This window comes from Ranitomeya imitator, chromosome 5, assembly GCF_032444005.1.
Source record: "Ranitomeya imitator isolate aRanImi1 chromosome 5, aRanImi1.pri, whole genome shotgun sequence".
Lineage (NCBI taxonomy): Eukaryota > Metazoa > Chordata > Amphibia > Anura > Dendrobatidae > Ranitomeya > Ranitomeya imitator.
Window position 1 is genome coordinate 387322267 of NC_091286.1, and position 139972 is coordinate 387462238.

At 44.6% G+C, this 139972-nt stretch overlaps 2 protein-coding genes across 3 annotated transcripts; both read left to right on the top strand.

Annotated features, from left to right (window-relative positions):
• The first annotated feature begins 32973 nt into the window (after positions 1-32973).
• On the top strand, positions 32974-40495 carry LOC138637767 (extracellular matrix protein A-like). The gene is made up of 5 exons (XM_069726685.1): positions 32974-33287; positions 33903-34492; positions 34546-35973; positions 36057-37573; positions 40490-40495. The coding sequence occupies exons 1-5, from the start codon at positions 32974-32976 to the stop codon at positions 40493-40495; spliced, it is 3855 nt and encodes a 1284-aa protein (XP_069582786.1).
• Positions 33150-121570, top strand: ELOVL5 (ELOVL fatty acid elongase 5). 2 transcript variants are annotated; one of them, XM_069726793.1, is made up of 8 exons: positions 33150-33689; positions 40490-40556; positions 56724-56911; positions 83502-83579; positions 99971-100142; positions 101679-101803; positions 113603-113737; positions 118675-121570. In XM_069726793.1, the coding sequence occupies exons 2-8, from the start codon at positions 40499-40501 to the stop codon at positions 118801-118803; spliced, it is 885 nt and encodes a 294-aa protein (XP_069582894.1). In that variant the 5' UTR covers positions 33150-33689; positions 40490-40498; the 3' UTR covers positions 118804-121570. The 2 variants fall into 2 exon arrangements, with proteins under 2 accessions (XP_069582894.1, XP_069582893.1); XM_069726792.1 differs by having other exon boundaries at positions 33154-33287.
• The last annotated feature ends 18402 nt before the right edge of the window (positions 121571-139972 follow it).

Sequence of the window (139972 nt, forward strand, 5' to 3'; positions counted from 1 at the left end):
AAATATTTTAACCAGAGGCGGATTTAGTTGTTTATAAGTTTCAGGGTTCCTTGTTTTTTTACATATTCTCAGATTTCTATTAGATCCCTTTCCTCTTTTTCCTCTTGCTCTACTTTTCTTTTTTTGGATCTTGATATTACAGTTGGTGCGAAGTAATTTGTAATATGATTCTTTTGTATTGGACTGAAAATTTGAGCTGTTTGTGAAGAACTGATTAGTGGTGGTAAAATTATTTCTGAAACACTTGGACCTATCTCTAAAAAAGAGATGTTGGATACTACTGAAGATGGTGATGGAGTGGGCGCTTGTAATACTGTGGTGAATGTAGATGGGGATTCTGTATGATCATGGATAGTTAGTTCATTTATATCAAATTCAACATTGGAAATTTCCAACCTGTGGGAAGCAGTAGGAATTTCCAATGGGGGAAGTCCAGGATTAGGGAGAGGTAATGTTGGAGCATTTTTCATTATAATGATCCTGGGCTCTAATGGAATGTTTTTTTCAATGGGTGGAGGTTTTTTCTTTTTTGCATTCTTATTCAATATGGTGTGAATGTTCTCGGGGGTAGACGTATTTAGAGGTAATTTAATTTGAGATATAGTTGTTTCAATATAAATCAGGAATAAAAACCTGATAGGTATCAATGAACCAACAAAGAAAAAACCTAGTAATTTAAGAACAGAAGTCCTGGTCCCACAGAAATTAGGTTTAAAACAAACAAGGACTATAATCAATTCAAATATAAAAAATATACATGATATTGAAACAACTATATCTCAAATTAAATTACCTCTAAATACGTCTACCCCCGAGAACATTCACACCATATTGAATAAGAATGCAAAAAAGAAAAAACCTCCACCCATTGAAAAAAAACATTCCATTAGAGCCCAGGATCATTATAATGAAAAATGCTCCAACATTACCTCTCCCTAATCCTGGACTTCCCCCATTGGAAATTCCTACTGCTTCCCACAGGTTGGAAATTTCCAATGTTGAATTTGATATAAATGAACTAACTATCCATGATCATACAGAATCCCCATCTACATTCACCACAGTATTACAAGCGCCCACTCCATCACCATCTTCAGTAGTATCCAACATCTCTTTTTTAGAGATAGGTCCCACACGTCCAAGTGTTTCAGAAATAATTTTACCACCACTAATCAGTTCTTCAAAAACAGCTCAAATTTTCAGTCCAATACAAAAGAATCATATTACAAATTACTTCGCACCAACTGTAATATCAAGATCCAAAAAAAGAAAAGTAGAGCAAGAGGAAAAAGAGGAAAGGGATCTAATAGAAATCTGAGAATATGTAAAAAAACAAGGAACCCTGAAACTTATAAACAACTAAATCCGCCTCTGGTTAAAATATTTAATTTATCGTCCCATATTTAATCCTCCTCAGAAATGGAAATTTTAAGTAGGGGACTAAATTTCTGCCCTGCTCAAGATATGAATGCATTCGATCTTTTTCTCGATTTAAATGCGTACACTCGTAAACTCACTCTTAAAAGGCTATTCTTGTTGAACGAAAAAAATGGGGACATTGGGGATCCCCCAAAAATACTGATCCCAATAGAGACAAACAAAGAAAGGGAATATATCCATAAGGAAGTACACCCAAAATCTCTATTTAATCCTCATCAACACCGAGGACCAAATATAGATACCTTTTTTTCATTAGTATCTGAAGAATTTAGGAAATGGGAAAATAATAATAATAAACATAAAATCCAAAAGCATGGAACTGGAAAAAACAAGATAAAAAAGGAGAACAATATCTCTAAAAGAGAGAAAATGGCATTGGAGGATTTGAGACAAAATACAGATATAGTAATAAGGCAAGCTGATAAAGGAGGGGGAGTAGTTGTGCAAAACAGATCTGACTATATTGAGGAAGCTTTGAACATATTGTCTGATATGAGATATTACAAAATTCTAAAAGAAGATCCTACACAATCCTTTGTTCGGGACTATCACCATATGATTAAGGAAGCCTATGAGAGGAACATTCTCAATAAAACAGAAAAAAGGTTTCTATCAAATCCTGCACCAACCATGGCGTTATTTTATCATCTACCAAAAGTGCATAAGAACTGTGAAAAACCACCTGGTAGACCAATTATATCAGGAATAGGGTCTTTAACTTGTCATCTTTCTCATTATATTGACCTGTTTCTACAAGATCTAGTAAAGTCTCTTCCTTCATATTTGAGAGATTCCACACAATTAATCGAGGAGCTGAGGGATATTGAATGGGAAGATAATTATTCCTTTATCTCATTGGATGTTAATTCATTATATTCCAACATAGATCACGAAATGGGGGTAAATGCAGTGGGTTTTTATTTAGCAAAGACAGAGATGCTCCCCGAACAAAGAGATTTTCTGTTAAAGGGTCTGAAATTCATTCTTGAACACAATGTGTTCACTTTTGAAGGCGTACTGTACTTACAGTTGCTCGGCACTGCGATGGGGACTCGGGTCGCGCCAAGTTTCGCAAACTTATTCATGGGGCGATTCGAGTCCTCATCGTCACTTTCTAAGCCTGTTTTCTATGACAAAATAAGGCTTTATAAGCGCTTCATAGATGATCTAATTATCATATGGAAGGGGACAGAGGAGGAAGCGGTACAATTCATAAAGGAGCTCAATAATAACACCTGGGGGATTACCTTTACATCACAAATTAATAAAGAAAAAATGGTATTTCTTGATTTAGAGATCAGCCATAGTGGTAAAAAAATCATCACGAAATCCCACTTCAAAAAAGTGGATTCAAATGGCTTTTTAGATTTCAATAGTGCACATTACAAGAAGTGGCAGGTTAATATACCCCACAGCCAATTTTATCGCATCAGAAAGAATTGTACGAGAGAATCTGATTATGTAGCTCAGTCTAAAATTTTAAAAAGAAAATTTAAAGAAAAAAGATACCCGAAAAATTTGATAAATGGTGCATATAGGGACAACAAAATAAAAACACAGGAAGAATGTTTAAAAGGAAAAACCAGGAAGGGGGACACTTTGACTACTGGTAAGGAAAAAAGTGATGATCGCTGGAAATTGAATTTTGTGACAACATTCAATAGGGGCAATAAAATCATAAGAACTGTGCTTTCTAAATATTGGTACATCTTGAAGCGTGACCCTGTCTTGGGAAAACATCTCCCTGATAAACCAGGGATTACATATAGAAGGGGGAAATCTTTGAAAAATTTGGTGGCCCCCAGTAAATTAAAAAAACAGTTGGATCCAAAAAGAAAAAACATTTATAAAAATAAGGATCAAACTTTATGTGGAGTTCTTCAAGGCACCGGAGTTTTTAAATGTAACTCCAAAAAATGTTGCACCTGTGGGATCCTAGATCATGGGGCTAAAACTATTAAATGCAATAATACTGGTGATGTCTTTGAAATCTCACAAAGACTCACCTGTAGTAGTGATCATGTTGTATATGTCATCACATGCAGTTGTGGTTTGCAGTATGTGGGACGCACTGTACAGACACTGCGGTCCCGCATTAATGGCCACAGAAATAGAGCAAAAAATGGCTTTTTAAAACATAGTCTCTCAAGGCATCTACTACTTAAACATAATAAAATTTTTAACATAAAAGTAACTCCAGTGGAGCAGATACCCTCTGGAGTTGCAAACAGGAATGCTCTTTTAAACAGGAAAGAAACGTTTTCGATATATCGTTTGGGAACATTATTTCCAAATGGATTGAATGATATCATAGAGAGAGTTTAAAAGTTTTTTTTTTTTTTTAAGTGTTTTTTTTTTTTTCTTGTGATTTTTTTTTTCTTCTTCTTGTGTTTTTTTTTCCCCTTTGATATATTTTTTTATTTATTTATTTTTTTTTTATTTTTATTTTTTTCTCTCTTTCTTGCATCAATGTTAACAAGGCTGTATCAATCAGTGGGTGTTTTCCTGGACTTGGTCCACACCCCAAATCAAGTTTCTGAGACTGGGATAAAAGGTGTGATACTATATATAAGTGTAATTGAATTTTATACTAGTAGGATTTGTACTGTGTTTTTATGATACCTGAAGAAGGATATATACTGTATCCGAAACGCGTTGTATCTCTTCTATTTTAAGTTATGAAATAAAAAAATATGAAATATCATCTTTGAATGTGAGTCCTGGGAAGCGCTGCCATTCATGGGCTGGATGTGCTTTTCTTGAACTACTCATCCTGTGTGAGCCTTACTCTGGCTCTCTCACTTGGATCCACCCGAGGCAAGCTGCAAGCCCTGTATATTGAAAAGTATCTCAGAGGGAATTTGGAGGATACACGATCTAAAGCCATTTTAGTCTTTTATCAGGTGAGTGCATAAAGTTGTGCACCCTTTAAAGACTATAATATTGTGTTTACGCACTTAGGGCGCCGCGATTTGTCTGTTCTTCTCTCCCAAACAGGGTTTTTTTGTACACTAGAGTACAATGGCACTGATCCAGGGGAAATCCCTAAGTATGTCCCCCTCAAGATGTTAGACAAAACCCCTTATTCTCAGATAATGCTAAAAGATTTAGTTTAGGGACAGCGGGAGAACTCCATGTGAAGCTAGTGAAGGGTTCAGCTGCCTGGAGGCCTCTCGCAAGGGGAGAGCTTCTGAGGTGTCTGGATGAAGAAATCCACCTCCCCTTTCCCCATCACATGGACAGTCTCGAAGGATCTTTCTTTTTAGGGAAAAACTTAGTGTTTAGGGGGGATTGTCAAGGTGAAAATATATTTTCTTTATACTCTTTTGTACTTTTATATATTCTTATGCTGTGAAACAATAAGTTTTTCCCTTTGCTTGCCAAATGCAAATTTAACTGTATTTAAGATGGCTGCCAGTATTCACCTTTGCCTTAGTTTTTGTACTTGCCAAGAACCTACTTTCGTTTCTGAAGCTGAAGTATCATCCCTGGAGAAATGGAAACTTAAAGTGACGTGGAGGAAGGAGGATCTATCATATGACGTCAGGCCAACCAGAGGGACTGAATACTAGATACATTGCTTAAACCCCGCCTAACCCTGCCCTCTGCACACCTTCCCGCAATGGACCATATAATGTTGTGTATATGAAATAAAGAGTTCAGTTCCTGTGAGGTTACCACTACGTGTGGAAGCATAAGCAGACACTGAGTTTCAACCAGCATTGTGTCTGACTCATTCTTCACTCCGGTACCACTGCTTTTAATATGATTTGGAATGACTGGTGGATGAAGGGTATTGTCGTGACGACCCCGACACACCGAGGGAAGAAGGACCTTTACGCCTTATTTCAGAGACCGGCAGGACAGCTAATTGCAGGTTACCTGTCCGCACCTACACCCAGGAGGCACGGTGACATCCACAGAGCCGGGTTATCTAAGAGACCCTATAAACAAGTCACCAGTCATACGGGTTTTGTCCTATCCTATACGGGGGACAGAGAGAGCTAAACATCCCATCTGTGAGACCCTTATGTGAAGCCATAGGCAGTAAGGGACTACACCACTGCAGCGCAAGGGAAGGCTACTGATTTCCACCTGGACAAGGGGACTCTGGACTTGCCTCCAAACCGACTGGACTCTGCCTACCCTGTGATCTGATGCTCTGGACTGTGGATGCTGAAGTCTTCAGTAAAGGTAAAGAGACTGCAACCTTGTGTCCTCGTTCTTCACTGCGCCATTCACCATTCACCATCCTCATTCTGGGAATCCCTGGGCATGTACATCACCTGTGGAAAGGTATTCCATCTAGCTGCCATAACATCACCCCAGCGGACCCCTTAAAGCAGCGTCGGTCACCCTGACCCAATACCACAGGTGGCTTCACGAATGCAAACTTTATCCCTTTAAAGACCTTTCCCCCTTTTACATGAGCGCCCTGGGCCACGCCATGTGGCGTGCAGGAGGAGTGGGTCATGTCATCATGGGAGTAGCCTGGAAAAACGGTGCAAAAATGGAAGCCGTCCCACACAGATACTACTATGTCCGAAAGATATGCCCATCAACAAAAGGGATCCGCCTCCTTGTCTGGGATGGTGGAAAAGAAGGAACCACCCCCGAGGAGAGGAGGAGCTGGAACGACAGGAAGACACCGAGCAGAACCTGGTTGGCAAGATGGCAAGCGGAGGTCACCCGGAGGAGGGGGAGAAAGCCCGCGGTGCCCCGCACCAATCGGAGGAAGAGAAGGCCCCATCGTCACTCATGAACCCGGAGGTTCTTTGCGCAGTGGTCGAAGAGCTGTGAGTTCGTGGTACCAAGCGGCTGCCAGCATCCAGGAGCAGCAAGCGCAATCAACCAGCGGAGCCTCAGCCTGCAGTGGAGGAGACCGGCACCAGAGACACCGCGGCAGCGGGTAAGCCTACTGACCCTGCCCCGGTAGCTGAGGAAACCACCCTGCTAGTGGCCATAGACTCGCCCCCGCCACCACCACCTGGCTAGGTGTGTAGCCGGCTGGAGTGGGAAAGGCCCTGAGAGACTCTGAGGACCTCTGACGCCCCGCTGCAGCCCACTAAACAGACTGTGGACGTCCAGGGGGAGTGGGTGACTTTCCGGTGGACCCACACCACCACCGACCTGATCAGGTTCCCTGGGGAGACCCAGCCAGAAGGGGAGCAAATCGAGGTCATCAGCCAGCAGGAGTACCACCGACAGCAGGCACTCTGGCGTGAGCAGAAGGAGAGGGAAGAGGAGCTCAAGTGTCAGGCTGCGAATGAAAAGGATCTGCAGGCCAAAGCTTGGGCCTGGAAGGTGGGCCATGGAGACCGAGGCCCGCGGAGGAGTTGAACCGTAGTCACATTCAGCCTTAATTCTGGCTGGCGATTCATCAAGGAACTAGACCATTACCCTGAGGTCTTCGTGAACAGACGGGATGTGGAGGCACACTTGATGGAGGGACACCCTGGCAGGGACCTCTACCCTGGTGACCGCATCACCTACACCAGACATTGGGGAGACAAGGGGTGGTATGCCCTACACATGCATAAACGTGAGCTGAGTGAAGGGAGATCACCATCTTGCGGCCTGGAGCCCTTACCGTCAGCGGTACCATGCTGCCCCGCATCGCCTCCACCTGAACAGGTGACCCCTGCACCGGTCACCATGTGTTCAAAGTGCACCCAAACTGACATGGAGCAGAGGTCAGTGAGCACGCAAACTCCTATCAGGAGTGCAGACGCACTTTATGTGGTACCTGGTAGCCGCCCATATCCAAAGGGACTGCCTTTTCCTGTACTACCACAGTGAAACAAAACAAATCTGAAAAGTGACTGTAAGTAGTTATTTTCTGCAAGTTTAAAAAGACTGTTGCCGTTACAAGGTTACTGAACCCTACCAGGGTTTCTTCTTAAAGGGGTCCCTGTTTAAAGGGATCCCATGTTTTTTCACATGTTTGCACAAGTTACCTTCTCGTTTAAAGAACTGCGAATCATGAACTGTGCATGATTCAAAAACTTTCCATTGTAAATAGTTTGCACTTTCTTAAAGGTGTTCCTACTGGTTTTACAAAAGAAGTTTTAAAAGACTGCTTCTAACATTGTTGCGAGAACTGCTTTGTTTTCCAGAGACCTGAAGAAAAACCCGTTTGGCGAGGTAGTATTCCAGGTCTGGATACACGCCTTGTAGCCCACCTAATCCAACGTTGGGGGTCATGACAGGTCCCTCGTATCGTTCCTGCTGTTATAACATTAGTGATTGACTTGAATAATAATGTGATGGATACATTTGCACTACTTCAAAAAGACAAGGACTTGAATATTGTTTGAACCCTTAAAGAGGATGTTTAATCTTTGCACTTTGACAGATAGACTTGTATGTTACAACATAGAAGGTTAATATATTAAGAAGTTAATATAGTTAATAGCGATGAAAGAATTGTGTTTTAGGTAGTTGATATCCTGATGCACTTTTGATAAAATGGAGAGAATAAAGTAACCCGCGGGGTTGGACGAAGACTTGGCACTTAAGAGATAGTATACCAGTGAGGGTCATGGCACTTAATAGTCTATATATATAATTGTCTAAGGGTTTTTCCGTCTGTCTGTCTGTCTGTCTGTCCAGGAAATCCCGCGTCTCTGATTGGTCGAGGCCTATCAGCAACGGGCACAGCGACGATGATGTCATAATGGTTGCCATGGCGACAATGATGTCATAAAGGTTGCCTCGACCAATCAGCAACGGGCACAGCGACGATGATGTCATAATGGTTGCCATGGCGACGATGATGTCATAAAGGTTGCCTCGACCAATCAGCTACGGGCACAGCGACGGTGATGTCATAATGGTTGCCATGGCGATGATGATGTCATAAAGGTTGCCTTGACCAATCAGCAACGGGCACAGTCTGCCGCGAATTCTGGAATCATCATTGTCCATATACTACGGGGACATGCATATTCTAAAATACCCGATGCGTTAGAATCGGGCCACAATTTAGTTAGTTAATAATCATATTGTTTTATTAAAGTTTCCTATCCGTGAAAGTAGGCCTACAATGTAAATATGTTTTGTAACGTTCAAGTGACCTCACCTCCCATAAAGGGAAGCTTTAGCTAAAATATTAATTTGTTTTATAAGTTTATTGCATTTTAAAAAATTGTATGTCTTTTGCTAGCCTGTAACTGTTGTTTTTCTTTTCCCAGTCTGGGAGTACTGATTTAATGGGGGCGGAGTGTGGCACCCCTGGGTCCTGTTCGTCACAGTGGTATTGCTTTCCCCTCGGGGAGAGTGATGCTACGTTTGGAGGCAAGAAAGGATAACTGCATCCAGGTATCACAAACATGCAACACATACACACTCCAGGCTACCAGGGGGAGCTTCTGCTCCTATTTATTAGGTCACTCCCCATATATATATATAACTGGTAGTCTGTAGGGGGAGTTAGTGAGTTCCAGACAGTAGTCTGAGGACAGAGGGTCAACGGAGCTGTGCATGCTCTCAGAGCTGCAGCTCCCAGAAAGAGACATTGAAAGGCAGAATTGTATTGCAGCGAGCGTGAAGGAAGTCGAAGCAAAGGAGAGGATACCAGAAGGGGACCAGCCCCAAGCAGGCTGCCTCCTTCTGAGGCACAGAATCCTGGTAGCCAGAACTGTTGTGAATTCTGTGGTCAAGCTCCCTCTTGTGGTCATGAGTGGTACTTCGGCTGGTTCTGTCCATGAGCTTCCTATGGTGGATGTGAGTGGGGCTGCGGCTTCTGAGTTTCCTTCCTCAGGTGACGAGGTTAAGTCGTTAGGTGCTGCTCTATTTAACTCCACCTAGTTCTTTGTTCCTAGCCTCCAGTCAATGTTCCAGTATTGGTCTTGCTCTCTCCTGGATCGTTCTTGTGGCCTGTCTGCCCTGCATAAGCTAAGTTCTGCTTGTGTTACTTTTGTTTGCTATTTTTTCTGTCCAGCTTGCTATATTGGTTTGTCTTGCTTGCTGGAAGCTCTGGGACGCAGAGGGAGCACCTCCGTACCGTTAGTCGGTGCGGAGGGTCTTTTTGCGCCCTCTGCGTGGTTGTTTGTAGGTTTTTGTGCTGACCGCAAAGCTATCTTTCCTATCCTCGGTCTATTCAGTAAGTCGGGCCTCACTTTGCTAAAATCTATTTCATCTCTGTGTTTGTATTTTCATCTTTACTCACAGTCATTATATGTGGGGGGCTGCCTTTTCCTTTGGGGAATTTCTCTGAGGCAAGGTAGGCTTATTTTTCTATCTTCAGGGCTAGCTAGTTTCTCAGGCTGTGCCCGAGGTGCCTAGGTCTGGTCAGGAGCGCTCCACGGCTACCTCTAGTGTGGTGTGATAGGATTAGGGATTGCGGTCAGCAGAGTTCCCACGTCTCAGAGCTCGTCCTATGTTATTAGTAACTATCAGGTCATTTTCATTGCTCTTAACCACCAGGTCTATTGTGGTTCTAAATCACCAGTTCATAACAGTACTGGAAGCCAAAAGTACTAATGCTTCTCAATAGAGGGAAAGGAGAAGTTCTGAGACCATTTTTTTTCTCTGCACTGTGTTTTGTCTTTCCTTTCCCCTAGACATTTGGGTGGTTCAGGACACAGGTGTAGTGATGGACATTAAAGGTCTGTCTTCTTGTGTGGATCATCTCACTGCAAGAGTACAAAAGATTCAAGACATTGTGGTTCAGAAATCTATGTTAGAACCTAGAATTCCTATTCCTGATTTATTTTCTGGAGATAGAGCTAAGTTTCTTAATTTCAAAAATAATTGCAAACTGTTTCTGGCTTTGAAACCCCGCTCCTCTGGTGACCCAGTTCAACAAGTTAAGATCATTATTTCTTTATTACGTGGCGACCCTAAAGACTGGGCATTTTCCCTTGCGCTAGGAGATCCTGCATTATGTGATATTGATGCGTTTTTTTCTGGCGCTCGGATTGCTTTATGATGAACCTAATTCAGTGGATCAGGCAGAGAAAAATTTGCTGGCTCTGTGTCAGGGTCAGGATGAGGTAGAGATATATTGTCAGAAGTTTAGGAAGTGGTCTGTGCTCACTCAATGGAATGAATGTGCGCTGACAGCAATTTTCAGAAAGGGTCTCTCTGAAGCCCTTAAGGATGTCATGGTTGGATTTCCTATGCCTGCTGGTCTGAATGAGTCTATGACTTTGGCCATTCAGATCGATCGACGCTTACGTGAGCGTAAAACTGTGCACCATTTGGCGGTATTATCTGAGCATAAACCTGAACCTATGCAATGTGATAGGACTTTGACCAGAGCTGAACGGCAAGAACACAGACGTTGGAATGGGCTGTGTTTTTACTGTGGTGATTCCACGCATGCTATCTCCGATTGTCCTAAGCGCACTAAGCGGTTCGCTTGGTCTGCCACCATTGGTACGGTACAGTCGAAATTTCTTTTGTCCGTTACTTTGATCTGCTCTTTGTCATCCTATTCTGTCATGGCATTTGTGGATTCAGGCGCTGCCCTGAATTTGATGGACTTGGAGTTTGCTAGGCGCTGTGGGTTTTTCTTGGAGCCCTTGCAGTATCCTATTCCATTGAGAGGAATTGATGCTACGCCTTTGGCCAAGAATAAGCCCCAGTACTGGACCCAATTGACCATGTGCATGGCTCCTGCGCATCAGGAGGATATTCGCTTTTTGGTGTTGCATAATCTGCATGATGTGGTCGTGTTGGGGTTGCCATGGCTACAAGTCCATAACCCAGTATTTGATTGGAAATCTATGTCTGTGTCCAGCTGGGGTTGTCAGGGGGTACATGGTGATGTTCCATTTCTATCTATTTCATCATCCACCCCTTCTGAGGTCCCAGAGTTCTTGTCGGATTACCGGGATGTATTTGATGAGCCCAAGTCCAATGCCCTACCTCCGCATAGGGATTGCGATTGTGCTATCGATTTGATTCCTGGTAGTAAGTTTCCTAAAGGTCGACTGTTTAATTTGTCTGTGCCTGAGCACGCCGCTATGCGGAGTTACGTAAAGGAATCCTTGGAGAAGGGTCATATTCGCCCGTCGTCGTCGCCATTGGGAGCAGGGTTCTTTTTTGTGGCCAAGAAAGATGGTTCGTTGAGACCTTGTATTGATTACCGCCTTCTAAATAAAATCACGGTCAAATTTCAGTACCCCTTGCCGCTGCTGTCTGATTTGTTTGCTCGGATTAAGGGGGCTAGTTGGTTCACCAAGATAGATCTTCGTGGTGCGTATAATCTTGTGCGTATTAAACAGGGCGATGAATGGAAAACAGCATTTAATACGCCCGAGGGCCATTTTGAGTACCTGGTTATGCCATTTGGGCTTTCCAATGCTCCATCAGTATTTCAGTCCTTTATGCATGACATCTTCCGAGAGTACCTGGATAAATTCCTGATTGTATACTTTGATGATGTTTTGGTCTTCTCGGATGATTGGGAGTCTCACGTGAAGCAGGTCAGAATGGTGTTCCAGGTCCTGCGTGCGAATTCTTTGTTTGTGAACGGGTCAAAGTGTCTCTTTGGTGTTCAGAAGGTTTCATTTTTGGGGTTCATTTTTTCCCCTTCTACTATCGAGATGGATCCTGTTAAAGTTCAGGCCATTTATGATTGGACTCAGCCGACATCTCTGAAGAGTCTACAAAAGTTCCTGGGCTTTGCTAATTTTTATCGTCGCTTCATCAATAACTTTTCTAGTATTGCTAAACCGTTGACTGATTTAACCAAGAAGGGTGCTGATGTGGTCAATTGGTCTTCTGCTGCTGTGGAAGCTTTTCAGGAGTTGAAGCGTCGTTTTTCTTCTGCCCCTGTATTGTGCCAGCCAGATGTTTCGCTCCCGTTCCAGGTCGAGGTTGATGCTTCTGAGATTGGAGCAGGGGCTGTTTTGTCGCAAAGAAGTTCTGATGGCTCAGTGATGAAACCGTGTGCCTTCTTTTCCAGGAAGTTTTCGCCTGCTGAGCGTAATTATGATGTTGGCAATCGAGAGTTGCTGGCCATGAAGTGGGCATTCGAGGAGTGGCGTCATTGGCTTGAAGGAGCTAAGCATCGCGTGGTGGTCTTGACTGATCACAAGAACTTGACTTATCTCGAGTCTGCCAAACGGTTGAATCCGAGACAGGCTCGTTGGTCGTTGTTTTTTGCCCGTTTTGACTTTGTGGTTTCGTACCTTCCGGGCTCTAAGAATGTGAAGGCGGATGCCCTGTCTAGGAGTTTTGTGCCCGACTCTCCGGGTTTGCCTGAGCCGGCGGGTATTCTCAAAGAGGGGGTAATTTTGTCTGCCATCTCCCCTGATTTGTGACGGGTGCTGCAAAAATTTCAGGCTAATAGACCTGACCGTTGCCCAGCGGAGAAACTGTTTGTCCCTGATAAATGGACGAGTAGAGTTATCTCTGAGGTTCATTGTTCGGTGTTGGCTGGTCATCCTGGAATCTTTGGTACCAGAGATTTGGTGGCTAGATCCTTTTGGTGGCCATCTCTGTCGCGGGATGTGCGTTCGTTTGTGCAGTCCTGTGGGACTTGTGCTTGGGCTAAGCCCTGCTGTTCTCGTGCCAGTGGGTTGCTTTTGCCCTTGCCGGTCCCGAAGAGGCCCTGGACACATATCTCTATGGATTTTATTTTGGATCTCCCTGTCTCGCAAAAGATGTCGGTCATTTGGGTGGTTTGTGATCGCTTCTCTAAGATGGTCCATTTGGTACCCTTGTCTAAATTGCCTTCCTCCTCTGATTTGGTGCCATTGTTTTTCCAGCATGTGGTTCGTTTACATGGCATTCCGGAGAACATCGTTTCGGACAGAGGTTCCCAGTTTGTTTCGAGGTTTTGGCGAGCCTTTTGTGCTAGGATGGGCATTGATTTGTCTTTTTCCTCGGCTTTCCATCCTCAGACAAATGGCCAAACTGAACGAACCAATCAGACCTTGGAAACATATCTGAGATGTTTTGTTTCTGCTGATCAGGATGATTGGGTGTCCTTTTTGCCTTTGGCTGAGTTCGCCCTTAATAATCGGTCCAGCTCGGCTACTTTGGTTTCTCCGTTTTTCTGCAATTCTGGTTTCCATCCTCGTTTCTCTTCAGGGCAGGTTGAGTCTTCGGACTGTCCTGGTGTGGATACTGTGGTGGATAGGTTGCAGCAGATTTGGACTCATGTAGTGGACAATTTGACATTGTCCCAGGAGAAGGCTCAACGTTTCGCTAACCGCAGGCGCTGTGTTGGTCCCCGACTTCGTGTTGGGGATTTGGTTTGGTTGTCGTCTCGTTATGTTCCTATGAAAGTTTCCTCTCCTAAGTTTAAGCCTCGTTTTATTGGTCCGTATAAGATTTCTGAGGTTCTTAATCCTGTGTCTTTTCGTTTGACCCTTCCAGCTTCTTTTTCCATCCATAATGTATTCCATAGGTCATTGTTGCGGAGATACGTGGAACCTGTGGTTCCATCCGTTGATCCTCCTGCCCCGGTTTTGGTTGAGGGGGAGTTGGAGTATATAGTGGAGAAGATTTTGGATTCTCGTATTTCGAGACGGAAACTCCAGTACCTGGTTAAGTGGAAGGGTTATGGTCAGGAGGATAATTCCTGGGTCTTTGCCTCTGATGTTCATGCTGCCGATCTGGTTCGTGCCTTTCATTTGGCTCATCCTGGTCGGCCTGGGGGCTCTGGTGAGGGTTCGGTGACCCCTCCTCAAGGGGGGGGTACTGTTGTAAATTCTGTGGTCAAGCTCCCTCTTGTGGTCATGAGTGGTACTTCGGCTGGTTCTGTCCATGAGCTTCCTATGGTGGATGTGAATGGGGCTGCGGCTTCTGAGTTTCCTTCCTCAGGTGACGAGGTTAAGTCGTTAGGTGCTGCTCTATTTAACTCCACCCAGTTCTTTGTTCCTAGCCTCCAGTCAATGTTCCAGTATTGGTCTTGCTCTCTCCTGGATCGTTCTTGTGGCCTGTCTGCCCTGCATAAGCTAAGTTCTGCTTGTGTTACTTTTGTTTGCTATTTTTTCTGTCCAGCTTGCTATATTGGTTTGTCTTGCTTGCTGGAAGCTCTGGGACGCAGAGGGAGCACCTCCGTACCATTAGTCGGTGCGGAAGTTCTTTTTGCGCCCTCTGCGTGGTTGTTTGTAGGTTTTTGTGCTGACCGCAAAGCTATCTTTCCTATCCTCGGTCTATTCAGTAAGTCGGGCCTCACTTTGCCAAAATCTATTTCATCCCTGTGTTTGTATTTTCATCTTTACTCACAGTCATTATATGTGGGGCGCTGCCTTTTCCTTTGGGGAATTTCTCTGAGGCAAGGTAGGCTTATTTTTCTATCTTCAGGGCTAGCTAGTTTCTCAGGCTGTGCCCGAGGCGCCTAGGTCTGGTCAGGAGCGCTCCACGGCTACCTCTAGTGTGGTGTGATAGGATTAGGGATTGCGGTCAGCAGAGTTCCCACGTCTCAGAGCTCGTCCTATGTTATTAGTAACTATCAGGTCATTTTCAGTGCTCTTAACCACCAGGTCCATTGTGGTTCTAAATCACCAGTTCATAACACAGAACACAGAGGGAGGAAGGACCTCTACGCCTTATTTCAGAGACCGGCAGGACAGCTAATTGCAGGTTACCTGTCTGCCCCTACACACAGGAGGCACAGTGACATCCACAGAGCCGGGTTATCTAAGAGACCCTATAAACAGGCTCAAGTCACCAGTCATATGGGTTTTGTCCTATCCTATACGGGGGACAGAGAGAGCGAAACATCGCATCTGTGAGACCCTTATGTGAAGCCATAGGCAGTAAGGGGCTACACCACTGCAGCGCAAGGGAAGGCTACTGATTTCCACCTTAACAAGGGGACTCTGGACTTGCCACCAAACTGACTGGACTCTGCCTGCCCTGTGATCTGGTGCTCTGGACTGTGGATGCTGAAGTCTTCAGTAAAGGTAAAGAGACTGCAACCTTGTGTCCTCGTTCTTCACTGCGCCATTCACCATTCACCATCTACATACTGGGGACATACTTCACCTGTGGGAAGGTATACCATCTTGCTGCCATAACATCACCCGAGCGGACCCCTTAAAGCAGCGTTGGTCACACTGCCCGAATACCACAGATGGCGTCACAAACACAAACTTTATCCCTTTAAAGACCTTTCCCCCTTTTACATGAGTGCCCTGGGCCACGGACCTGGTTGCAGCCACTGTGACATCCCCCTGTAAAGCAGTAGGACCCGGTACGGAGTACCCCTTGCCCCCTTGCGGGGCAACTCACTAACGCTTCTGAATGTGCAGGCGCCATTTTTCTTATGGGATAAGGTTCTACTTTACAATAGGAAGTTTTATATCAGGCTATGAAAGACATTAATGTCCTTAATGAGCATTACACATTCCATGGTCACTGACAACGTACACTTTAATATCATGGCTTTATAGAGTAAGGGTTTTAGGAAGCCTACATATTTGCATATATTATCCTAACCCCAGTATTCCAAAATGCCCCCTTTGGTGAAGGCGATTCCAGTTGCCTGTGTCACGATAGGAGAAGGTCGCACTCTCGGGTCAGGTCCCTTCCATCATACAAAAGGAATTAAAGGCTTTATTCCCACTCTACTTACATGTAAGTTCAAAGGAACAATTCCTATATTTATATGTACTCTATCCGAAAACACCCATAAATACTCATTTTTTGGGAAGCGCTCAAAAAAGATGTATACAGTATGTATAAAGACTTTTGAGAATTTTTTTTTTATAGAAAACAATTTTTATAGAAAAAAATCTGTGACACCATAATGGATGAATCAGATTCCTCTGTGAATTCTTTATTTGAGATGTGATCTGTGTAAAAGTAATAATTAAATAACTTAAATTCTAAAAGAAGCATAATCATATTTTTAATAAAATCCTTATTATATCACCAAGGGTAGAGCATATACTGTATTATGGTAGTATGGGCAGTATAACTAATTTACATAATTGAATTAATTTTGAACTCCACATTCAGTCCTGCAGGTTTTCCAGTACTCAGCTTGTATATCCACTCTAATTCTTTTTGTTTTAGAAGGCGAACTCTGTTACCTCCTCTCCTCTGTGGTGGAATTATGTCAATAATTTTAAATCTTAGTTGTTCTTCCATATGGCACATTTCAAGGAAGTCCTTACAAATGGGCAGATCCAGCCTCTTCTTTCCTATGGTATATCGGTGGTGGCTGATACGTGTCTTGAAATCTCAAGTTGTCTCACCGATATACCAAATGGAGCAAGGGCACTGTAGGAGGTATATTCTGATTTGTATGTCAAATAGTGTTCTATATTGTAACTGGCACTTGTTACAGGGTGAGTAAAAGTAGGTCCATTCAACATCAATGGGCAATTTACACATGGCAGACATGGATAACACCCTTTTCTCTGTATAACCGTTAGATAGGTTTGATGACAATCTTGTAGGCCTAGGGCGGCCTACAAGATTGTCTCTACTAAATTGTAAAAAGCATCATTTATGAATCTTCACCACCTATGTACATTTTGGAAGTGGTGGAATACAGAGAAGAAGTCCTCCTCCAGGGTACTCATCACTTTATTAGCATAGGCAGGCACCATATTGGCCCCTATAACTTTGCCACGTAGTTGTAAAAAAATATGTATCCCCCCAAAAAAAATAATTTTGTCTTACAATCATAATTAAGAGGTCCACTATGAATTATCTACTTTCTATCGATATATCCTGAGTTTGCAGTTTTCACTCAACTGCCTTAATTGCTCTATCATGATCTATAGACTGGAATGAAAAGTGACATCAAATGAGGCTAGGATTATTTTATCCCTTAATTGTATCTGCTGTAGTTTGTTCAGGAAATATGGAGTGTCCTGAACAAATCAGATTTCACATTTTGAAAGGGGATTTAGTATTTTATCCAAAAAGATACCAATTTTGTTAAAAGCTGATTCTCCTCGATATGATGGGTCATCTTGGGGGATTTGTTAATGATTTATTTATCTTTACTATTGTATACAATAAAGGTGTTCTTGGATTTTCTACCAACAGAAAATCATATAGATCCTGTTCTATTACCCCTGCCTTCATAACATCCTATAAAATAGTTTCTTTTTTTTTTAATTATGTTAAATTTGGGATCATTATCTAATGTTTGAGAGAGAGGTATAGGAGCTGTCAATGTAATCCAGGTTGGGTCCAATCTGGAAAAACAGGTGGGTGCCAGTCCCGCTGGAGAGCACAGCCATCGTAGAAAAGGAAAGGGAATAGATCTGCCACTCCAACCCGTATGATAAAATATCAAAACTTTATTTTGGCATGTCAAGCCATGGTTAAAAACATGAGAGACACCTGACGCGTTTCTGGCGCATTAAAAGCGCCCTTAGTCATAGGATATACCTGACAAATTGACCTAATCTTAAATAGAGAATAAGGAACCAATCAAAAACATGTGAACAATTACGTTGACATGCACAAGGTATTGCAAAGCGAAAATGCCTGAAACACACAAAAGCATGTCACTAAATGTAGAACTACACCAGCAGATGAAATGGCTCCCCAAACCATCACTGATTATGGAAACTTCACATTAGACCTGAAGCAGCTTGGATTGTGTGCCTCTCCACTCTTCCTCCAGACTCTGGGACCTTGATGGCCAAATGAAATGCAAAATTTACTTTCATCTGAAAACGACACCTTGGACCACTGAGCAACAGTCCAGTCCTTTTTTTACTTGGCCCAGGTAAGACGCTTCTTGGGTTGTCTATTGGTCATGAGTGGTTTGACACAAGGAAGGACTTGTAGCTCATGTCCTGGATACTTCTGTGTGTGGTGGCTCATGAAGCAATGACTCCAGCAGCAGTCCACTCCTTGTGAATCTCCCCCAAATTTTGAATTGCCACTTCTTAAAGGGAACCTGTCACCTGAATTTGGCAGGAACGGTTTTGGGTCATATGGGCGGAGTTTTTGGGTGTTTGGTTCACCCTTTCCTTACCCGCTGGCTGCATGCTGGCCGAAATATTGGTTTGAAGTTCATTCTCTGTCCTCCGTAGTATACGTCTGCGCAAGGCGTGTACTACGGAGGACAGAGAATGAACTTCAACCCAATATTTCGGCCAGCATGCAGCCAGCGGGTAAGGAAAGGGTGAATCAAACCCCCGAAAACTCCGCCCATATGACCCAAAACCGGTCCCGCCAAATTCAGGTGACAGGTTCCCTTTAGCAATCCTTTCAAGGCTGCGGTTATCCTGGTTGCTTGTGTGACGCCCAAGAGACCGGGGTACCCAGCACCGGACCAATGGGGTCTGTCTCTTGAGGGGGGTGTCACGGGTGGCTTGACCCGGTGCTGTGGCCTCAGGCAATGCACAGTGTAAAGGGTATCGTGAGGGAACAGGCACTTACTTGATCAGCAGCAGGTTCTCCCAGCGGTGATGATCCCAATCCTGGATAGATGGCTATTGTCCAAATGAAAGACTGAGGCACTGAAACGTTTAACCAGTTTACTTTAACAAAAAAAGGATTTACAACCAGTCCTGTCACCGGAGTCTGTATGGGAACTCTGAGTTACTTTGACCCTGCCGGGGTCTTCGCCTCTTATTGTACGCAATATCTGTGTGGCCCTGCTGCTGTATGTGAACTGGCTGCCGGCCCAATCTGTCCCCTCCGGGTCCTGGTTCGACGGGCAACCCGAGTCCTTTCATCGGCTTACCCCCTCCAGGAGTACCGCTGAACTCTGTGTCTGTTGCTGCGTCCGACCCTAGTGAAGCTGATATCACCTCACGTTTTTCCGGTTGCTGTATTATATGTAATGAATACAGCCACGGATCCGGTATCCGTCTTTGCGCCTGTTCTGGGTAGTGATTAATGCTACCCGGTTCTCACAATGTCCTTTTTCTCTATCCCTCTTCTCCTCAGGCCGGTGATTTAGGCCTGGTAACAGTCACAGGGCTGTTAGAAATTCAGCTATATGACCTCTCACTTTCAGCTCCTTAGCCCAACTGCCAGTTCTTCTCTCAGACCAGAATGGATCAAGGGGAGTCTCTGGAGCTCCCCCTTCTGGCCGGAGGTGGTAGTGCAGTCTTGCTATTTTAGTATTTGCATTTACTGTCAGTAACTATTTTTGTGGCAAATACCCCTAGGGGTGCCACACTTGTGCACATTTTTCTACCACACTTTTTCCTTCCATTCAACTTTCCATTAATATGCTTGGATACAGCACTCTGTGAACAGCCAGCTTCTTTAGGAAGGACCTTTTTGTGGCTTACCATCCTTGTGGAGTGTGTCAATGACTGCCTTCTGAACATCTGTTAAATCAGCAGTCTTCCCCATGATTGTTGCGCCTATTGAAACAGGCTAAAGGACCTTTTTAAACACTTAGGAAGCCTTTGCAGGTTTATTTTTATTAATTATTCTAATTTACTGAGATAATGACTTTTGGGTTTTCATTGGCTGTAAGCCATAATCATCAATATTAACAAAAGTAAACACTTGAAATAGATCACCCTGTTTGTTCCTACTTCTATAAGAGAAAAAAAGGAGGATTTTTAAATTCCACATTTGGCAACCATTTGTTTAACATACTCCAATGTTTCTTGATCATATTAGCTATTTCTTTACTTTCTTCAGTATAGGTCATCACCATATGAGCTGAGGGCTACAACATAGACCTTTAGTGTACTAGTCTTTAAGCCTTTCTCCAGCCCACTCTGCAGGAAATAAAGAATTCGAGCCATGTTCGAATGTAAAAGATTCGGAGGGGTAGAGCTACATCAGAATATGAAAATGTTTCCATATTTTGTTATAAATGGAATTTTTTATTGGCTTTCTGTTTTTCTAAATAGTACTATTTACCACTTTGTTCAAGAGACCCTTAGCCGTTAGGGTGACGGACTCAGAAGCCAGGCTGCAAGCCGTAAGGCTTGAGGATCTGGGTGATAAATCAGCCCTTGGTGGAGAAGGTTGCTGATTGATGGATGAACCAGGAGTCCTTCTTCTATTTGCAAACTGTTCAGAGGTCCAAACCAATTACTTCCTGGCCAGAGAGGTGCCACTAGTATTGCCTTCGTTTTGTCTCTCCTGATTTTCTGCAATGTTCTTGGTAAGACAGGAATCATAGGAAAGGTGTATGCCAGTTTGAAGTACCAGCAGTGAGAGAAAGCATCTACTGCTAGGTATGTGTCACTTGCGTCCAGGGAGGAGTATTTGTCTGCTTTTGCTTTTTGACAGATAGCAAACAGGTCTACCTCTGAGAGACCCCATTTTTCTGCAAGTATCTGAAATATTTCCACATTTAGGCTCCACTCCTCTGGTTGTATAGTTTCTCTGCTGAGAGTCTGCTTGCACGTTAGTGTTATGTTTTAGATGTAATGCGGACAGGGAGAGCACATGTCATTCTGCCCAGGCAAAGATCCTGCTTGAAATCATTTTTAGGCTTTCGTTTCTCGTGCTTCCTTGGTGGCGTAGATGAGCAACTGTGGTCATATTGTCTGAGCATATTTTTATGTGAGTTCCCTTTAGTAGGCACACTGCATCCTTCAGAGCTTCCTCTACTGTTTTCATCTCCCTGAAATTGGATAAGCGGAGACTGATGTCTTGACACCATGTCCCCTGAAATGAGGCATGGGAAACCGTGGCTCGCCATCCTCTGCTGCTGGCGACTGTTGTGACGGTTGATATTGGATTCTGGTCCCAGGCTACTCCTCTGCTCCAGTTCTTTGGATTGAGCCACCAGGTGAGTAAAGCTTTTACTTGGCCAGGTAAGCTGATTGTTCTGTTTAGGGATCCCGGGGTTCCATCCAAACTTGTATGGGCCTGAGACCAATCCTGGATATAAGAGGTCATGGAACCCAGGCCTGACATTGCGAATCTCAGAAATATTGTAATCTGATCTTGCAAAGCTGCTATTTTGGAACAAATATGGATCTGTTTCTTTCTTCGGTAGCCAAGATATCTGGTCCTGCAACTTCAACAGGATCCGTAGGAAGATCATCTTGGTGGAAGGGTCCAGTTTAGATTTCTGATAGTTTATCAGACATCCTAGGGAAGACAAAGGATTTTCCGTATGTGATGTTAGAGAGTTTACTGACTGCCTATCACCAGACAGTCGTCGAGGTAAGGAACGATACCGATGTTTTGGTTCCTGATGGACGCTACCACTTCAATGGCTGTAATTTTTATTGCACTTCTGGCTTGAAAAAGGCCCTTTTGAGCCAAAATATTGCTTCACTTGTCTACCTCAATTGTATTTCACCATGTGATTTTTATGGATGGAATAAAGGTTATGTGTTAACCCCATGTTCTCTGGTGTCTCAAAATCTTGGATTTTTTATGGCTTTTGACCCTGTGGGAGGTATAGCCTAGTCAGCAGGGATCTACCGCTAGTGCATGTGATTTTTATGGATGGAATAAAGGTTATGTGTTAACCCCATGTTCTCTGGTGTCTCGAAATCTTGGATTTTTAATGGCTTTTGACCCTGTGGGAGGTATAGCCTAGTCAGCAGGGATCTACCGCTAGTGCATGAGAATCACTCTTGAACTAAGGACACTACCAATTCTGCCATGATCTTGGTGAATACTCAGGGTGCTGCTGAAATCCAAAATGGAAGGGCGTTGAACTGATAGTACAGTACCTGACGTTCTTGGGCAACTGCAAACCTTAGGTATTTCCAAATATGCTTCTGATAATTGTAGCCACAGTGCAGGTTTAGTTAGACAGGACTGAAGATCTGGCTGCTGTTCTTACTGATTCAGCGGAAGCGTTAGCTAAGAATCCTGTGGCCTTTTGCAGAAGAGGTATGGACCTCAATAACTCTTCTCTTGAGGTTCCCATGCTGAGATGTTCTTGCTGGTTTAGCCACCAAAACATGGATCTTGCTATACAAGTACATACAACATTTGCGATAAACAGCGTTGCGGAAGTCTTCCAAGATTTCTTTAGCAGGCTGTCCATTTTACAATCCATTGAGTCTCTAAGTTGTGAGGAGTCTTCAAAGGGCAACGTTGTCTTTTTTGCCACTTTATCTACTGGAATATCTTTCAGTATTTCTGACCAACATTTAGATATTCTTTCCTCTAGCCAGAATCTCTCCTTCAGTTCTGCTGATATCCCCAAGCATTTCTCTGGAAGTTCCCACTTGTCAAATATCAGACTTTGTATGTTCTCATGTACAGGGAACATCATTTTCTTTTGTGCCCTGAGACCTCCAAACATCTCATCCTGAACCATGTGAGTAGTTTCTTCCTCTTCCACATTCAACGTTGTTCTAACCACCGTGAGAAGTTCCTCCATGTCCTTTGAAAAGTAGTATTTTTTACTTCCCTGTGTCCGATCAGTATCTAAGGTTGAGTTGCCTTCTTCCCACCACTAGTTAGCGAAGGATTTATGACTTTCCTGTGAATCTGAATCAGATTGCTCCTCCATGCATATTTTCCTTTTTTTGGCCTCTGATGGTGTCACCAAAAAGGACTGGGAAAACTAAGCTATTGATGATTGCAGCTAGGAGCGGACCATTCCTCTTAGCTCTTCTATTAAGGAGGGCTGCCCTTCTTTAATGATTTTTTGTGGAACTTTGACACAGGCGTTTCTTATGGGAAGATGGCAGGTTTTTTAAACAGATGACACATTTTACGGGACATCTTGACTTTACTTTTTGGAGCAGAATCTTTGTCTCCCAAAAATAAGGAGAGGTACTGGGTTCTGCAGATGCAGAGCAGAAAGAATGACCACCCTCCATCATAGAAAGGTCCTACCTTGTGGTGTCTTCAGTCTGGGCTCCTTTTATCGAGGTGAAGGGACTCCATCGCAGCATCCTATTGGATGATTATCACCCTATCTGACCTTATAATCACAAGCAGGGTCCTGCAGGGGCTCCTAAGGTATTTACACCTCTTTCTCCATGTGAGTGCTGCAACTCAGCAGTGCGTTCCACCATGGAAAGCAACTGGAAGTTACACTGAAGGACCTGTGACCGCGTCTGACACTGAAGGACCTGCAACTGACGCCACTAAGGGAGCAAAGTGAGAAGAGGAGAGCAGGGAAGCTCAGGGAGGCCCCCCCGGTCATACTGCTCTGCTTTAGTATAAGGCGCAGGAAGAGAGGTGAGGTCCTGTGTCATGGGGGAGACAGGAGCAGCCATCGGAGATGAAGGCCAGAGCAATGGTCCAAAGCTGCCCAGCATGAAAGTATGTGAAAAGTCGCTGGCCACAGAGCACGGCAGGAGGACCTCCTCATGCAACATAGGGACAGGAAAAAACACTGGAGTGAGGAAGTGGGTTGGGCTATTTGACCTCTTTGTGTTTCTTGGCCCTATTAGGTAACAGGTGCCAGAACACGATTTGACATGCTACTCAAAATATGTAGTCTACCTCCTACAGTGTCCTTGTTCATTATGGTATATTGGTGAGACAATTTGGGATTTCAAAACACGTACAAACCATCACCGAGATACCGTAAGGAAGAAGAGGCTGGATCTGCCAGTCTCTAAGCACTTTCTTGAACTGGGCCATATGGAAAAACAACAAAGATTTGAAATTATTGACATAATTCCACCACAGAAGAGAGGGGGTAACAGAGTTCGCCTTCTAAAACAAAAAGAATTGGAGTGGATATACATGCTGAATACTCTAAAATCTGCAGGATTGAATGTGTTCAAAATTAATTCAATTATGTAAATTAGTTATACTCACCAAACTAACATAATACACGTGGTCATAATTTTTGGTACCCCTCGTTTAATGACAGAAAAACCCACAATGGTCACAGAAATAACTTGAATCTGACAAAAGTAATAATAAAAAAATCTATGAGAATTAACACATGAAAGTCAGACATTGCTTTTCAATCATGCTTCCACAGAATTAAAAAAAATAAAACTCATGAAATAGGCCTGGACAGAAAAGATGGTACCCCTGAAAATAATAACATATCGATAGGGATTCTAGATTGTGAGCCACATCTGGGACAGCGATAATGTTTGCAAACTGTAAAGCGCTGTGGAATATGTTAGCGCTATATAAAAATAAAGATTAATATTATTTCATATTAATTCACAGAGGAATCTGATTCATCCATTATGGTACCATAGATATTTTCTATAAAAATAGTTTTCTATAAAAAAAGCCTTATTGTCTTTATACATACTGTATATATATTTTTAATACTCATTAACGACGCATAATGAATACTTATGGGTCTTTTTGGATAGAGTACATATAAATATAGGAATTGTTCGTTTGAGCTTACATGTACAGTAAGTAGGGTGGGAAAAAGCATGTCTTAAATAAATATGTCCTTTAAGTGCAAAAGGAGCCCCGACCAAGTATTGAGTGCATTTACTGAACATACATTTCAGTAGGCCAACATTTTGAATTTTAATATCAATTTTCAAACTGGTGTTATAAAGTATTCTAATTTACTGAGATAATGACTTTTGGGTTTTCATTGGCTGTAAGTCATAAGACATAATCATTAACATTAACAGAAATAAACATTTGAAATAGATCACTCTGTTTTGGTCACTATCAGAGTGCTATTCTATTTTGATATATCTCTGCAAAAGTCGGATGTTTTGTATGGTAGGCTTTGAATCCACATTGGATTTTTTAAGTGTGTTCCAATTTCTACATAAAATATACAGATGGGTGGGATATATAGATGGGCCATATATGTACAGATGGGTGGGATATATAAATGGGTGGGATATATACAGATGGATGAGATACAGTATATACAGAGAAATGGGATATATAGATGGATGAGATAAATACAGATTGGTGTGATATATACAGATGGTTGGGATATATACGGGTGGGATATAAACAGATGGGATATACAGTACAGACCAAAAGTTTGGACACACCTTCTCATTTAAAGACTTTTCTGTATTTTCATGACTATGAAAATTGTACATTCACACTGAAGGCATCAAAACTATGAATTAACACATGTGGAATTATACACTTAATAAAAAAGTGTGAAACAACTGAAATTATGTCTTATATTCTAGGATCTTCAAAGTAGCCACCTTTTGCTTTGATGACTGCTTTGCACACACTTGGAATTCTCTTGATGAGCTTCAAGATGTAGTCACCAGCGATGGTCTTCCAACAATCTTGAAGGAGTTCCCAGAGATGCTTAGCACTTGTTGGCCCTTTTGCCTGCACTATGCGGTCCAGCTCACCCCAAACCATCTTGATTGGGTTCAGGTCTGGTGACTATGGAGGCCAGGTCATCTGGCATAGCACCCCATCACTCTCCCTCTTGGTCAAATAGCCCTTACACAGCCTGGAGGTGTGTTTGCAGTCATTGTCCTGTTAAAAAATAAGCGATGGTCAAACTAAACGCAAACCGGATGGAATAGCATGCAGCTGCAAGATGCTGTGGTAGCTATTCTGGTTCAGTATGCCTTCAATTTTGAATAAATCCCCAACAGTGTCACCAGCAAAGCACCCCCACATCACACCTCCTCCTCCATGCTTCACGGTGGGAACCAGGCATGTAGAGTCCATCCATTCAACTTTCCTGCGTCGCTCAAAGACACGGTGGTTGGAACCAAAGATCTCAAATTTGGACTCATCAGACCAAAACACAGATTTCCACTGGTGTAATGTCCATTCCTTGTGTTCTTTAGCCCAAACAAGTCTCCTCTGCTTGTTGCCTGTCCTTAGCAGTGGTTTCCTAGCAGCTTTCTTACCATGAAGGCCTGCTGCACAAAGTCTCCTCTTAACAGTTGTTGTAGAGATGTGTCTGTTGCTAGAACTCTGTGTGGCATTGACCTGGTCTCTAATCTGAGCTGCTGTTAACCTGTGATTTCTGAGGCTGGTGACTTGGATAAACGTATCCTCAGAAGCAGAGGTGACTCTTGGTCTTCCTTTCCTGGGGCAGGCCTCATGTTAGCCAGTTTCTTTCGCTTGATGGTTTTTGCCACTGCAAAGTTTTCCCAATTTTTCGGACTGACTGACCTTCATTTCTTAAAGTAATGATGGCCATTCGTTTTTCTTTACTTAGCTGCTTTTTTCTTGCCATAATACAAATTCTAACAGTCTATTCAGTAGGACTATCAGCTCGTATCCCAGAGGTTTATCTAGGTTTTCTGGCACTCGGGGCAAGAATTCAGCTTGGCACACTTAGTCACGCGCCAATGAGCTGCTTTCCCTAATTCTCTCAATGTTCAGTGAAAAACTGAGAGAAGCAGGAAGAACACCTCATTGTCACATGGCAGCAAATATGAAAATCACATATCACATATGAGTGAAGTGGCCATGTGATGACTGCTGGAACCTGAAAGCAGAGCTTAATCCTGACAGTTAGGATATTACACTTTGTTAGGACTGGCTACAGGGCTTCATTTTATAATTAAAGGGTGCGTCCAGGTTTGAGATGAAAGTCTGCAGTCATTCTATGTGACTGCAGGCTTCTGAATTCTCACAGCACAAGCACTGCACACTTTTAGGATTCTCCCTTGCTGGTGGCCAGAGTGGACGGTTATGTCACCACAAGCATGTGATTTGGATACTTCAGGCCACATTCCAACTAGACGTGCCCGGCCTCAGACAATTCATTTTCATTGAATGAGGCCACACATGTCTAGTCAGCAAGTGACCGCATGTATGCAAACCGCCAACATCAAAGAATTATGATAGCTGTGCGCACTGTGAGAATTCAGAAGTCTGCAGTCACATAGTATGACTGCAGACTCATCACAACCTTGGACATCCCCTTTAATGTTCCTAACATAAATAAAAATATGAAAATTAGTATCACAAAAAAAACCCACATTTACATCCAGGTACCTGATAGATGACGTTGTTTCTGGAGTCGCCTCTTTCTTTTCATCTTCATCTTGTCCAGATGCCATGATGACTCTTCTCATCCACCGGCAGAGCTCGTTTCTGCAGACTTCCATCTTCTCCTGTCTTCTGCAGCACATCCCGACACAACACCCTTAAAGATAGCAGTGTTATTATAATGCTCCGGAATAAAAAATATCTGCCCTAGGCTGAGCCCCTGAGTAAATAAATTCCCTTCACTTTATTCCCAGCACATAATATGACCCTCACTGTCCCTCTTATGGTACATGCCATCCACACTGCCCTCTCTCTTTTCCATACTTCACGCTGCCTTCTCATACTGTGTCCCTCCTAGAGAGCCAGGTCTCTCTACTGTGCCCCTTCATTACACTCCTCCTACTTGGCATACTGTCTCCTCCTGGCTGTTACCCTCACACTACTCAGAATCTATTCTGTGCCCACTCACACTTTCCTCCCCCATACTGTCTGCACACATTTCTAATAGCATCCTCATGTACATCCCCCCTGCTAACTATACTACTTCCTCACCTATTTACCCCTTTGCTCTCCATATTTCCTCCTCACACATTCCCCCGACTCCCCATACTGTGTCCTCACACATCCCATCACCCTCGCTCCCAATACTGTGTAAGCACACATTTTTCCCTTCGCTACTGTGTCCACCCCCATCTCCCCACTCACCCCCACAGAATATATCCATTCCCCTTCCGACAGAATCCATCCCCCTCCACACAGAATAAATGCACCCTGCCCCACACATGCTAAATAAATTCCCGCCCCCCACATGCACACTGAATAAATCCCTCCCCACACACACACACTGAATAAATCCCTGACCCCCCCAACACACTGATTAAATCCTGCCTCCTCAACACACACACTAAATAAATCTCCCCCCAAAACACTGAATAAACACACACACACACTGAATACATATTCCCCATAAACTCACCCCACGCTGAATTTTCGGTGTCTTCAGCTCCACACCTACAGGAGCACTTACCACCGAGTCTCTTCTTTCTCCTGCGCGCCGGATAGTGACATCAGCAGCGTGATCACATGACTTTTCACACTGCTGGCGTCGCTCTGACCCAGCGGTCAGAGCCTCAATTGTACTCGCAGCTGTAAGATGCGAGTACAATTGATTTCTGGGAGCCGGCGTGTTGCAGCTTCTCTGTGCCGGCTGTCAGCTTGATAGGCGGCACAGAGAACAGCTGACTCCCAGTGCGGGGGGCGGCAGAATGCAGCCGCCGGGGGAGACACTTTGGACTGCTGCATTAGGCAGCCCGACTGCGCCCCCTGCCGGCAGCACCCGGGGCACATGCCCCGGCTGCCCCCCACTAGATACGCCACTGGTGTGTATCCACCAGACTTCTGCACAACACAACTGATGGTCCCAACCCCATTTATAAGGCAAGAAATCCTACTTATTAAACCTGACAGGGCACACCTGTGAAGTGAAAACCATTCCCGGTGACTACCTCTTGAAGCTCATCAAGAGAATGCCAAGAGTGTGCAAAGCAGTTATCAAAGCAAAAGGTGGCTACTTTGAAGAACCTAGAATATATTACATAATTTCAGTTGATCCACACGTTTTTGTTAAATATATAATTCCACATGTGTTAATTCATAGTTTTGATGCCTTCAGTGTGAATGTACAATTTTCATAGTCATGAAAACACAGAAAAATCTTTAAATGAGGTGTGTCCAAACTTTTGGTCTGTACTGTATACAGATGGATGAGATATATACAGATGAATGAATATATATACAGATGGGCAGGATATATACAGATGGGCGAGATATATACAGATTGGAAATACACAGATGGATGAGATACTGTAAATCATTAGTGCCACTGGACAAAGATCACCAGGGAGGCAAGGCTTACCAGGAGCAAAGCCGGAGGACCCATGGTACAGATGTAGGTAACCCTCGACGTGCGTTTCGCATGGCAGAAGCACCGCTTTATCAAGAGGAAGACAGATGATGTAGGGGAGACAGATGATGTAGAGGAGATAGATGATGTAGGGGAGACAGATGATGTAGGGGAGACAGATGATGTAGAGAAGACAGATGATGTAGAGACAGATGATGTAGAGGAGACAGATGATGTAGAGACAGATGATGTAGAGGAGACAGATGATGTAGAGACAGATGATGTAGGGGAGACAGGTGATGTAGAGGAGACAGATGATGTAGGGGAGACAGGTGATGTAGGGGAGACAGATGATGTAGAGGAGACAGGTGATGTAGGGGAGACAGGTGATGTAGGGGAGACAGATGATGTAGAGACAGATGATGTAGAGGAGACAGATGATGTAGAGACAGATGATGTAGAGGAGACAGATGATGTAGAGGAGACAGATGATGTAGGGGAGACAGGTGATGTAGGGGAGACAGATGATGTAGAGGAGACAGATGATGTAGAGGAGACAGGTGATGTAGGGGAGACAGATGATGTAGAGGAGACAGATGATGTAGGGGAGACAGGTGATGTAGGGGAGACAGATGATGTAGAGGAGACAGGTGATGTAGGGGAGACAGGTGATGTAGGGGAGACAGATGATGTAGAGACAGATGATGTAGAGGAGACAGGTGATGTAGGGGAGACAGGTGATGTAGGGGAGACAGATGATGTAGAGACAGATGATGTAGGGGAGACAGGTGATGTAGGGGAGACAGGTGATGTAGAGACAGATGATGTAGAGGAGACAGGTGATGTAGGGGAGACAGGTGATGTAGGGGAGACAGATGATGTAGAGACAGATGATGCAGGGGAGACAGGTGATGTAGGGGAGACAGGTGATGTAGGGGAGACAGATGATGTAGGGGAGACAGATGATGTAGGGGAGACAGGTGATGTAGGGGAGACATGATGTAGAGGAGAAAGATGATGTAGAGGAGACAGATGATAGACAACGAAAAAAGGATGATCAAAAGGCCATATATGAATAAAAAATACAAAGTTTCTTTATGAAACATCATAAAAGCATATATCATGGTGTATACATAGAGGGACAAAAACACCCATAACATACTATCACCCATACTACGCACCACCACAGGATATGTATGGCAACAAGAGTAATAAAAAGATTTTAATACAAAGAATAGCCCAAAAGGGTGACCAATAATGTATAATTATAATTGCAAGCTGCCCAAAATAATGCTCATAGAGAGGCCTCACTATTCTGCGTGCAATAAATGCCTGCAGTGCAAGCCTCCTATCTCATATTGCTGCTATCCCGGACACTCACAACTACCCCCACAGTTGGTATCACACTTGGCTAGAAAGCCCCATAATGACTGGCAAATGCCCGGATAATTACCTGCTCCAAACTGTGCGGAGGATGTCGCCAATACCTGCGGTAGCGCGTCCGCCCCGACGCGCGTTTCGGACACCTTTATCAAGGGGCCATTGATAAAGGTGTCCGAAATGCGCGTCGGGGCGGACGCGCTACCGCAGGTATTGGGGATGTAGGGGAGACAGATGATGTAGGGGAGACAGATGATGTAGGGGAGACAGATGATGTAGAGGAGACAGATGATGTAGAGGAGACAGATGATGTAGAGGAGACAGATGATGTAGAGGAGACAGGTGATGTAGGGGAGACAGGTGATGTAGAGGAGACATATGATGTAGAGGAGACAGGTGATGTAGGGGAGACAGATGATGTAGAGGAGACATATGATGTAGAGGAGACAGATGATGTAGAGGAGACAGATGATGTAGAGGAGACAGATGATGTAGGGGAGACAGATGATGTAGGGGAGACAGATGATGTAGGGGAGACAGGTGATGTAGAGGAGACAGATGATGTAGGGGAGACATATGATGTAGAGGAGACATATGATGTAGAGGAGACAGATGATGTAGAGGAGACAGGTGATGTAGGGGAGACAGGTGATGTAGAGGAGACAGATGATGTAGAGGAGACATATGATGTAGAGGAGACAGATGATGTAGAGGAGACAGATGATGTAGAGGAGACAGATGATATAGAGGAGACAGGTGATGTAGAGGAGACAGATGATATAGGGGAGACAGATGATGTAGGGGAGACATATGATGTAGAGGAGACATATGATGTAGAGGAGACAGATGATGTAGAGGAGACAGGTGATGTAGAGGAGACAGATGATGTAGGGGAGACAGATGATGTAGAGGAGACAGATGATGTAGGGGAGACATATGATGTAGAGGAGACAGGTGATGTAGAGGAGACAGGTGATGTAGAGGAGACAGGTGATGTAGGGGAGACAGATGATGTAGGGGAGACAGATGATGTAGGGGAGACAGATGATGTAGGGGAGACAGATGATGTAGAGGAGACAGGTGATGTAGAGGAGACAGATGATGTAGAGGAGACAGATGATGTAGAGGAGACAGATGATGTAGAGGAGACATATGATGTAGAGGAGACAGATGATGTAGAGGAGACAGGTGATGTAGAGGAGACAGATGATGTAGAGGAGACAGATGATGTAGAGGAGACATATGTAGAGGAGACAGATGATGTAGAGGAGACAGATGATGTAGAGGAGACAGATGATGTAGGGGAGACAGATGATGTAGGGGAGACAGATGATGTAGAGAAGACAGGTGATATAGGGGAGACAGATGATGTAGGGGAGACAGATGATGATGATGAGGAGACAGGTGATGAGGAGGAGGAGACAGGTGATATTGGGGGATGTAGATGATATAGAGGAGACAGATGATGATGAGACAGGTGATGATGATGAGGAGACGTAGATGATGGTGATGTAGATGATATAGAGGAGACAGGTGATGATGATGAGGAGACAGATGATGATGATGATGAGACAGATGATGATGAGGAGACAGGTGATGATGATGAGACAGGTGATGATGATGAGGAGACAGGTGATATTGGGGATGTAGATGATATAGAGGAGACAGATGATGATGAGGAGACAGATGATGAGGAGACAGGTGATGATGATGAGACAGGTGATATTGGGGATGTAGATGATATAGAGGAGACAGATGATGTAGAGGAGACAGATGATGTAGAGGAGACAGATGATGTAGAGGAGACAGGTGATGTAGAGGAGACAGATGATGTAGAGGAGACAGATGATGTAGAGGAGACATATGTAGAGGAGACAGATGATGTAGAGGAGACAGATGATGTAGAGGAGACAGATGATGTAGGGGAGACAGATGATGTAGGGGAGACAGGTGATGTAGGGGAGACAGATGATGTAGGGGAGACAGATGATGATGATGAGGAGACAGGTGATGAGGAGGAGGAGACAGGTGATATTGGGGGATGTAGATGATATAGAGGAGACAGATGATGATGAGACAGGTGATGATGATGAGGAGACGTAGATGATGGTGATGTAGATGATATAGAGGAGACAGGTGATGATGATGAGGAGACACATGATGATGATGATGAGACAGATGATGATGAGACAGGTGATGATGATGAGACAGGTGATGATGATGAGGAGACAGGTGATATTGGGGATGTAGATGATATAGAGGAGACAGATGATGATGAGGAGACAGATGATGAGGAGACAGGTGATGATGATGAGACAGGTGATATTGGGGATGTAGATGATATAGAGGAGACAGATGATGTAGGGGAGACAGATGATGATGATGAGACAGGTGATGATGATGATGAGGAGACAGATGATGTAGGGGAGACAGATGATGATGATGATGAGGAGGAGACAGGTGATATTGGGGATGTAGATGATATAGAGGAGACAGCTCTCAGACATTTCTGCACCGACAGATAACAGACACAAGTGATAACTAGTTGTGTGATGAGTTTATGGCCGCTGTCGCAGCAGCTCCTGCCGGCTCCGGTCAGCCCGCTCTGTCGCCTCCCTCCTCCGTCATTTGTCCCCGGTCCCCGCCGCCATCTCCCGCCTTCCCATCAGGCGAGCCTCCTCACGCGTCCCCGGTGCCCGCTCTGTGTGGCTGGGAGCGGCCGGACTCCACCTGGGGGCGGGGCTGTTGAGCACACTGCCGGCCGGGGCTGGGCGGAGAGCGGAGTCACACAGCCAGTGCCGCTGCTGAGCCGGGAGCCATCCAGGAGTGACACCGCGGGAGACAGAAGGGCAGCGGCCACAGAACGGTAATGGGCGCTGGGGAGCGGGCGCGGCTCCGTCCTGTTCTGGTGGCGACTTGTACGGAGTTGTCCTGTGCGGGGACAGACTGCGGGACGGGGCGTCCGGTGATGGGGGCGCGCAGAGCTGGGGTCGGGCTGCCCGACACGTGTGTTCTCCCCGCAGGCACACACGGTCCCTGTGACACCCGGTGATGTCAGCCTCACGGACTCCCGCTATATATGGGCAGCGCCGCTCTCGCTTCCTCTGCTTTTCGGGGTCCTCCTTCCCCGCCCTCCCCTCTGGTCTCCGCACTTCTGGCCGGCCAATCAGAGCCCGTGCAGAGCTGCCACATGTCACTTGTCCGCTGTCACTTCCAGCACTTGTTACATCTCTGATAACGGAGTGGTACCCGCCGCATCCCCGCCCCGGTATGTGCTGTGCCCTGACGTTTCTTCTAGAATATTCGGTGCCAGTCTCACCCATTTTAATGGTGCACACTTTTAGCTGAGGAACCAATCATATTTCAGCTTTCATTTTCCACACCTGGTTACAGAACACAAGCTGCAATCTGATTGGTTGCTATAGGCAACACATTTTCAGTTTCCTAGATTGGATGAAAGGACCCTGTTTGTCTCTGGCAGTGACATAGACCCGTATACAGTGTACGATGTGGACCTGCGTACTGTGTGTGACATAGACCCGTATACAGTGTACGATGTGGACCTGCGTACTGTGTGTGACATAGACCCGTATACAGTGTACGATGTGGACCTGCGTACTGTGTGTGACATAGACCCGTATACAGTGTACGATGTGGACCCGTATACAGTGTACGATGTGGACCTGCGTACTGTGTGTGACATAGACCCGTATACAGTGTACGATGTGGACCCGTATACAGTGTACGATGTGGACCTGCGTACTGTGTGTGACATAGACCCGTATACAGTGTACGATGTGGACCTGCGTACTGTGTGTGACATAGACCCGTATACAGTGTACGATGTGGACCTGCGTACTGTGTGTGACATAGACCCGTATACAGTGTACGATGTGGACCCGTATACAGTGTACGATGTGGACCTGCGTACTGTGTGTGACATAGACCCGTATACAGTGTACGATGTGGACCTGCGTACTGTGTGTGACATAGACCCGTATACAGTGTACGATGTGGACCTGCGTACTGTGTGTGACATAGACCCGTATACAGTGTACGATGTGGACCTGCGTACTGTGTGTGACATAGACCCGTATAAGTGTACGATGTGGACCCGTATACAGTGTACGATGTGGACCTGCGTACTGTGTGTGGCATAGACCCGTATACAGTGTACGATGTGGACCCGTATACAGTGTACGATGTGGACCCGTATACAGTGTACGATGTGGACCTGCGTACTGTGTGTGACATAGACCCGTGTACAGTGTACGATGTGGACCCGTATACAGTGTACGATGTGGACCCGTATACAGTGTACGATGTGGACCTGCGTACTGTGTGTGACATAGACCCGTATACAGTGTACGATGTGGACCTGCGTACTGTGTGTGACATAGACCCGTATACAGTGTACGATGTGGACCTGCGTACTGTGTGTGACATAGACCCGTATACAGTGTACGATGTGGACCCGTATACAGTGTACGATGTGGACCTGCGTACTGTGTGTGGCATAGACCCGTATACAGTGTACGATGTGGACCCGTATACAGTGTACGATGTGGACCCGTATACAGTGTACGATGTGGACCTGCGTACTGTGTGTGACATAGACCCGTATACAGTGTACGATGTGGACCTGCGTACTGTGTGTGACATAGACCCGTATACAGTGTACGATGTGGACCTGCGTACTGTGTGTGACATAGACCCGTATACAGTGTACGATGTGGACCTGCGTACTGTGTGTGACATAGACCCGTATACAGTGTACGATGTGGACCTGCGTACTGTGTGTGACATAGACCCGTATACAGTGTACGATGTGGACCCGTATACAGTGTACGATGTGGACCTGCGTACTGTGTGTGGAATAGACCCGTATACAGTGTACGATGTGGACCCGTATACAGTGTACGATGTGGACCCGTATACAGTGTACGATGTGGACCTGCGTACTGTGTGTGACATAGACCCGTGTACAGTGTACGATGTGGACCCGTATACAGTGTACGATGTGGACCTGCGCACTGTGTGTGACATAGACCCGTGTACAGTGTACGATGTGGACCCGTATACAGTGTACGATGTGGACCTGCGTACTGTGTGTGACATAGACCCGTGTACAGTGTACGACCTGCGTACTGTGTACGATGTGGACCCGTATACAGTGTACGATGTGAACCTGCGCACTGTGTGTGACATAGACCCGTATACAGTCTACGATGTGGACCTGCGTACTGTGTGCGGCTTAGACCCGTGTACTGTGTACGATGTGGACCTGCGCACTGTGTGTGACATAGACCCGTGTACTGTGTACGATGTGGACCCGTGTACTGTGTACGATGTGGACCTGCTTACTGTGTGTGACACAGACCCGAGTACTGTGTACGGTGTGGACCTGCGTACTGTGTGTGACATAGACCCGTATACAGTGTACGATGTGGACCCGTATACAGTGTACGATGTGGACCTGCGTACTGTGTGTGACATAGACCCGTATACAGTGTACGATGTGGACCCGTATACAGTGTACGATGTGGACCTGCGTACTGTGTGTGACATAGACCCGTATACAGTGTACGATGTGGACCCGTGTACGATGTGGACCTGCGTACTGTGTGTGACATAGACCCGTATACAGTGTACGATGTGGACCTGCGTACTGTGTGTGACATAGACCCGTATACAGTGTACGATGTGGACCCGTATACAGTGTACGATGTGGACCTGCGTACTGTGTGTGGCATAGACCCGTATACAGTGTACGATGTGGACCCGTATACAGTGTACGATGTGGACCTGCGTACTGTGTGTGGCATAGACCCGTATACAGTGTACGATGTGGACCCGTATACAGTGTACGATGTGGACCTGCGTACTGTGTGTGACATAGACCCGTGTACAGTGTACGATGTGGACCCGTATACAGTGTACGATGTGGACCTGCGCACTGTGTGTGACATAGACCCGTGTACAGTGTACGATGTGGACCCGTATACAGTGTACGATGTGGACCTGCGTACTGTGTGTGACATAGACCCGTGTACAGTGTACGACCTGCGTACTGTGTACGATGTGGACCCGTATACAGTGTACAATGTGGACCTGCGTACTGTGTGTGACATAGACCTGTATTCAGTGTACGATGTGAACCTGCGCACTGTGTGTGACATAGACCCGTATACAGTCTACGATGTGGACCTGCGTACTGTGTGCGGCTTAGACCCGTGTACTGTGTACGATGTGGACCTGCGCACTGTGTGTGACATAGACCCGTGTACTGTGTACGATGTGGACCCGTGTACTGTGTACGATGTGGACCTGCTTACTGTGTGTGACACAGACCCGAGTACTGTGTACGGTGTGGACCTGCGTACTGTGTGTGACATAGACCCGTATACAGTGTACGATGTGGACCCGTATACAGTGTACGATGTGGACCTGCGTACTGTGTGTGACATAGACCCGTATACAGTGTACGATGTGGACCTGCGTACTGTGTGTGACATAGACCCGTATACAGTGTACGATGTGGACCCGTATACAGTGTACGATGTGGACCTGCGTACTGTGTGTGACATAGACCCGTGTACAGTGTACGATGTGGACCTGCGCACTGTGTGTGACATAGACCCGTGTACAGTGTACGATGTGGACCCGTATACAGTGTACGATGTGGACCTGCGTACTGTGTGTGACATAGACCCGTGTACAGTGTACGACCTGCGTACTGTGTACGATGTGGACCCGTATACAGTGTACGATGTGGACCTGCGTACTGTGTGTGACATAGACCTGTATACAGTGTACGATGTGAACCTGCGCACTGTGTGTGACATAGACCCGTATACAGTCTACGATGTGGACCTGCGTACTGTGTGCGGCTTAGACCCGTGTACTGTGTACGATGTGGACCTGCGCACTGTGTGTGACATAGACCCGTGTACTGTGTACGATGTGGACCTGCTTACTGTGTGTGACACAGACCCGAGTACTGTGTACGGTGTGGACCTGCGTACTGTGTGTGACATAGACCCGTGTACAGTGTACGACCTGCGTACTGTGTACGATGTGGACATGCGTACTCTGTGTGACATAGACCCGTGTACTGTGTACGATGTGGACCTGTGTACGATGTGGACCCGTGTACTGTGTACGATGTGGACCCGTGTACTGTGTACGATGTGGACCTGCGTACTGTGTGTGACATAGACCCGTGTACTGTGTACGATGTGGACCTGCGTACTGTGTGAGACATAGACCCATATACAGTGTACGATGTGGACCTGTGTACTGTGTGTGACATAGACCCATGTACTGTGTACGATGTGGACCTGTGTACTGTGTGTGACATAGACCCGTGTACGATGTGGACCTGCGTACTGCGTGTGACATAGACCCATGTACTGTGTACGATGTGGACCTGCGTACTGCGTGTGACATAGACCCGTGTACTGTGTATGATGTGGACAAATCTGCATACCGCTTATGGTATGCATACACGTGTGGCGTAGACGCGTGTGCGGTTTAGAGCTGAGTGCAGCGTACACCCGTGTGCTGTGTGTGGTGTAGGGCTGAGTTGACTCGCTCATGTGTGCTGTGTAGAGCTGTGTGCAGCGTATACCTGTGTGCTGTGTGTGGCGTAGAGCCGAGTTGACTCGTGCATGTGTGCTGTGTAGAGCTGTGTGCAGCGTATACCCGTGTGCTGTGTGTGGCGTAGGGCTGAGTTGACTCGCTCATGTGTGCTGCGTAGAGCTGTGTGTTGCGTAGAGCTGAGTTGACTCGCTCATGTGTGCTGCGTAGAGTTCAGTGTAGCGTATACCCGTGTGCTGTGTGTGGCGTAGAGCTGAGTTGACTCACACATGTGTGCTGCGTAGAGCTTTATGCGGCGTATACCCATGTGCTGTGTGCGGCGTAGAGCTGAGTTGACTCGCTCATGTGTGCTGCATAGAGCTGAGTGTAGCGTATACCCATGTGCTGTGTGCGGCGTAGAGCTGAGTTGACTCGCTCATGTGTGCTGCATAGAGCTGAGTGTAGCGTATACCCATGTGCTGTGTGCGGCGTAGAGCCGAGTTGACTCGTGCATGTGTGCTGCGTAGAGCTGTGTGTGGCGTATACCCGTGTGCTGTGTGTGGCTTAGAATCGAGTTGACTCGCTCATGTGTGCTGCGTAGAGCTTAGTGTAGCGTATATCCGTGTGCTGTGTGTTGCGTAGAGCTGAGTTGACTCGCTCATGTGTGCTGCATAGAGTTCAGTGTAGCGTATACCCGTGTGCTGTGTGTGGCGTAGAGCTGAGTTGACTCGCACATGTGTGCTGCGTAGAGCTTTGTGCGGAGTATACCCATGTGCTTTGTGCGGCGTAGAGCTGAGTTGACTCGCTCATGTGTGCTGCGTAGAGCTGTGTGTGGCGTATACCCGTGTGCTGTGTGTGGCTTAGAATCGAGTTGACTCGCTCATGTGTGCTGCGTAGAGCTTAGTGTAGCGTATATCCGTGTGCTGTGTGTTGCGTAGAGCTGAGTGTAGCGTATACCCATGTGCTGTGTGCGGCGTAGAGCCGAGCTGACTCGCAAATGTGTGCTGCGTAGAGCTGTGTGTGGCGTAGACTGGCATACTGTGTGTGGTGTAGACCTGCCTACATTCCCCCAGTCACCTGACACTTGGACGTGGTACTGGGGACATGTGACAAGTAAATAGTGACGCCTCTGGTGAAGGACAGGAGCAGGGCCTCCTGGGCTTCTGTACATTGTTGCATTCCCGGCAGCTTATGGAAAATTAGCAGCATTGTAAAGCTCCTTTACATCATGACTGTTGGACTACGAGCTGGTATTGTGTGGAAAGTGTGACCGACCATTCTCTGAGGCCCTGAATGCCTGAAGGGCCAAGTTTAGAGGGTTGTCTTGATAATTGACTCCTTGAAAGGAGATATCCAGACTGAAAGGGGTTTTCTGTACTTGTCAAACACATGCGAAGACATCCTGGACATCAGTCACCTGACCCAATTAGTGGCCTCATTGGTCTGGTGAATGATGAACTGGACATCATCATTTCTGATCCCACTGGAGACCACCAGTGTGGATTTGCGCTGTACTGTTTGTCTCCTACTGTACAATTCCTTTGCTTAATTAATTGAGGGGCATGTAGAAAATAAAACAGTGGGCAGTCACTTCCTGCAACGGAGCTGTTCCAGCAATGTTCGGGCTGCAGCAACCTCATGAGAAAAAAACATCATGCCACCCGCCAAGAACAGCAGTACCAACATCGCTGGACAAGCACCACTGCGGAAAGTCCATTGTTTTTATTTCCTACATGCCCCTAAATTGATTAAGCAGTGGATGTCCAGTAATGGACAAGTCCTTTAAGCCAGCCAAGCAGTAGAGATTTAGGGCAAGTGACTAGGCCGTCTGAGGTTTCCCCTTCACTTTGTCCGCCATCGCACACTTTTCTGGGCATGGTAAGGAGGAACTCACTGATGTCTGGGTGGTATTCTATTCTCACCCATACTTCCTCTGACACAGGAAGAGCAGACTCATCGGTGTGCAACATTACTATGCACGTCCTGGCATCCATCATACAGTAACGTATAGCTCCAGAGAAAGAACACTGTAGAGGCCAGTGCTGACTCTAGGCAGTGACGAGCCCTGATCCTAATTACCTGTACGTCAACCCTCTTTACAGGAGGCACCCTGAGAAGAGCTGATCTTCCCTGTCCTGTGGTGGGAAGAAGGGTCTGAGATAGGATGTTTGGTGTCTACCCCTCCATTATGTGTCCCGTGTCTGCTGTTCCCTTTTCTTTCTTTCCTCAAGGAGGTCATCTGTGATCACGAAAATAATCAGCCAAAGAGGGCAACGCAATAAAATAATAGAAGCAGCAACACTCTCCATCACATGTGACCGTCACTGAGATTAGTGATTGGCGGCAGCGGTGATGCATGATGATGTGATGCTTCTTTTCTTCTTTTATCACATTCCTTTCTATTGCACTGTTTTTTTTTTTTCTTGATCATGGCCAACCCCTTGTAGGCTTTCTTTACTGATTGAGACACATTTTGTTCTTGCCTTGTAGGTTTAAAGAATGGAGGCCATGGATAAAGCAGTGAATGGATACATAGACAACTTGCTTGGGCCCCGAGGTAAAATGCTTCATTATTTGTTGATGTTTACCATATTAATGTATTATCTAAGTGTCCTACCCATGGGGCAGCAGCCAGTAACCAATGTACAGTATGTAGCAGAACGCTGCAGCTCCATAGATGTTAAATGGGTTCTGCGGGGGCATATACCAGCCGATCGGTGGAGTTGCCAAATGTCAGACTTCCACCACATTCCACATTACGTGTGGATTTTGTCTTGTCCATTGAAGTCAATATCTAAAATCAATATCAAATATGTGATCATTCCACAACCAAAATTGACATTATGTAGATATAGAAGATTTGCAGTGCTGGGTACATTTCTGTTACAAAGGATTGATATATTGAGGATGTGGGAGTCTTACTGCCGAGAGCGAAGTTGATCCGCAGACTGAAACCTGAAGTTTGTGCCTTCACAGCCACCGGATCAGCCACCAATACAGCACAGGCATGTGAATCGCACTGTGTTGCAGTTGCCAGTACATGAGAGCTAGTGAAGGCAGATCTCGCCTCTTGTAGGGAGAGGCATGCCTACATGAGTCAAAACTGAAATCAAGGGTCCGATTACCACCAGCAAATTATGGGGTCTGAAAGTAAATGAAAGCATGAGGATCCGAGCCTGAAACTTTTTATAACTTGAACCAATGTATGGAATCCCAACCCTATAGTAAATTGTAGTGGAAAATTTCTTTATTTTACTCTTCATTATATTTTCCTGGGTATTCAGAAATATAATATTTTTATCATTTAAATTAATGGGGTTGTATTGCCAGAAAATATTCTGTTGTTTAAATCAAATCTTTATGCTGCAAGTCTTTTGTTTGTAATTTACCGTATATACTCGAGTATAACCCAAGATTTTCAGCCCAAAATTTTGGGCTGAAAGTGCCCCTCTAGGCTTATACTCGAGTGGGCGGCAGGGTCGGCGGGTGAGGGGGAGAGGGCGCTGAGGCATACTTACCTAGTCCCGGCGATCCTGACGCTCCCTCTGCCTGTCACACGGTCTTCGGTGCTGCAGCTCTTCCCCTGTTCAGCGGTCACGTGGGACCGCTCATTAGAGAAATGAATATGCTGCTCCACCTCCCATAGGGGTGGAGCCGCATATTTATTTCTCTAATCAGCGGTGCGGTGACTGCTGATAGAGGAAGAGGCTGCGGCACCGAAGACCGTGTGACAGGCAGAGGGAGCGGGACGCCGGGAGCAGGTAAGTATGTCATATTCACCTGTCTGCGTTCCACACGCACGCCGGGCGCCGCTCTGTCTTCGCTTCCTCTTGCTCTGACTGTGCAGGTCAGAGGGCGCGATGACGCATATAGTGTGCACGCCGCCCTCTGCCTGATCAGTCAGTGCGGAGAGACGCCGGGACGGGACGCTGGTGAGCTGCAAGCAAGAGAGGTGAGTATGTAATTTTATTTTTTTTTATTGCAGCAGCAGCAATGGCACAGCTTTCTATGGCACAGCTATGGGGCAATAATGAACGGTGCAGAGCACTATATGGCAGCTATGGGGCAATAATCAACGGTGCAGAGCACTATATGGCAGCTATGGGGCAATAATGAACGGTGCAGAGCACTATATGGCAGCTATGGGGCAATAATGAACGGCACAGAGCACTATATGGCAGCTATGGGGCAATAATGAACAGTGCAGAGCACTATATGGCACAGCTATGGGGCAATAATGAACAGTGCAGAGCACTATATGGCACAGCTATGGGGCAATAATAAACGGTGCAGAGCACTATATGGCACAGCTATGGGGCAATAATGAACGGTGCAGAGCACTATATGGCACAGCTATGGGGCAATAATAAATGGTGCAGAGCACTATATGGGGCAATAATGAACGGTGCAGAGCACTATATGGCACAGTTATGGGGCAATACTGAACGGTGCAGAGCACTATATGGCACAGCTATGGGGCAATAATGAACGGCGCAGAGCACTATATGGCACATCTATGGGGCAATAATGAACGGCGCAGAGCACTATATGGCACAGCTATGGGGCAATAATGAACGGTGCAGAGCACTATATGGCACAGCTATGGGCAATAATGAACGGTGCAGAGCACTATATGGCACAGCTATGGGGCAATAATGAACGGTGCAGAGCACTATATGGCACATCTATGGGGCAATAATGAACGATGCAGAGCACTATATGGCACAGCTATGGGGCAATAATGAACGGTGCAGAGCACTTTATGGCACAGCTATGGGGCAATAATGAACGGTGCAGAGCACTATATGGCACAGCTATGGGGCAATAATGAACGGTGCAGAGCACTATATGGCACAGCTATGGGGCAATGATGAACGGTGCAGAGCACTATATGGCACAGCTATGGGGCAATAATGAACGGTGCAGAGCACTATATGGCACAGCTATGGGGCAATAATGAACGGTGCAGAGCACTATATGGCACAGCTATGGGGCAATAATGAACGGTGCAGAGCACTATATGGCACAGCTATGGGGCAATAATGAACGGTGCAGAGCACTATATGGCACAGCTATGGGGCAATAATGAACGGTGCAGAGCACTATATGGCACAGCTATGGGGCAATAATGAACGGTGCAGAGCACTATATGGCACAGCTATGGGGCAATAATGAACGGTGCAGAGCACTATATGGCACAGCTATGGGGCAATAATGAACGGTGCAGAGCACTATATGGCACATCTATGGGGCAATAATGAACGGTGCAGAGCACTATATGGCACAGTTATGGGGCAATACTGAACGGCGCAGAGCACTATATGGCACAGCTATGGGGCAATAATGAACGGCGCAGAGCACTATATGGCACATCTATGGGGCAATAATGAACGGTGCAGAGCACTATATGGCACAGCTATGGGGCAATAATGAACGGTGCAGAGCACTATATGGCATAGCTAAGGGGCCATAATGAACGGTATGGAGCATCTATTTTTATTTTTGAAATTCACCGGTAGCTGCTGCATTTTCCACCCTAGGTTTATACTCGAGTCAATAAGTTTTCCGAGTTTTGTGTGGCAAAATTAGGGGGGTCGGCTTATACTCGGGTCGGCTTATACTCAAGTATATATGGTACATTTATTCCAGTTAAGCAAATGAATTATCTCCTGTATAGGTGATAACTTTTATATCAGTTAAATATGAAAAACATGGGGTTAAAGTTCAAAATTCATTACAAAACCTATAGCTTTATTGAACATTGAGGCACAGAAAAGATAAAAACATGTAACAGTACAAGGTCATGATTCGGGTGAGCAATGGGTAGAACAGCGCGAGTCTCTCATGTAGAAGACGTATTTGGGGTGAGGAGAGCAGACACAAATAACAAGCATCTATTCATGAAAGAGTGCTAGTGCTTTAAAGTTTATAAATGTGGGGGTGCAGAAGGAGTGCCGCTAATGTAGCCCAAACTTGAGATCTGCATAGGTTAGTAAATAGTACTAAGCATCAGACCATCTGCATCAATGCACAGTTTTTGAAAAAGTGCTCTTACCCATGGTTCGCCAGGAAAGACAACTTGTAGCCAGCCTCAACGTGCGTTTTGTGTTGGCTTCTTCAGGAACCATAGTTAGAAGTGTGTCCTAACTGCTCTTAAATAAGCCCCAGCACGAATATACGCGCAGGTGATTCCTTGGATCTGGCCAGAAGTTGTATCACATCCTGGAGCCCATGGCGGTGTGGGTCACAGGGAACTCCCTGATGATGTCACTGACCCGCACGCTTCCCCATCCCTTGTACATCTACATAAGAGACTCGCGCCGTTCTACCCATTGCTCACTGGCATCATAACCTTGTACTATTACATGTTTTTAACTTTTCTGTGCCTCAATGTTCAATAAAACTACGGTATATGTTTTGTAATGAATTTTGGACTTTAACGCCATGTTTTTCATATTTAACTCAGTAGAGAAGTGTCCATGTGATGTTTTTCTATGCCCTGGTAATATAGGCATAGGATCTTCTGATACGCTATTTATGTCTTTATGTGCCCTGTTTTGATGATACTGTGTCAAACTTTTAGATCAGTGTAGTTCCGACTTCTGGGACCACCATCAAGGCACCATGCCATCGTAGCCCCCACCTGCAAAACATGCCTTATCTCTATAAGACTTGTTCAGACGTTATATGGACTTCTGCTGTCCAAGTAAAGATTGGACGGCACGTTGACCAATGTAATGCAGTAGGGCTGCTCAGATAAGTCCGCTTCTTGGATCAGATTCACCTATACGAGTCTGTTGGTAATCAAAAAAAAAATCAGATCCCATATGGCTCATCCGCATAGTGTCTGATATGTTATGACTACTTTTCCATTATTAACATAGGAAATTGTATTTGATCATGTCTATTTTAAATTGTTGATGTACAGTACAGACCAGAAGTTTGTACACACCTTCTCATTTAAAGATTTTTCTGTATTTTCATGACTATGAAATTGTACATTCACGCTGAAGGCATCAAAACTATGAATTAACCCATGTGGAATTATGTCTTATATTCTAGGTTCTTCAAAGTAGCCACCTTTTGCTTTGATGACTGCTTTGCACACTCTTGGCATTTTCTTTATGAGCTTCAGGAGGTAGTCACCGGGAATGGTTTTCACTTCACAGGTGTGCCCTGTCAGGTTTAATAAGTGGGATTTCTTGCCTTATAAATGGTGTTGGGACCATCAGTTGTGTTGTACATAAGTCTGGTGGTTACACAGCTGATATTCCTACAGAATAGACTGTTAGAATTTGTATTATGGCAAGAAAAAAGCAGCTAAGTAAAGAAAACAAGTGGTCATCATTACTTTAAGAAATGAAGGTCAGTCAGTCCGAAAAATTGGGAAAACTTTGAAAGTGTCCCCAAGTGCAGTGGCAAAAACCATCAAGCGCTACAAAGAAACTGGCTCACATGAGGACCGCCCCAGGAAAGGAAGACCAAGAGTCATCTCTGCTTCTGAGGATAAGTTTATCCAAGTCACCAGCCTCAGAAATCACAGGTTAACAGCAGCTCAGATTAGAGACCAGGTCAATGCCACACAGTTCTAGCAGCAGACACATCTCTACAACAACTGTTAAGAGGAGACTTTGTGCAGCAGGCCTTCATGGTAAAATAGCTGCTAGGAAACCACTGCTAAGGACAGGCAACAAGCAGAAGAGACTTGTTTGGGCTAAAGAGCACAAGGAATGGACATTAAACCAGTGGAAATCTGTGCTTTGGTCTGATGAGTCCAAATTTGAGATCTTTGGTTCCAACCACCGTGTCTTTGTGCGACGCAGAAAAGGTGACGGCTGGACTGTATATGCCTGGTTCCCACCGTGAAGCATGGAGGAGGAGGTGTGATGGTGTGGGGGTGCTTTGCTGGTGACATTGTTGGAGATTTATTCAAAATTGAAGGCATACTGAACCAGCATGGCTACCACAGCATCTTACAGCAGCATACTATTCCATCCGGTTTGCGTTTAGTTGGACCATCATTTATTTTTCAACAGGACAATGACCCCAAACACACCTCCAGGCTGTGTAAGGGCTATTTGACCAAGAACGAGAGTGATGGGGTGCTACGCCAGATGACATGGCCTCCACAGTCACCAGACCTGAACCCAATCGAGATGGTTAGGGGTGAGCTGGACCGCAGCGTGAAGGCAAAAGGGCCAACAAGTGCTAAGCATTTCTGGGAACTCCTTCAAGATTGTTGGAAGTCCATTCCCGGTGACTACCTCTTAAAGCTCATCAATAGAATGCCAAGAGTATGCAAAGCAGTCATCCAAAGCAAAAGGTGGCTACTTTGAAGAACCTAGAATACAAAACATAATTTCAGTTGTTTCACACTTTTTTTGTTAAGTATATAATTCCACATGTGTTAATTCATAGTTTTGATGTCTTCAGTGTGAATGTACAATTTTCATAGTCATGAAAATACAGAAAAATCTTTAAATGAGAAGGTGTGTCCAAACATTTGGTCTGTACTGTATAATTATGGATGCCACAGGGACGTAAATGACACAATGACAATATGGCTTAAAATCGTTGCCAAATTTCTTGATTGAAATCGGACTAATTTTCATACGCTTGTGTGACCCCAGCTTTAGGGCTTGTTCACATGACCGTACCTTTGGTTTGTGAAAAAACGGACAGTACATGAACCAATGTTATTCAGTGGGGCAGTGCTAATGACTGATTTTTTTTTTTTCATTGACCGAATCTGTGTGTGGAAAAAAAAAAAATCGCATGAATTAATGTTTCTTCAGTAAATCGGACGAGACTTACCCATTCAAGTCTATTCATGTTAAAAAATAAATTTAAACGCCATACGGAGCCACAGTATACATAGCATCTGATATGGATACAATGTAGTTCTGTAACATGGGAAACAGTAGATGGTCTTGTAAATTATTAGTAGCTGCTGTAAAAAATGGATTATGTACGGACTGTACACGGATGACAAGTGCGAAAAAAATCGTCCGAGTTTTCAGAATGAAAATCTGAATATTTTTTATACGCTAATAAAAATGAGTGTCTTCTCCAGACCACAGGGCCCTGTGGTGAATATGTTGCTGCCTGCTGTAAAGCATATCTCTACATGTTCTGCTAAAGTGCGACCCCATAATCATGCACAGAAAATAGAATTTAAGAAATTGGGGCTCAAGTTGCAGTTATCATGTTCTAGTTAGTGAACATTTGTCAACGTGATACATTCCCATTATCAGATTTTGCCACCATGTCTGTCTGTATTTTGAAGAAAAGGTCATACTTTAGATCTGTCAGCTTACAAGTAGACTTCTGCTCTACTAATTAGAGGGAATGGCTCATTTTTAATGCTGAAGTAGCTATTTGAAGGCACCTTTGCATGACGGTTGTGTCAGCACATATTAACCCCGTGGCAGATACACATTGAGACCCATTAAAACAGAGCTCTAAGCCCTCTAAACGCCTACTCCTGATCTTGACGTTCCTTGACATTGTCGCCATCTCAAGGCTTGATGCCACTTTCTTTATATTACTTGTGTGATGTCTATCCACACATGTCACGAGTGTGGGTAGTACAGGTGCTTCCTTCTCACAAAATTAGAATATCATCAAAAAGTTCATTTATTTCAGTTCTTCAATACAAAAAGTGAAACTCATATATTATATAGAGTTCTTACAAACCGAGTCATCTATTTCAAGTTTTTATTTCTGTTAATGTTGATGATTATGGCTTACAGCCAATGAAAACACAAAAATCATTACCTCAGTAATTTAGAATAATTAACAAAATCCACCTGCAAAGGCTTCCTAAGCGTTTAATTAGGTCCCTTAGTCTGTTTCAGTAGGCTCCACAATCATGGGGAAGACTGCTGACTTGACAGATGTCCAGAAGGCAGTCATTGACACACAGGAGGGTAAGCCACAAAATGTCAGTGCTAAAGAAGCTGGCTGTTCATAGAGTGCTGTATCTAAGCATATTACTGGAAAGTCGAGTGGAAGGAAAAAGTGTGGTAGAAAATGGTGCACAAGCAACCGGGATAACCGCAGCCTTGAAAGGATTGTTAAGAAAAGGCCATTCAAAAATTTGGGGGAGATTCACAAGAAGTGGACTGCTGCTGAAGTCATCGCTTCAAGAGCCACCACACACAGAGGTATCCAGGACATGGGCTACAAGTGCAGCATTCCTTGTGTCAAGAAACTCATGACCAATAGACAGCGCCAGAGGCATCTTACCTGGGCAAGGAGAAAAAGAACTGGACTGCCAGAGCATTTCATCCTTCCCTCTACTGACAAGCTTTTTGGAGATGAAAGTTTTCATTCTCTAGCAGGACTTGGCACCTGTCCACACTGCCAAAAGTACCAATACCTGGTTTAACCCCTTCCCGACCTGTGACACAGCGTATGCGTCATGAAAGTCGGTGCCAATCCGACCTGTGACGCATATGCTGTGTCACAGAAAGATCGCGTCCCTGCAGGCCGGGTGAAAGGGTTAACTCCAATTTCACCCGGCCTGCAGGGACAGGGGGAGTGGTAGTTTAGCCCGGGGGGGTGGCTTCACCCCCCCGTGGCTACGATCGCTCTGATTGGCTGTTGAAAGTGAAACTGCCAATCAGAGCGATTTGTAATATTTCACCTAAAAAAACTGGTGAAATATTACAATCCAGCCATGGCCGATGCTGCAATATCATCGGCCATGGCTGGAAACACTGATATGCCCCCACCCCACCGATCGCCCCCCGATCTGTGGTCCGCTCCCCTCCGTTCTGTGCTCCGCTCCCCCGTCCTCCTGTCCGCTCCCCCCGTGCTCCAATCACACCCCCTGTGCTCCAATCAAACCCCCCCGCACTCCGATCACCCCCCCCGCACAGCGATTTTCCCCCCCCCATGCTCCGATTCCCCCCCCCGAGCGCCGATCCACCCCCCTGCACAGCGATCCCCCACCCCGTGCTCCAATCCACCCCCCGTGTTCCGATACACCCCCCCCCCCCCCCCGTGCTCCGACGCTCCCCCCGTGCCCTGATCTCCCCCCCCCCCCCCCCTTATACTTACCTCCCGGGATCCGTCCGTCTTCTTTCCTGGGCACCGCCATCTTCCAAAATGGCGGGCGCATTTGCAGTGCGCCCGCCGAATCTGCTGGCCGGCAGATTCGTTCCAAAGTGAGTTTTGATCACTGAGATAGGTTATATCTCAGTGATCAAAATAAAAAACAAATAGTAAATGACCCCTCCCCCCCCTTTGTCACCCCCATAGGTAGGGACAATAAAAAAATAAAGAAATTTTTTTTTTTTTTACACTAAGGTTAGAATAGGGTTAGGGGTAGGGCTACGGTTAGGGGTAGGGTTAGGGGTAGGGCTAGGGTTAGGGTTAGGGTTTCGGTATGTGCACACGTATTCTGTTACCGCGGTTTTTCTGCGCATTTCACTGCGGTTTTACAACTGCGATTTTCTATTGGAGCAGTTGTAAAACCGCTGCGGAATCCGCAGAAAGAAGTGACATGCTGTGGAATGTAAACCGCTGCGTTTCCGTGCAGTTTTTCCGCAGCATGTGTACAGCGATTTTTGTTTCCCATAGGTTTACATTGAACTGTAAACTCATGGGAAACTGCTGCGGATCTGCAGCGTTTTCCGCAGCGTGTGCACATACCTTTAGAATTAGGCTATGTGCACACGGTGCGGATTTTGCTGCGGATCTGCAGCGGATTGGCCGCTGCGGATTCGCAGCAGTGTTCCATCAGGTTTGCAGTTCCATGTAAACATATGGAAAACCAAATCCGCTGTGCCCATGGTGCGGAAAATACCACGCGGAAATGCTGCGTTGTATTTTCCGCAGCATGTCAATTCTTTGTGCGGATTCCGCAGCGTTTTACACCTGTTCCTCAATAGGAATCCACAGGTGAAATCCGCACAAAAAACACTGGAAATCCACGGTAAATCCACAGGTAAAACGCAGTGCCCTTTACCCGCGGATTTTTCAAAAATGATGCTGAAAAATCTCACACGAATCCGCAACGTGGGCACATAGCCTTAGGGTTAGGGTTGGAATTAGGGTTGTGGTTAGGGGTGTGATTAGGGTTATGGCTACAGTTGGGATTAGGGTTAGGGGTGTGTTGGGGTTATTGTTGGAGGTAGAATTGAGGGGTTTCCACTGTTTAGGCACATCAGGGGTCCAAACGCAACATGGCGCCACCATTGATTCCAGTCAATCTTGTATTCATAAAGTCAAATGGTGCTCCCTCAATTCCGAGCCCCGACGTGCGCCCAAACAGTGGTTTACCCCCACATATGGGGTACCAGCATACTCAGGACAAACTGCGCAACAATTACTGGCGTCCAATTTCTCCTGTTACCCTTGTGAAAATAAAAAAATGCTTGCTAAAACATAATTTTTGAGGAAAGAAAAATTATTTTTTATTTTCACGGCTCTGCGTTGTAAACGTCTGTGAAGCACTTGGGGGTTCAAAGTGCTCACCACATATCTAGATAAGTTCCTTGCGGGGTCTAGTTTCTAAAATGGGGTACTTGTGGGGGGTTTCTACTGTTTAGGCACACCAGGGGCTCTGCAAACGCAACATGACGTCCGCAGACCATTCCATCAAAGTCTGCATTTCAAAAGTCACTACTTCCCTTCGGAGCCCCGACGTGTGCCCAAACAGTGGTTTACCCCCACACATGGGGTATCAGCGTACTCAGGACAAACTGGACAACAACTTTTGTGGTCCAATTTCTCCTGTAACCCTTGGGAAAATAAAAAATTCTGGGCTAAAAAATTATTTTTGAGGAAAGAAAACGTATTTATTATTTTCACGGCTCTGTGTTATAAACTTCTGTAAAGCACTTGGGGGTTGAAAGTGCTCACCACATATCTAGATAAGTTCCTTTGGGGGTCTAGTTTCCAAAATGGGGTCATTTGTGGGGGGTTTCTACTGTTTAGGCACACCAGGGGCTCTGCAAACGCAACGTGACGCCCGCAGAGCATTCCATCAAAGTCTGCATTTCAAAACGTCACTACTTCACTTCCGAGCCCCAGCATGTGCCTAAACAGTGGTTTACCCCCACATATGGGGTATCAGCGTACTCAGGAGAAACTGGACAACAACTTTTGGGGTCAAATTTCTCCTGTTACCCTTGGGAAAATAAAAAATAGCGGGCTAAAAAATCATTTTTGAGAAAAGAAAAATTATTTTTTATTTTCATGGCTCTGCATTATAAACTTCTGTGAAGCACCTGGGGGTTTAAAGTGCTCAGTATGCATCTAGATAAGTTCCTTGGGGGGTCTAGTTTCCAAAATGGGGTCACTTGTGGGGGAGCTCCAATGCATAGGCACACAGGAGCTCTCCAAACGCGACATGGTGTCCGCTAACAATTGGAGCTAATTTTCCATTCAAAAAGTCAAAAGGCGCGCCTTCCCTTCCGAGCCATGCCGTGTGCCCAAACAGTGGTTTACCCCCACATATGAGGTATCGGCGTACTCGGGAGAAATTGCTCAACAAATTTTAGGATCCATTTTATCCTATTGCCCATGTGAAAATGAAAAAATTGAGGCGAAAATAATTTTTTTGTGAAAAAAAAGTACTTTTTCATTTTTACGGATCAATTTGTGAAGCACCTGAGGGTTTAAAGTGCTCACTAGGCATCTAGATAAGTTCCTTGGGGGGTCCAGTTTCCAAAATGGGGTCACTTGTGAAGGAGCTCCAATGTTTAGGCACACAGGGTCTCTCCAAATGCGACATGGTGTCCGCTAACGATGGAGATAATTTTTCATTCAAAAAGTCAAATGGCGCTCCTTCCCTTCCGAGCCTTACCATGTGCCCAAACAGTGGTTTACCTCCACATGTGAGGTATCAATGTACTCAGGAGAAATTGCCCAACAAATTTTAGGATCCATTTTATCCTGTTGTCCATGTGAAAATGAAAAAATTGAGGGTAAAAGAATTTTTTTGTGAAAAAAAAGTACTTTTTCATTTTTACGGATCAATTTGTGAAGCACCTGGGGGTTCAAAGTGCTCACTATGCATCTAGATAAGTTCCTTGGGGCGTCTAGTTTCCAAAATGGGGTCACTTGTGGGGGAGCTCCAATTTTTAGGCACACGGGGGCTCTCCAAACGTGACATGGTGTCCGCTAAAGAGTGCAGCCAATTTTTCATTCAAAAAGTCAAATGGCGCTCCTTCCCTTCCAAGCCCTGCCGTGCGCCCAAACAGTGGTTTACCCCCACATATGAGGTATCAGCGTACTCAGGACAAATTGGACAACAACTTTCGTGGTTCAGTTTCTCCTTTTACCATTGGGAAAATAAAAAAATTGTTGCTGAAAAATCATTTTTGTGACTAAAAAGTTAAATGTTCATTTTTTCCTTCCATTTTGCTTCTGCTGCTGTGAAGCACCTGAAGGGTTAATAAACTTCTTGAATGTGGTTTTGTGCACCTTGAGGGGTGCAGTTTTTATAATGGTGTCACTTTTGGGTATTTTCAGCCATATAGACCCCTCAAACTGACTTCAAATGTGAGGTGGTCCCTAAAAAAATGGTTTTGTAAATTTCGTTGTAAAAATGAGAAATTGCTGGTCAAATTTTAACCCTTATAACTTCCTAGCAAAAAAAAATTTTGTTTCCAAAATTGTGCTGATGTAAAGTAGACATGTGGGAAATGTTATTTATTAACTATTTTGTGTCACATAACTCTCTGGTTTAACAGAATAAAAATTCAAAATGTGAAAATTGCGAAATTTTCAAAATTTTCGCCAAATTTCCGTTTTTATCACAAATAAACACAGAATTTATTGACCTAAATTTACCACTAACATGAAGCCCAATATGTCACGAAAAAACAATCTCAGAACCGCTAGGACCCATTGAAGCGTTCCTGAGTTATTACCTCATAAAGGGACACTGGTCAGAATTGCAAAAAACGGCAAGGTCTTTAAGGTCAAAATAGGCTGGGTCATGAAGGGGTTAAAACAACCGTATCACTGTGCTTGATTGGCCAGCAGACTTGCCTGACCTTAACCACATAGAGAGTCTATGGGGTATTGTCAAGAGGAAGATGAGAGACACCAGACTCAACTATGCAGATGAGCTGAAAGCAACCTGGGCTTCCATAACACCTCAGCAGTGCCACAGGCTGATCACCTCCATGCCACACCGCATTGATGCAGTAATTGATGCAAAAGGAGCCTTGACCAAGTATTGAGTGCATTTACTGAACATACATTTCAGTAGGCCAACAGTTCGGATTAATATAATTTTTCAAGCTGGTGTTAGAAAGTATTAGAATTTACTGAGATAATGACTTTTGGGTTTTCATTGGCTGTAAGCCATAATCATCAACATTAACAGAAATAAACACTTGAAATAGATCACTCTGTAATGACTCTATATAATATAGGAGATTCACTTTTTGTATTGAAGAACTGAAATAAATTAACTTTTTTGATGATATTCTAATTTAGTGAGAAGCACCTGTTTATCTGATGGTGGATGATTTGGGCATAGCAGTGCAGAACAGTTAGTTGTATGTGTTGACCATCACGCCTTCATTGAGTGGCATCCACTGTGCTTTCCAGTATTATTTCTCTAAATACACAGTGGATAAAAGTAGACATATGGTCCAAAATTAATTTATTTTAGTTTTTCTTTTTATTGCCAGTAACTAAAATCTAAATGAGTTTAAAGTAATCTAGCAGCACAAACCATCCTCCCAAACCGTTTATATGGTCATGCTGCTCTGTGAAAGAGAATATCACCCACACTGTTGCTTATGCAATTTGTTCTCCTTGATTAAATAATTTTGCTTTTTTTAATTCATATGCAAATAAGACTGAAGTTCTCTGGGTGTGATCAGAGCTTTCCAGCTCTAGTCCCCAGCCTAACACCCTTTTCTTCTACTTGTCTTGAAGGCTAGACTGTAAAGCCAATAAGCTGTCAGTCATGCAGAGGATGGGGGAGCTCCGATCACGCCAACAGCACTTCATCCTCATTTGCATATGAATTAAAACAGCGATTTTAATTCAGAGAGTCAGAGATTGCATGAATAAAAGTATGGATGACACCCTTGCACTATATCCTCCATATTAACAGTTTGGAGGGAGTTTGGATTGTGTTTGAAAATTCCCTTTAATTCAACTGATGAAATTCCAGTGATGGTTTAGCGCTAAAGCATATTCTTACACGAGCAATCTCACTCAATACATTCATCACCTTTTGAAAGGCTAGGTCTCCGACCTATGGGAATCACACCAACCCTGAGAAGGTGGGTCCTCTATGTGAATAGAGCGGTGGTGCACACATATCTTTTGGACTTTGATATGAGTCATGGATGTGCACTAACTCCCCATTAACACAGGTTGGGCTGTCCGATCAATTGTACATTTAGCATTTAAAAGTGCTAAATGTGCTCATTGGAAAAACCCCTTTAGGGTCTGTGCACACGTTGCAGATTTATCACAAAATCTGCAGGGTTTCCTGATGCCTGCAAAGTGAGTAAGAATCTTCAAGTCTCATGCACACGTTGCTAATTTGTGACTTGTAGATTTGGCGCAGATGTAAGTCTGCATAATGTCAGTTCTTCCAGCGTTATTGCTGCAATTTTCACTGGTACTAATGAGTGGGGAAAAATCTGCAACAAAAATGCATATAAAAAAGTATCAAAAACATGGCAAAAAAAGCACCTACCATATATACTCGTGTATAAGCTGAGATTTTCAGCACATTTTTTTTGTGCTGAAAACGGCCCCCTCGGCTTATACATGAGTCATGGTCCCAGGGTGTCGGCGAGGGAGGGGGAGCCGCAGGAGCGGGCGGCTGTCATATCATACTCACCCACTCTTCGTGCGATCGCTGCAAGTCCTCCTTGCATCACTCTGTAGTCCCGGCGAGGCAGCTTCTTCCTGTGTTCAGCGGTCATGTGGTACCACTCATTAAAGTAGGGAATATGGACGCGACTCCACTCCCATAGGCGTGGAGTGCATATTCATTACTTTAATGAGCGGTACCACGTGACCGCTGAACACAGGAAGAAGCTGCCAGTCCCAGGACAGCAGAAAGATGCAGGGATGTGCAGCGAGTAGGATGGGGAAGAACGGAGGAGGACGGGGGGAGCCAAGCGGAACCATGCACACAACATGGGGAGGACGGAGGAGCCATGCACACAACATGGGGAGGACTGAGGAGCCATGCACACAACAGGGGGAGGACGGAGGAACCATGCACACAATAGGGGGAGGATGGAGGAGCCATGCATACAACAGGGGGAGGACGGAGGAGCTATGCATACAACAGGGGGAGGACGAAGGAGCCATGCACACAACAGGGGGAGGACTGAGGAGCCATGCACACAATAGGGGGAGGACGGAGGAACCATGCACACAATAGGGGGAGGACGGAGGAGCCATGCACACAACAGGGGGAGTACGGAGGAGCAATGCATACAACAGGGGGAGGACGGAGGAGCCATGCATACAACAAGGGGAGGACGGAGGAGCAATGTATATAACAGAGGGAGGACGGAGGAGCCATGCATACAACAGGGGGAGGATGGAGGAGTCATGCATACAACAGGGGGAGGACGGAGGAGCCACGTACATACAACAGGAGAGCCACACATAGCAGGACAGCGATGAGGGGACAATGCATACCCGGCTGATACTCGAGTCAATAAGCTTACCCAGTTTTCCGTGGCAAAATTAGGTGTCTCGGCTTATACTCGGGTCGGCTTGTACTCGAGTATATACGGTATTTTCCTGCTAATAGATATAGAAATTTCTGCACCAAATAAAGTGTGCAGATGCGCTTAAAGAGTATCTGAAACTAGTAATCCTCTAAATTGGTCAATCTGTTTTGCTAAATAAGGAGGAGCCCAGTATAGCAGCCCTTAGGCCTCATTCATACCCAGTGTATCAGGGTCCGAGAACGTGCTGCAATGTACAAACTGGCCATGGGTCTCCTGATCCAAACTCTGAAGCTTATCCGGCTTACATGAGACCGTTGAGTTGGGGTTGCAGACCCACGTCCTTTCCATACATCACGTTCTGTGCGTGGACGGTCTATCATAGAGGTCTGAATTTGGCCTTGTAGCTGGTATGATATTGGTACAATTATCTGGCATGTATGCCCAGTTATGCCATGATACATTCTGCTATATCGCTGCCCTTTAGGAACCTGAGCTGTAATTGGGCTGTCTCCCAGTTTTCAGACTGATATCAGAACGAAATGGCCGAATAGAAATTTACGTAATGTGAGAGAAAAGGATAGCGCCAAAATAAATATGTACTGGTGATTTCTGCTTTTGCAATGTAACCTTCAATTTTGATTGACGTTGGTTTTGCGGTTTGCCTATATAAAGTTTCATCCTGTATTTTATCTTCATTACATTTTGCCATTTTCACTTATATATGGTTTTTGTAGAAAAGAACTAAGGCTACAGTAGGTCTAGATGCCCGGACGCTGTAGAGGGAATTCATCAAATAGGCTGGAGAACATTTCTAATATATATGCTATGTGGCATATATTTTAATTAATGATTTGGGCCCTGCTAGTCTCCAAAGTTGTCGGAGCTGCTGTAAATGCATGAAAAGCTGCTGGACGTGACTGCACTTGATGAGCTTGTGGCCGGACATTTTTCCCACAGATGTCAGTTGCCACTTGATGACTATAAGCTCTATAGTAGTTTGTGCTTTATGAAGTCTCTCATGTGAAGTTCTTTTCTTTTTACCTCAGACCCGCGAGTGAAAGGCTGGTTCATGTTGGATAATTACATCCCCACCTTTGTGTGCACCGTCCTGTATTTAATTATTGTATGGAATGGACCCAAGTACATGAAGAACAGACAACCTGTGTCCTGCAGAGGGATTCTGGTGGTCTATAACCTCGGCCTTACGCTGCTCTCACTCTACATGTTTTATGAGGTAAGACTGAATGCACACACTTATAGTGTCACCAGGACTATCATTTTTTTATGATGACTTATCTTCTGTGTCTGTCATTAGTTTGACATTCAAAGCAGAGAGGAACTATGGCACAAAGCCTCAACGTATCATTTACAATGTGACTAAGGCTTCTTCCCATGTCCGTGTTTCCAGTACATATGGTATCTGTTTTCTCACGAGTACCCCCATACCAATTATAACTTATGGGGCTGCTCACATCTCTGTGTTTTTACACAGACCTCGTGTCTGTACAAATCACATAGAAACATGTCCGTTTTTTTCATCAGCATGGATGACATAGCCAATAAAAGTCCATAGGTCCATAAAAAAACACATATAGCACACATATAGCATCCGTGTGCTATACGTGTTTCACATTGCACAGTATAAGAGAAGCTTTGTAATTAAATTCTTTCTTTATCCATACCGGAAGAACAATGATGACCAGTTATCAGTGATTAGAAAGCTATCCTGCCCTTTTAGGGCAAAATAATATCAGCTGGTTCTACTGCTGGCCTACAAAAAGGTGTCTCGTTACCAAAGTGCCACACGAGAAACCTCTCATGATGAATAAAGCTAGTGAGATGTCTCAAGACCTGTTCAACCTTATTGTTGCAAAACATACTGATGGCATTAGTTACAGAAGAATTTCTAAACTATGGAAAGCTGTAGTGGGCACTGTTGGGGCCATAATCCGGAAGTGGAAAGAACATTATTTCACCATAAACCAGCCACGACCAGGTGTTCCCCAGAAGATTTCAGAAAGAGGAGTGAAAAAAAATTATCAGAAGAGTTGTCCAAGAGCCAAGGACCACCTGTACAAAGCTACAGAAAGACCTGGAATCGGCAGGTACAATTTTTCAAAGAAAACTGTCAGTAATGCACTCAAACTCCATGGCCTGTATCATTCTCAACACGCAAGACTTTAACAAAAAGCGTGTTCAAGCATTTAAGATTTGCTCAACAACACTTAGGCAAGCCTCTGAAATACTGGGAGAATATAGTCTGGTGACATGAGGCCAAAATTGAACTCCTTGGATGCCGCAATACAGACAAAGTTTGTGGTCATCACCCCCCCCCCCCTTCCTTCCCAAACACCATACCAACAGTGAAGTTTGGAGGTGGTAACATCATGCTGTGGGGCTGTTATTCAGCACTAGATGGTGGCCCGATTCGAACGCATTGGGTATTCTAGAATATGCATAGTATATTGCACAGCCCACGTAGTATATTGCCCAGTCACGTAGTATATTGCCCAGCCATGTAGTATATTGCCCAGCCACATAGTGTATTGCCCAGTCACGTAGTATATTGCCCAGCCACATAGTATGTTGCCCAGCGACGTAGTATCCAGCACAGAGCCACGTAGTATATTGTCCAGTCACGTAGTATATAACACTGCCCACACAGTATATAACAGTGGTCACGTAATATCTAGCACAGCCCACGGAGTATATCACACAGCCCCCGCAGTATATAACACTGCCTATGTTTTATACAACACAGAGCCACGCGGTATCTAACACAGCCCATGTAGTATACAGCAGTGTCGGCACCATATCCCTGTTAAAAAAAAAATAGTTATATACTCACCCCTGGGATCCACCGAAGCTCCGCCGAGCCGCTCGTGCCTGCCGCCATCTTCCGTTCCCAGGATGCATTGCGAAATTACCCAGATGACTTAGCGGTCTCGCGAGACCGCTAAGTCTAATGGGTAATTTTGCAATGCATTGTTGGGAACGGAAGATGGCGGCAGGCGCGAGCGGCTCGGCAGACTACTGAGGGTGAGTATAGCAGGTTTTTTGTTTTTTTAACATTACATTTTTTTTACTATTGATGCCGCATAGGCAGCATCAATAGTAAAATGTTGGGGACATACAGGATTAATAGCGGCGGTAATGGAGTGCGTTACCCACGGCATAAAGCGGTCCGTTACTGCCGGCATTAACACTGTGTGAGCGGTGACTGGAGGGGAGTATGCGGGCGCCGGGCAGTGACTGCGGGGAGTAAGGAGCGGCCATTTTCTTCCGGACTGTGCCAGTCGCTGATTGGTCGCGGCAAAACAGCCACGACCAATCAGCGACTTGGATTTCCATGACCAAGCCGCGACCAATGAATATCCGTGACAGACAGAAAGACAGACGGAAGTGACCCTTAGACAATTATATAGTAGATACAGCACTGGCAATCTTCATATGATCGAAGGAAGGATGAATGGACAAATGTACCAAGACTTTCTTGGTAAAAATCTGCCGCTATCTACCAGGATGGTGAAGCTGAAATGTACGATGATCCCAAACACAGAGCCAAGAAAACTCTTAAATTAGTTTCAAAGAAAGAAAATAAAGCTGCTAGAATGGCCCAGTTAATCGCGTAATCTAAATCCAATAGAAAATTAATGGAAGGAACTAAAGCTCAGCGTTCATAGGAGTCCATGGAACTTTCAGAATTTGATGAGTGTTTGTGTGGAATAATGGGCCAAAATCACTCCTGAGCAATGCATGCGACTAGTTTCTCCATACAGGAGGCGTCTTGAAGCTGTCATCACTAACAAAGGCTGTCATACCAAGTATGAAATACATTTCAGTAAGTGTGTTAAATACGTTTTCTGTGTGTCATTTCCCATTATTACACATCTCATTATCTTCACAACAGCACAATAGATGACAAAATGATAATCTTATGCTATGCATCGGGTTACACCAACCCTGAGGCTATGCAGTCTTGTGAACAGAGCTGTATGTATATGGCCAGCATGTCATCATATTACAATTGAAGCCGGGATTTGTCTTCTGACTGAGGTCAGCATATAATGTTTCATACTCAGTGAAGGGTTAATTCACGTCATTGAAAGAGCTGCAGGAATGCTCACACTCCAGACCGGCAAATAATTCTGGAATTTGTGACATGGACACACAATGTTCTTTGTGACTGGAAAGCAGAGTTTCCCATCACATAATCTACCTTCTGGTGCAAGACGTGTCCTGGCCTAGTTATCCAAGCTGTCACTTATTGGGTTTCTCTACAGCGATGTACGAAGCTTTGGGGGCAGTGACCAGGGGGATATTATATTACCTTTATGGTGCTGATTAAGAATATGACTTTGGTTTTGCCAGATTGACTCCAGTTTCTGAGATATTTAATAGTTAATTAATTACAGTATATTTCTGGCTTCAAAAAGTCGCTTTTATAGCATTGTAAGCCTACAAATTGAAATACCAAATAATGATATGGGATGTTTCAATACCTAAGACACTGTTAAAGAGTCAAAAGACCAAAAGCTATTGTATTTATCACACACAAGTGGCTTAGGGGGAATGCATTATTTTCATGCATGCAGTATCTCAAGAACTAGAAGCAATTCAGCAAAAGTAATGGGATTTTTTAATTCAGCCCCTACAAAATACCCTAAATCCATTCAAAAACCTTGGCACCTGAAAAAAACACTATTTAGACCTGTGTTATCAGATTATATTCCAACATTTCAACCAAGTGGTTTATTTTAAAGAATAATCTGTACAGATTACCAATAAGGGAAACAGTGTAACGGCGGATATAAACCTCCAGATGAATGAACCAGCGTTATCCGCAATCTACACAGACTGTTCTGGAAAAAAACCTACTTGGTTGAAATGTTGTTAATCTTGGTTGGATCAAATAGACACAACGATGCATCAAACTAAGATACTGTGCATCAATTTGATTGCGCTGGAATATTTTGAATTACGGTAGTTTGAGCAAGTAAAGCTGCAGTGTAAAGCATAGGGGAGGGAAAGCGTAGAATTCTGAACTTGTGATAAGTGAAGTGGATTTCAGGCGATTTTAAATGCCCAGAGGACAGCGTAGCTGGACTAGTACGGAGAAAGAGCTAGGCCGTGCACATACAAATCTGTTACCAGGGCATAACTGGATGGATTACTTCTAGGAATGTGTAAGGAAGCGTTCATTGGCTCCTGAAGTAATGCTACCTGCACAAATGAGTTAGAAGGAAACGTTGAAGAAAATAAATAGCAAGTGCCGACTTGTTCTAGACCAAGACGGGACTTTTACAGTGCCAGAGTTCATCACAAGTCTCTGCTGAGAAGAAGCAGTGATGAGCCATCACTTTCCAAGCTGGAATACTACTTCTATTTATAAGGGACTCTATCGTGAAAGATTTCAATTGTTTTCCTGCTGGGATGCAATTATCATCATCAACAAAGCTGAAAGCGAAGGATCCCATTCTAGTCGCCTAAACAGTAGTTGTAAAACGAGTGGTGTCCTAATTGTGGTCATGTGGAAAGCTATTCTTAGGGTGGAACTTCCCTGTCGTTAGAGGAAGCTTTCCATCTAAATTGCTATGAAAATCACCTGCCTGCAGTCTTTGATGACGTGTTTCCCAATTTCCACTTTGTAATTGAACCACTGTGCAAATTTCTTTATGCAAACACAGGTTACGAATATGACTTTCAGAAAGAGCCATAGAGCAAAGGAATTCTCGCCATAAGCATAGGTTTGGACACCTGCCGTACAGGCTCTGTGCTCATAGGTCTGCCTCAGAGGGGTTGTCCACTACTAGGACAACCCCTTCTTGAACTATATGTTTGGCCCCGATTTAAAATAAACCTATACTCGCAACCTGTGCCGTCGCCGTTCCCTGGAGCTCTGGTGCGGTTGTTGTGACACGTGGTGCCCAACCAGCCCTGGCGTCACTGTCCTCACCTTCGTATGGATTGAACATGAAGAGGAAATCTGAGTCTCTGATGGCCCTACAGCACTAAGTGCAATATTACCAGAACTCCGACAACTTCAATGTGTCACTAGTGAAAAGAGATTGGCATGTAACCTTGTATAAATCGTCTTATTTCAGTCTGTGGTGCCCTAGCCTAACACTCATCCAGATCAAGAATAACATTTGCTGTACATGTCCCATTTGTATGGCAGTTTTACGCCACATGACACCACAATTATGGTATTTATTTCCCCCCCAAAAAAAGCCAAAATATATTTCTGCTGCAAAACCATAAACAATAATGTGTCACCTATTTTAGCTTTATTGATACTTTTTTTTTCTCCCTGTTTTTATTGTGTATATTTGGGATGTAGCACCGATTGACCTCTCTAGAAATTTGGGCTATAGCGGTATTCCAACTTTATGGATTGTGAATGTTACTATCTATTGGAATGTGGTTCAGTGCAGATATAGGCGAAAGTGCAATCGTTTCACTTTTACCATGGTGTGATCAGACTAAAGTACACTTGACCAGTGAGAGCAAATATAATCAGTCTCAAAAATGTGACCTGACTCTCCAGCTACATTAACGTGAGCTACATTAACCTGGAATAGCACACGATAACACTAATAGCTAGCCAAAAGATTAGTCTCTATATTCCCGACAGATAGTCCAGGATTAAATTAGATATGGTTACTCTGGTCGTTATCTGTCAGAGTGATGGTTTACAACATACAGGCATGAGTTCACCTTCTTTGAATTTTCAGGCTTTACAGATCAGGACATAATAGAAAAAAAAGCCAGTCTTAAAATTGGGTAAACACAACCTTAAAGGGAACCTGTCGCCCCCAAAATCGAAGGTGATCAGTGGTCAGAGATGATGCCAACAGCTCCAGAGCTCTAAAGGCCTCAGCATGTTAAATGTTCAAGTTCCCGACAGTACAATTACAAAAGGATGGCTATCAAATGCGCAGCCATCTGTGTAAGAGTTGGGCAATGCAATAGTACAATGACCCAAACACGCCAGCAAATTTACAACAGAATGTCCAAAAAAGAAGAGGATCAAGGTGTTGCAATGGCACAGTCAAAGTCCAGGCTCAACCCCATTCAGATGCTGAGGTCTGAATGTTATACCCCTTGCTTGGCCCCCATAATATAATACAGCTTATACTCCCCTCGCCTGCTGGCGCCGTTCCCGCAGTGTTGGCACGCTGGGCACCCGTGCTGTTGTTGTGACACGTAACGCTGGTGCCCAATCAGAAGAAATAGAGATTCCGAGATCAGACGCAGTTTCATGTTTGATTTGTCCTAAGGCAGCGACAGTGACGGCAGCGCTGATGGAGCTCCGGCGTCGTGTGTCACAACACTGCATGGAACCCCCGGGAGAGCGAGTGCCAATACCGTGGAACGGCGCCGGCACGGAAGGAGAGAATAAGCTTTATTATTTGGTCGGCGCCAAACATTTTGATCAAAAAGGGGTTGTTCTAGTAGTGGACAACCCCTTTAAGAGAGCTGCGCATAAAGAAATGTCCACAAACCCCAGTGAACTTTAGCAACATTAGTGAAGAATGACCTATAGTCATACAGAAAACAGTTACCTCATGTTAATGCTGCCAGAGGTGGTTTAACAGTCTGATTCATGGGGTGTACTTAGTTTTTCATTCACGGTTTCTACATTTTGGACACCCTTTTTGTTAACTCCTTAATGACCGCCAATACGTCTTATAACTGACCTGAGATATAAGAGAATATCCTCCCCATACAGGTGACAATCCAGCAGCTGTCGGCTGTCCACTATAGCTGACAACTTGCTGCATCAGCCACGATCAGTGTTTGCACCGTCCATATCTGTTTAACCCCTTAGATGCTGCTGTCAATAGTGACTACATCATATAAATGGTTAACAGAGTGTGGGGGCTTCCTCTTTATCCCAATTGGTGCCCTCCGATCATGATTGTGTGGCCCTGATATTTGCCACTTTGCATTAATTCCTGAAAATCATCTGAAGGGTTAATAAACTACCAGACTGCAGTTTTCAATATGTCAGGGGGTGCTGTTTTTTAAAATGGTATCACTTTTGGGGGTTTCCCAATATACAGGACCTCCAAAGTCATTTCAAACCTGGATAGGTCCCTAAAAAATTTTTTTTTGTAAATTTCCTTGAAAAAATGAAAAATTACTGCTACATTTTTAAACCTCCTAAAATGCTAACAAAATAAAATAACATTTTACAAATGCTGCTGAAGTAAAGCCGGAGGGAACATGAGGGTAATGTTATTTATTAATGTTTTGCTGTGGTATGATTATCTGAATTAAAGGGATAATCATCAAAGTTTGAAAATTGCTAATTTTTTTAACATTTTTCTCAAATTTCTGATATTTTTTTTATAAATAAGCACAAAAACATATTGACCTCAATTTACGATTATCATAAAGCATAATGTGTCACGAAAAAACAATCTCAAAATCACTGGGATTTGTTGAAAAGTTCCAGAGTAATTGCCGCACAGAGTGACACTGGTCAGATTTAAAAAAAATTTGGCTCCATCACTAAGGGGTTAAACAAATAATGATCCATTGTAAATTGTTTTGTATTGTTGTATTTGCCTAATTTATCTACCTTCTAAGGACCAGATGCTTTCTTATGCCTTGATATGTAAAACCATAGACTTTAAAAAGGGTGTACTTAGTTTTTCAAATGACTGTACGTGTATCAACATTCTCTGCTGACACAGTCCCTCACTTGTTACAGGAATCAGTAGCCCTTACATGTAGCAGTGTATTCTGTCTGGCAGCCCCCTATGTTTTATGCCGTGTCTACATGTAGGCCATCGTCACGTTTTGGTTAAAAACTGTTTTATCTGCTGCACATCTAGCAGTTCTCTGAACGCTGAGTCCTGTATAACCCCGCCCACACCAATGATTGACAGCTTTCTATGGACACTGTGCATAGGGAGAAAGCAGCCAATCAGTGGTGTGGGTGTGGTTGGACTACATAGCAGCAGGTTTACTAGTCCTCTAGTGATAATCTCCTGCTGATAAAACAGGGATTTTATAAACCTACGCAAAGCAGCCCAGTCAGTGACACATCGCTGGATAGATTCCTTTTTAATGCAGTTAAAATAAAGGCAAATACATCGGGGAAAAGATCTGGTTTGGAAACCACTGAACTGTACTGATACTACTTTGAACACCATTTGGCAAAGTGGCCGTGTGACATCATGCTTTCATGGATATGGACATGGATATGTTACACATGCTAAAAATGATAATATATCCCTGTATTAACAGTGTATTACCAATTACTGACCCCTAGAACTATCAGAAATATCAGACCAGTGAGGAGCGATGCCCCAGCGAGCCCGTGTCCCCTTCGTTGTGTGACGGGCACAGCTCTCTGCTACTCAGGCCCATTTACATGCTATCTGCCCAGCGTAGCAGTCATTCTTACATCAAATTGCAAGTATAGTTCGATGACGATGATTTGCACAGCACTTGCATGCTACAATTATGCCATGATAGACACTGTAATTAAACCTGGATAATGGCTAAACATAAAGACAGCTTTGTACCATACAAAATAGCAGATGTGTAAAAATGTCTTCCAACTACAACACATGTAAGTAACTTGTGTTTACTATCGATATTACACCAAGCTTACATTGATAAATCATATTATATACAGTAGATAGATCATCAATATAAGCTTGTGGCGGTCCGACACCTTGCACCCCCATGATCAGCTGCTTGCAGTTCAGGTGATGGCTGCATGTAAACCATGTACAGAGCCTGAATAGCACAGCTCCCTACACTGTGTAGTGGCCATTCTCAGGTATAGCAGCACTGCTCCCTACACTGTGTAGTGGCCATCCTCAGGTATAGCAGCACTGCTCCCTACACTGTGTAGTGGCCATTCTCAGGTATAGCAGCACTGCTCCCTACACTGTGTAGTGGCCATTCTCAGGTATAGCAGCACTGCTCCCTACACTGTGTAGTGGCCATTCTCAGGTATAGCAGCACAGCTCCCTACACTGTGTAGTGGCCATTCTCAGGTATAGCAGCACTGCTCCCTTCACTGTGTAGTGGCCATCCTCAGGTATAGCAGCACAGCTCCCTACACTGTGTAGTGGTCATTCTCAGGTATCCCATCCCCAAAGACCTGAATGTTCCTGTGTCTACCGTGCGCAGTGTCAAGAAGTGTAAAGCCCATGGCACTGTGGCTAACCTCCCTAGATGTGGACGGAAAAGAAAAATTGACAAGAGATTTCAACGCAAGATTGTGCGGATGTTGGATAAAGAACCTCGACTAACATCCAAACAAGTTCAAGCTGCCCTGCAGTCCGAGGGTACAACAGTGTCAACCCGTATTATCCGTCGACGTCTGAATGAAAAGGGACAGTATGGTAGGAGACCCAGGAAGACCCCACTTCTTACCCCTAGACATAAAAAAGCCAGGCTGGAGTTTACCAAAACTTACCTGAAAAAGCCTAAAACGTTTTGGATGAATGTTCTCTGGTCAGATGAGGCAAAAGTAGAGCTTTTTGGGCAAAGGTTTACAGCAGAAAAAAAGAGGCATTCAAAGAAAAGATCACGGTCCCTACAGTCAGACATGGCGGAGGTTCCCTGATGTTTTGGGGTTGCTTTGCTGCCTCTGGCACTGGACTGTTTGACCGTGTGCATGGCATTATGAAGTCTGAAGACTACCAACAAATTTTGCAGCATAATGTTGGGCCCAGTGTGAGAAAGCTGGTCTCCCTCAGAGGTCATGGGTCTTCCAGCAGGACAATGACCCAAAACACACTTCAAAAAGCACTAGAAAATGGTTTGAGAGAAAGCACTGGAGACTTCTAAGATGGCCAGCAATGAGTCCAGACCTGAATCCCATCGAACACCTGTGGAGAGATCTAAAAATGGCAGTTTGGAGAAGGCACCCTTCAAATATCAGGGACCTGGAGCAGTTTGCCAAAGAAGAATGGTCTAAAATTCCAAAGAGCATTGTAAGAAACTCATTGATGGTTACCGGAAGCGGTTGGTAGCAGTTATTTTGGCTAAAGGTTGTGCAACCAAGTATTAGGCTGAGGGTGCCAATACTTTTGTCTGGCCCATTTTTGGAGTTTTGTGTGAAATGATCAATGTTTTGCTTTATTCTCTTTTGTGTTTTTTCATTTAAGACAAATTAAATGAAGATTGCAATCACAAATTCTTTGGTATTATTATCATTTTCAGGAAGAAACTGAGTATTATCTGACAGAATTGCAGGGGTGTGAATACTTTTGGCCACAACTGTAGCAGCACAGCTCCCTACACTGTGTAGTGGCCATTCTCAGGTATAGCAGCACAGCTCCATACACTGTGTAGTGGCCATTCTCAGGTATAGTAGCACAGCTCCCTACACTGTGTAGTGGCCATTCTCAGGTATAGCAGCAGAGCTCCCTACACTGTGTAGTGGCCCCTCTCAGGTATAGTAGCACAGCTCCCTACACTGTGTAGTGGCCATTCTCGGGTATAGCAGCACAGCTCCATACACTGTGTAGTGGCCATTCTCGGGTATAGCAGCACTGCTCCCTACACTGTGTAGTGGCCATTCTCAGGTATAGCAGCAGAGCTCCCTACACTGTGTAGTGGCCATTCTCAGGTATAGTAGCACAGCTCCCTACACTGTGTAGTGGCCATTCTCCGGTATAGCAGCAGAGCTCCATACACTGTGTAGTGGCCATTCTCATGTATAGTAGCACAGCTCCCTACACTGTAGTGGCCATTCTCAGGTATAGCAGCAGAGCTCCCTACACTGTGTAGTGGCCATTCTCGGGTATAGCAGCACTGCTCCCTACACTGTGTAGTGGCCATTCTCAGGTATAGCAGCAGAGCTCCCTACACTGTGTAGTGGCCATTCTCATGTATAGTAGCACAGCTCCCTACACTGTGTAGTGGCCATTCTCAGGTATAGCAGCACAGCTCCCTACACTGTGTAGTGGCCATTCTCAGGTATAGCAGCACTGCTCCCTACACTGCGTAGTGGCCATTCTCAGGTATAGCAGCAGAGCTCCCTACACTGTGTAGTGGCCATTCTCGGGTATAGCAGCACTGCTCCCTACACTGTGTAGTGGCCATTCTCGGGTATAGCAGCAGAGCTCCCTACACTGTGTAGTGGCCATTCTCAGGTATAGCAGCACAGCTCCCTACACTGTGTAGTGGCCATTCTCAGGTATAGCAGCACAGCTCCCTACACTGTGTAGTGGCCATTCTCAGGTATAGCAGCACAGCTCCCTACACTGTGTAGTGGCCATTCTCAGGTATAGCAGCACAGCTCCCTACACTGTGTAGTGGCCATTCTCGGGTATAGCAGCACAGCTCCCTACACTGTGTAGTGGCCATTCTCGGGTATAGCAGCACAGCTCCCTACACTGTGTAGTGGCCATTCTCAGGTATAGCAGCACAGCTCCCTACACTGTGTAGTGGCCATTCTCAGGTATAGCAGCACAGCTCCCTACACTGTGTAGTGACCATTCTCAGGTATAGCAGCACAGCTCCCTACACTGTGTAGTGGCCATTCTCATGTATAGTAGCACAGCTCCCTACACTGTGTAGTGGCCATTCTCGGGTACAGTAGCACAGCTCCCTACGCTGTGTAGTGGCCATTCTCAGGTATAGCAGCACAGCTCCCTACACTGTGTAGTGGCCATTCTCAGGTATAACAGCACTGCTAAAAGAGGTCTGGATACACATGATGAGAGCATTATACTGCCTCTGTACAAATCCCTAGTTAGACCGCACATGGAGTACTGTGTCCAGTTTTGGGCACCGGTGCTCAGGAAGGATATAATGGAACTAGAGAGAGTACAAAGGAGGGCAACAAAATTAATAAAGGGGATGGGAGAACTACAATACCCAGATAGATTAGCGAAATTAGGATTATTTAGTCTAGAAAAAAGACGACTGAGGGCCGATCTAATAACCATGTATAAGTATATAAGGGGACAATACAAATATCTCGCTGTGGATCTGTTTATACCAAGGAAGGTGACGGGCACAAGGGGGCATTGTGTGCGTCTGGAGGAGAGAAGGTTTTTCCACCAACATAGAAGAGGATTCTTTACTGTTAGGGCAGTGAGAATCTGGAATTGCTTGCCTGAGGAGGTTGTGATGGCGAAGTCAGTCGAGGGGTTCAAGAGAGGCCTGGATGTCTTCCTGGAGCAGCACAATATTGTATCATACAATTATTAGGTTCTGTAGAAGGACGTAGATCTGGGGATTTATTATGATGGAATATAGGCTGAACTGGATGGACAAATGTCTTTTTTTTGGCCTTACTTAGGCTACGTTCACATTAGCATTCCGCTAATGAGCGTCGCTGTTGCGTCGGCGATGCAGCGGCGACGCGCCCCTATGTTTAACATGGGGGACGTGTGCGTTTTTTTTGTTGCGTTTTCCGACACGTGCGTCGTTTCCGACGCTAGCGTCGGACGCAAGAAAATGCAACAAGTTGCATTTTTCGTGCGTCCGATTTTCGTCAAAAAACGACGCACGCGTCGCAAAACGCAGCGTTTTTGCATGCGTTTGCGCGCTTTTTTTGTGCGTCGTGCGTTGCGTCGCCGACGCAGCGGCGCGCAACGCTAATGTGAACGTAGCCTAACTATGTTACTATGCTCCCTACACTGTGTAGTGGCCATTCTCAGGTATAGCGGCACAGCTCCCTACACTGTGTAGTGGCCATTCTCAGGTATAGCAGCAGAGCTCCCTACACTGTGTAGTGGCCATTCTCAGGTATAGTAGCACAGCTCCCTACACTGTGTAGTGGCCATTCTCAGGTATAGCAGCACAGCTCCCTACACTGTGTAGTGGTCATTCTCAGGTATAGTAGCACGGCTCCCTACACGGTGTAGTGGCCGTTCTCAGGTATAGCAGCACAGCTCCCTACACTGTGTAGTGGCCATTCTCAGGTATAGCAGCAGAGCTCCCTACACTGTGTAGTGGCCATTCTCGGGTATAGCAGCACAGCTCCCTACACTGTGTAGTGGCCATTCTCAGGTATAGCAGCACAGCTCCCTACACTGTGTAGTGGCCATTCTCAGGTATAGCAGCACAGTTCCCTACACTGTGTAGTGGCCATTCTCAGGTATAGCAGCACAGCTCCCTACACTGTGTAGTGGCCATTCTCAGGTATAGCAGCACAGCTCCCTACACTGTGTAGTGGTCATTCTCAGGTATAGTAGCACGGCTCCCTACACGGTGTAGTGGCCGTTCTCAGGTATAGCAGCACAGCTCCCTACACTGTGTAGTGGCCATTCTCCGGTATAGCAGCACAGCTCCCTACACTGTGTAGTGGCCATTCTCAGGTATAGCAGCACTGCTAAAAGAGGTCTGGATACACATGATGATGAGAGCATTATACTGCCTCTGTACAAATCCCTAGTTAGACCGCACATGGAGTACTGTGTCCAGTTTTGGGCACCGGTGCTCAGGAAGGATATAATGGAACTAGAGCGAGTACAAAGGAGGGCAACAAAATTAATAAAGGGGATGGGAGAACTACAATACCCAGATAGATTAGCGAAATTAGGATTATTTAGTCTAGAAAAAAGACGACTGAGGGCCGATCTAATAACCATGTATAAGTATATAAGGGGACAATACAAATATCTCGCTGTGGATCTGTTTATACCAAGGAAGGTGACGGGCACAAGGGGGCATTGTGTGCGTCTGGAGGAGAGAAGGTTTTTCCACCAACATAGAAGAGGATTCTTTACTGTTAGGGCAGTGAGAATCTGGAATTGCTTGCCTGAGGAGGTGGTGATGGCGAAGTCAGTCGAGGGGTTCAAGAGAGGCCTGGATGTCTTCCTGGAGCAGAACAATATTGTATCATACAATTATTAGGTTCTGTAGAAGGACGTAGATCTGGGGATTTATTATGATGGAATATAGGCTGAACTGGATGGACAAATGTCTTTTTTTTGGCCTTACTTAGGCTACGTTCACATTAGCATTCCGCTAATGTGCGTCGCTGTTGCGTCGGCGACGCAGTGGCGACGCGCCCCTTTGTTTAACATGGGGGACGCGTGCGTTTTTTTTGTTGCGTTTTCCGACACGTGCGTCGTTTCCGACGCTAGCGTCGGACGCAAGAAAATGCAACAAGTTGCATTTTTCGTGCGTCCGATTTTCGTCAAAAAACGACGCACGCGTCGCAAAACGCAGCGTTTTTGCATGCGTTTGCGCGCTTTTTTTGTGCGGCGTGCGTTGCGTCGCCGACGCAGCGGCGCGCAACGCTAATGTGAACGTAGCCTAACTATGTTACTATGCTCCCTACACTGTGTAGTGGCCATTCTCAGGTATAGCAGCAGAGCTCCCTACACTGTGTAGTGGCCATTCTCAGGTATAGTAGCACAGCTCCCTACACTGTGTAGTGGCCATTCTCATGTATAGCAGCACAGCTCCCTACACTGTGTAGTGGCCATTCTCGGGTATAGCAGCACAGCTCCCTACACTGTGTAGTGGCCATTCTCAGGTATAGCAGAACAGCTCCCTACACTGTGTAGTGGCCATTCTCGGGTATAGCAGCACAGCTCCCTACACTGTGTAGTGGCCATTCTCAGGTATAGCAGCACAGCTCCCTACACTGTGTAGTGGCCATTCTCAGGTATAGCAGAACAGCTCCCTACACTGTGTAGTGGCCATTCTCGGGTATAGCAGCACAGCTCCCTACACTGTGTAGTGGCCATTCTCAGGTATAGCAGCACAGCTCCCTACACTGTGTAGTGGCCATTCTCAGGTATAGTAGCACAGCTCCCTACACTGTGTAGTGGCCATTCTCAGGTATAGCAGCAGAGCTCCCTACACTGTGTAGTGGCCATTCTCAGGTATAGTAGCACAGCTCCCTACACTGTGTAGTGGCCATTCTCATGTATAGCAGCACAGCTCCCTACACTGTGTAGTGGCCATTCTCGGGTATAGCAGCACAGCTCCCTACACTGTGTAGTGGCCATTCTCAGGTATAGCAGAACAGCTCCCTACACTGTGTAGTGGCCATTCTCGGGTATAGCAGCACAGCTCCCTACACTGTGTAGTGGCCATTCTCAGGTATAGCAGCACAGCTCCCTACACTGTGTAGTGGCCATTCTCAGGTATAGCAGCACAGCTCCCTACACTGTGTAGTGGCCATTCTCGGGTATAGCAGCACAGCTCCCTACACTGTGTAGTGGCCATTCTCAGGTATAGCAGAACAGCTCCCTACACTGTGTAGTGGCCATTCTCGGGTATAGCAGCACAGCTCCCTACACTGTGTAGTGGCCATTCTCAGGTATAGCAGCACAGCTCCCTACACTGTGTAGTGGCCATTCTCAGGTATAGCAGCACAGCTCCATACACTGTGTAGTGGCCATTCTCAGGTATAGCGGCACAGCTCCCTACACTGTGTAGTGGCCATTCTCAGGTATAGCGGCACAGCTCCCTACACTGTGTAGTGGCCATTCTCATGTATAGTAGCACAGATCCCTACACTGTGTAGTGGTGTAGTGGCCATTCTCAGGTATAGCAGCACAGCCCCCTACACTGTGTAGTGGCCATTCTCAGGTATAGCAGCACAGCCCCCTACACTGTGTAGTGGCCATTCTCAGGTATAGCAGCAGAGCTCCATACACTGTGTAGTGGCCATTCGCATGGTATAGCAGCACAGCTCCCTACACTGTGTAGTGGCCATTCTCGGGTATAGCAGCACAGCTCCCTACACTGTGTAGTGGCCATTCTCAGGTATAGCAGCACAGCCCCCTACACTGTGTAGTGGCCATTCTCATGTATAGCAGCACAGCTCCCTACACTGTGTAGTGGCCATTCTCAGGTATAGCAGCACAGCCCCCTACACTGTGTAGTGGCCATTCTCAGGTATAGTAGCACTGCTCCCTACACTGTGTAGTGGCCATTCTCAGGTATAGCAGCACTGCTCCCTACACTGTGTAGTGGCCATTCTCAGGTATAGCAGCACAGCTCCATACACTGTGTAGTGGCCATTCTCAGGTATAGCGGCACAGCTCCCTACACTGTGTAGTGGCCATTCTCAGGTATAGCAGCACTGCTCCCTACACTGTGTAGTGGCCATTCTCAGGTATAGCGGCACAGCTCCCTACACTGTGTAGTGGCCATTCTCAGGTATAGCAGCACTGCTCCCTACACTGTGTAGTGGCCATTCTCAGGTATAGCGGCACAGCTCCCTACACTGTGTAGTGGCCATTCTCAGGTATAGCAGCACTGCTCCCTACACTGTGTAGTGGCCATTCTCAGGTATAGCAGCACTGCTCCCTACACTGTGTAGTGGCCATTCTCAGGTATAGCGGCACAGCTCCCTACACTGTGTAGTGGCCATTCTCAGGTATAGCAGCAGAGCTCCCTACACTGTGTAGTGGCCATTCTCAGGTATAGCAGCACAGCTCCCTACACTGTGTAGTGGCCATTCTCAGGTATAGTAGCACAGATCCCTACACTGTGTAGTGGCCATTTGCATGGTATAGTAGCACAGCTCCCTACACTGTGTAGTGGCCATTCTCAGGTATAGCAGCACAGCTCCCTACACTGTGTAGTGGCCATTCTCGGGTATAGCAGCACAGCTCCCTACACTGTGTAGTGGCCATTCTCAGGTATAGTAGCACAGCTCCCTACACTGTGTAGTGGCCATTCTCAGGTATAGCAGCACAGCTCCCTACACTGTGTAGTGGCCATTCTCAGGTATAGTAGCACAGCTCCCTACACTGTGTAGTGGCCATTCTCAGGTATAGTAGCACTGCTCCCTACACTGTGTAGTGGCCATTCTCAGGTATAGTAGCACTGCTCCCTACACTGTGTAGTGGCCATTCTCAGGTATAGTAGCACAGCTCCCTACACTGTGTAGTGGCCATTCTCAGGTATAGTAGCACTGCTCCCTACACTGTGTAGTGGCCATTCTCAGGTATAGTAGCACTGCTCCCTACACTGTGTAGTGGCCATTCTCAGGTATAGTAGCACTGCTCCCTACACTGTGTAGTGGCCATTCTCAGGTATAGTAGCACAGCTCCCTACACTGTGTAGTGGCCATTCTCAGGTATAGCAGCACAGCTCCCTACACTGTGTAGTGGCCATTCTCGGGTATAGCAGCACAGCTCCCTACACTGTGTAGTGGCCATTCTCAGGTATAGTATCACAGCTCCCTACACTGTGTAGTGGCCATTCTCAGGTATAGCAGCACAGCTCCCTACACTGTGTAGTGGCCATTCTCAGGTATAGTAGCACAGCTCCCTACACTGTGTAGTGGCCATTCTCAGGTATAGTAGCACAGCTCCCTACACTGTGTAGTGGCCATTCTCGGGTATAGCAGCACAGCTCCCTACACTGTGTAGTGGCCATTCTCAGGTATAGTAGCACAGCTCCCTACACTGTGTAGTGGCCATTCTCATGTATAGCAGCACAGCCCCCTACACTGTGTAGTGGCCATTCTCAGGTATAGTAGCACAGCTCCCTACACTGTGTAGTGGCCATTCTCAGGTATAGTAGCACAGCTCCCTACACTGTGTAGTGGCCATTCTCAGGTATAGTAGCACAGCTCCCTACACTGTGTAGTGGCCATTCTCATGTATAGCAGCACAGCCCCCTACACTGTGTAGTGGCCATTCTCAGGTATAGTAGCACAGCTCCCTACACTGTGTAGTGGCCATTCTCATGTATAGTAGCACAGCTCCCTACACTGTGTAGTGGCCATTCTCAGGTATAGTAGCACAGCTCCCTACACTGTGTAGTGGCCATTCTCGGGTATAGCAGCACAGCTCCCTACACTGTGTAGTGGCCATTCTCAGGTATAGTAGCACAGCTCCCTACACTGTGTAGTGGCCATTCTCATGTATAGCAGCACAGCTCCCTACACTGTGTAGTGGCCATTCTCGGGTATAGCAGCACTGCTCCCTACACTGTGTAGTGGCCATTCTCAGGTATAGCAGCACAGCTCCCTACACTGTGTAGTGGCCATTCTCAGGTATAGCGGCACAGCTCCCTACACTGTGTAGTGGCCATTCTCAGGTATAGCAGCACAGCCCCCTACACTGTGTAGTGGCCATTCTCATGTATAGTAGCACAGATCCCTACACTGTGTAGTGGTGTAGTGGCCATTCTCAGGTATAGCAGCACAGCCCCCTACACTGTGTAGTGGCCATTCTCAGGTATAGCAGCACAGCCCCCTACACTGTGTAGTGGCCATTCTCAGGTATAGTAGCACAGCTCCCTACACTGTGTAGTGGCCATTCTCGGGTATAGCAGCACAGCTCCCTACACTGTGTAGTGGCCATTCTCAGGTATAGCAGCACAGCCCCCTACACTGTGTAGTGGCCATTCTCAGGTATAGTAGCACAGCTCCCTACACTGTGTAGTGGCCATTCTCAGGTATAGTAGCACAGCTCCCTACACTGTGTAGTGGCCATTCTCGGGTATAGCAGCACAGCCCCCTACACTGTGTAGTGGCCATTCTCAGGTATAGCAGCACAGCCCCCTACACTGTGTAGTGGCCATTCTCGGGTATAGCAGCACTGCTCCCTACACTGTGTAGTGGCCATTCTCAGGTATAGTAGCACAGCTCCCTACACTGTGTAGTGGCCATTCTCAGGTATAGCAGCACAGCTCCATACACTGTGTAGTGGCCATTCTCATGTATAGTAGCACAGCTCCCTACACTGTGTAGTGGCCATTCTCAGGTATAGCAGCACAGCTCCCTACACTGTGTAGTGGCCATTCTCAGGTATAGTAGCACAGCTCCCTACACTGTGTAGTGGCCATTCTCGGGTATAGCAGCAGAGCTCCATACACTGTGTAGTGGCCATTCTCATGTATAGTAGCACAGCTCCCTACACTGTGTAGTGGCCATTCTCAGGTATAGTAGCACAGCTCCATACACTGTGTAGTGGCCATTCTCAGGTATAGCAGCACAGCTCCCTACACTGTGTAGTGGCCATTCTCAGGTATAGTAGCACAGCTCCCTACACTGTGTAGTGGCCATTCTCGGGTATAGCAGCAGAGCTCCATACACTGTGTAGTGGCCATTCTCATGTATAGTAGCACAGCTCCCTACACTGTGTAGTGGCCATTCTCAGGTATAGCAGCACAGCCCCCTACACTGTGTAGTGGCCATTCTCAGGTATAGTAGCACAGCTCCCTACACTGTGTAGTGGCCATTCTCAGGTATAGTAGCACAGCTCCCTACACTGTGTAGTGGCCATTCTCAGGTATAGTAGCACAGCTCCCTACACTGTGTAGTGGCCATTCTCAGGTATAGTAGCACAGCTCCCTACACTGTGTAGTGGCCATTCTCAGGTATAGCAGCACAGCCCCCTACACTGTGTAGTGGCCATTCTCATGTATAGTAGCACAGCTTCCTACACTGTGTAGTGGCCATTCTCAGGTATAGCAGCACAGCCCCCTACACTGTGTAGTGGCCATTCTCAGGTATAGTAGCACAGCTCCCTACACTGTGTAGTGGCCATTCTCAGGTATAGTAGCACAGCTCCCTACACTGTGTAGTGGCCATTCTCAGGTATAGTAGCACAGCTCCCTACACTGTTTAGTGGCCATTCTCATGTATAGTAGCACAGCTCCCTACACTGTGTAGTGGCCATTCTCAGGTATAGTAGCACAGCCCCCTACACTGTGTAGTGGCCATTCTCAGGTATAGTAGCACAGCTCCCTACACTGTGTAGTGGCCATTCTCAGGTATAGCAGCACAGCTCCCTACACTGTGTAGTGGCCATTCTCAGGTATAGCAGCACAGCTCCCTACACTGTGTAGTGGCCATTCTCAGGTATAGTAGCACAGCCCCCTACACTGTGTAGTGGCCATTCTCAGGTATAGTAGCACAGCTCCCTACACTGTGTAGTGGCCATTCTCAGGTATAGTAGCACAGCTCCCTACACTGTGTAGTGGCCATTCTCAGGTATAGTAGCACAGCTCCCTACACTGTGTAGTGGCCATTCTCAGGTATAGTAGCACAGCTCCCTACACTGTGTAGTGGCCATTCTCAGGTATAGTAGCACAGCCCCCTACACTGTGTAGTGGCCATTCTCATGTATAGTAGCACAGCCCCCTACACTGTGTAGTGGCCATTCTCAGGTATAGCAGCACAGCTCCCTACACTGTGTAGTGGCCATTCTCAGGTATAGTAGCACAGCTCCCTACACTGTGTAGTGGCCATTCTCAGGTATAGTAGCACAGCTCCCTACACTGTGTAGTGGCCATTCTCAGGTATAGTAGCACAGCTCCCTACACTGTGTAGTGGCCATTCTCAGGTATAGCAGCACAGCTCCCTACACTGTTTAGTGGCCATTCTCATGTATAGTAGCACAGCCCCCTACACTGTGTAGTGGCCATTCTCAGGTATAGCAGCACAGCTCCCTACACTGTGTAGTGGCCATTCTCAGGTATAGCAGCACAGCCCCCTACACTGTGTAGTGGCCATTCTCATGTATAGTAGCACAGCTTCCTACACTGTGTAGTGGCCATTCTCAGGTATAGCAGCACAGCCCCCTACACTGTGTAGTGGCCATTCTCAGGTATAGTAGCACAGCTCCCTACACTGTGTAGTGGCTATTCTCAGGTATAGTAGCACAGCTCCCTACACTGTGTAGTGGCCATTCTCAGGTATAGTAGCACAGCTCCCTACACTGTTTAGTGGCCATTCTCATGTATAGTAGCACAGCTCCCTACACTGTGTAGTGGCCATTCTCAGGTATAGTAGCACAGCCCCCTACACTGTGTAGTGGCCATTCTCAGGTATAGTAGCACAGCTCCCTACACTGTGTAGTGGCCATTCTCAGGTATAGCAGCACAGCTCCCTACACTGTGTAGTGGCCATTCTCAGGTATAGCAGCACAGCTCCCTACACTGTGTAGTGGCCATTCTCAGGTATAGTAGCACAGCCCCCTACACTGTGTAGTGGCCATTCTCAGGTATAGTAGCACAGCTCCCTACACTGTGTAGTGGCCATTCTCAGGTATAGTAGCACAGCTCCCTACACTGTGTAGTGGCCATTCTCAGGTATAGTAGCACAGCTCCCTACACTGTGTAGTGGCCATTCTCAGGTATAGTAGCACAGCTCCCTACACTGTGTAGTGGCCATTCTCAGGTATAGTAGCACAGCCCCCTACACTGTGTAGTGGCCATTCTCATGTATAGTAGCACAGCCCCCTACACTGTGTAGTGGCCATTCTCAGGTATAGCAGCACAGCTCCCTACACTGTGTAGTGGCCATTCTCAGGTATAGTAGCACAGCTCCCTACACTGTGTAGTGGCCATTCTCAGGTATAGTAGCACAGCTCCCTACACTGTGTAGTGGCCATTCTCAGGTATAGCAGCAGAGCTCCATACACTGTGTAGTGGCCATTCTCAGGTATAGTAGCACAGCCCCCTACACTGTGTAGTGGCCATTCTCAGGTATAGTAGCACAGCTCCCTACACTGTGTAGTGGCCATTCTCGGGTATAGCAGCACAGCTCCCTACACTGTGTAGTGGCCATTCTCAGGTATAGCAGCACAGCTCCCTACACTGTGTAGTGGCCATTCTCAGGTATAGCAGCACAGCCCCCTACACTGTGTAGTGGCCATTCTCGGGTATAGCAGCACAGCTCCCTACACTGTGTAGTGGCCATTCTCGGGTATAGTAGCACAGCTCCCTACACTGTGTAGTGGCCATTCTCAGGTATAGTAGCACAGCTCCCTACACTGTGTAGTGGCCATTCTCAGGTATAGTAGCACAGCTCCCTACACTGTGTAGTGGCCATTCTCAGGTATAGCAGCACAGCTCCCTACACTGTGTAGTGGCCATTCTCAGGTATAGTAGCACAGCTCCCTACACTGTGTAGTGGCCATTCTCAGGTATAGTAGCACAGCTCCCTACACTGTGTAGTGGCCATTCTCAGGTATAGTAGCACAGCTCCCTACACTGTGTAGTGGCCATTCTCAGGTATAGCAGCACAGCCCCCTACACTGTGTAGTGGCCATTCTCAGGTATAGCAGCACAGCCCCCTACACTGTGTAGTGGCCATTCTCAGGTATAGCAGCACAGCTCCCTACACTGTGTAGTGGCCATTCTCAGGTATAGTAGCACAGCTCCCTACACTGTGTAGTGGCCATTCTCAGGTATAGTAGCACAGCCCCCTACACTGTGTAGTGGCCATTCTCAGGTATAGTAGCACAGCTCCCTACACTGTGTAGTGGCCATTCTCAGGTATAGTAGCACAGCTCCCTACACTGTTTAGTGGCCATTCTCATGTATAGTAGCACAGCCCCCTACACTGTGTAGTGGCCATTCTCAGGTATAGCAGCACAGCTCCCTACACTGTGTAGTGGCCATTCTCAGGTATAGTAGCACAGCCCCCTACACTGTGTAGTGGCCATTCTCAGGTATAGTAGCACAGCTCCCTACACTGTGTAGTGGCCATTCTCAGGTATAGTAGCACAGCTCCCTACACTGTTTAGTGGCCATTCTCATGTATAGTAGCACAGCCCCCTACACTGTGTAGTGGCCATTCTCAGGTATAGTAGCACAGCTCCCTACACTGTGTAGTGGCCATTCTCAGGTATAGTAGCACAGCTCCCTACACTGTGTAGTGGCCATTCTCATGTATAGCAGCACAGCTCCCTACACTGTGTAGTGGCCATTCTCAGGTATAGCAGCAGAGCTCCCTACACTGTGTAGTGGCCATTCTCAGGTATAGCAGCACAGCCCCCTACACTGTGTAGTGGCCATTCTCAGGTATAGTAGCACAGCTCCCTACACTGTTTAGTGGCCATTCTCATGTATAGTAGCACAGCCCCCTACACTGTGTAGTGGCCATTCTCAGGTATAGTAGCACAGCTCCCTACACTGTGTAGTGGCCATTCTCAGGTATAGTAGCACAGCCCCCTACACTGTGTAGTGGCCATTCTCAGGTATAGTAGCACAGCTCCCTACACTGTGTAGTGGCCATTCTCAGGTATAGTAGCACAGCTCCCTACACTGTTTAGTGGCCATTCTCATGTATAGTAGCACAGCCCCCTACACTGTGTAGTGGCCATTCTCAGGTATAGTAGCACAGCTCCCTACACTGTGTAGTGGCCATTCTCAGGTATAGTAGCACAGCTCCCTACACTGTTTAGTGGCCATTCTCATGTATAGTAGCACAGGTCCCTACACTGTGTACTTTCATTTTATTGAGAAGCAAACAACAAATAGGACAAAATAAGTGAAAATGTCTGTGTGCATAACTATTCACCCCTCTAAAGTCAGTGCTATGTAGATCCTCCTTATGGGGCAATTGCAGCCTCAAGCCTCTTTGGATAAGTCTCTATGAGCTTTCCACATCTTTCCACTGGGATTTTTACCCATTCTTCCAGCTCCTTCAAGTTACATGTCAACAGCAATCATCAAGTCTGACCACAGATTCTAAATTGGATTTCGTTTTTGGCTTTGACTAGTCCACTCCAAAATATTTTACAGGTTTTCCCTTAAATCATTCTCATATTGATTTAGCAGTATACTTTCGGTCATTGTCTTGTTGGAAGGTGAATCTCCGTCCCAGTGTCAAATCACTGACAGACTGAAACAGGTTTTGCTCATTCATATCCCTGTATTTCACACCATACATCTACACCTTGTCTTTGTCTTGTTTCCAAAGAGTTAAATATTTCTGACAGCAGAACCTTCCTCCATAATTTTGGCAAACTCAAAACGAACCTTACAATTTTTGTATAAGTAAAGACTTCTTTTTTCTGCCCACTCTTCCATAAAGGCCACTTTTTTGAAGTGTACCTCTTATTGTGGTTATGTGGACAGATACTTCATTCCCTGCTGAGGAACTCTGCAGCTCCTTGAGGGTTACCTTTTGGTCTCTGTACTGCCTCTCTGATTAATGCCCTCTTTGCCCCAGCTGAGTGTTCTGGTGGGCAACCCTCTCTTGGCAGGTTTGTTGTGGTACCATGTTTTTTCCTTTTGATTATAATGGATTTGATGTTGCTCTGAGGGATCATCAGAGATAGGGATATCTTTTATAACCCAACTTTGACTTGTACTTCCTAACAACTTTGTCCCTGACTTGTTTAGGCCATGTTCACACAGTGCGTTTTTTACTGCGGAACCGCAGCGTTTTTGCCGCTGCGGTTCCGCAGCTGTTTTCCATGCAGGGTACAGTACAATGTACCCTATGGAAAACAGGAACCGCTGTGCACATGTTCCTGAATTTCAAAAAAAAAGCCGCGCTGAATAGCTGCGGGAAAAAAGAAGTACCATGTCACTTCTTTTTTCGGAGCCGCAGCGGTTCTGCACCCATAGATCTCCATTGTGAGGTCAAACCCGCAGTAAAACCCGCAGATCAAAAATATATCTGCGGGTTTTATTGCGGTTTGTGGTGCCGAACCGCTGCAGCAGGAAGTGCGGGGAAGCGGGCGGAAGTGCGTGGGCGGAGTGTGGCTGCCCCGATCCCACCCCCCATGCTCCGATGCCCCCCGTGCTCCGATGCCCCTCCCCCGTGCTCCGATGCCCCCCCCCGTGCTCCGATGCCCCCCCCTCCCCCCCGTGCCCTAATCTCCCCCCCTTATACTTACCCGGCCTCCCGATGTCCGTCCGGCCGTCTTCTCCCTGGGTGCCGCCATCTTGCAAAATGGCGGGCGCATGCGCAGTGCGCCCGCCGAATCTGTCGGCCGGCAGTTTCGTTCCAAAGTGCATTTTGATCACTGAGATCTCAGTGATCAAAATAAAAAAATAGTAAATGACACCCTCCCCCCCTTTGTCACCCCCATAGGTAGGGACAATAAAAAAATTAAGAATTTTTTTTTTTTTTTCCACTAAGGTTAGAATAGGGTTAGGGGTAGGGTTAGGGTATTTTCAGCCATTTTAACCCTAAAAAACTTCCTAGAAAACACACAGACTCTGCATAGAAAACTGCATAAAAAAAAGGATCAAAAAACGCATCAAAAAACGCACCATAAAAGCACAAAAAAAGGACCTGCATTTTCTGCCAAGAGCTGCGGTTTCAGTCCTGAAAAAAAAAAGGATGGAAATCAGGAACGTGTGAACATACCCTTAGAGATCTCCTTGGTCTTCATGGTGTTGTTTCGTTAGTGGTGCCTCTTGCTTAACCCCTTCACCACCTTGAGATTTTCCGGTTTTGCTCCCTTTCTTCCTATAACTTTTTTTTTTTTTTGCAGGACAAGTTATACTTTTGAGCGACAACACTGGTTTTACCTTTTAGTGTTCTTCAAAAAGGGAATAAAATTCCAAGTGCAGTGGAATTGCAAAAAAGAGTGCAATTGTTATTTTTGTTGTTTTTTTTACAATGTTTACAAGATGCTAAAACTGACCTGCCATTATGATTCTCCAGGTCATTATGAGTTTGCAGACACCAAACATGCACAGGTTCTTTTTTATTTAAAGGGAACCTGTCACCTGAATTTGGCGGGACTGGTTTTGGGTCATATGGGCGGAGTTTTCGGGTGTTTGATTCACCCTTTCCTTACCCGCTGGCTGCATGCTGGCTGCAATATTGGATTGAAGTTCATTCTCTGTCCTCCATAGTACACGCCTGCGCTGTGCAAGATTGCCTTGTGCAGGCGTGTACTATGGAGGACAGAGAGTGAACTTCAATCCCATATTGCAGCCAGCATGCAGCCAGCGGGTAAGGAAAGGGTGAATCAAACACCCGAAAACTCCGCCCATATGACCCAAAACCAGTCCCGCCAAATTCAGGTGACAGAGTCCCTTTAAAAGGAACCTGTCACCCCGTTTTTTCAAGATGATATAAAAATAGCGCTAAATAGGGGCAGAGCTGTGCTTTAAATTAGTGTATTTTTGGAGCCTTTATTCCCCACCTATGCTGCCGAAATACCTTTGTAAAGTCGCCGTTTTGGGCTGTCACTCACGCTGGTCAGGTCATATGGGTGTGGTGACAGCGCTGTTTCTCCCCCAGATCTCCGTTGGTGGCGTAGTGGTCTGTGCATGCCCAGCAGGCGAATCCAGTGCGCAGGTGAAGGAAAAAAGCGCGATCTGCGCTATTCCGCTGTTTATTGGTGGGCGTGGCCATCTTTGTGAGGTCGCGCTTGCGCAGATGGTACTTCTCAGCTTCCCGGGGCTTCAGGAAAATGGCCGCGGGATGCCGCGCGTGCGCAGATGGAGATCGCGGCGGCCATTTTCCTGAAGCCGAGTTCGCATCTCGGCTTCAGGAAAATGGCCGCCGCGATCTCCATCTGCGCACGCGCGACATTGATGAGCTGCTGCTGACATAAGTCGTGTCCTTCTCTGGGAACCACAGTTCCAACATGGCTGGAATAGCACAGCTACAGGAGGTAGCCTCTATTAATGGTTGTGCTGGTTCATTCAAGAATCATCATTCTGAACAATAAACAATTGAAGCCCTTCTTTGAGTTCCATTAATGGGTGTATACTCACACTCAGCAAATTATTTAGTGACTATCTCAAGCCTAAATGGGGTTTCCAGAAATAGATGCAAACTCTGCAGAAATAACCCTATTCAGATTAGTAGAATGGATTTTCTGTCGCAGAAATTTCAGCAAGTATTCTGCTAAGCGTGACACAAGAAGTAAAATCGCGTTCTCCATTTTGAAGTGTTTAATGAATAATGTCAATGAAAACCACAGGGCAAGAAAAAAATTACGGTAAATAGTGGAAATGATGAAACCGGGCCTTAGTACCCCCATGCATGAAGGTGCTGTAGTAAATAGTGCAGTCCCAGTATATGGCAGGGAATGAATAGTGTGTGGCGCTCCTTCCCTGCTATCCCTAGTGCTGGGGTCAGAGCACTAATTGCACAAAACATTCTCACATTTTGTATCCTTGTCTTCCTGTGTATCTTACATTTTGTTCTTTTTTAGCTGGTCACAGGAGTATGGCAAGGAAGCTACAACTTTTTCTGCCAGGACACGCACAGTGGCGGTGACGCCGACATGAAGGTGAGTAGACAATTTTGTTTATGACTTTTAATATGCTTTAATACAGTATTCTAGTTTTTTCTTTAACAGATGGGTTTGTTAGATTACCCTTCTCATCTGTTTAATTTACTGGAAATCAAATATGGAGCAATAACTTGTGGCATGTGATTCTACGCTGGCCTCATATGATTTTCATGTCACTTCATGCAAAGTACAATTTTCACAGGCTGCAGGCAGTGTGCCCAGTTACTGCCTGGGACTATTCCGGTCATAGATAAAATGCTCATTAGAAATGATGCAATCACTGAATACCTGATATATGTATCAAAAGGAAAGCTGCGTACAAGCGATGAAATGGTGTGAACTAATGGCTGCTTTCCTGTCTGACCCACGGGGAATCATCCTCGCCAAGTTCTAAGCAATGCGGATTCCCAGACAGCCATTATCTGACTCTGCACTTTCTTCCCAAACACTTCAGCTGATAAGCAGAACATTACAAGCACATGGCGAGTTTCTGCAAATGTCCTCCGTGACGTAAAAAAATCACACATCCCCTTCTTGACGTCTCTGGGGTTGACCAAATCTAAGCTCCTGACCTTCTTCGTGTAGGAAGGTGCAGATTACTATGTGGTTCAACAATGTCTGCTTAGACTTTAGGAGACTGAAGTAAGACAAGTTCATACAGTTCTTGCTACTAGCAGGGCGCAAGTGGGATTGTAGAAGCGCGGAAGAATCCCACATTGCTGCCCACAAGAACCAGAGAAACATGGGCTTGAGCTTTCTAGTAGAGCTCCATCTTAATTGAACCTATGCTACTACATTAGTCCTTTGTAGTCTTTTCCATTTCAGAACCAAATCATTCATTTGCGTGCAGTAGTTGTCAAGGTGGCACTGTGCCAACTGAATTTAATTAATCACCCGTCAGTATGAGCGCTCTTGGAAGGTGCACATGTCTGAAACCCAGCCAAATAGCAAATTACTTTGTTGTTTAGCAACTAACTCTACTAGATAATCATAGGAGGCCGCAGGAAAAAGAACAAATGTAGAATGTATGACTTTGTGATCAGATTTACTTTAGGTCCCATACTTCTGTGAATTTTATCAGACAGCACACACATGCAACATGCCTTTAGAAAATATTGAGTATGATTAGAGATGAGCAAAAAGATTTGCTCTGCCCTGGTCAAGAGCCATTCCTATCATCCTCCAGATGCAGAAGGGAGATTGCCATGGTCTCTGCCACGTAGGACTGGACCAGTACTCAATTCTAGTGCTAACTAGTGATTTAGCGAGTATACTCGTTGCTCGGGTTTTCCCGAGCATGCTCAGGTGGTCTCCGAGTATTTGGAAGTGCTCGGAGATTTAGTTTTTGTCGATAAAGCTGCTAGACAGCTTGAATACATGTGAGGAATGCCTGGTTGCTAGGGAATCCCCACATGTATTCAGCCTGTCTAGCTGGCCCCTGATCAGATCCCCTGATGAACCCCATTACTCCTGGGGGGAAACAGTTGGGAACGGGTATATGTGACCTCTATCAAGGGTCTGGGATTTATTAATATCTGTGAACCTTTATTATTGAATCTGGCTGACTACTCCAGATAAGTATTTGATTTACTACCCTGGTGTTACCATTGAGAGCATTATTAGTTGGTCATTTCATTACTGTGGTAATTCCACTCCTCCTCTATGTTTATGACACCACACTTAATTTCTTTGTGCACATAGAGCATTTACTCCAGATGTGGATTAATACACATGGGTGATGATACTACATGCGTGACCTAGAGGATCTGATTGCTATTATTATTTATGTATATAGCACCATTGATTCCATAGTGCTGTACATGAGAAGGGGTGACATAAAAATTACAGATATCGCTTACAGTAAGTAAACTAACAATTACAGACTGATACAGAGGGGAGAGGACCCTGCCCTTGCGGGCTTACATTCTAGAGGTCCTTAATCTTTTATAGTGCTGTATGCACTTTATGCATTTGGCTGTGTGTTGGGTCTGCACACGTCGGTGTGTTTCCACGTACCGTGTTCCATGGACAAAACACTCCAACATGTCCGTTTTTTACCAGCAGAATTGGCCGCAAAAAGTCCTGCACACGTGCACAATGATCACATCATTGTGACGTACCGGCCAGGGCTGAGGAGTTGGTAAGCTGAACCTCTGACTCCTCAATTTTCCTAATGCACAACTCTAACTCCCAAGCACTGCCTCACTACTTAGCATGTACATAAAGTGCAGCACAGATTCATCTCAACTAAGAGCAGAGATCCTTACATCAGGAACAGAACAGACATTTATAGGACATTTCATAACACTGGCTCCACAACACTGGTCACTACTGAGCATGTACATAAAGTGCAGCACAGATTCATCTCCACTAAAAGTCAAAATCCTTTGATCAGGTACAGAACAGACATTTATAGGACATTTCATAAGACTGACCTCACAGAACTGGTCACTACTGAGCATGTACACAAAGTGCAGTACAGATTCATCCTAACTAAAAGCCGAGATCCTTACATCAGGAACAGAACAGACATTTATAGGACCTTTTATAATACCGATCCCATAGCCCTGCCTCACTACTGAGCATGTAAATAAAGTGCAGCACAGATTCATCTCCACTAAAAGCCGAGATCCTTACATCAGGAACAGAACAGACATTTATAGGACATTTCATAACTTTTCCAAATTGTTATGAAAAAATTTACAGCAAATCCTGCGTTGTACTACTGTACTGTACCAAATGTATTATATATTTTAGGAATCTGAGTCGACTCCACAGCCCTGGTACCCGTCCATTTTTTACCAACTCCACCAAAATGGACACCGACTCCGACTTTAAATCTCTGAAATAAATGCAGATCTTATGGACCTAAATTTACCATTATCATAAAGTACAACATGTGATAAAAAACTTTTTCCGAATCTCTAGGATATGTGGAAGCATTTCAGACGATAGTTATTACTTCCTAAAAAGTCAGATTTTAAAAATTGGGCTTGTCAGAAAAGTGAAAACTGGCTTCATCGTGAAAGGGTTAATTTATAGTTCAGGTGGTTCTGGATGTGGCGATACCAATTATGTGTAATTTTTTGTTTTTGTTTTCATACAAAAGCTGTTTTTTTTTTGTGGAAAAAAGTTTTTTTGCTTTTTTTTTTTTTTTTTTGTCTATTTTTCAAATTTAAGGTTTCTTTTATTTACCGTATTTATTTTTTTTACATCCTGGACTAATCCTAATACAGGAATTGAATATTTTACAGTTTGCTGATTTCATGTACTGCAATAAAGGTACCGTCACACTGAACGATATCGCTAGCGATCCGTGACGTTGCAGCGTCCTGGCTAGCGATATCGTTCAGTTTGACACGCAGCAGCGATCAGGATCCTGCTGTGATGTCCTTGGTGGGGGATAGAGGGCCAGAACTTTATTTCGTCGCTGGCTCTCCCGCTGACATCGCTGAATCGGCGTGTGTGACACCGATTCAGCGATGTCTTCACCGGTAACCAGGGTAAACATCGGGTTACTAAGCGCAGGGCCGCGCTTAGTAACCCGATGTTTACCCTGGTTACCAGCGTAAAAGTAAAAAAAAAAAAACACTTCACACTTACCTTCCGCTGTCTGTCCCTCGGCGCTCTGCTTCTCTGCCCTATGTAAGCACAGCGGCCGGAAAGCACAGCGGTGACGTCACCGCTCTGCTTTCCGGCTGGCGCTCACAGTGCAGAGAGGCACAGCAGAAGGTAAGTATGAAGTGTTTTTTTTTTTTTTTACTTTTACGCTGGTAACCAGGGTAAACATCGGGTTACTAAGCGCGGCCCTGCGCTTAGTAACCCGATGTTTACCCTGGTTACCGGCATCGTTGGTCGCTGGAGAACTGTCTGTGTGACAGCTCTCCAGCGACCAAACAGCGACGCTGCAGCAATCCGGATCGTTGTCTGGATCGCTGCAGCGTCGCTCAGTGTGAAGGTACCTTAATTCTTTACTGCAGTGTACACTGTTCAAAATTATTATGCAAATTGGATTTAAGTGTCATAAAGATTTAATTGTTTTGTGTTTCAAATAAACTTGTGTCTCAGGGTACCGTCACACTATAACATTTCGATCGCTACGACGGTACGATTCGTGACGTTCCAGCGATATCGTTACGATATCACTGTGTCTGACACGCAGCAGCGATCAGGGATCCTGCTGAGAATCGTACGTCGTAGCAGATCGTATGGAACTTTCTTTCATCGCTGGATCTCCCGCTGTCATCGCTAGATCGGTGTGTGTGACACCGATCTAGCGATGCGATCCAGCTATGCGTTCGCTTGTAACCAGGGTAAACATCGGGTAACTAAGCGCAGGACCGCGCTTAGTTACCCGATGTTTACCCTGGTTACAAGCGTTAAACTAAAAAAAAAAAAACAGCACATACTTACATTCTGGTGTCCGTCAGGTCCCTTGCAGTCTGCTTCCCGCACTCACTGACTGCCGGCCGTAAAGTGAAAGTGAAAGCACAGCCGCTGTGCTCTGCTTTCACTTTACGGCCGGCAGTCACAGTGCGGGAAGCAGACGGCAAGGGACCTGACGGACACCAGAATGTAAGTATGTGCTGTTTGTTTTTTTTAGTTTAACGCTTGTAACCAGGGTAAACATCGGGTAACTAAGCGCTGTCCTGCGCTTAGTTACCCGATGTTTACCCTGGTTACCCAGGGACCTCGGCATCGTTGGTCGCTGGAGAGCTGTCTGTGTGACAGCTCCCCAGCGACCACACTACGATTTACCTACGATCACGGCCAGGTCATATCGCTGGTCGTGATCGTAGGTAAATCGTATAGTGTGACGGTACCCTCAGGGCTCAATGGATCACTGAAATCAATCTTAAACACATGTGATAATTAGTTTTCCAGGTGATTCTAATTAAAGGAAAACTACTTAAAAATGATGTTCCACATTATTAAGCAGGCCACAGGTTTCAAGCAATAAAGCATTAAATAGTGCAATGCCTTGGACAAGGTATGAAAACATTAGATATTTCATGAAAACTTAAAGGGAACCTGTCACCCCGTTTTTTGAGATTGAGCTATAAATACTGTTAAATAGGGCCTGCGCTGTGTGTTCCTATAGTGTATGTAGTGTACCCCGATTCCCCATGTATGCTGAGAAATAACTTACCAAAGTCGCCGTTTTCGCCTGTCAATCAGGCTGGTCAGGTCGGGAGGGCGTGGTGACATCGGTGGTTCTTCCTCAGCTTTACGTTGGTGGCGTAGTGGTGAAGACACAGCGCGCGATCTGCGCTGTAATCCCTTGCATCGGTGGGGGCGGCCATCTTCCTGGGGCCGCGCGTGCGCAGATCGAGTGCTCTGCTGCACGGGGCTTCAGGAAAATGGCCGCGGGATGCCGCGCGTGCGCATTAGAGATCGCGGCGGCCATTTTCCCAAAGCCGAGATGCAAACTCGGCTTTGGGAAAATGGCCGCCGCGATCTCTAATGCGCACGCGCGGCATCCCGCGGCCATTTTCCTGAAGCCCCGTGCAGCAGAGCACTCGATCTGCGCACGCGCGGCCCCAGGAAGATGGCCGCCCCCACCGATGCAAGGGATTACAGCGCAGATCGCGCGCTGTGTCTTCACCACTACGCCACTACGCCACCAACGTAAAGCTGAGGAAGAACCACCGATGTCACCACGCCCTCCCGACCTGACCAGCCTGATTGACAGGCGAAAACGGCGACTTTGGTAAGTTATTTCTCAGCATACATGGGGGATCGGGGTACACTACATACACTATAGGAACACACAGCGCAGGCCCTATTTAACAGTATTTATAGCTCAATCTCAAAAAACGGGGTGACAGGTTCCCTTTAAGAGTGATCATCATACTGTGAAGAGATTTGTGACTGAAACAGAGCACAGACAGTTCATGCAGATAATGGCATAATGAGGAAGGTTTCTGCCAGACAAATTCATGGGATTAAAGGGAAGGTACCGCGTTTGTAGGTCATTAATAAATCACTGTAATGTAGCATAACATGCTGCTATAAGCAAGTTTGAAATGCATGTGAAACAGATTTCATGTGTTATGAGTTTAAAGAATGCACTGGGGCTGACATCTTGGTTTTGCAGCAGTAGCAGGGCCCTATCAGTGTCAGATTACGGCACCCCATGGACATAGGAGATAATAGACCAGCACGGACCCTATCTGTAACATTGCAGCAGCATTAGCAGTGAGCTGGGCACGCCTCTGTGGGCTGCACAACTCACTGCTGTAGGTGTGACTAGCTGCCATTTTATTATAGCCCTGTGCTCTCTATCACAGGACAGAAGCCCTCACTGCTCCTCTGTACTCCAGGCAGGCACGTCCTCTGCTCCTCACAAGCTGCCCTGTGTGTTTCTCCTGCCATGTCTCCCCCTCCCCCTCACACACAGTCCCTGTGATCTCCCATAAGCTGCACTCACAGCCTGCAGAGAGGGAGCTGACACCTGGAGAGAGAGCAGGGCAACTGACAGGACAGGGATTAAGGTGGGGGAAGGGGAATGGCAAGAATGTTAGTCACAAAAAATGCTGCTGAGTCCACTGTGTTCTGCTCCTCTGTAAACAAGCTGTGCCTCTGATGCAGTAACTGCTGGTAATAGCAGGTCACAGGGCAGTCACACACAAAATGGTGCTGCCCTGTGATGCTGCTCTTCATTCTTACTGTTAGAAGCAAAATTGGGGCAGTAACTGCTGACATCACCATTTCCCTCCCCTTTTGGGTGGTCTAATACAGAGGTCCCCAACTCCAGTCCTCAAGGCCCACCAACAGGTCATGTTTTCAGGATTTCCTTTGCATTGCACAGGTGGTGCAATTATTACCTGGGCAAAACTAAGGAAATCCTGAAAACATGACATGTTGGTGGGCCTTGAGGACTGGAGTTGGGGACCCCTGGTCTAATATACCTGGGGCAGAGCTGCTAAATCTTACTATAGCTGCTTTAGGTCTAAAACGGAAAATGCTCCCCCTAGTGGTAAATATGTAACGTATATTTGTAGAAAACAGTGCAAACATTGCATTAATACATTTTAATTACTATTTTAAGCTTAATTTCACAAAAAAACAAAATGCAAGAAAACTGGTGGCACCTTCCCTTTAAGAGAGCAGCTGCCAAAATACCATTACAAAGCAGCAAACAGTTATTTGAAGTTGCTGGTGCCTCTGGAGTCCCTCAAACCTCAAGGTGTAGGATACTTAAAAGGCTTGTTGTGGTGCATAAACCTACTATTCAGCCACCCCTAAACAGTGGTCACAAGCAGAAACGGTTGCAGTGGGCCCAGACATACATGAAGACTAATTTTCAAATAGTCTTGTTTACTGATGAGTGTCGAGCAACCCTGGATGGTCCAGATGGATGGAGTAGTGGATGGTTGGTGGATGGCCACAATGTCCCAACAAGGCTGCGACGTCAGCAAGGAGGTAGAGGAGTCATGTTTTGGGCTGGAATCATGGGGAAACAGCTGGTAGGACACTTTAAGGTTCCTGAAGGTGTGAAAATTACCTCTGCAAAGTAAATGGTTTCTGACTGACAACTTTCTTCCATGGTATAAAAAGCAGAAATGTGCCTTCAGGAGCAAAATCATCTTCATGCATGACAATGCCCCATCTCATGCTGCAAAGAATACCTCTGAGTCATTGGCTGCTATGGGCATAAAAGGAGATAAACTCATGGTGTGGCCACCATCTTCCCCTGACCTCAACCGTACAGAGAACCTTTGGAGTATCTTCAAGAAAAAGATCTATGAGGGTGGGAGGCAGTTCACATCAAAACAGCGGTTCTGGGAGGCTATTCGGACTTCATGCAAAGAAATACAAACATAAACTCTCCAAAAACTCACAAATTCCATGGATGCAAAAATTGTGAAGGTGATATCAAAGAAGGGTTCCTATGTTAACATGTAACTTGGCCTGTTAGGATGTTTTGGAGTTAAATAGCTTTGTTGTTCAGTGAATGTGACCTCCTAATGCTGCAAATTCCACAAATGAGCATTTTCAGTTCTTTAAAACATATCAATTAATTTTGGAGATTATACTGTTATCATTGGGAGGTTTCTTCAATAAAATTCGATGTATACTCTAATGGGTGATGACTTTTATTAGACTGACTGTCATTTTCACCGACCATTTAGGAAAATCCAAGAAAAATATCATTTGCATAATAATTTGGAACATGGTAACATAGTAACATAGTTAGTAAGGCCGAAAAAAGACATTTGTCCATCCAGTTCAGCCTATATTCCATCATAATAAATCCCCAGATCTACGTCCTTCTACAGAACCTAATTGTATGATACAATATTGTTCTGCTCCAGGAAGACATCCAGACCTCTCTTGAACCCCTCGACTGAGTTCGCCATCACCACCTCCTCAGGCAAGGAATTCCAGATTCTCACTGCCCTAACAGTAAAGAATCCTCTTCTATGTTGGTGGAAAAACCTTCTCTCCTCCAGACGCACACAATGCCCCCTTATGCCCGTCACCTTCCTTGGTATAAACAGATCCTCAGTGAGATATTTGTATTGTCCCCTTATATACTTATGCATGGTTATTAGATCGCCCCTCAGTCGTCTTTTTTTCTAGACTAAATAATCCTAATTTCGCTAATCTATCTGGGTATTGTATAGTAACTTGTATCGGTGTATGAGACCGATCAGTTTCACACTGAGGGTCCGCTCACACGAATGTATAACTCGGATGAGTGTGCTCGATAAAAAAAAAAAGGATTGCACGCTGACCACTGTTATTCAATGAGGTAGTGCAGATCTGTGTTTTTTTCTTGGCTGTATTTTCCTTGAGAAAAAAATTACAGTATCAATTGATTTTACTCCAAAATCAGATGGCCATGAGGAAAAATTGGATGCCCTAAGGACCATCAAGATGGCATCCGATATTTACGGATACATTGCAGTTCTGTAACAGGAAAGTGTAAATGGTCCTGTAAGTGATTAATAGCTACTGAATGAAAAACGGATTGTATAGGGACAGCACACGGAAGACAAGTGAGGAAAAAAATCATCCCATTTTTCTGGAGGAAGATCTGACCCAATTTTTTTTTCTTTTTTTTTTTTTCATACGCTCATGTGACCCTAGGCAGACACAACCTATTAGACCAGACCATTACTTGGATTTGGAGTGCCATGGCAATGATCGGGTGTGATCGTGATCACAGTGTCCCAATAAGGTTACAGTGAGAGAACTCTCCCTCTGCTAACCATCTACAGTAGATGCCGCTGCCACAACTGCTAATGGCATGTATGGGGTGCTAATCGTGATCGGTGCTAAAACCTATCTCGGCTGCTGCAGCAGAATGTCCGCTCTCATATATAAATTGAATCCTGCTGAATTTTCTCCTGTTTTTACTCTCTTGATCCTCAGGGTCGTAAAGAAGCCCCTTTAAAAGGCGATCATTAAAGGGTTAATGCCATTTAGGGAACTTCGGCACTGACCCATTCATATGATAAACTCTAGCTATGTACACAACTCGCCATTACATAAGCATTGCACATGTTGTTACATAACTACATAACTGCCTGATAAAAGCAGAAGAAGCAAACACGTCCTAGTAAAATGTACATGTATGTATGTGTGTGTATATATATATATATATATTCTGCGTTTATTTGTGATAAAAACAGAAATTTGGCGAAAATTTTGAAAATTTCGCAATTTTCACATTTTGAATTTTTATTCTGTTAAACCAGAGAGGTATGTGACACAAAATAGTTAATAAATAACATTTCCCACACGTCTACTTTACATCAGCACAATTTTGGAAACAAAATTTTTTTTTGCTAGGAAGTTATAAGGGTTAAAATTTGACGAGCGATTTCTCATTTTTACAACGAAATTTACAAAACCATTTTTTTTTAGGGACCACCTTACATTTGAAGTCAGTTTGAGGGGTCTATATGGCTGAAAATACCCAAAAGTGACACCATTCTAAAAACTGCACTCCTCAAGGTGCACAAAACCACATTCCAGAAGTTTATAAACCCTTCAGGTGCTTCACAGCAGCAGAAGCAACATGGAAGGAAAAAATGAACATTTAACTTTTTAGTCACAAAAATGATTTTTCAGCAACAATTTTTGTATTTTCCCAATGGTAAAAGGAGAAACTGAACCACGAAAGTTGTTTTCCAATTTGTCCTGAGTACGCTGATACCTCATATGTGGGGGTAAACCACTGTTTGGGCGCACGGCAGGGCTTGGAAGGGAAGGAGCGCCATTTGACTTTTTGAATGAAAAATTGGCTGCACTCTTTAGCGGACACCATGTCAAGTTTGGAGAGCCCCCGTGTGCCTAAAAATTGGAGCTCCCCCACAAGTGACCCCATTTTGGAAACTAGACGCCCCAAGGAACTTATCTAGATGCATAGTGAGCCCTTTAAACCCCCAGCTGCTTCACAAATTGATCCGTAAAAATGAAAAAGTACTATTTTTTCACAAAAAAAATTCTTTTAGCCTCAATTTTTTCATTTTCACATGGACAACAGGATAAAATGGATCCTAAAATTTGTTTGGCAATTTCTCCTGAGCACACCGATACCTCACTTGTGGGGGTAAACCACTGTTTGGGCACATGGTTAGGCTCGGAAGGGAAGGAGCGCCATTTGACTTTTTGAATGAAAAATTATCTCCATCGTTAGCGGACACCATGTCGCGTTTGGAGAGACCCTGTGTGCTTAAACATTGGAGCTCCCCCACAAGTGACCCCATTTTGGAAACTGGACCCCCTAAGGAACTTATCTAGATGCCTAGTGAGCACTTTAAACCCTCAGGTGCTTCACAAATTGATCCGTAAAAATGAAAAAGTACTTTTTTTTCACAAAAAATTTCTTTTCGCCTCAATTTTTTCATTTTCACATGGGCAATAGGATAAAATGGATCTAAAATTTGTTGAGCAATTTCTCCCGAGTACGCCAATACCTCATATGTGGGGGTAAACCACTGTTTGGGCACACGGCAGGGCTCAGAAGGGAAGGCGCGCCTTTTGACTTTTTGAATGGAAAATTAGCTCCATTTGTTAGCGGACACCATGTCGCATTTGGAGAGCCCCTGTGTGCCTATGCAATGGAGCTCCCCCACAAGTGACCCCATTTTGGAAACTAGACCCCCAAAGGAACTAATCTAGATGTGTGGTGAGCACTTTGAACCCTCAAGTGCTTCACAGAAGTTTATAACGCAGAGCCATGAATATAAAAAAAAATATGTGGGGGTAAACCACTGTTTAGGCACATGCTGGGGCTCGGAAGTGAAGTAGTGACGTTTTGAAATGCAGACTTTGATGGAATGCTCTGCGGGCGTCACGTTGCGTTTGCAGAGCCCCTGATGTGGCTAAACAGTAGAAACCCCCCTCAAGTGACCCCATTTTGGAAACTAGACCCCGAAAGGAACTTATCTAGATGTGAGGTGAGCACTTTGAACCCCCAAGTGCTTCACAGAAGTTCATAACACAGAGCAGTGAAAATAATAAATACGTTTTCTTTCCTCAAAAATAATTTTTTAGCCCAGAATTTTTTATTTTCCCAAGGGTTACAGGAGAAATTGGACCACAAATGTTGTTGTCCAGTTTCTCCTGAGTACGCTGATACCCCATGTGTGGGGGTAAACCACTGTTTGGGCACACGTGGGGGCTCAGAAGGGAAGTAGTGACTTTTGAAATGCAGACTTTGATGGAATGCTCTGCGGGCGTCACGTTGCGTTTGCAGAGCCCCTGATGTGGCTAAACAGTAGAAACCCCCCACAAGTGACCCCATTTTGGAAACTAGACCCCGAAAGGAACTTATCTAGATGTAAGGTGAGCACTTTGAACCCCCAAGTGCTTCACAGAAGTTCATAACACAGAGCAGTGAAAATAATAAATACGTTTTCTTTCCTCAAAAATAATTTTTTAGCCCAGAATTTTTTATTTTCCCAAGGGTTACAGGAGAAATTGGACCACAAATGTTGTTGTCCAGTTTCTCCTGAGTACGCTGATACCCCATGTGTGGGGGTAAACCACTGTTTGGGCACACGTGGGGGCTCAGAAGGGAAGTAGTGACTTTTGAAATGCAGACTTTGATGGAATGGTCTGCGGGCGTCACGTTGCGTTTGCAGAGCCCCTGGTGTGCCTAAACAGTAGAAACCCCACACAAGTGACCCCATTTTGGAAACTAGACCCCCAAAGGAACTTATCTAGATATGTGGTGAGCACTTTCAACCCCCAAGTGCTTTACAGAAGTTTATAACACAGAGCCGTGAAAATAATAAATACGTTTTCTTTCCTCAAAAATAATTTTTTAGCCCAGAATTTTTTATTTTCCCAAGGGTTACAGGAGAAATTGGACCCCAAAAGTTGTTGTCCAGTTTCTCCTGAGTACGCTGATACCCCATGTGTGGGGGTAAACCACTGTTTGGGCACACGTCGGGGCTCAGAAGGGAAGTAGTGACTTTTGAAATGCAGACTTTGATGGAACGGTCTGCGGACGTCATGTTGCGTTTGCAGAGCCCCTGGTGTGCCTAAACAGTAGAAACCCCCCACAAGTGACCCCATTTTGGAAACTAGACCCCCCAAGGAACTTATCTAGATATGTGGTGAGCACTTTGAACCCCCAAGTGCTTCACAGACGTTTACAACGCAGAGCCGTGAAAATAAAAAATCATTTTTCTTTCCTCAAAAATGATGTTTTAGCAAGCAATTTTTTATTTTCTCAAGGGTAACAGGAGAAATTGGACCCCAGTAATTGTTGCGCAGTTTGTCCTGAGTATGCTGGTACCCCATATGTGGGGGTAAACCACTGTTTGGGCACACGTCGGGGCTCGGAAGTGAGGGAGCACCATTTGACTTTTTGAATACAAGATTGGCTGGAATCAATGGTGGCGCCATGTTGCGTTTGGAGACCCCTGATGTGCCTAAACAGTGGTAACCCCTCAATTCTACCTCCAACACTAACCCCAACACACCCCTAACCCTAATCCCAACTGTAGCCATAACCCTAATCACAACCCTAACCCCAACACACCCCTAACCACAACACACCCCTAACCCTAACCACAACCCTAATTCCAACCCAACCCTAGCCCTAAGGCTATGTGCCCACGTTGCGGATTCGTATGAGATTTTTCAGCACCATTTTTGAAAAATCCACGGGTAAAAGGCACTGCGTTTTACCTGCGGATTTACCGCGGATTTCCAGTGTTTTTTGTCCGGATTTCACCTGCGGATTCCTATTGAGGAACAGGTGTAAAACGCTGCGGAATCCGCACAAAGAATTGACATGCTGCGGAAAATACAACGCAGCGTTCCCGCGCGGTATTTTCCGCACCATGGGCACAGCGGATTTGGCTTTCCATATGTTTATATGGTACTGTAAACCTGATGGAACTCTGCTGGGCTATGCTCCGCACCGTGTGCACATTCTAAAGGTATGTGCACACGCTGCGGAAAACGCTGCGGATCCGCAGCAGTTTCCCATGAGTTTACAGTTCAATGCAAACCTATGGGAAACAAAAATCGCTGTACACATGCTGCAGAAAAACTGCACGGAAACACAGTGGTTTACATTCCGCAGCATGTCACTTCTTTCTGCGGATTCCGCAGCGGTTTTACAACTGCTCAAATAGAAAATCGCTTTTGTAAAACCGCATTGAAATGCGCAGAAAAAATGCGGTAAATCCGCAGCGGTTTAGCACTGCAGATTTATCAAATCCGCAGCGGAAAAATCCGCAGAGGACCAGAATACGTGTGCACATACCGAAACCCTAACCCTAACCCTACCCCTAACCCTACCCCTAACCGTAACCCTACCCCTAACCCTAACCCTAACCCTAGTTCTTACCCCAACCTTAGTGGAAAAAAAAATAAATATTTTTTTTTTGTCCCTACCTATGGGGGTGACAAAGGGGGGGGGGGGGTCATTTACTTTTTTTTTTATTTTGATCACTGAGATAGGTTATATCTCAGTGATCAAAATTCACTCTGGAACGAATCTGCCGGCCGGCAGATTCGGCGGGCGCACTGCACATGCGCCCGCCATTTTGGAAGATGGCGGCGCCCAGGAAAGAAGACGGACGGTGCCCGGGAGGCCAGGTAAGTATAAGGGGGGGGAAATCAGGGCACGGGGGGGGGGGGGGCGTCAGAGCACGGGGGGGTGGATCGGAACACGGGGGGTGGATTGGAGCACGGAGTGGGGGATCGCTGTGCGGGCGGGTGGATCGGAGCACGGGGGGATCGCTGTGCGGGGGGGGATCGCTGTGCGGGGGGTGGGATCGGAGTGCGGGGGGGTTTGATTGGAGCGCGGGGGGTTTGATTGGAGCACGGGGGGTGTGATTGGAGCACGGGGGGAGCGGGCAGGAGGACGGGGGAGCGGAGCACAGGACCGAGGGGAGCGGACCACAGATCGGGGGGCTGGGGGGGCGATCGGAGGGGTGGGGTGGGTGCACATTAGTGTGTCCGGCCATGGCCGATGATATTGCAGCATCGGCCATAGCTGGATTGTAATATTTCACCATTTTTTTAGGTGAAATATTACAAATCGCTCTGATTGGCAGTTTCACTTTCAACAGCCAATCAGAGCGATCGTAGCCACGAGGGGCTAAACTACCACTCCCCCTGTCCCTGCAGATCGGGTGAAATGGGAGTTAACCCTTTCACCCGATCTGCAGGGACGCGATCTTTCCATGACGCATATGCTGCGTCATGGGTCGGAATGGCACCGACTTTCATGACGCAGCGTATGCGTCAAAGGTCGGGAAGGGGTTAAAGATATTCCATATTGTTGTCTCCATTCATATACAGAGCTTATTCAAAAATTCTGCTAGTTAGCCTCAGAAGAACACAACGATTTAGCTTGAGAACAAAATTGTCACCTAACAGCTTAGTTGACAACTGCGTATTACTGTGTGCGTAACTTTTTTCTTTTTTTACTTCATTTAACATGTGTGTCTTGAAAAGCTGACGTTGTGTATACTGAACAGTCACTTGGAGTGGCACCCATCATGCATAATGTCATCCATTGAATGAATACACCATGAGCCTTTTATAGCTTTTCATGATGTGTGTGTATGTGTGTGTGTTAAATAGATGCTATTATATAACCTTTGGGGTGATGAGTGCTATCACCCATAGGTGGTAATAGCATTTATTTAACATTCAACATGAAAAAACACATCTTATCTGTCGTTACCCAAAGACCTATGCTTAAAGAAGTAATCCAAAGATTTTTCTTTAAATCACTGAACCGCTCCCCTTGTTGTCTATCACACTCATACTATAACCGTTCAGCTCTAATGTTTTGTGATCCATCTAGAATTTAAGATTTCACTCTCCTTTCTTCCATTCTGTTACTTTTATCACTAATGCATTACATTATCAACTTGAGACAGTAGCATTTCTTCCTGCTGGTAAAACAGTGTGATAATCTTCCCCTCTATGTTCCGCTAAACAAGCTATAAGAATATAAGTATACAGTCAGCGAGGATGAACTGCGATCTTCTGGGTGATAACAGGAGCTGTGTAATCATTATTAGTAGCTGTGATATATGTTTCTATTCCACACTTCCCCAAGTGAACTTGTGTGGTTCCATCCATGCAGTTCCATTATTCTGGCGACCTAATTGAGAGTACATGAAGACATGTAATTCCCTGGAGGTCAGCATGAAATTACATGTTTTTGCAGATTTGAACCATCAAAGTATTTTTTTTTTCATTTCTGCCTCATGTAAAAAAAAATTAGCATTTTTTTCACCCATTCAAATGAATGTGAAAAAATGCTTGTAAAAAATGCAACTCTTTTTCCTGCCAGCACTCTGGGTTTTGGTGCAGAAAAATCTGCTGCAAATACTCAATGTGTGCACATACCCTAAGTGAACTTGGCTTCAGGCATGAATATAGGAAAACACATCATGTTTCAGCACAGGTAAGTATTTACAAGGCTACTTAATATTGTCTGTATATTGTTAGTGTGAGATATCATAACACAAGTGACCGTTTGCTTTGCTTGCCCAGCCAATAGTGAAGCAGCGATGTAAGGAGTTTTAGTATGGACGTCAGTGACCCCATTCGAGATCACCAGCCTTATGTTTGTGCGGCATGTGCCGTCCTGAGCTTCTCATATGGGACATGTTCCCCTGCCTTACCTGTTCTAACATGCCACCACTCTTGGTTGGACAGTGATGAGATTTCCTTGAAAATAGTTTGCTTTACATGCAACTTTACAAGCGTCTAACAAAATGGTTTGGTGCTCGGTAAATATTATGTTCAGCCTGGATACTGGCACGACTGCATTGCCAACTGTCCCAGTATCTGCAGAGTACATGATTGCTTGGATGCTTTCTGCTGATTTATTCTTCTTTATTCCCATATACAAATCTATATGGTTACACCGAGTATTTTCTTTCCAACAGATAACTCGAGTCCTCTGGTGGTACTACTTTTCTAAGCTTATTGAGTTCATGGACACGTTCTTCTTCATTCTCCGTAAAAACAACCACCAGATCACCGTCCTACATGTCTATCACCACGCGTCCATGCTGAACATCTGGTGGTTTGTCATGAACTGGGTGCCCTGTGGACACTGTGAGTACTAAGAGTCCCTCATTTGGAATGAGATATGCACCATAGAGCCTCGTAGGACACATACACGTGATGGTTTTGTTCCATTGAAACATTGTCATTTACAACATTGAGAATGAGATGGAAAGAAATCCCTCCATACAGTGCAACTGGTTTTCCATTTCGGGTCCCGCCCTGAAATCATGCCAGTTTCCTTTTATAACCTGAAAGTTTTCTCTGCTTTTTAAATGATAAAATAGAGTAAAACCCCGAGAAAGAAAGCGGCATTGTTTCCCTACAGCTTGCTTTATGTATTATTTCTATGTCCCTGACTAATGAATTCCCAAGTTACCAGCCCCACCTCTGTGTCATGAAGATGGCCATGGAGAAGGCCTAGGAGCCAGTGCTTAGGATATCATCCACATCTCAGAAGGGGAAGCATCTCAAAGTAGCTTTTGACAATGGGGAATTAAATTATTGCTTAGCCTTCAGCTGATATTAAATCTAACAATCTGTGCAGGGGGAAAAAACCTATTATTAAAGTGAAGCGTAACTTTGATGACCTGTGCATCTCAGTAGAGAAAACTGCTCAAAATAAAATGATGATGTAAACTATGCCACTATTACCTTATCAGAAGTGCAGGATTATTGGATTCCCAACAAAGAAATGGAATTGTACTGGACCTTTGGCTAATGAAATACCCTAGTGAAATGACAACATAGGAGTTCTGTGGACATCTGTTGCCTACCCCTGTCACATCCATGTATGAGCACACTGCCATTCCTTCCGCCTCTGTCTACAGGCGCCGCCGTGTTTTCACTGCGAATGATGTTGGGCGACACCAACGTGTTTCAGATATAACTTTAGTGTCCTGGAGCAGAACAATATTGTATCATACAATTATTAGGTTCTGTAGAAGGACGTAGATCTGGGGATTTATTATGATGGAATATAGGCTGAACTAGATGGACAAATGTCTTTTTTCGGCCTTACTAACTATGTTACTATGTCCCATTGGTCAGACAACCTTTATTTTTGCAGAGTTTACGGTCTGTTGTAATTACCTTTGTGCTTGGATCCCTTGCTGTGCCCCTTTCCTATTTAAAACCTTACTTTTCTGTAGTCAGCTGCCAGTTATAGTTTTAGCCTGACCCTGGTTCGGTCCCTATTCCACCGTTTCCTTAATCTTTCACGATATATTACAGTATGTTGCTGACCTTGAATTGTTTTGACCCCCTGCTCTGCCTGACAATTCGCCCTTTTTTAGTTTTGACCTGGCCCGCAGGACCTCTTCTGTTAAATCGATCCAGCAGCCCCTCCACAGATATAACCTAGGGGGCCCCAGTTCCCTGCATAGGAGTTACAGGGTGAAGGCCAGGGTTCTTCGGGGACTTACTAAGCAAAGTAGCTAGCACAGAGTGAGTCTGTTGTTGCCCTTTTAAGAGCTGCCAGACTACCACAAACAGGTCACCTTTACATCCTCCTATTTATATTTGAATGGTTATATGTTCTATGATGTTTCATTAGTTTTTTACTGTAGTTGTGTTTTCTTTTTTTAGCCTACTTTGGTGCCACTCTGAATAGCTTTATTCATGTCCTCATGTACTCTTACTACGGACTCTCAGCTGTTCCATCCATGCGACCTTATCTATGGTGGAAGAAATACATCACTCAGTGCCAGCTGGTAAGCCTTCCATTGATTTATGGTGTCCTGTCATATCTGCCATCCACATCGGGGTAATACTTTGTTTCCCCGCTCAGCTGTTCATTTACACTAGGGCGCAGAGAATGATTTTAGGTGATTCTGCATTTAGGATTATGTGTCCTGTATGAGTTTTCAATTTGCTTGTGTTTTCTATAGTTATGCATTTATAGACTATGATGTCACGTTTTTTTTTTCTCCTCTCTTAGTGTTATTTATTAAGGATTTTTTATATGTATAAACATATTTTGTAAAGCAACAATTTTCATTTTGGTGTCTTTGCACTAAAATGTGTGTATTCAGTCACTTCTCATTGGGTGTATTTGCTAATAGATATCCAGATTGGACATAATGAGTTAGGCCGGCGTCACACACAGCGTATGCAAATACGGTCCGTATATTACGGCCGTAATACGCTGAAAAGTCCCGAAAATAGTGGTCCGTAGCTCCTCCATAGGCAGGGTGTGTCACCGTTTTTTGCGCATGGCATCCTCCGTATGTAATCCGTATGGCAGCCGCACTGCGTGTTTTTATCGCAGGCTTGCCAAACCGACATACGCCTATACAAGGGATCCATGTGTTTAAAAAAAAAATAAAAACATATATACTGTCTATATATATATATATGTATATGTATATATATATATATATATGTCAGTAGACACATATATGTATATATATTATTACTTCATACAGCCGCGATATAGCAAAAAGCCGGTAATTCAATTACCGGCTTTTGCTTTCTCCTTCCTAAAACCCGACATGATTTGAGACATGGTTTACATTCAGTAAACCATCTCATATCACCATTTTTTTTGCATAATCCACACTACTAATGTTAGTAGTGTGTATCTGCAAAATTTGGCCGTTCTAGCTCTTAAAATAAAGGGTTAAATGGCGGAAAAAATTGGCGTGGGCTCCCGCGCAATTTTCTCCGCCAGAGTAGTAAAGCCAGTGACTGAGGGCAGATATTAATAGCCTGGAGAGGGTCCATGGTTATTGGCCCCCCCCCTGGCTAAAAACATCTGCCCCCAGCCACCCCAGAAAAGGCACATCTGTAAGATGCGCCTATTCTGGCACTTGGCCACTCTCTTCCCATTCCCGTGTAGCGGTGGGATATGGGGTAATGAAGGGTTAATGCCACCTTGCTATTGTAAGGTGACATTAAGCCTAATTAATAATGGAGAGGCGTCAATTATGACACCTATCCATTATTAATCCAAATGAATGAAAGGGTTACAAAAAAACACACACACACATTATTAAAAATTATTTTAATGAAATAAAAGCAAAGGTTGTTGTAATATTTTATTTAACGCCCAATCCAATCACTGAAGACCCTCGTTCTGTGAAAGAAAAAACATAATAAACAAACAATATACTTGCCTGGGAGCTTTCTAGGTAAGTTCCCACGATCTATGAACAGCCAGCAGCGGGCGCCTCACCGCAAATGAAGCTAAATATAGATCAGTGACCTATATTTAGCTTCATTCCCCGGGGTTTTGCAGCAAGGAGCAGCCTGCATTAGCGGAACTCCTTGCTGCAAAATGTTTTAACCCCTTCAGAAGGATTTACATCGTTGGACTTTACAGATCTGCGGAAGGTAAGTATATTGTTGGTTTATTATGTTTTTTCTTTCACAGAACGAGGGTCTTCAGTGATTGGATTGGGCGTTAAATAAAATATTACAACAACCTTTGGTTTTATTTCATTAAAATAATTTTTAATAATGTGTGTGTTTTTTTTTTTTAACCCTTTCATTTGGATTAATAATGGATAGGTGTCATAATTGACGCCTCTCCATTATTAATTAGGCTTAATGTCACCTTACAATAGCAAGGTGGCATTAACCCTTCATTACCCCATATCCCACCGCTACACGGGAATGGGAAGAGAGTGGCCAAGTGCCAGAATAGGCGCATCTTCCAGATGTGCCTTTTCTGGGGTGGCTGGGGGCAGATGTTTTTAGCCAGGGGGGGGGCAATAACCATGGACCCTCTCCAGGCTATTAATATCTGCCCTCAGTCACTGGCTTTACTACTCTGGCGGAGAAAATTGTGCGGGAGCCCACGCCAATTTTTTCCGCCATTTAACCCTTTAATTTAGTAGATAGAACGGCCAAATTTTGCAGAAACACACTACTGACATTAGTAGTGTGGAATCTGCAAAAAAAATGGAGAGAAGACATGGTTTACTGTATGTAAACCATGTCTCAAATCATGTCGGGTTTAGGAAGGAGAAAGAAAAAGCCGGTAATGCAAGTCACACTGCTTGTCCGTGTGTAATCCGTATTTTTCACGCTTCCATAGACTTTCATTGGCGTATTTCTTGCGCAGTACGGTGACAAACGCAGCATGCTGCGATTTTGTACGGCCGTAGAAAGCCGTATAATACTGATCAGTAAAATACGGCAGATAGGAGCAGGGGCATAGAGAATAATTGTGCCGTATTTTGTGCGAGTTTTACGGACGTAGTTTCTGCGCTCTTACGTCCGTAAAACTCGCAAGTGTGACGCCGGCCTTAATCCACGTCAATGTGAGACACAAGTCATCGCAATTCACAAACATCACTTTTCACAATCAGGAGCAGTTTCTTCTCATACCATAAGGCGACCATATTTACCTAGGGTATTAGTATAAAAGTATAGCTGTGCGTTCCAGTTATTTTAAGACCACATCACATCCAGGGAAATATCGAGTATAATGCAATAAAACCTCATATGTGAAGGAAGCATCATTTGCAGGCACAATTCCTGGCTGGGAAAGCAAATGTGTTGTGCTGTAACACCAAAGACATAACAACAATGGAAGGAACCACCAAAGCCCCCATACACATTAATCGAAAGTTGGCCAATGGTGGGATTGGCCGAGAATCTGATGTCTGTGGCGGCCCCCCTACCCTTGACTAACAGATGATGTTGATGGAGAGAAAGATTCGGCTGTTGGAATTTCAAAGCCCCATCCTTTAGTTCGACATGGAGGTAAGTTGATACTGGAGTCCTAGAGAACACAGGAGCACCCCTTCAAGCCAAGCGTTCCTGTGTATGGTGGATTCCAGAGAGAAACCTTTTGGCCAACAGCCGCCTAATGTGTATGGAGACTTTCACAGTTTTTGATGAAAAAGTTCCTTTAGGGCTGAGTTTCCTTTAGGACTATTCACTATTATAATGCTCTACATGGGCATGTAAATGTTTGGGCACCCCTGTTCAAAATTACTGTTATTATGAACAGTTAAGCAAGTTGAGGATTAAACGATCTCTGAAAGGCCTAAAGTTAACCCCTTCGCCCCGGAGCTTTTTTCATTTTTTTCGTTTTTCGCTTCCGTTATTTCCAGAGCCATAGCTTTTTTATTTTTCCATCAATATGGCCATGTGAGGGCTTATTTTTTGTGGGACGAGTTGTACTTTGGAACGATACCATTGGTTTTACCATGTCGTGTAACAGAAAACGGGAAAAAAATTCCAAGTGCGATGAAATTGCCAAAAAAGATACGTTGCAGATACATTATTTTGCATTTTAATGCAATTTTGCGGCGACCAAAAAAAACGTAATTTTGGCGTTTCGATTTTTTTTTTTTTTTTGCTACGCCATTTAGCAATCAGGTTAATCCTTTGTTTTTATTGATAGATCGGGCGATTCTGAACGTGGCGATACCAAATATGTGTAGGTTTGATTTTAATTTTTTTGTTTTATTTTGATTGGGGCAAAAGGGGGGTGATTTAAACTTTTTATATTTTTAAACTTTTTTTTTTTTATTTTGGCATGCTTCAATAGCCTCCATAGGAGGCTAGAAGCATGCACAACTCGATCATCTCTGCTACATAGAGGTGAAGCACAGATCACCTCTATGTAGCAGAAATGCAGGGTTGCTTTGAACACCGACCACAGGGTGGCGCTCAAAGCAATCAGCCAACAACAACCATAGAGGTCTCAAGGAGACCTCTGGTTGTTATGGCAATGCACCGATGACACCCGATCATGTGACGGGGTCAGCGGTGCGAGCACTACTGGCCGGGAACGCTAGTTAAATGCCGCTGTCAGCATTTGACAGCGGCATTTAACTAGTTAATGGGCGCGGGCGGATCGCGATTCCGCTCGCGCTCATTGCGCGCACATGTCAGCTGTACAAAACAGCTGACATGTCGCGGCTTTGAGGTGGGCTCACCGCCGGAGCCCACCTCAAAGCAGGGGTTCTGCCAGCTGACGTACTATTTACTTTGTATTTTAGGGAGAAAAAAAATATTTTCATCTTTGACATTTTAAAAATTACAAAAAGGAAAACGGACCAATGCAAAAGTTTGGCCACCTTTGGAGATTGGTGTGCTCAGATAACTTTGACCAACATTTCAGACAATTAGCCTATTAGGGTTATGGCTTGTTCATCGTTAGGAAAGTCCAGGTGCTGCAAATTTCCCAGCTTTATAAAAACCCAACCTCCTCTAACCTTGTGCCAAAAACCGCAGAAATTGGCTCTTCTAAGCAGCTGTCTAGCACTTTTTTTTTTTTTTTTTAAATCAGATAATTTTTGTAACAGATAATTGTATCATACAATTAGGTTCTGTAGAAGGACGTAGATCTGGGGATTTATTATGATGGAATATAGGCTGAACTGGATGGACAAATGTCTTTTTTCGGCCTTACTAACTATGTTACTATGTTACTATGTTATTAACAATATTCAAATTGACAACTACACACAATTGTATCAGCAAAGGAGAATAAACATGTTTACAAACATTTTGAAACAATCCCCCAGTTCCCCACCCTCCCTCCCTCCTCCCTTAAAGCCTTTATAAACAAGAATAGGACAATAGCATGCATTGCTTACAGAATAAAACAACATCCCACTGGAATCAGTTCCTCTCCATCCAAGGTTTCCAAAGTGTTTTAAAAGTTTTCATACTTTTCCTTTTTTCATAAATACCCTTTTCTATATTAATAACCATATCAGACTGTCTATAAAATTCCTACAGAGTCGGCGGTACCTCACTCAGTGCCTGGCAATTAGCTTTCGCACAACATACAATAATCTAGCTATGGCCACTTTATGATGATTTGGAACTCGGATCTCTTCCACATATCCCAAAATATATATCACAGGATCGCTTGCGATTGTACAGCCAGACGATTTCCCAATTGCTTCTCCCACCTCCAACCAGTATGAATTCAATCTCGTACATTGCCATAACATGTGTAGAATCCCTGCCCCCTCGGACTGGCACCTAGGACACTCGGAAGTCTGTCTCAACCCTTAGGCTACGTTCACATTAGCGTTACGCTAATGTGCGTCGCTGTTGCGTCGGCGACGCAGCGGCGACGCGCCCCTATGTTTAACATGGGGGACGCGTGCGTTTTTTTGGTAGCGTTTTCCGACAAGTGCGTCGTTTTCGACGCTAGCGTCGGACGCACGAAAATGCAACAAGTTGCATTTTTCGTGCGTCCGATTTTCGTCAAAAAACGACGCACGCGTCGCAAAACGCAGCGTTTTTGGTGCGTCGCGCGTTGCGTCGCCGTTGCGTCGCCGACGCACCGGCGCGCAACGCTAATGTGAACGTAGCCTAACATAGCTTATCTGGAGTCCTATATCCTCTGTGAAGCACATATAATTGCAAAAGTCTACCCGGCTCACTTAATGATAATTGGGGAATATACTCCATGATATCTTCCTCTATCCTTCCCAACTCTTCCTCCCATTTCTCTTTTTGCCTTAATAGGGAATCTATTAAGAAAGGTATATAACAAATCCCTATAAATATCCGAGACTACCCCTTTCGTTCCTCCCGTCGCACAGAAATAGTCCACCAGAATGTCTCTATAAATTCCCATATCCATCGTTTTTGGCTACTTTCACACTTCCGTCAAAGTGCCTACGTTGCAATGCGTCGTTTTGGAGAAAAAACGCTTCCTGCAAAGTTGCCCGCAGGATGCTTTTTTTTCTCCATAGACTTGCATTAGCGACGCATTGCGACATATGGCCACACGTCGCATCCGTCGTGTTTTGGTGGACCGTCGGCACAAAAAAAGTTACATGTAACGTTTTTTTTGTGCGACGTGTCCGCGATTTCCGACCGAGCATGTGCGGCCGGAACTCCGCCCCCTCCTCCCCGGACATTACAATGGGGCAGCGGATGCGTTGAAAAACTGCATCCGCTGCCCCCGTTGTTCATTTATTTCACAACGTCCGTCGGGCCGACGCATGGCGATGGCCCCGTACCGACGGAAGTGTGAAAGTAGCCTTACTCTGCGCAAGATACGCATGTCTCAACTGTCCATATTGAAACCTACAGGTCTCCTGCAACCCGTAACTCTCCTGCAGTGCCTCAAAGTATAACAGTCCTTGTGCGTCCTGAATCTGAGCCACATATTGAATACCCAATGATGTTCAATTTTTGAATTCCCCCATTTTAATAAATTCAGGTAGTATTTTATGATGCCATATTGGGGAGAGATTTGTTAAAAGTCCCACTTCTCTTGTCTTTTTAATTCCCTCCCATACTTTTTGAACCAGTATCAAAGTAGGATAGGACGTTCCAAACTTCCCAAATCCCCCTGCCTCCAATCCCTAAACCAATGGGTCCCTTCCCACCAACCAAATCAAAATCCACTAAACCGAACCCAGTCCATTCACCTCTCTCCAACCTCTCATCTGCTGACCCTGCGCTGCCAAAAAGTAGATCCAGGGATTCGGAAGGGCCAATCCCCCCATCTTTAGGTCTCTGAAGCAATTCCAGCCTAATTCTTGGCTGTTTCTTCCCCCAAACAAGGTCTCGAAATATAGAGTTAATGGTATGAAACCACTTCCGGGGCAGCCAAACTGGGGAATTATGCAATATATACAATAATTGGGGCATAAGAATCATTTTAATTAAGTTTATCCTTCCCACCACTGAGAGAGATAACTTGCACAACGCCCCTATTTTCTTCCTAAACCTGTCCAACAATGGGGACAGATTCAGATCGACATAGCTCGAGAGAGAGGAAAAGACCCTTTAACACCTAAATATTTGAACTGAGAAACCACTGTCAGCTTACTACCTTCCCCTGATATTGGGATGTCAACGCCCCCTTTATCCACTATCAAGATATTTGACTTCGCCCAATTGTTTTCAAGACCCGATATATCACTAAATGTCTTAAGAATATGCATCACACCCTCCAAGGCCTCTCCACAATTTTCTAAAAAGAGTAACATGTCATCTGCATATAGGGCTATTTTCTCTTCTATCATGCCATACCGGAACCCCCTAACCGAAGTCGAGCTTCTAATTGTCTGTGCCAGGGGCTCCACTGCCAACGCAAATAGCAGCGGAGACAGCGGACCCCCCTGCCTAGTCCCCCTATATAAACCAAAACTTCCAGACAACTCTCCATTAACTCTCACCCTAGCAGTCGGAGAAGAATGCAATAACCTCACCCACGAGATAAAAGTCGGCCCGAAACCAAAAGATCTCAAAACCTCCCAAAGATAGCACCAATCAACACTATCAAACGCTTTACGCGCATCCAATGAGACTATAACTCTATTACCCTCGTTGTCCGACGGCAGCTGCAAGTTCAGGAATAATCTACGTAAGTTTATCGCTGTAGACTTATTTGACATAAAACCAGATTGATCAGGATGGACCAGATTCTGGACCACACTTGCCAAACGGTTAGCCACTACTTTAGCCAAAATCTTAACATCCGCCGTCAGCAACAAAATTGGCCTATAGGATTCCGCCAATTCCGGGTCCTTACCTTCCTTTAAAATAACTACAACTCTCGCCTCTCTCATGGACGCCGGCAGCTCTCCCTCCCGTAGCGCCTCATCAAAAACTATCTTTAATTTAGCCACTGAAATATCCAATAAATTCTTATATATCTCAACCGGGAGTCCATCAGCTCCAGGGGTCTTGTTGTTAGTCATTGACATGACAGCAAGTCTACTCTCCTCTTCCGTTATAGGTTCATCCAACCTTCTCCTATCGGAATCCCCAATCCTAGGACGTTTCGCCTCACCCAGGAAGTTTACAATGTCCCCCAATGTAGCCCTCAACCCAGATGAATACAATTGTTCATAAAAACTTCTAAACTCACCCAAAATATCCACTACATCTGTCAACACAGTCACTTCATCTGTCCTTAGTTTGTACACATACGATGATTCTTTCTGTGCCGCCTTTACCACTGAAAGCAAGTGCCCCACTCTTTCTCCTTCCTCAAAAAACTGTAATTTCTGAAAAGCTCTTCTCTCCGCTTTTTTCATATACAACTTATTAACCTCTTCCTGGGCTTCCCTTAGTCTACATTGAGATATCTCTGATGGGTCCGGCACCATATCTTTTTCTGCTCTTTCTAATTTCTCTATGATCTCTTTATCTTCCATCCTAGTCTTGGATTTACATCTAGAAATCTCCCTAAAAAGAAGGCCCCTCAGAAAAGCTTTCATTGCGTCCCAAACTACCTGCTTATCAGCGCTATCTTCATTAAACTGACAGTACTCTGTGATCTCCTTCTTAATGTTATCCATATTAATATGTTCAAGCCACAGGGGGTGAAATTTCCACCCACCTCCTCGTCCAGTCCTCCAACCTGTCCGTCTAATCAAGAGCTCTATAGGCTTGTGGTCCGAAATCACTCTCGGGAGATATTCTATCCCACAGATCATGCGTGTCATTAAATCATTTCCTAGTGCTAGGTCAATCGTGGAAAGGGAACCGTGGGTTGCAGAATAACAGGAGTAACAGACTACATTCTCATTCCTCACTCTCCAGAGGTCCACCTTCCCCAATTCTGTCATATAATTCCCAAACATTGACAGATTTTTAGTGCCTTTGCTTAAACCTTTCTTATACCTGTCCCACCCTTCATCCATCACATTATTGACATCCCCAATCATTAACATTGGTAATCCCATACCCCGTTTATACAATTCAAATATTTATTATACCTTTTTCCCAGAATATGGGGGTGGGAAGTAAACAGCTGCTAGACATAATGGTTGCCCATAAATTTTGCAGAATAACAGAACATTTTGCCCATCTCTATCTACATGGCTCTCAATTTCTTCAAAAGGCGTGGACGCCCCAATCAGTACCGAGACCCCCCCCTAGCATATGAAGAATACGTAGAGTGATAAGACCTCCCTATCCACCTCCTTTTTAACACTTTTACCTTTTCTGCAAGTAAATGTGTCTCCTGGAGACAAATGACATCCGGGCCCCGTTTTCTCACATATTCCATAACTGCCATTCTCCGAGTTCCCTCCGACAGTCCTCTTATATGTCTAGCACTCTTAAAATGGTGGAGGCCCATAAAACAAAAGAAGGCTATAAGAAGATAGCGAAGCATTTTCAAGTTCCCCTTTCCTTAGTTTGAAATGTAATTAAGTAATGGCAGTTAACAGGACCAAATTTCAGTGAGAGCTGCTCGTAGGATTGCTAGAGAGGCAAATCAGAACCTCCCCTTGACTGCAAAAGATCTTCAGAATCTGGAGTTGTGGAACATTAAACAGTAGATCAGAGACACCTGCAGAAGTACGGTCTTTAACCCCTTACCGGCATCGGACGTACTATACCGTCCGATGCCGGCTCCCCTGCTTTGATGCAGGGCTCCGCGGTGAGCCCGCACCAAAGCCGGGACATGTCAGCTGTTTTGAACAGCTGACATGTGCCCGTAATAGGCGCGGGCAGAATCGCGATCTGCCCGCACCTATTAACTAGTTAAATGCCGCTGTCAAACGCAGACAGCGGCATTTAACTACCGCTTCCGGCCGGGCGGCCGGAAATGACGTCATCGCCGACCCCCGTCACATGTCCGGGGGTCGGCGATGCGTCTCCATTGTAGCCATAGAGGTCCTTGAGACCTCTATGGTTACTGATTGCCCGTCGCTGTGAGCGCCACCCTGTGGTCGGCGCTCACAGCACACGTGCAATTCTGCTACATAGCAGCGATCAGCAGATCGCTGCTATGTAGCAGAGCCGATCGTGCTGTGCCTGCTTCTAGCCTCCCATAAAGGCTATTGAAGCATGGCAAAAGTAAAAAAAAAAAGTTTAAAAAAATGTGAAAAAAATAAAAAAAACATAAAAGTTTAAATCACCCCCCTTTCGCCCCAATCAAAATAAAATCAATAAAAAAAATATCAAATCTACGCATATTTGGTATCGCCGCGCTCAGAATTGCCCGATCTATCAAATAAAAAAAAGTATTAACCTGATCGCTAAACAGCGTAGCGGGAAAAAAACTCGAAACGCCAGAATTACGTTTTTTTGGTCGCCGCGACATTGCATTAAAATGCAATAACGGGCGATCAAAAGAACGTATCTGCACCGAAATGCTATCATTAAAAACGTCATCTCGGCACGCAAAAAATAAGCCCTCAACCGACCCCAGATCACGAAAAATGGAGACGCTACGAGTATCGGAAAATGGCGCCATTTTTTTTTTTTTTTTTTAGCAAAGTTTGGAATTTTTTTTCACCACTTAGATAAAAAATAACCTAGTCATGTTTGGTGTCTATGAACTCGTAATGACCTGGAGAATCATAATGGCAGGTCATTTTTAGCATTTAGTGAACCTAGCAAAAAAGCCAAACAAAAAACCAATGTGGGATTGCACTTTTTTTGCAATTTCACCGCACTTGGAATTTTTTTCCCGTTTTCTAGTACACGACATGCTAAAACCAATGATGTCGTTCAAAAGTACAACTCGTCCCGCAAAAAATAAGCCCTCACATGGCCAAATTGACGGAAAAATAAAAAAGTTATGGCTCTGGGAAGGAGGGGAGCGAAAAACGAACACGGAAAAACGAAAAATCCCCCGGTCATGAAGGGGTTAAGGAAGAGTCATCAGAAGAAAATATTTCCTGCGTCCGCACCATAAAATTCAGCATCAGAAGTATGTAAAAGAGAATCTAAACAAGCCTGATGCATTTTGGAAAAAAAAATAGAAAATAGAACTTTTTGGCCTCAATGAACAAAGGTATATCAAAGGTAAAAAAAAGGGCACAGAATTTCAGGAAAAGAACATCTTGCCAACCATTAAGCATGGTGGTGGATCGATCATACTTTGGGGTTGTGTTGCAGCCAATGGCGCAAGGAACATTTCACATAGAGGGAAGAATGGATTCAATGAAATTTCAATGAATTCTTGATGCAAATATAACACCATCTGTAGAAAAGCTGAAGTTGAAGAGAGGATGGCTTCTACAAATGGATAATGACTCTAAACAGACGTCAACATCCACAATAGACTACCTCAAAAGGCAGAAGCTGGAGGTTTTACAATGGCCCTCACAGTCCCCTGATCTGAACATGATAATTATTTATTATTATTTATTATCATTGAAAATCTGTAGCTAGACCTCAAAATAGAAGTGTACAGGAATCTCACAGAACTGTAAGAATTGATGAAACTCCCTCAAACAAGAATCGAAAGACTCTTGTCTTGCAGGGTGCTCAAACATTTGTATCTGCCCATTTTCATTTTTTAAATTTTTAAAATGTAAAATATGAAAAAGAAAATGTCTTGCCTAAAATACAAAGAGGACATTTTTCATCTGTAATTTTAAGCCTTTAGAGATCATTTCATCTTCAACTTGCTTATCTGGTCATGATAGCAGAGCATGTATCTCCTTATGGCTCTGATTTGATGTATTGCCATACAATTATTTTGTCTGTTTCTGTACAAATGTGACCTATGAATGTACGCGGCATTGCATGTTGTGAATGTTGTATTTCTTGTACATTTTGTGTGTTTGCATGCTAGGAAATTAATATTTTGCATATTTTCTAATTTTCTACAGACCCAATTCGTCCTGACAATGTTTCAGACCAGCTGTGCAATGGTTTGGCGCTGTGCATTTCCCATGGGATGGCTGTATTTCCAAAACGGCTACATGATCTCTCTTATCATCCTCTTTTCTAACTTCTACATTCAGGTATGGACATTTCTCTCAATGTATCCTGATAGAGGACACAACTTTTCCCCATGTTATACCAGCAGAAGGCAGTGACGTCTGCTGCCTCCTTTCTGCCATTACTGAACATGACACTGCCGGGGTTGGTAAGAGTCTCCCTGTGCAGTTGAATTCCTGACCGATGGGTCATTTGTTCTTTCCCTAAAATAGACAAGCTAAAAGCAGAAATCTAGAAATATTTTTCTATGTGTCCTGATGTATTCCCAAGATATATCCCACCAAAATTGAGAAAATAAATATATATTCCAGTATTTACCCAGAGCCCAACTCCTCTGTCTAATGCTTGTTTTTTTCATGATGATAGGGATCGGCCATTGCCCTTATGGTTTTCTAGCGATCTACTTTCACATTCCTTTCAGAAACTTTCATTAGTTTCAAAGTGGGCCTGTCCGATATCCTGACATTGTCGTATATGTGACTCTTTATTCTATTCTTATTCCTCTCTGGGTTTCTTAATCTTCATACATGTGATCACATTACTGACCTGCATTTCTACAGACCACTCAGGGCTCATTCACACGTCTGTTCTTTACAATAACATCTGTACGTGAAGAACTTCTGTGAATGAAGTGTGCTTGTTTTCCACATATACCTATAATTGGCGCCATTCACGTGTCTTTGATTTTTCACGGACCAAGCATTCCATGCAAAATTCCAAAGACATGTCCAATATTGATCCAAGTGTTGGATCTAAGTCGGCAATGCAAATCTAAGGGTCCGTGTTAAAATTGGACCACACTCTGATGCCATCCGAGTGCAATCTGAATTTCCTAGACTGCTAGATAGAAGAAGGTGGAGAAACCTTTTTTATTTTTTAACACTTATGAGAAAAACTGCTGAAATTTGTACCAATCTCGGACTAAACTCTGAGTAAACCCAGAGCGAAATTGCTGATGAAACTAGGCCAGCTTTTCTTGTACGTGAAAAAAATGTGAATCAGACATGTCAATGAGCCGTAACGGTAAGTTCCCATGGTGAGTATTTGGTGAGTTTTTGATGTATATTATCTGTATCAATAAGCTAAATTAGGTTACTTGAGGTTTTTTTATTGCGTTTTTTTAGCGCATTTTTTATGTTTGTTTTTATTGCATTTTTTTAATTCTAGTTTTTGTCTCTTTTTGGTATGTTATGTATTGAAAAAACTGTTTTGTTTTGGATACTTCCTGTTACTTAGATATGATAAAACTTTGTTGATAAAGTTCTGTGCGGATTACAGGCATATGCAATTTTTTTCCTGCAGAGTGTCTTCTTCTCATTCAACTCTATTGTAAAATCCAAAAATAAAATTCATATATACTGCAAGAGAAAATGACCTTGCGGAACGCATTGCAAGGCAGTTTACACTGCGTAACCAAAAAAAAGGACAGTGTATGAGATTTGTATTCATTCCATGCACTTTGATGAACCTGTCAGACCATACACAGCTTCAAAAACACACAAAATACTCATCATGGAAAATTAGGCTAAGGGCTCATGCACATCACCGATTTTCTCAGACGAGTGCTATCCATGGTTGTCAAGGACAGCACTCGGACCTACGATATTCTATGGGACTGTCAACATGTCTGATTTTTTCCTTAGACTGACTGTTCCATGGAAAAAAAATAGAGACATGTACAATTTTGATCCAAATGTAGGATCAAAATAGGCAATGCAAGTGTATGGATCTGAGAAAAAATTTTGAAATCACTCAGATGACATCCGGGGGCTGACAGATTGGAGTAGGTGGAGAAACAACGATGCCACTTTAATGAGGATAATTGGACAATTTTTCTCAGATGTGGAGAAATCGGTTGGGTGACCATACTCTAAGGCTGCCGTCACACTAGCAGTATTTGGTCAGTATTTTACATCAGTATTTGGAAGCCAAAACCAGGAGTGGGTGATAAATGCAGAAGTTGTGCATATGTTTCTATGATACTTTTCCTCTGTTTGTTCCACTCCTGGTTTTGGCTTACAAATACTGATGTAAAATACTGACCAAATACTGATAGTGTGATGGCAGCCTAATAGGGCATCAATAGCCTGCAATGTATCCATATTGAACCTTTATGTGTCTTCAATTTTAGATTCCCAGCATATATCACATTATGAATGTATCACATTATGGAAGCACCATACTGCAGCACACATAACACGGCATTGCTGTGTGGATGGCATAAAACATTCAACTAAAACACATCTGTCATCAGGAAGTATATACCAGTGCGTTATCCGAATATGATGTAGCAGGATAAGATCAGGCCAGGGTGTCCGTTCTGTGCTCTTTCTTCGTAATCTCACATCTCTAATATATAACAGTAATATAAGTATAAAGTGGCCCTGATTGCGCTATAAAAGGCGGCGTTGACATGTTGCCGCCACATATGAACGCAGACTGGGGTTGCTTCCATTGCGGCATGAACTGATGCAGTCTCTGCGAATACATAAAGTGTTCTTAGTCTGACTCATCCCATTACAGCGTGTATCGTGTGCTATAGCACTTACATTTCATATCCGGTGGATTGTATTGAATTGAGTGTTATCTGGTTCTGACATGTTCTTAAAAGCTGGCAATGTTGATGCTTTAACAGTTACAGCTACTGAAAGGGTTAACACATACCCTAGGGAGGCTGAGGAAGGCATTCCAGAGGCTTAGGATGAAACACCAGAACGCCTGCCTTCGGGTTATATTTCAAGACAGACCTGTACTTGTACAAGTGTACATTTACTGAATTATTTCTTATGTGCCTCGCTCCTATTGTTAACATCAACCTGTAGGGATAATTAAATGCATGAATATACAGTAATGCTTAAAGGGGTTGTCCAGGCGGAGGATGAAAGTCTGCAGTCACTATATTTATGCTGTCGGGATTCTCCAGTGTTGCTGGTGAGAGTGGGCAGTCACATGACCACATGTATGCAATTTGAATACTTCCGCTCACATTCCGACTAGACGTGCTTCTCCTCTCTTAGTGCACTTCTGTTGAGAGAAAACAAGCACAGCTAGTTGGCATGTGACAGCAGGAATGCAAATCACATACATGCGGTTATGTGTCTGCCCATTCTCACCGACAACTCCGGAGAATGCTTACTGTGTGCACACCGCATGCTGTCAGGTTTCAGAAGTGTGCAGTCACATAAAGTGAGCCTGGACAAGCCTATTAGATATGACCTACAAACTCATTGCCTCTGCTCACCACACCATGGGATCTTACAAATAGCCTTAGATCACTTCTCTAAGACCGATTTTCACATGGAGCTTTAGAGGCACTGAAAACCAGGAGTTTGCGAGTGGGAATTGTTTTGGAAGCACTTCTTTTATGGGGAGTTTTTAGTGACATTTTTCTGAAGCCATTTTGGAAGACTTTGTTCGTGAAGTATTTGATTTGTCAGTTTATAGTTTGGTGAGATGCCTCCAGGATCCACTTCTAAGAAGTGATATTCACTTTCTTTTTCCACCAAGTGCTTTTCAACGCCTCTTCAGGAGCAAACAATGTGGAAAGTCTTCTGAACTAGCACAGTGGATTTCCTGTAGAAATTAATGGGAAGCGTTTCCCAAGCATTTAGGAGGAGGATTTTGGAGAGGATCCACTCAACAAAAATTTTACGATGGCCTAAAACCTCACTCACTTTAAAAATACGCACACATCTTATTTCCGGACTACGTGTGCCTTTTTCCTTCAGATGCACATTCGTTTTCAGGGAACCCGGTAGGCTAAGTTCCCATAGCAGACATGACAGCTCGGTGTGCTCGTCCACATCGCGGACATGTTCAGGAGCTGCCTGCTGCCACATGCACTAGACTGGTTGGTAAATCCGACCACACCACAGCTGCTGAGAGGAGCGTGTGAAAAGCATTTCGGCTAACATTGGGCCAATTGCTGCCCATGTGAGGTACGTTCTAGGGCTCGTTCAGACAAGCGTACAAATCGTATCGGATTTGGTAGTCAGTGGGGCTGATCTGATGACCGATCTTTCCCACAGGTTGTGTCCGTGTGAAAAAGATCACAGCATGCACTACTTCAGTCTGGTTTAGGGGGCCTGCCCATGAGCGTGTGAATAAATTGTCCCAGTTTTCTAGATGATTTTCTTCCACTTTTCATCCACATGTCACCCATGTGTCCCGTCTTTTATGTCCATGTGACATCCATGTGCGATCAGTTTTCATACAGCTACATTAAAACATGTACATGATCACATACAGTTTCCTAGGTTTATAGTAGAAATCTATCTGTAAAAATCTGATGCTGCTCTGATGGTCCGTGTGGGATCCTATTTTTTTGTGTTTTCCTCACACCCATAAATTTGAAAGTGTGAGTCTCATCCAAGACTGAGATGAAAGTAATGCACACAAAAAAGACCATGTATTCACCATTTCCTGTACATCTCTGTACTAAATGTCCAAGAACTATTAATCATTGCTAATAACTGCGGAATGGCCAGCCTTGCTGCCTCCTGGTCTACATTAGATTATGCCGTCCTGTGTGAGGGCAGTATAATATGGGGACAGGTGACTGGAGAGAGCCATGCTTTCTCACACAGCGGTGCGTCACTGGGCTCATAGCTGCGGCCCCATGAATACCACCTTCATCTATTAGACATTTATTTCAATTTAACTGAATGCTTTTTCTGAAAATCCTAGAATCTTTTTAAATGTCAGTTTTCATTTACTGATCTCATTAGAAAAACCTCACAAACTCATGAGGCGCCGATTGTTGAGGTTTTCCAGCCTTTCCCTTCCAGTTATGGGTAACATCAAATCTCCTATAAATAGTGAGAAAGAGGTGACTACTGGAGATGGCGCAGGAACCGCGAGTGTGTGCACTACTAATATTAATCTGATTTCCATACGACTTTCCGCCAGTAAATGAGGCCGCACAGTGAAATGCCATGACATTTTTACCATTTCTTCACAGACCTACAAGAAAGCCTCTTCCCGGAGGAAAGATTACCAGAATGGATCAGTGACTGCAGCGAACGGACACACAAACGGCCTTTCATCCCTGGAGGACAATGTCAAGCAGCGCAAACAAAGGAGGGATTGAGCAGAGAAGCCGGCCACCAATTCACTATGCCAGATGATATAACATCAGATTGCAAACAATGATTCTGTGCACTGACACCCTCACCCTTCCAGCTCCTGTAAATTATTCCTAGTTATATAATGTGATTAATGTAGAAAATAACAAAATGACACCCACATTAAGATGCGGAAGACACATTTAGGATTGCTCCTGTAATTAGCGGCGGTTATTGCTTAGATCTGCCTCCTAGAGCAACAATTGCTGAACTACAAGTCTCAGTATGCCAATAGCTTATGTGAGCCTCTTCGTGTGCTGTGCCACATGCATTTAATATGGTTCTAACTTGGAGGAGAAGTGATGTAAATCCGCGCTGCCAGTGGTCCAATATACGATAAGAGGCCAAAATGGATGCGGCTTTTATTTGTCAACGCGTTTCGAGGTGTCCATACCTCTTCATCAGGACAAACCACAATGGACTTAATATGGTTCTGGCAGGGGATGCTGGGACTTGTAAAGTAAAGGCTATAGGTGGATGCCATCTGCTCTAGACCATAATGCACTATTGCTCCTTGCCTATAACACATGATCCAAAATGGAAACTTCTGGAAGGATGCATTGCCATTAATAAAAGTAGGTTAGGTTTTAACATATATATATATTTTTAGAATCCATCTGTATTTTCATGGTTTTGGAAAGGCAACACCAACATAACCTGCATAAAAAATGTTGTATACATGTCTGTATAGAGATGGCCTGGTATGGAGTTGTTACCCCGTCGTTTCTCAGGGCTGTGTGAGAATAGCTGACCGTGAAGAAGGACACATAAGATCGGGAAGTTTAAGAATATCGGTGTTAAATAGAAAGCACTGAGCAGCGCCACCTCCTATTCAGCCCCTCTTTAGTGGCAGAATATGCGGCAGAACACCCTGACATTGACTGGGACCAGCGATTCAGTTATCGTGTGCACACATACCCTTTTTGTAGACCGTGGATACTAAAAAAAAGTATTATTGTAGTATATTACACTGCTGTTGCCTTACTAGTTTCATATTCTAGGTGCTGACTAGCAATTTCTAGGTACCAGGAATACTATTTCATTTTCTAATGCAGGATACCTGTCGTTTGTGTGCCATATAGTGTGAATAACAAGCCTTAATAGGACAGAATTTAGGTAACACGGCCCGTAGTTCCTACAGGGTAGAAAAGGTTTAAAAGAAAACATTTGACAACTCCGCTTTTTAGTAGATAAATATATTTTTCGAATTTATTTGTATTATACTAGTAGTGAGGTTTCCTACACGCACCCTGAATGATCGGGCTATCATTGGTTGTGTTTTATGTGATGGTTTAGCGGTCTGCAGCGTTGTGCGCGCACATGAAGGAGACAGGCGCAGTTTGAAAATTAAGATGAGCGCGATTTAATTCACTTTACCTGCAGGTTAAATATTCAGGGCCCAATTCATTATTGCATTTCCTCCAGTTTTCAAGTTGTCTTTTGTAGTTTAGTTTTCAGATTTTTACGACAATGTGGCTTTTCCAGATATTTTAGACAGTCATGAAATGGAACCTTTTTTCTAAAGAATTGCAAAATTTGACGCAACTCTACTCCAGTCAGCCTTTCGAGTCATTTTACATCCGCCAGGTTATTTTCTTTGGGGGGAGCTTTTTTTGTGACGTTTTACAAAATGTGAGACTTTTCCAGCTAAGAAGTATAAAAAGCACTTGAAGACAATTTGGGGTTCAGCGCAAAATTCATGAATCACCTTTTCCATTTTGCACCATCAAAGAAAGCCACAAGTCAAAAAAGAGAAGCGAGTTAAGAAAAACCCACAGATGATGAATCGGGCACTGTAGTCTCTGAATCGGGCCCTCAGCTTTTTATTTTTTACAAGTTGACTTGAATTGTGAATGTGACTGCAGCCCCGCAAGGACCATTCTGCCTTTAGTAGATCACAGTTTTAGGTTTGGTTTAATTTATGCTTTTAGTTGCTTGTTTGTATAATGCAAATCAAATCAAGGGAAGCCTTTGGCTTGAACCATACAGGTAATATATTACGGTGCTCAAATGTATTTTGCTCTCCATGACGTAGACACCTAGTGAAAAAAAGAAGTCTGTTTGCAACATAACATTTTTCTTTTTCACGTTTGACATGTCATCTGCTGGAGTTTGTACTATATGCCCTACAGATGACTTCTGGTCCCAGTGATTGACAAATCCTTCATAGCACTGCTGCCTCCTTGCGGCTACTGAAGGCATTGCATACTTTCGTAGATGGCCATTAGTACTTGACGAGTATGTACCGTAGTCTGTAAAGTCCGTTTTGTAGAGTGTTTCACCATTGCCTAGCTATTATGAACGTATGAATTATTTTACGTTGCAGTATATTTATACAAAAATTTGTGATCTGGAGTTGGAGGTCTTAGAAAAAGCCATTATTTCATACTTCACTGATGTCAAACATTCCTAGGCTGCCTTTTGTGTGTATGTTACAGCAAGCATAACCGCTACCTTTGCTGTTTGGGCTATAGATGCATTTGTAACCCCCAAAATACCTTCCCAATTTTTTAGAAATATGTTTTGACTTTTTTTAAAAAACTTTTTTAGCTAAATGTCATAGTCCCCTGCAGTGAGCAAGTAAGTCATAATAATGCCAAGGAAACTGTATAAACGTTTGTGGGGTTAATTTGTTTTCATAGTTGCCTAACGTCCAGCACTGGCAAAGTCATTTATACAGTAATACACATGTCATATGTGTCTGTTTAATATATTAAAAAAGTTGTGACTTCATTCTACTAGTCATTTATTAAAGATTTTATGTATAATTGTTCGTGTGAGCTGCAGCATGGATGAACTTACAAAAATATAGTGGTTGTTATAGAAATCAACACACTAACATGGTGCCACAATAACATCAAGTGCCATTACTGTGAGTACTTCCCATGAACTACAGGATCACTTTATATTGAATCTATTTCCAGCAGGTCTCCGACACCTCCTCACCAAGCCCTACCCATTTTGTTCTTCTGCTAGCCCTCTAATACTTAGTGTTTGATGAAGATGCTTTTGCCAAACCGAACTGTTGGGAATTTTTACTGTCATCCAAACAGCACTTTTCATAGTGTTTTTTTCCCATTCCTGCAGGTTAGGAATAGTTTGTGTATCCAACTACAGGAAAGAAAAATTATGTAAGTACACTTACACTTTCCTGTGCATCCTGGAAGTTACATACAGGTGTGGCCAAAAGTATTGACACCCCTGCAATTCTGTCAGATAATACTCAGTTTCTTCCTGAAAATGATTGCAAACACAAATTCTTTGTTATTATTATCTTCAATTAATTTGTTTTGAATGAAAAAACACAAAAAGAATTGTCCTAAAGCCAAATTGGATATAATTCCACACCAAACATAAAAAAAGGGGGTGGACAAAAGTATTGGCACTGTTTGAAAAATCATGTGATGGTTCTCTAATTTGTGTAATTAACAGTACCTGTAACTTACCTGTGGCACCTAACAGGTGTTGGCAATAACTAAATCACACTTGCAGCCAGTTGACATGGATTAAAGTTGACTCAACCTCTGTCCTGTGTCCTTGTGTGTACCACATTGAGCATGGAGAAAAGAAAGAAGACCAAAGAACTGTCTGAGGACTTAAGAAACCAAATTGTGAGGAAGCATGAGCAATCTCAAGGCTACAAGTCCATCTCCAAAGACCTGAATGTTCCTGTGTCTACCGTGCGCAGTGTCATCAAGAAGTTTAAAGCCCATGGCACTGTGGCTAACCTCCCTAGAAGTGGACGGAAAACCTCGGAGAACCTCGACTAACATCCAAACACGTTCAAGCTGCCCTGCAGTCCGAGGATACAACAGTGTCAACCCGTACTATCCGTCGGCGTCTGAATGAAAAGGGACAGTATGGTAGGAGACCCAGGAAGACCCCACTTCTTACCCCGTGACATAAAGCCAGGCTGGAGTTTGCCAAACTTACCTGAAAAAGCCAAAAACGTTTTGGAAGAAAGTTCTCTGGTCAGATGAGACATAAGTAGAGCTTTTTGGGCAAAGGCATCAACATAGAGTTTACAGGAGAAAAAAAGAGGCATTCAAAGAAAAGAACATGTTCCCTACAGTCAAACATGGCGGAGGTTCCCTGATGTTTTGGGGTTGCTTTGCTGCCTCTGACCGTGTGCATGGCATTATGAAGTCTGAAGACTACCAACAAATTGCAGCATAATATAGGACCCAGTGTGAGAAAGCTGGGTCTCCCTCAGAGGTCATGGGTCTTCCAGCAGGACAATGACCCAAAACACACTTCAAAAAGCACTAGAAAATGGTTTGAGAGAAAGCACTGGAGACTTCTAAGGTGGCCAGCAATGAGTCCAGACCTGAATCCCATAGAACACCTGTGGAGAGAGCTAAAAATAGCAGTTTGGAGAAGGCACCCTTCAAATATCAGGGACCTGGAGCAGTTTGCCAAAAAAGAATGGTCTAAAATTGCAGCAAAGCATCGTAAGAAACTCATTGATGGTTACCGGAAGTGGTTGGTCGCAGTTATTTTGGCTAAAGGTTGTGCAACCAAATATTAGGCTGAGGGTGCCAATACTTTTGTCTGGCCCATTTTTGGAGTTTTGTGTGAAAAGATCAATGTTTTGCTTTTTGCTTCATTCTCTTTTGTGTTTTTTCATTTAAGACAAATTAAATGAAGATAATAATACCAAAGAATTTGTGATTGCAATCATTTTCAGGAAGAAACTGAGTATTATCTGACATAATTGCAGGGGTGTCAATGCTTTTGGCCACAACTGTAACACTGCAAAACTGAATGTCTCAAACCAGCTTTCTCGAAGCTCCAAAATCAAGTCTATAATGCAAAAGAAACATGCGTGGTGAAGACTTTCATCAAGCAGCTTGACAAAAGTTAGAGATTAGGACCAAAACCTCTCAGGTCAAGATGCCTCTATATCTTGAGTGACTTTGCACACTCTGCAAGGAAAAAAACGGTTGTTACTTACCGGTAATAGGATTTTACAGAGTCCACGACAGCACCCTACGAGAGAGGGGATCCACCCACCATCAGGACAGGAACCTATAGGTTAACAACGGGCTGTCGCCCTCGCCTCCTCAGTTTGTGTTTCAGAGTAAGGGGAACCACCGTCCAATTAGTACATGATAATCTTCACAAAAACAACACTAAGGCTTCCGAAAATGCCTTAGCAACTCCCTCTCAAATTCCACGCTGTCAAGTGGAGACCCTCCACCTGAGGATGACGGAATGGGCCTTGAGAAAGAAGCTTTGGGCTCGATGGCAACACCCAAGGGTCGGTTACTGACATTGCTCTGAGTAGAGAAAACCATGACCTCTTGGGCCAGAAGGGGGCAATTAGTATTGCCCTCGTCCCTTCCTCCCTGATCTTCCTGAGAACCAGAGGAATCAAGCACTTTGGGGAAAAAGTATATGCTAGAGGAAAATCCCACTGAACCTGCAGGGAGTCTACTATGTATGGTCTGTCTGCTACCTGAAGTGATGCAAACTTCCCAACGTGCCTGTTGCCTCTTGTGGCAAAAAGATCCATAACCGGCAGACCCAATAACCGGACTATCTGTTTGAATATCTGTCGGTTCAGAGACCATTCCCCTTGCCGTAGGGAATGATGGCTGAGATAATCTGCCTCCACATTGTGTTCCCCTCTTATGTGGAGTGCCGATAGAGAAAAGAAGTGAGTCTCGGCTAAGGCAAGTATGTCTGCTGTGGTGGGCATCGGTGATTGTGATCTTGTCCCTCCCTAATGGTTGAGGTAGGCTACCACGGTCATGTCGGTCTGTACCCGCACATGTGAACCCCGCAGAGACTGTAGAAACTGAAGGAGTGCATATTTGACTGCTGTGAGTTCCTTTAAGTTTAAAGAATTCTGGCTGACCACATCCCCTGAGCTAGAACGTCTCCCATGTGAGCTCCCCACCCTACTGAGCTGGCATCAGTCGTGACTGCGTTGTCTGGTTTTATTCCCCACTGCACCCCCTTTGACAAGTGGCGAAGGTCCAGCCGCCAATCTAAATCGCTGAGAGTGACGGCTGACAATCTGGGTCTTCCACTTAAACGACCCCGAAGTGTTCTGTCTGCTTCGAGAATCTCGGATTGTAACATGCGGGTGTGGGACTGAGCCCACCGAACAGCTGGTATGCACAATGTCAATGAACCTAGTAAGGACATTGCTTCCCTTAATATTAGATTTGGATCTCTTTCTACTGCCATGATTTTGTGAATGAGCCTTAGTTTTTTGTCTTCTGGCAGGAAACACAGTTGATCTTTTGAGTCCAGAAGAATGCCGAGGAAAATCTGACGAGTTGAGAGTTCTAGATTTGACTTCTTTAGATTGATCAACCAACCAACAAAGGCCCTGCAGGGATGATATTATACAGTTTATACGGGCTCTACATTGGATGACTGAATTTCCCACAATCAGGAAATCATCCAAGTAGGGTATAACCAGGGATTCTGGACTTAACCCCATACTAGCTTTTCCATGACTTCTGCTTTTAAGAGAACTCTTAGGCCATGTGCACACGTTCAGGATTTTTTGCGTTTTTTCGCTATAAAAACGTGATAAAAATGCGAAAAAAACGCTAACATATGCCTCCTATTATTTGCAGGGTATTCAGCATTTTTTGTGCAAATGTTGCATTTTTTTCCGCAAAAAAATCACATCATGGAAAAAAAAAGCAACGTGTTCATTAAATATGCGGAATTGCGGGGATTACACACACCTAGGAGTGCATTGATCTGCATACTTTCTGCATGGGGCTATGCACACCATGCGGGAAGTAAGCAGATTATGTGCGGTTGGTACCCAGGGTGGAGGAGAGGAGACTCTCCTCCACAGACTGGGCACCATGTAATTAGTAAAAAAAAAAAGAATTAAAATAAAAAATAGTGATATACTCACCCTCTGTTTGCCCCAGGAGTGTTCCCACCTCTCCGGTGCATGCTGCCGGTTCCGTTCCTTTAGATGGTCTGTGTGAAGGACCTGCGATGACGTCGCGGTCTTGTGACCAATCACAAGCCGCGACGTCATCGAAGGTCCTTCACACACAAACCATCTATAGGAACGGACGCCGCCGAGGAGATCGGCTGTCTGCAGGTAAGTATAACCATTTTTTTAATTATTTTTAAACATTCTATCTATCTATTCATAGGCAGCATCTATAGTAAAAAGTTGGTCACACTTGTCAAACACTATGTTTGACAAGTGTGACCAACCTGTCAGTCAGTTTTCCAAGTGATGCTACAGATCGCTTGGAAAACTTTAGCATTCTGCAAGCTAATTACCCTTGCAGAACGCTAAAAAAAAAACGCAAAAAAAAAATGGGGATTTCTTGCAGAAAATTTCCGGTTTTCTTCAGGAAATTTCTGCAAGAAATCCGGACGTGTACACATACCCTTAATCTCTTCCCTGATAACATCTCTTACATGAGATGTATGGAGGGGAGCCTCTTCTTCTAGGGTCTGGCATATACAGGCCTGACAAAGCTTTTTTATATAGCTGTCCGGCAAAAGTGCTGTGCATAAAGCACACTGCTTGTGTTTGGTTTTAGCTGTTTTAACCTAAAACAAAGCACAAAAAGCGGGGAAATTCAGCTAGTAGGTGCACATCAAACACTCACCACAGAAAGCTGTCTAGAGGAGTTCCAGAGGAGGACAATCGCTGCGTGACGCTGGGGCACTCGAGTGCTGCCGCCCCCATACCACTCCACTGCCGCTTCTAGAGTGGCTGCTACCGCTGCCTTTCCTTTGCTGCTCGGGCACCTCGACACCTGTAGGTGCTCTGTATCCCCCACAGAGGACATCTTGCATGCCTTCCACAGCACTGGTGTTGTCCTAAGAAGGCTAGACCACGCCTCCTCCCCCAGAAGTACCTGAATCAACTTCTGGGTCACGGGCGCTTTGCCCTCTGCTGCTCCTGGATGAAACGCCGGGATCCCCACCAGCACTGTGCCCGCGCGACCCAGGGCGGCCTTCCCCGGACCCTGGGATCGCGACATCCATGCCTCCAGCTGAGGAGGGGTCTGCGTGCACCTTATTCCATTTGAAACATGTACAAGGTGACCTTCTCGATAAAGTTCTAAAAAATGTTTTTGTGTTAAAAACTATACGTATCACATTGACCCTTTTGGCCATCTTGATAGCAACTAAAAAGGCCAAGGGGTAACGTTTCTTCTTGTGGAGAGTTACATGCCTAACGTGCGGGTAAGGAGACATATAGGCAATACAATGCTCCTCTGTGAAATTAAATATGCTTATTGCCTCTTCAGAGAAGAAAGGACTTGAACGTTAGCGCCACCTATTGGAAGTAGCAATCCTAAAAGTCATTATTGACCATTTGATGAGCCTTGTCACATGACTAAGGATAAGTCAAACCAGAATCTCAATTTGTAGCCACGTGTTTTGGAGTGTTGCCTTTCCTCAGTTCAAAGCATGAGATCTGATTTGGCTGGGTGAGAGAACTCTGACTAAAGGGTAATCTTCTCAACAAGTGTTTTTTTTCACTTGATAAAGATGCTAGTATGGCTTTGTGAATAAAACACCTTATCATCATTATTGTTTAAGTGTTTCATACAACTTCATCCAATAATTCCAATAGGTGACACTAGAGTTCAAGTCTTCTTCCTCTCTGAGAAGGCAATTTGCACATAGTATAAGATAGCATAGCAAAATTCACCTCCTGGAGAGAATCTATTGGTGTCTGACATTGGTGTTCAAAACCTAACGAATTTCCAGGTGATTAGGGACGCATTTCACGAACTGAAGCCTTTCGAAGAGGCTACAGAATTTGTTAGTAGGGACAACAGTGGCATCAAAAATGCCATTCATTCCACTCATAACCATATTTGAAAAAAACACTGGCAAAGATAAAAGGGATGGAGAAGGAATAGTGACTTTTATATGTTTGTCACTTTGGGTGCTCAACAGGCCCCGATGATAATGTCATATCATATGCAACAAGTGGTGGAGGATTACATTGAGTTATCCCACGTACAAGCAGCAGACAAGGCTGACACCCATGGTGAACTAGATGACCGCACTGACTATTTATACTGGCTGTGATGAACAACCATCGGGGGTGTAAAGTGACCAAAAGGGGACCTCTGTTCTGATGACAAGCTCAATTGTTTGATGGTTGATAGGTGTATATTTAGCGTTAAACAAAGGGATGACAACTGTCTAGCCATGCTTTTATATCCTTGCTATAAAAGCAAAATGGAATTTTTTCCAGCGTCCAAGATGGACTCAAAATTGGCGTATTTTCATAAGATGGGCAGATGCTTGCAGAGCACATGTCTGACCAAAAGACCCTTCTGGTCCGTGCAGAGGGAATGACTTCCCGTGTCACTGATACTGCCACAAGTAAATGAAGCAGCAATTTTTATATTTTATAAGACACAATGCATCCGATTTTTTAGCAAATGCTGCATCAACCTGATGCACATCAGCAAACAGAGATGCACCACTTGAACAACCAGGTACAATCCTACCTAGACTGTGTCCTCTTTCCAGCAGATACCATGAGCCCCAACCCTAATAACGTCTTGGTCAGCAGATTCGAACAGTGGCAATAACAAACCTAGTTTGCACAGATTATTTTCTATACTGTTTTGTTGCTGCCAGTGCTGATGCCCCTTCAGAACCAGGTCTTTCCTGCCTGTCCCTTACCTATACTGTGCTTCTTCTACCAGTGCTGTCCCTACACAGTCACACATTTCCTGTCTGTCCATGATGTTCAATTCTGATCTGTGCTGTCGCCTTCTTCTGCATGTCTGTTGTGTTATATACCAATACTGTATTGCTTCCGATAGGGCTGGCAGTACTAGCCCTGTACAACCTGACATCTTTTGTCTGTACACAGCTGCATATCTCCTGCCTGTCCATTATGTTCTATACTGAGCGTTTGAGCTCATTGCCATTAGACAGCCAAGCAACTTCTGCCAGTTCTGTTGTATACTGTACTGCTGCTGGGAACCTTACCCTGCACAGGATAAATATAAGAATCTTGATAAGCCCCCTAAAAAGTGATAATGTTTGGACTGCTTATTAAAAAGCCATTGCATGTTCAGTTTCCAAACAACAAAACTTGCTGAAAGCAAGAAAAGGAAATGTTTTAGAAGTTTCAAGCTTACAATCTATAAGGAGAGGTAAATGATAATGGGTGCTTATATTGTATGATACAACCATAATATTCTAAATAGAGTATGCACATAACCCTGCATGAACTGCTCACCAACCAGTATGTGTACAGTACAGACACAGAGGGCTATTAAATGCAGGGAAGGTGTGTGAACAAATGCCTCGAAGGTTCTGATTTTGTAGAAAATTTTGTATGGGCATAACAGGGATAGTTAGATAAGTGATGCAATATGCTAGTCTATAGAAATGCGTTTTTAGGCCACGCTTAAAACTGTGGTTATTGGGAATTAATCGAATTGTCCTGGGTAGTGCATTCCAAAGAATTGGTGCAGAACGCCAGAAGTTTTGGAGATGGTGAATGGGATGTTTGGATTATTGAGGATTTTAGTTTTAAATTATTAGCAGAATGAATGGAATGGGTAGAGTGGTAGACTGAGACAAGGGAGAAGATCTAGGCTGGTGATGAACTGTGAAGCACTTTATGGGTGAGAGTAATAAGTTTATATTGAACTCTGTATCAGATGGGCAACCAGTGCAACGATTGGCATAGGGTAGAGACATCGGTGTAGCAGTTGGAAAGGAATATGATCCTGGCTCCTCATTCAGGACGGATTGGAGAGAGGAGAGCTTAGTAAAAGCAGACCGATTAGGCCTCTTTCACACTTCCGTTTTTACAATCTGCACAGGATCCGTCAAAATGTTGAAAAGGATGGATCCTGTGCAGATTGTAAAAAACGAGTTCACTGGGTCCCTTTTTTTTATGGACCCGTCAAGGCTATGTGCACCTGTTGTGTATGCGTCTTCGCAGCGGTTTTCCGCTGCAAAAATGCATACACAACACAACCCATGTTAAAAATAATTTTAAAAAATCGTGTTATTCTTACCTTCCGGCGTCACCCGCAGCCTTCCCGATGCTCGCGATGCTCCCGTTCCCAGTAATGCCTTGCGAAATGACCCGATGATGTAGCGTTCTCGCGAGACCGCTACGTCATCTGGGGTCATTGCCGCGATGCATTACTGGGAACGGGAGCAGCGCAAGCATCGGGAAGGCTGCGAGGGACGCCAGAAGGTGACAATATCAAGATTTTTTATTATTTTTAACATTATATCTTTTTACCTATTGATGCTGCATAGGCAGCATCAATAGTAAAAAGAAAGAGAGAGCGAGCGAGAGAGAATTTCCCTGACGGGAAATTCTTCCACGCATGCTCAGTTTCAAAAGACGAAACCTATTGCTGGTTTCCTGCTCTTGACAGTCAGCAACGGATCCGTGAGCAATTTTCTGAGGTGCACAAAAAACGTTCCTCTGTGCGTTGTCTCCACCCGACGGACAGCAATTTTACGATGTATGAAACGGAAAGCCACCCCGTCACAATCCGTCGCTAATACAAGTCTATGACAAAAAACGGATCCAGCAGAAACATTTGCTGGATCCGATTTTTTTCACAAAATGACACATTGTGACGGAAAAAGAAAGACCGAATTGTGAAAGAGGCCTTAAGCTTCTTTCACACTAGCGTCAGGCTCGGCCCATGCAGTGCGTCGGGCCGAGGTTACTGACACTAGTGTTGTAAGCGCCGCACAACGGGTGCAGCGGATGCAGATTTTCATCGCATCCGCTGCCCCATTGTGAGGTGGGGAGGAGTTCCGGCCGCGCATGCGTGGTCGGAAAAAGCGGTCTGTTGGCAGCAAAAAATGTTACATGTAGAGTTTTTTGCTCCCGACGGTCCGTCAAAGCACGACGCATCCGTCGCACGTCGGATGCGACGTGTGGCAATGCGTCGTCAATACAAGTCTATGGGGAAAAAACGCATCCTGCAAGCACTTTTGCAGGATGCGTTTTTTCTGCAAAACGACGCATTGTGACGGATTGCAGTTAACGCTAGTGTGAAAGTAGCCTTAGTATACAGTAGAGTTGAAACAGTCCAGACAGGAATGAATAAGCGCTTCAGTAAGAGTTTTTGGCCAAGTGAATGGTAAGAAAAGGTCAAATTCTAGAGGTGCTTTTGAGGTGTAGGTGACATGAGTGGGCGAGTGATCGAATGTGGAGAGTAAAGGAAAGATCTGAATCAAATATGACACAAAAACAGAGGGCATGTTGCTGGGGAGAAATGATGGATCAACGCACGGAAATGGCAATAAATGGCATAGGTAGGTTAGTGGAGGGAGGAAACACAAGGTGTTCAGTTTTTGACAGATTCAGTTTTAGATAGAGGGAGGACATAATGTTAGAGACAGTGGAAATACAATCACTGGTATTTTGTTGCAATGCAGGGGTTATTTCAAGAGACAATGTGTATAATTGGGTGTCAAAAAACACATACCATAAGATACGGCCTTCCCAAAACCCTGTCTGATGACAAATGCACATTTAGCAGGATGCAGCAGGCCTCCACTAATAAAAGCAAGGGGCAGCGCAGGTGCAAACTACTGAGAAAAACAGCCACTAGCCAAACATTGGAGGGGTTGGTTGCCTAGTAGAAAAAATGCACATGGATATAGCTTGCATAGGACGCAAGTCACACAGGTAAGTGTGATGCACAGTGTCTGGTTTGCAGCCTATTAACCCCTTAACCCCCATGGGTGGTTTGCATGTTAACCCCTTCCCGACCTATGACGCATAGCTTTATGCCGTCCATGGAAGCTGCACAGCGAGGTTCCTGCATGCTGCCCTGCAACATACCGCGATCACTGCCATCACCGCCGCTGCCAGGTACTCTGCTGCCTTCCGCTCCCCCCTGCTGACCGATTCCACACACCCCGACCTCCGCTCCCTGCCCCGGTCATCACCCCCTCCCCCTGCCCCGGTGATCACACCCTGCTGCTGCCGGCTCCATCTCCTCCATCTGCTGCTGCATCTCAGCCCCCCCACGCCTGACAGCCCCCTCCTGCCCCCGGTGATCACCCCCCGCCCCAGTGATCACCCCCTGCCCCGCTGATTTCACCTCTGCCCTGCTGATCTCCCTGCCCCGCTGATCTCCCCCCTGCCCCGCTGATCTCCCCCCTGCCCCGCTGATCTCCCCCCTGCCCTGCTGATCTCCTCTGACCCGCTGATCTCCCCCCACCCTGCTGGTCTCCCCCCTGCCACGCAAATCTCCCCTCTGCCCTGCTGATCTTACCGCTGCCCTGTGGATTGCCACCTGCCCCGCTGATTTCCCCCCTGCTCCACTGATCTCCCCTCTGATCTCCCCCTGCCCTGCTGATCTCCCTCCGCCCTGCTGATCACCCCCCTGCCCCAGTTTTACCAGTAGGGTTAGAGTTGAGCTGAAGTTAGGGTTGGGGGTAGGATTAGGTGTAGGGTTAGGATAAGAGTTGGGATTAAGGTTAGGAGTAAGGTTAGGATTAGGTGTAGGGTTAGAGGTAGGGGTAGGATTAGGGTTGGGATTAGGGGTAGGGTTAGGGAATAGGGGTAGGGTTAGGATTAGGGGTACAACATCACTTCCCTTCCAAGCCCCGACTTGTGCCCAAAGACATACTGATAGGGGATTTAGATTGTGAGCCCCAACAGGGACAGCGAGGATGTGTGCAACCTGTAAAGCGCTGCGGAATATGTTAGCGCTATATAAAAATAAAGATTATTATTATTATTAAATAGTGGTTCCCCCCACATATGGGATACCAGCGTACTCAAGACAGACTGGACAACAACGTTTGGGGAAAAAGATTTTTTATTTCCCGGCTCTGCGTTATAAACTTCTGTGAAGCACTTCAAAGTGCTCACCACACATCTAGATTAGTTCCTTGGGGGGTCTAGTTTCCAAAATGGGGTCACTTGTGGCGGAGCTCTAATGTTTAGGCACACAGTGGCTCTCCAAATGCGACATGGTGTCCGCTAACGATTGGAGCTAATTTTCCATTCAAAATGTCAAATTGCGCTCCTTCACTTCTGAGCCCTGCCGTGCGCCCAAACAGTGGTTTACTCCCACATATGAGGTTTCAGGGTACTCATGATAAATTGGGCAACAACTTTTCGGGTCCACTTTCTCCTTTTACCCTTGGGAAAATAAAAAAATTGTTGAAAGATCATTTTTGTGACTAAAAAGTTAAATGTTCATTTTTTCCTTCCACATTGCTTTAGTTCTCGTGAAGCACCTGAAGGGTTAATAAACTTCTTGAATGTGGTTTTGAGTACCTTATGGGGTGCAGTTTTTAGAATGGTGTCACTTTTGGGTATTTTCAGCCATATAGACCCCTCACACTGACTTCAAATGTGAGGTGGTCCCTGAAAAAAAAAATGGTTTTGTAAATTTTGTTGTAAAAATTAGAAATCGCTGGTCAACTTTTAACCCTTATAACTTTCTAACAAAAAAAATTTTGTTTCCAAAATTGTGGTGATGTAAAGTAGATATGTGGGAAATGTTATTTATTATCTATTTTGTGTCACCTAACTCTCTGGTTTAGCAGAAGAAAAATTAAACATTTTAAAATTGCTAAATTTTCAAAACTTTCACCAAATTTCCAATTATTTCACAAACACAAAAATTATCGACTGAAATTTACAACCAACATGAAGCCCAATATGTCACGAAAAAACAACCTCAGAACAGCTAGGATCCATTGAAGCGTTCCTGAGTTATTACCTCATAAAGGGACACTGGTCAGAATTGCAAACAATGGCCAGGTCATTAAAGTCAAAATAGGCTAGGTCATGAAGGGGTTAATGACTGGGCCAATTTTTACAATTCTGACCACTGTCCCTTTTTGAGGTTATAACTCTGGAACGCTTGCATGGAACCTGGTGATTCTGACATTGTTTTCTCGTGATATATTGTACTTCATGTTAGTGGTAAAATTTCTTCGACATTACCTAGTGGATGCTTTCCTGAAACGGAAAGTACTTGCATGCAGCATAATACAAAGAATAGCAGGTTTACCCAGAATCCTTTGCAGTAGGCGGAGCTATGCAAATCATCTCTTTCCACCCCTGTCTAATCCACAGCGCTTGGAACCGCCAAGCGTGCAATGCTGCGGATTAGTTTCTAAATTTACACAGCCAACCAATTCCTACCTATGGACACGTGTTTCGGGCATTAGGCCCTCATCAGCACAGGGCTGGAATTGGTTGGCTGTATGGAGTGGGGCTCGGTGAGCAAGCGATACATACATGCTAGCCACCTATTTTGTGTAAGTAGAGGGCTTTTCGGTCTCTTTCGTCCCGCTACATTTAGCCCTAAGGTGGCTAGCATGTATGTTTCGACATTACCTGCGTTTATTTGTGAAAACGGAAATTTGCCGAAAATTTTGAAAATTTCAAAATTTTCCAACTTTGAATTTTTATGCCCTTAAATCACAGAGATATGTCACACAAAATACTTAATAAGTAACATTTCCCACATGTCTACTTTACATAAGCACAATTTTGGAACTAAAATTTTTCTTTGTTAGGGAGTTATAAGGGTTAAAAGTTGACCAGCAATTTCTCATTTTTACAACACCATTTTTTTTTTAGTTTTAGGGACCACATCACATTTGAAGTCACTTTGAGGAGTATATATGATAAAAAAAATACCCAAGTGTGACACCATTGTAAAAACTGCACCCCTCAAGGTGCTCAAAACCACATTCAAGAAGTTTATTAACCCTTCAGGTGCTTCACAGGAATTTTTGGAATGTTTAAAAAATATGAACTTTTAACTTTTTTTTCACAAAAAAATTACTTCAGATCCAATTTGTTTTATTTTACCAAGGGTAACAGGAGAAATTGGACCCTAAAAGCTGTTGTACAATTTGTCCTGAGTGCGCAGATACCACATAAGTGGGGGGGAACCACTGTTTGGGCGCATGGCAGAGTTCGGAAGGGAAGGAGCGCCATTATACTTTTCAATGCAAAATTGGCTGGAATTGAGATCGGACGCCATGTCGTGTTTGGAGAGCCCCTGACGTGCCTAAACAGTGGAAACCCCCACAAGTGACACCATTTTTGAAAGTAGACCCCCTAAGGAAATTATCTAGATGTGTGGTGAGCACTTTGAGCCCCCAAATGCTTCACAGAAGTTTATAATGTAGAGCCATAAAAATAAAAAATCATATTTTTTCACAAAAATTATCTTTTTGCCCCCATTTGTTTTCCCAAGGGTAAGAGATGAAATTGGACCCCAAACGCTGTTGTGCAATTTGTCCTGAGTACACTGATAACCCATATTTGGGGGTAAACCACTGTCTGGGCGCATGGCAGAGCTCGGAAGGGAAGGAGCGCCGTTTGACTTTTCATTGCAAAATTTACTGGAATTGAGATAGGATGCCATGTCGCGTTTGGAGAGCCACTGATGTGGGGGGTTTCCACTGGTTAGGCACATCAGTGGCTCTCCAAACGCGACATGGCATCCTATCTCAATTCCAGTAAATTTTGCAATGAAAAGTCAAACGGCGCTCCTTCCCTTCCGAGCTCTGCCATGCGCCCAGACAGTGGTTTACCCCTAAATATGGGGTATCAGTGTACTCAGGACAAATTGCACAACAGCGTTTGGGGTCCAATTTCATCTCTTACCCTTGGGAAAACAAATGGGGGCAAAAAGATAATTTTTGTGAAAAAATATGATTTTTTATTTTTATGGCTCTACATTATAAACTTCTGTGAAGCATTTGGGGGCTCAAAGTGCTCACCACACATCTAGATAATTTCCTTAGGGGGTCTACTTTCAAAAATGGTGTCACTTGTGGGGGTTTCCACTGTTTAGGCACAAGTGACACCATTTTGGAAAGTAGACCCCCTAAGGAACTTATCTAGATGTGTTGTGAGAACTTTGAACCCCCAGTGTTTCACTACAGTTTATAATGCAGAGCCGTGAAAATAAAAATCTTTTTTCCACAAAAATATTTTAGCACCCAGTTTTGTAGTTTCACAAGGGTAACGGGAGAAATTGGACCCCAAAAGTTGTTGTCCAATTTGTCCTGAGTACGCTGATACCCAATATGTTGGGGGATCCACTGTTTGGGCGCATGGAAAAGCTCGGAAGGCAAGGAGCGCCTTTTGGAAAGCAGACTTAGATGGAATGGTCCTCGGGCGTCATGTTGCATTTGCAGAGCCCCTGATGTACCTAAACAGTAGAACCCCCCACAAGTGACCCCCATATTGGAAACTAGACCCCTCACGGAACTTATGTGTTCTAAGAACTTTGAACCCCCAAGTGTTTCACTACAGTTTATAACACAGAGCCGTGAAAATAAAAAATCTTTTTTTCCCACAAAAATGATTTTTTTTTAGCCCCCAAATTTTTATTTTCCCAAGGGTAACAAGAGAAATTAGACCCCAAAAGTTGTTGTCCAATTTGTCCTGAGTACGCTGATACTCCATATGTTGGGGTAAACCCCTGTTTGGGCGTACGGGAGAGCTCGGAAGGGAAGGAGCACTGTTTTACTTTTTCAACGCAGAATTGGCTGGAATTGAGATCGGACGCCATGTCACGTTTGGAGAGCCCCTGGTGTGCCTAAACCGTGGAAACCCCCCAATTCTAACTCCAACCCTAACAAGAACACACCCCTAACCCTAATCCCAACCCTAACAACACCCCTAACCCCAACACACCCTTAACCCCAACACACCCCTAGCCACATCCCTAACTCCAACACACCCCTAAATCTAATCCCAACCATAACCCTAACCACACCCCTAACCCTGATACACCCCTAATCCCAACCGTAAATGTAATCCAACCTTAACTTTAACTCTAACTTTAGCCCCAACCCTAACTGTAGCCCTAATCCTAATGGTAAAATGGAAATAAATGCATTTTTTAAATGTTATTATTTTTCCCTAACTAAGGCGGTGATAAAGGGGGGTTTGATTTACTATTTATAGCGGGTTTTTATATTTGGCAGCTGTCACACACTAAAAGACGCTTTTTATTACAAAAAAAATAGTTTTTGCGTCACCACATTTTGAGAGCTATAATTTTTTCCATATTTTGGGCCACATAGTCATGTGAGATCTTGTTATTTGCAGGACGAGTTGACGTTTTTATTGGCACCATTTTTGGGCACGTGACATTTTTTGATCGCTTTTTATTCCGATTTTTGTGAGGCAGAATGAACGAAAACCAGCAATTCATGAATTTCTCTTGGGGGGGGGTGGGCGTTTATACTGTTTCGCGTTTGGTAATATTGATAAAGCAGTTTTATTCTTCGGGTCAGTACGATTTGGCGCTTTAATACAATAAAAACAATTTTAGATAAAAAATAATTATTTTTGCATCGCTTTATTCTGAGGACTATAACTTTTATTTTTTCACTGATGATGCTGTATGGCGGCTCGTTTTCTGCAGGACAAGATGATGTTTTCAGCGGTACCATGATTATTTATATCCGTCTTTTTTATCACGTGTTATTCCACTTTTTGTTCGGCGGTATGATGATGTTTTTTGCCTCTTTTTTTTTGTAATGGTGTTCACTGAAGGGGTTAACTAGTGAGACAGTTTTATAGGTTGAGTCGTTACGGACGCAGCGATACTAAATATGTGTACTTTTATTGTTTTTTTTATTTATATAAAGAAATGTATTTATTGGAGCAATATTTTTTTTTTCTTTATTTAGGAATTTATTTTTTTATATTTTTACACAGTGTAATTTTTTTTTTTTTTTACTTTCTCCCAGGGTGGGACATCACTATGTAGTGTGAGATCGCTGATCTGACACTTTGCAGAACACTGTGTCAGATCAGCGATCTGACAGGCAGTGCTGGAGACTTGCCGGTGCCTGGTCTCAGCAGGTGCTCGCATTCACCTCCCTGCAGGACCCGAAAGGACCTCCATGGCCATCTTGGATCCAGGGCCTGCAGGGAGGAGAACGGAGGAGACCCTCGGAACAACGCGATCTCCGGGAAACACGCAGGTAGCCTCCTCCCTGTGCGATGCTTCCCTATGCCACCGGAATGTTGCGATCATGTTTGATCGCAGTGTTCCAAGGATTTAAGTGTCAGGAGCGGTCCTTGACCGCTCCTGGCACATAGTGCCAGATGGCTGCGCTCCACCCGTGAGCACGGCTGATTGGGTATGACAAACTATCCCGTCCATCGGAATTAAGTCCCAGGTCACATGGACGGGATAGTTTGTCCAATGGCAGAAAGGGGTTAATAGACTGCAAACCAGACACATTGCATCACACTTACCTGTGTGACTGGTGTCCTATGCAAGCTACAGTTATATGAAAAAGTTTGGGCACCCCTATTAATCTTAAGCTTAATGTTTTCTAAAAAAAAAAAAAAAATTTTTGCAACAGCTATTTCAGTTTCATATATCTAATAATTGTTGACACATTAATGTTTCTGCCTTGAAATGAGGTTTATGGTACTAACAGAAAATGTGCAATCTGCATTCAAACAAAATTTGACAGGTGCATAAGTATGGGCACCCCACCAGAAAAGTGACATTAATATTTAGTAGATCCTCCTTTTGCAAAAATAACAGCCTATAGTCGCTTCCTGTAGCTTTTAATGAGTTCCTAGATCCTGGATGGAGGTATTTTTGAGCATTCCTCTTTACAAAACAATTCCAGTTCAGTTAAGTTTGATGGTCGCCGAGCATGGACAGCCCTCTTCAAATGATCCCACAGATGTTCAATGATATTCAGGTCTGGGGACTGGGATGGCCATTCCAGAACAGTGTAATTGTTCCCCTGCATGACTGCCTGAGTAGATTTGGAGCGGTGTTTTGTATCATTGTCTTGCTTAAAGATCCATCCCCTGCGTAACTTCAACTTTGTCACTGATTCATGAACATTATTGTCAAGAATCTGCTGATACTGAGAGGAATCCATGCGTCCCTCAACTTTAACAAGATTCCCGGTGCCGGCATTGGCCACACAGCCCCAAAGCATGATGGAACCTCCACCAAATTTTACTGTGGGTAGCAAGTGTTTTTCTTTGAATGCTGTGTTTTTTGGCCGCCATGCATAACGCCTTTTTGTATAACCAAACAACTCAATCTTGGTTTCATCAGTCCATAGGACCTTCTTCCAAAAAGAAATTGGCTTCTCCAAATGTGCTTTTGCATACCTCAGCCGACTCTGTTTGTGGCGTGCTTGCAGAAACGGCTTCTTTTGCATCACTCTCCCATACAGCTTCTCCTTGTGCAAAGTGCGTTGTATAGTTGACCGATGCACAGTGACACCATCTGCAGCAAGTTGATGCTGAAGCTCTCTGGAGGTGATCTGAGGATTGTCCTTGACTGATCTCACATTCTTCTTCTCTGCCTTTCTGATGTTTTTCTTGGCCTGTCACTTCTGGCCTTAACAAGAACTGTACCTGTGTTCTTCCATTTCCTTACTATGTTCCTCACAGTGGAAATTGACAGGTTAAATCTCTGAGACAGCTTTTTGTATCCTTCCCCAGAACAACTATGTTGAATAATCTTTGTTTTCACATCATTAGACAGTTGTTTTGAGGAGCCCATGATGCCACTCTTCAGAGGAGATTCAAACAGGAGAACAACTTGCAAGTGGCCACTTTAAGTAGCTTTTCTCATGATTGCATACACCTGGCTATGAAGTTCAAAGTTCAATGAGGTTCGAAAACCAAAGAAAGTGCTTTAGTAAGTCAGTAAAAAGTAGGTAGGAGTACTTAAAACAAGAAAATGATAAGGGTGCCCATACTTATGCACCTGTCAAATTTTGTTTGAATGCAGATTGCACATTTTCTGTTAGTTCAATGAACCTCATTTCAATGCAGAAACATTACTGTGTCCAACAGTTATTAGATATATGAAACTGAAATAGCTGTTGCAAAAAAAACAATTTTTATAAAACATTAAGATTAATAGGGGTGCCCAAACTTTTTCATACAACTGTATATGTGCATTTTTTCTACTAGGCAACCAACCCCTCCAATGTCTGGCTAGTGTGGGGGTGGCTGTTTTTATCAGTAGTTTGCACCTGTGCTGCCCCTTGCCTTTATCAGTGGAGGCCTGCTGCATCCTGCTAAATGTGCATTTGTCATCAGACATTGTTTTGGGAAGGCCGTATCTTATGGTATGTGGGTTTTTTTTAAGTTTTTTCTATGTTAGCTATAATTTGGTGTCATCA

Coding starts and splice junctions, on each gene's coding strand:
- LOC138637767 (XM_069726685.1), top strand. CDS start 32,974: ATGAGTTTATGGCCGCTGTCGCAGCAGCTCCTGCCGGCTCCGGTCAGC. Junction 33,288..33,902: donor AGGGCAGCGGCCACAGAACG/GTAATGGGCGCT, acceptor TGTCTCTGGCAG/TGACATAGACCCGTATACAG. Junction 34,493..34,545: donor AGTGTACGATGTGGACCTGC/GTACTGTGTGTG, acceptor ACCCGTATACAG/TGTACGATGTGGACCTGCGT.
- ELOVL5 (XM_069726793.1), top strand. CDS start 40,499: ATGGAGGCCATGGATAAAGCAGTGAATGGATACATAGACAACTTGCTT. Junction 40,557..56,723: donor CAACTTGCTTGGGCCCCGAG/GTAAAATGCTTC, acceptor TTTTTACCTCAG/ACCCGCGAGTGAAAGGCTGG. Junction 83,580..99,970: donor GCGGTGACGCCGACATGAAG/GTGAGTAGACAA, acceptor TCTTTCCAACAG/ATAACTCGAGTCCTCTGGTG.